General features: G+C 39.2%; 3 protein-coding genes and 1 long non-coding RNA gene across 7 annotated transcripts; 2 read left to right on the top strand and 2 right to left on the bottom strand.

The window, feature by feature from the left end:
- Nucleotides 1-45408: 45408 nt before the first annotated feature.
- LOC143420966 (uncharacterized) lies at nt 45409-48759 on the bottom strand. Its single transcript, XR_013100707.1, has 3 exons — nt 48676-48759; nt 48167-48254; nt 45409-46273 (listed from the first exon to the last, which is right to left on the bottom strand). It is a non-coding gene; the product is annotated as an uncharacterized LOC143420966 (long non-coding RNA).
- A 4731-nt stretch (nt 48760-53490) lies between these two features.
- prdm1a (PR domain containing 1a, with ZNF domain) lies at nt 53491-67999 on the top strand. Its single transcript, XM_004560138.3, has 7 exons — nt 53491-53655; nt 56723-57052; nt 59006-59125; nt 60397-60649; nt 64237-65318; nt 65433-65561; nt 65679-67999. The coding sequence occupies exons 1-7, from the start codon at nt 53629-53631 to the stop codon at nt 66282-66284; spliced, it is 2547 nt and encodes an 848-aa protein (XP_004560195.1). The 5' UTR covers nt 53491-53628; the 3' UTR covers nt 66285-67999.
- Nucleotides 68000-88516: 20517 nt separating this feature from the next.
- atg5 (ATG5 autophagy related 5 homolog (S. cerevisiae)) lies at nt 88517-138071 on the bottom strand. Of its 4 annotated transcripts, none has more exons than XM_014409482.3 (8): nt 137755-138070; nt 137162-137317; nt 132101-132228; nt 130804-130882; nt 130293-130455; nt 126758-126852; nt 111197-111314; nt 88517-90265 (listed from the first exon to the last, which is right to left on the bottom strand). In XM_014409482.3, exons 2-8 carry the CDS (start codon nt 137267-137269, stop codon nt 90129-90131), a joined length of 828 nt encoding a protein of 275 aa, XP_014264968.1. In that variant the 5' UTR covers nt 137270-137317; nt 137755-138070; the 3' UTR covers nt 88517-90128. The 4 variants fall into 4 exon arrangements, with proteins under 4 accessions (XP_014264968.1, XP_014264967.1, XP_076746302.1 ...); XM_014409481.3 differs by having other exon boundaries at nt 137162-137320; nt 137755-138069; XM_076890187.1 differs by having other exon boundaries at nt 137645-137757.
- On the top strand, nt 138069-142723 carry dctn3 (dynactin 3 (p22)). Its single transcript, XM_004560137.4, has 7 exons — nt 138069-138240; nt 140591-140675; nt 140999-141085; nt 141252-141335; nt 141547-141605; nt 141703-141762; nt 141989-142723. The coding sequence occupies exons 1-7, from the start codon at nt 138139-138141 to the stop codon at nt 142073-142075; spliced, it is 564 nt and encodes a 187-aa protein (XP_004560194.1). The 5' UTR covers nt 138069-138138; the 3' UTR covers nt 142076-142723.
- The last annotated feature ends 1456 nt before the right edge of the window (nt 142724-144179 follow it).

Below are 144179 nucleotides of genomic sequence, written 5' to 3'. Positions count from 1 at the left end.
TCAAGAAGGCAGATTAGCTCAAAAATCGCAAAATAAGCACAAATCAGCAAGGAGAAATTTTTCTCGTTTTTACAAGTTTTGTCTTCTTTCCTTTGGTATTTCCTGGATTTGGGATAGGGACATAAAAGATCATGGGACAGTAAGTCAGTAAGTTTAATTATATTATCTAGAGTACTAAACATGAATTTAATCACAATCTGAATTTCCACGATAATCAGCCTTTCCACTTGCAAATTGTGGGCAGATACAATCCTTGTTTGCCTGCTGTGATCACAGTGATACATTTTCCTTGATCTTGGTTTGATTGAGCACATTTTTCCTACTTCTGCTTTCTATGTTAAACATCTCACAGCACTCTTATAGTCCTTTATAGAGTGCTAGCACATGGTTTGGATCTTAATCTTCAGTGGAACAAAGACATCTGTCGACAGATGAGGATATTCATAGAATGGAGAAATACATAGAAGTTTTTCCTCATTTTCACGGCCCTGTTTAATCACATGACCACCACTGTCTTGTTCTGTCAGCAGCAAACAAATCCACATGTTCACATCCCTTTTCTGTCAATAACTCCCATCTCGTCATCTTGCTTTCACAATCTCTGCTATTTCCTCTGATTTCACCTTTTTTTCCCTCTTTTTTATCTTTGTTTGTTGCTCAACTCTTCTCTGCACTTCCATTCTTTCTGCCTGCCTCCTTCTCCCCGTTCTCTCATCTCCATTTTTGCAATATTGTGTCTCTTCCCATCATCAAGCTCAAATATCTCCTCTCTTTTTTCAGCTATTCAATCCCCCCTGCCCCCATATTTCTTACTTTATTTCTCTGCCTCACCTATCTCCATTTCCATTTTCACTCCTTCCTTTCTTCCTCTTGTGCCACAGTCAATTTTTTTTTTACAAGTGAATTTTAAAAAAAATCCACTCTCTTCACTCCTCCCCTCTTTCTCGGTTGTCACTGAGGGATGAATGAGGTGACAGCTTGGTTTTAGCCCCTGGAGGGGAAAGGGGGATGCCAGACCTTCTCTTCACACTGACACACAATCATGCACACGCACACATACTCAGACACTGTTGCTAAATATCTGACTGAGATTGTTCACAGTTTAAACTGGACTGAAGGTGAAACTGCTACCGCTGTCAGGTGAACAAATATTTCACCTTAAAGTTTAATATGAAGTGCTCATGTGACTGCGCTGTGTCCAGTGGTTATGTGCTTTCTGCACTGCGCTTCTCAGAAACAGCATTTCCAACACACTGTGTGGGCAGTATTGAAAACGTCTTTGAAATACTGCATGTGATTTTTTTCTTGTGGTTTTCTTGTCAGTCGAATTATGGATTCAATCACAATGATGTCACACAAATGATTAATTATTTAAGCAACCCTGTTTCAGAGCCACACAGTTATCATGTATCTACATTTTATGTGCAGTCCACACTGGACTTAAATAAATGTTTCAATACTTTTGGAAATATGCTTATTCACTCTCTTGCCTCTGTGGTAGGTCTAACTCTGCAACTTCCCAGGAAAGTTGCTAAACAGATTATTTCCACCCTCGGACACACTAACAATTTGGGTGGACTGCAGAGCATTGACAGAGCTGTTCTGCTAAAGCTACTTTCAGTGTCCAATATTATGAAGAAATAACAAGTCCTTTTCTTTTTTCTTTGTTTGCTCAAGCATCATCATTCCCTTCCTTGATTAAAAGAGATCAAAGCAGACCTTGTTTGCACGTATACAGTTTTACTTATATAAAACCTCATGAACTGAATAAAGAAATGTGGAATATATAGGCAAGTAAATCCATAAAAAAAAAACAGAGAAGCGCATATACCTGCAACAGAGAAGAAGTAGAAAGCTCTCAAACTCTCTTTAACATGCATTGCAAGAATTGGGTAGTTAAATATAAGGGGAAAAGTATTTAATTTGAGAAGACACAGACTATAATCAAGTGAAATAATCTGCCAAATTTCTTGAAATTTCTTGATATAAAAAAAAAATATCTAGACTTGGGGGGAAAGTGGGAAAAATCTTAATAAGTTACTTGGAATGAGTGTTTCAAGAAATCTTTTTTAAGTCAAATAAAGTCATGCTTCATTTAGCATTGGTTTTTTTCTCTCTCTGAGAGAAAAGATCTTAAAACAGTCAGCTTCTTTGGGTCACCAGTCTATCAACCACAGACAATTTGGAATCACCAGTTAACTTAACTCCAGTAATTACATGCCTTTGGACTGTGGACGAGAGCCACACCAGATGGTGGAGTTTAACTGAGGACCTTTGTGCTGTGAAGGAGTAGTGCTAACCACTGTGCTACTTTCTCACCCGTGTGCTAAACAGAAGTCTAAGTGCGCAAATTGTTACTGAGAGGTCTTGAAACAAGATTTCACAGGTAAAAATGGTTTTAAAATACAATGTGATCTCAGACGGTGTCTTGGTGATATAAAGTAGCCTCATAAGATTTTTAAACTAAATATAAAATAAAAGTCATATATTCTCAAAGCAAGATTAAAAATTGTATTCATTGGACTCTTTGTTATTATATCACTCTCAAAACAAAATCAAAAAGACTTTTTGGTTGGATATAAGATTGTAAGACTTGGTTAAACAGACAATTTTTGCAGTTTGCTCCTTAACATGATTATTTGATAACAAATGGTACAGACTGGTCCAAAGAATAGTTTTCATTTCACTGTTGTTTGGATGAAATAATCAAAATATGTAACTAAATGATTCTTATATAGCACTTTTTTACTCTATCTGAGCACTCAAAGCGCTTTATGCAACTAATTCATTCACCCAATCACAGCAGCACGTTTTCTAGGTTGTGAAGTGCTTAATATCTAACATTCATACACATTCACACTCCGATGGATGCAACATGGGGTTAGTATCTTGCCCAAGGATGCAGACTGGAGGAGCCTGGGATCAAACCACCAACCTTCATGTTAGTACCTCACCTGCAGCCACCCCACATCAGCACATATAGTGCCAATAACAGTGCACCACTGTCACATCCAACTTCAGCACATTCCCTTGCATTAACAAGACTGCACATTAAAAGAACCACAGTGATTTCTTGTCAAAACCAAACCCTAGCTCAAAACTTTAACATAGACCTCGTATATCTTCTTCTTTTGGCTGATCCCTTAGAGGTCACCACAGTGGATCGCCTACTTCCATCTCACCCTATCCCTTGCCTCCTCTTCTGTCACACCAACCCTCTGGATGGCCTCCTCTGAGGTCTTCCTCTTTTCCTCTGGACTGGAAACTCCATCTTCAACATTCTTGTACTGTTTGTCCAATATATCCACTCTCCCTCCTCTGCACAATAGCAACAAAGCACTTAAATACTTTGGTGCCAGCTTCAAAATAGCAAGTCATCATGATTATCTTATCTGATTACTCTTGACAGGACAATTTACTTAAATAAAATGTTAGGTGCAGTTTTGATTTCACTGCTGTTTTGATGATGATTACAAAAGCTACATATTCTCTTTAGGCAGGTTATATGCATATTGCTTTTCATTGTATGGTTTATCATTTAATATTTATTTCATTTTTCCAACCCACTCTTCTTGTAAATAAGGACATTTGAGGAAGATTACCCTTTCCTTTTAAATACTGAATGTGTCTTTTAGTAGTTCAAAGCCTTTTTGTATTTTCACCGTGGCTAATTTTAGAAACAACACAGTCAGTGCGGTTGAACAGCTCCTGTTACCTAAGCCTGAGTCACCAATCTTTACCTGTTTAGGTGGCACACACTTAGAAATGGGGGTTTTCCAAGCTTGCAAACAAAACCTCAATTTACAAGGACCAGGGCATCAATGATCAAAGAGGGGGTGTGGTCCCATGGCTCCATTAGGTTGCCGTGGGAGACAGTCCCTGAGGAAATGTCGCCAGCGCAGCCCTGTCGTCAAGGAATAAATTACAGACTTGATGGGCAGGTAACTATCACCTGGACTGGCTTGCTCTCTCTGTTCTTGTTTTTGTTTTAGCTTTTGGTGTCTGGACTGTGCTGTCCTCCTCTTGCCACCCTTTTTTTTACCCTCCCGTCTTTCCGTCTTTCTCTTTCTAACCACAGTTTCGAAAGCATGTGAACACCCCTATCTGTAATTTTTCCTTAGGTGATTTCGAGTCTTTCTGTGTGTGTGTGTGTGTGTGTGTGTGTGTGTGTGTGTGTGTGTGTGTGTGTGTGTGTGTGTGTGTGTGTGTGTGTGTGTGTGTGTGTGTGTGTGTGTGTGCTGCATGGGCCATTTCCTGTTTCAACATGATGGTGCAGTTGTGTGCGTCAAAACAGATCCATAAATTGTGTCCCAAGTGTGGAAAATCACTGGCGCACAGCCCAAACCACAAGCATGTCAAACACCTGTGAGATTAACTGAAAGACCAGCTATGAGCAGGGCTAAATTAAAATTTGAAGCATTTTCAACAATCACATGAGGTTGTGTTATATGAACGAGCTTTCATTAGATTTCTTTTCCTCTTTCTCTCCCACCCTCCCTTCCTGAATTGGTCCTGAATGAGGCTCTAAATTGCCTCTAACTGGTTTGGAGGCGTGATAGAAGTGTAGAATACCGAAATCAAGCAAGAAAGTGACATCGTTGAGGGCAAACAGGCCAGTGAGTTAAGACAGCAGGTCAAGAACCCTTCTTGGGAGAGAAGGGGAGCGAACATGAGCGCAGGACCAGTTATAGGATCTGAGTGTACTTTACCACCAGTCTGTTATGGTTCATTCACTTGTCCTGTAGCTCTTTAATCAGAGAACAAACAGTAAACTATAAACATTCTGAACATCTCAGATTTTACAATACAACCAGTCTACATCAGATGTTACACAAACACAACATCAGAAAAACATAGCAGTGTACAAAAGACTTAGAATATGAGTCATATGACGTTTAACCTTTGAAAATCTTGTCTATCTATCTTCAAAGGAAAAAAACACGATTGCTGCAATGATTTAATTTTTTTTAATGTCATGCCATTTTTAAATTTAAATTCCCCTACACCTACCTTGAGAGTAGATAGCCTTTTTTTCATGCTGGCTTACAACCTGGCACACAATAGCACTGGGGTGAGTAATTAACTTTCCCAAGGGCCCATGTGAGAAACTGTGACTGGTGTGAAGGGCCACCCCAATAAGGCTATAAAGAGATAAAATGAATCATGAGCAGAACTGTGTGACCCCTTGGGAAAATTAATTGCTCAGTCTTGACATATAGCATGCTGTAATTATAGTAAAACCTTTGTGGCAGCTGTTTTGTTTTATTTTCTTAAATGTAGAGTATATTGTATGACGGTGTTAGGCATTGAAGTTGGTTGTATTTTTATCCATCATATATGTGTTTACATTCTATCAAGCACCTCCAATTTGGTGACATCTTAAAAAAGTTCAGGTATACAGAACATGTGTAAAGATGGCTTAGACAGCTTAAATTGAAATGTGACAATTTCTCCACAGTGTATGAAAGGAACCTTCTTGCCAAATGTCATGCGACATGAGTGGGTTATGCTACTCGAAATGCCATTTATTGTATTTTGTATGACGTTTACTGTTAATTGTTTTTAGACATCCTTAGTGATCTTGCACTACTTCCACATTTTTACTTCCACACGTCCACTGTGAACTGTGAGAAAATGATATTTGAACAAAGGTTTTAAGGGGAATCTCATATTTAAAGATTTTTATTTGAGTCGTCATTGCAGTCAAAATGGTATCGCTTCCTCTTTCTATTCATTTTTTTATCCAAATGATTTATTAATATCTCCATGTGTTGTTTCTTTTCCATTCTTAGTATGTCTTTGATGTTCATCTAAAATTTGCAATGACTTCCATCAGAGAAAGCACAGAGGCTCTTATTTATTATAATTATCATCATCATGATAAAAACTTGTCACTGTAATTTTAATATTCATATTAAATTAAGCTCGAGTCTATTCATTCATATCTTTCACTACAATGTAACCATTTTAATTCCTAGTTTATATTTAGTCTTTTTTTTTATTTCCATTGTGTTATATTGCTTTAAATGGTTGTATATTAAAATGAAAATATATTAGTAAGAAGAATTCTGTGATATTGTAATGCAGAATAATCCCATGCAAAGTCTTCTTTCTTCCTTCTTCCTTCTTTCCCCACTTTCCCTTACCTCTTACTCTTTCTTTAAACCTTTTTCCTCTTTCTCCACTTTTCTCTTGCTTTGACAGCTTGTCTCTTGGGAATGCGGGGATTGTGTAATACTAATCAGAGCAACATGGATTACAATCAGCACATACACATCTGTCACAGAGGCAGTTAATAAGTCAATATGTTGACATTGCTCAGGGCCACACATGTGCCCCTGTGAGGAACAGTTTGTGATAGTGCGTAATCAATTTTAAAGAAACACAAATAGTTATCTGCCAGTCTGTGTAGTCTTACCTTAATCACTTTGAAGTGATGATATCAAATCACGCACAACTTAAAGTTTCCAATTTTTAGGTGTCTTTTCCATACAGTAATTCAGGTGATAACTGCTAGGAAATGCTATTAGTTTATTTAGTATGACTAAAGATACAAAGATGCATGTTTACTTAATCTTTAAATAAGTTGTGGAAACTGACCCCGCAATTAAGAGTGCCTGTAAATTTCCAAAGTTTACCAAATTAAGCTGCCATGGCTCAGGAGAAGAACAGGTCATCTACTAATTAGAAGGTCAGTATTTTGGTCCCCAGCTCCTTTAGTTTGTATATCAACGTATCTTTGGGCATGATGCTTAACCCTCAGTTGCTCTAATAGAGCAGAAAGTGTTATATAACTACCAATCAATTGACCAGAAATCAAGTTAGCTTTCTGGGGAAACTATGGTTCAGTTTTGGCAGTGTGTGGGCAGCTAAGGACTGCCTGTGTATCTTCACAGAGTGTCTGTTGTCAGATGGAATCAGTGTCAAAAAATATGTGGTATAACAGATCTGTGGGCTGCTGTTGTAGAAGAATGACGATGTAACCTACAAAGCGCTTAAGTGAAACTCAGTCTTAAAAACAATGAAAAGTATCCACCCTCTGTATTTTCCATATTTCAATTTTTATTTAGTTTTCAATCTTTGATATTTTTTGTGAGCTTCACCCATTCCTCATGAACTCCACCGTTGCCTTCATAACTGTTCTGGCCCATTTGTCGCAAAGTCAACATTTACAGCATCATCCACGTCAAGCCATGGGTAGATTTTTGAGAACTGCACAAGAGCACTTGTTGGAATCCTCTCTCAATAAACTCTCCACTGGCAAATATTTCCACAAACAGTCACAATTGCTGCACTGTAAATTAACCATCACTCTGGCCAGGCATGCAAAGGTGTAAAAGAGAGCAAGAATGATGCAGCAATTCTTGAGATAAATTTTGAGGGGTCTTGTTTCTGCTTCGCAAAGTGGTGAAAATGTGTTTAGACTTTCCTCTCTTCCTTGCTTTTACTTGTTATAACGGACAGAAAGAACAGGCTACTTTGTTTTAGGTGGCTAAAGCAGAAGAGGCTAGTAAGTACTTGGCTAAATGGCTTCAAAAGCATTCAGTCAGCTGATTTACTGCAGGAATGAGGCAGAACAAGAATAAGATGTTTAGAGTGGCTGCCTCTTCAAAAGCAATGAGTGATTTGTAGAACCATGTAAAGCCAGTCCAGGCCAAACTCAAGGCCAAAATCCAGCCCCATTTTAGACTGTGAACTTTAACCCCCGAGGCCAAAGAGGAAGTGCTTAGTAAATAGACAAGGGAGGAGGGACAGTAGATAGTAGCTAAAGCTGATTCAATCACTGCATCGTGGGAAACACACACAAACAGCCACTTTGCCTTCAAGACAAAAACACAGGAAGGATCATCTAAGTGGTCGTTACCATAGAAGCAAGGACCGCCGCCCGAGCCATAACCCTGGTTGTATGTGAACTTTTACCTCAGAACTTGTGATTGTGTGCGTGTTTGCAGCACACAGTAAGGAAATTCACTTTGGCGCAGATTTCGGATGAACTCACAGGACCTCTCCCAGCTCAGCATGTGGTCCAACTTGAGAAAGTGGAAGACACAAACACACTTCAAACGCACACACGCTTTCTTTCAACAGCGCTCTTCAGATGACAAAACATTTCCTCACTGTCTCCACATGAAATTTTCCGACCTCCTCTCTGCGTTGATGGATGTAGCCATGGAGCTGGTCAGCACTGTGTGTCGGAAGTGTTTTCAGGGTTTTATGCACTCTGTGTTTGGACTGTGGCCTCTTGTTAACGTCCCTCTGGCTACAAACACACTGACATGTGATTTATGGAAATGAGCCATGGAGGAAACACAGCGGGATAAATCAAATGCACCCAACCTATGCAATGTCTTTCACTTTGTATGTGTGAGAGAGAAGGTAAAAGAGAAGAAAACTAATAAAAAGAGACACAGAGGGAAAGTGTGTAAGATTGATGGGGTTTTTCCTCTTTTGATGTTGCAACAAAGTCTGGAAGGGGCTGTAAATCCACATGCACATGGGACAAGAACTAGAGTGGGTCAGAGATATTACCTTTAGGCTCCAGAGTTGGTTGATGTTTGATCAACGAGCTCTTTCTCACAAAGAAAGTTACGGTAGTTTTGCACATTTTGTCACAAAAACGAACATGCCATACTGTTTAAGGATATGGAAACTGTGCATATGGAGCATTAGAATGACTGAGCAAAGAACCACTGTCTTCAGACACCCAAGATAACACAGTTTGAGAGACATAAAATTTTAGTTTTGCGCCAACAATTTATTTCCCAAAGTTCTCTTAGCCAAAAAAAACTCAGCATGTCTTATTTTCCTGTGCAATGTATCCTTAAAAAATGGGGAAACTGGACAAATGGAGGACAAAAAAGAAGTGGAGAGCCTAAAAGGGAATATCTGAAAGTCATGTCCAAAAATCTGAGCAAAAGTGGAGCCATTTCCAGTCACTGAAGTCTCATCAGAAATGGTCTCAGTGAAAGGGTGGTTGTCAAGAAGCCATTGGTGAAGAAGGGAAACAGGGAGAAAAGGCCAAAAAGAACTAAGCTAAAAATCAGTCTATGTATGTATCTCAGGCAAAAGGTCTGACCAACAAATGTCTACAACCATCTGTAAAACATGGTGGAGGCTCTGTCATGGTCTTGGGCTACATTTCAGGTTTTGAAGATTTTGCCAATGGATGGATGGAATTAATTCATTAGGTTAGATCTGGAAAGAATCAAATCTTTGACACTGCAGTAAAAGCTGGATAGAAAAACACAGAGTTGAAGACTACCAGTCATGCACTAGCCTCCCTAGAGCCTGAGCTTCAAAAAGCCAGTAGAACTATTCCTGAAGTCTACTTAAAGAAATGTCAAGACAGAGTTCAACCTGCACTGAAGAATAAAGGTGGTCAGACCAAATACTGATTTTCAAGTTCAACAGAATTGTACAAACTGTTTTTGTCTTAGTTTCCACAAACTCCTGCTCCAGTTCCCATTTTCATAGGAAAATACAAAGCGTTGACTCAAGCTTTTGCACTGCTCTGTATATACGTTTATCAGTCACCATTTATTTTTAGCAAAAACAATGAAAGGGTTAAAACGGGTCATAATAAAATCACTGTAGTCCTTAAGATGGAGGGGCTAGACCAAGTGCAGTGTAAACGACTCTCTCTTTATTTATTAAGCAAAGTTCAGTGCTCTTCAGACTGTAACTGAAGAACATGCCTGATTCATAAACAAGACCTAAGACACGTATTCCACTAGAATCCTCAAAGGTTTCCTGTACTCTTCACTTTTGTGATTACAGAAATTATTTTTCCATTGTTTATGGGTTTGGTGACGGGAAGCTCCTCTTGACCCTCTTTGATTTAATTTGGTAAATTCCCTCTTAACCAATGATTAATATTCTTTTTATATAGGAAGAAGAAGTTGTGTAGGGATGCATTCACTAAGTTCTACTTAAAGGTTTTAAGGTTTAAGGTTACCTTCATCTCAACCGAGTTCGGATCACAACACCGACCATTATCTGCTTAACCTGGGAGAAGAAGCCAATGTAAAGTGACCTTCAGCAACCTCAGTGTATGTGTACGTGTGTACAGAGATTGATAGTCATCCTTTACTTACAGGGTTTAGGCTCTAGCTTGGGTGAAAGTAGGCTAATATCACACAGAGAGGAGTGACCTCGTTCACGTTCCAAACTGTACAAAGAACCTGTTGACCCCTCATCAGCCAGATTACATTGGATGACTGGGGGAGTGGTGGCCAAGACGATCTCACATGATGTTTACTAATTTGTTTTGTAACCTCCCAATCTTTGCGAAAGATGTAAGGTTGTTAGGCTGTTATTTTGGTCAATACCCAGCTTTATTTTTTCAATTATTATACACTAACTTGGCAGCACGGTGGTGTAGTTAAGACTGATTCCTCACACCAAGCACACTCCTGAGTTTCACTCCACCACCTGGCCGGGGCCAGGAGTTGTGTGGGGTTTGATTGATTTGCATGTTCTCCCTATGTCTCTGTGGGTTCTCTCTGGGTACTCCCACATCCAGGTTCATCCAGTAGGAGAGTTATGTTGTGACTACAAAGCCTGTCTTATGGATCCGCAGGCGAAGATCGAGGCAAAAAGAGCGTCAGTGGAGTTTTGTTCCTTTGGAGATCAACATGGCAGTCACGGAGGCACGCGGCTGACAGCCAAAGTCAGCAGTCCAACCTCCTGAATCAGTTAAACTAACAAAGAGTAATGCAAGTAGAGCAGATAAAACAATGCATATAAAGCAAAAGCATGTTTTAACACATTTTAACCAAATAAAGAATTGATTTGATTTCACAGAGCAAAACATGTCCACACTGAACTCTTTACTCTTCACACAGTTACACTGAAGTGTAACTGGCATCTACTTTGGGGTTGGGGGCTGGAGTTACCTGCAACCAGAGGATAATTTCCAACTTTGAATAGTTTTTGTTCATCACTGTAGTAAAAGCTACATAATCAAAAAGGAAAATAAATATAGTCAGACTTACTTAGTCAATAAATTACAATTACCTTCTAAAATGCTGGTGACATATATAATGCATAGACTTTGAGTCATCAGTTAGCCTGATGCTCTGTAAGATATACACATACACATACTTTGATAAAGCCATCAACATGTTTCAATATTTTCCAAGGGAAATAAAGAAATTAGGGTTCCACACCAGATCTAGGTCTATGTTGATTTTTTTTGCTGAATACATTGTTACATATGTTTGTACATATGTTTTTACATGGCTGATTTTATCTAGCACAGTCCATGTGTAAATGTGTTTACTTCTTTGTGTGTGTGTGTGTGTGTGTGTGTGTGTGTGTGTGTGTGTGTGTGTGTGTGTGTGTGTGTGTGTGCGTGTGTCTGTGGGTGTGTCCAAAAGGATTAATCAGAGAAGGCCTTGTCTGGGATAAATTTGTGGCCCCTGGCCTCCTATTTCATCGTGAGTCTGCTGGCCTTGGGCCACTGATGAAACCCTCCAAGGTTAACCAGATACAATCATACACACACACACTCACACATCATGTCCTCCTTCCATTCCAACTCTTTTTTCCTGCTTTTCAAGATTGTAAACATGATTATCTCTTCCTGAAATGGAAAGTCACGTTCAGTTTACAACAATATCAACATCACATTTCTTGTAATCTAGGCAATACCTTCCAGTAAAAACATGTATTAACAGTTGCACTGGTCAACATCCTCCTTCTACATACATCCTCTATCCTTTCATTTTCAAACAATTTACTCTTGAGTCCACACTGAAAGGGGGTTGAGTAACAGAGGAAAGACATTTAATGTGAATGATATAACTGACTGAATCAACACAAAAATAACATCTATTCTCTTATTATAAGCACATATAGTCTGCTCATAACAATGTTTGTTTTTTTTGCTTCCTGTTTGCACATGATGTTGGGAGTATCATTTCCAGTACGACATGTTTAATAGGTCCTTTAACCTCCACTTGATCTTTTTATCCTCTGACCATCAACAAAACTGACACAGCCTGGAAATGACTTGGTCCAGCATCGACTTTAGTGTGTGTCAGTGCATGAAGAAATTTATGGTTTCTTCACACTGTAAATGTATATCTAACCCAAGTTTGCCTTAACGATGTTATAAAGAGAATGGCTAAAAACAAACAAAAAAAAAGATCTCTTCCTCTTAAGAGTGAAAACATGCACAGCAAATTTCACATGAATCTGGCTCTAGTTTTGTGGATATTTTTGTCCCAGACAGAGAGACAGATGTTTACAGTCCTAGTTTGCTTGTAATTTGTCTGGCTCGACTGAAATGAACCACAAAAATAGAGAAGTAAAGAGGGAGGAGTGTATCTTGGAGAGTAAAGAAAAGTGGAATAGAGTGATATATACATTCATAGAAAAATGAAGGTTTGGCACAATTGAAAGGGGGGGAGAATGAAAACAATGAGCAAGGAAGAAATGAAAACAAGGAAAGAGAAAGAGCGAGATAGGGGACAGATTTCCCAGGGGGTGCGGGACAGGGTAGGGGCAGCTGGCCGCTAAGAGCCGTACACGTAGACACACACTGTGCACATTAATTAGACTTCATTAGCAACTGTCGGATGAGACTAATCAGGGTGTGTTACTGTTAGAGATTTAGGGAAGCCGTCTGTGTGTGCGCTTGTGCGTGTATGTGTATATGTGATTTACTGCTGGGGCCCAGCTGAGTATGTGTAGTGATCAGAGGCCCAATCAGACCCCATGACACACACACACACACACACACACACTAACACACTCATCAGGTCAGATGACGCATCTGTCATCCGTTTAAATGCTGCAGGTTGTCAGTTAAACAGCAGGTTATACTTGTGTGTGTATGTGTGCGACCTTGTGTGAATGACAGCTCCATTACAAATGATACACATACTGTATGTATCATCTCTTCTGCTAAATATTATTCCTCACCAGGTGAGTGTATGGGTTTAAAAAAAGGAAAGAACAGGTTCACCATGAAAAAGCTGACGTGATGGATTTACACGTACACTCTGTATATTTGTGTGCTTTTAGAGGAATAACTAATTTATGGTGATTTATATACAGGAATGCAGATTTTTCTCTGGAAATGAAATCTAAGTTTACTGGCACTGTTTATGACTGTTTTTGATGAAATGCAAAAGAGATTTATTTGGAAATTGAAAGACATTTACTGGAGTCAGGGTGATTTCAATATTTATCATCATGTGAACAAATGAGGCATGTTTCCTGAGATACATCTGGAAATACTAAGTGCGGTGGTGCTAAAGCCCAAAAAGATGAGGCATCGAGTGCAGACTTACGTGCGGTCATAATACATCTGTCTGCATAGATTGCATTTATATGGAGCATTTTAACCTTCACTCAAATGTCTTTACACTTCAAGTCATATAATAACACATTTATATGTTACTGTTATTTTAAAGGCCACATACAGCAAAGCAGAACGAAAACACTGTATCTATGTGTCTATTACTCACAGCGGTGGCACATTAGGGACCATTTTGCAGACTATAAGAGAGCAGTATTAAATCACCAACCTTTAAAATTTGCGGATAATTTTAGATTAACAATGACAGTCAGTGAATGAACAGTTGAAAGAAAAGGCAAAAAACAGACTGAGGTATCAACCCATTATTTAACCACCGCTATCCCACCTGAGCCACGGTGAAGTATGCTTGTGAGACGGCTATAAGAAATAGTAGTATATATAAAGTGCATGTCAATTTATTGGTTTTAACTAAACTATAAAGCATATGCTGCCTCATTCACTTAAAGCTTCACTGGGAATTAGTTATCCCAGCGACCATCAAAACATAGCAAAAGTCATACTTCTTCAGCGGTTCTACACTTGCTCAGCTGTGACTATCACATTAAGGAAAAATGTGGTAGACTTCAGAGTCAAAATTAGTCCAGTTGTTACTCATTTCTGCTGTTGTGGTTTCCATTAAATAGACAGACTCCGGGGATTGCTGTAAGTAACATCCAGCAACTGTTCAACAGTCTCTGTTTTTTGCTTATCCTTTGGCGTTGCTCATTCACTGACTGCCATAGTTAATCCAGTATTTATGCCATGTAGTCACACACTCATGTAGTTCATCAGGTTGAGAAAACATACATACATGCGCTGAGTTTTTCACAGATACAGATGTGATTTTGTCAGTTGTTATGTTGGCCCACTCAGAACTTCACACTCCAATGAGAGTCGAATGCCAGAGCGGAAACACACACGGATACAGAACATAAATAGAGTATAAATGCACACTCTTTTTCACTAGTTACAAATTAGCATGCATTGATATAGACTTACGCACGAACACGCACAGACTAAGACAGCAACAGGCTCTTTTTACAAACACAGAAAGACAAATCATCCTCTTCACACTCCGAGAGTGACAGATCGATTCCCAGTACAGCTGCTGTTCAGACAGGTGTGTGTGTGTGTGTGTGTGTGTGTGTGTGTGTGTGTGTGTGTGTGTGTGTGTGTGTGTGTGTGTGTGTGTGTGCGTGCATGCGAGATGTTCCTCGTTTCACACTTAAAAAGAAAGACAAGCACTCAGAGAATTTTCTCTTCCTCTTTATTCCTCTCTTCTTCATTTCAGTCTGTCTCTCTAGGATTTTGTGTTTCCAGTTTGAATTGTAAAGAATGGAATGTTTTTTATTTATTATGTTTCTTTTAGTTAAATTAGTCCATGGCTTATCGTTGTTGTTTCTCAAGTTTTCTTTTAAGTATTTATGAAATGTTTGTGTATACAGCTTCAGTGGTGTAAGTGTTGTTTAACTTCATTTTACATTTATGCTTCCCATTTTCCAATTACAGAAGGTGACAGGATTACCACCCACCTACCAACTGCCATGACACTAGTGAACTAGTGAACAATTTTACTTCTGCAGAAGAGACAAGCCAGACTGAAGTATGCTGAGAACAACTTGGTAAAAGATTTTGTGCGCCAGTGCGTCCGGAACTGGGAAACTAGTCAAGGTGAATAGAATAGAATAGAATAGAATAGAATAGAATAGAATAGAATTCAACTTTATTGTAATTGCACATGCACAGGTACAGAGCAACGAAGGTGGAAGCAATCACAAAGAAAGAAGGATATGGTAGGATTCTGAAAGAAAAGTTCAAGAAGTCAGCAGCAAGAACCAGGTCTGGTTCATTGTTTTGTCTTTCAGTACAACAACGGCCTAAAACATTTGTCGCTCCTGGTGAAGAACAAAGTGCACGATGTTGTTTGGCCTGCACAAAGTCCTGATTTGAATTATAAATATGTTGGTTAAACGAAAGACTAACATCTATGCCAAAAGACCATGAAATCTCAAAGAGCTTAAGAGAGTTGTCAACGAAGAAGGATGTTAGGATTGCTCAGGAGATGGGCAATTTTATTTTAGTATGCATTTGCCAAACCTTAGATTTCTGTGAATAAGTAAGTCAAGATCAGACCTTTACAATCATCATGTTATTGCCTGATATTAATTTAAATTAATTATCTCTTTAGCCTTTAAACTGGAGTCTGAAGACATGCTACACAGCCCACACTCGCCCCCTCTCCCATCACCTTGACTTGTGTATTCAGTTGCAGATTTTTCTTGCCTGTAAAAGCAGGGTGAGGACCGCTGTCACCTTTGACCCCTGCTACAAGACAGGAATAGAGACACCATCAGAGTTTGCACACGCCAAGTTCTTTCATGTCCTCACTTCTGTGTGTTCATGGGTGTGTGCTACCTAAAAGTATAAAGTATGAGTAGGATCATTATTAAAAAATGTTATTGAGAGAAATTAACCTCAGAATTTTTGATTTGGATATATAAAGACAATTATTTTCATCAAAACATAATTCACAACATTCTAAATTTTCTATAGCTGTTTGGAGACATCACTTTGAGCTCTGCTACCTGGTCCGTAATGCTTAGCGATAGCTGATAAACTCAAGGTTTAAGTTCAGTGAAATCCTAGAAGACTGATGCCTGATGACTACTGGAATATAAATCTTTGAAATAGTTCAGGCTACAAGATGAAGCACATCCACTCTCATTAAGACACATCAAAGAGCTTGTCTAATTAATGTGTGTGTGTGTGTGTGTGTGTGTGTGTGTGTGTGTGTGTGTGTGTGTGTGTGTGTGTGTGTGTGTGTGTGTGTGTGTGTACGTGTGTGTACGTGTGTGAAGTGAAGGTGCTTTAGTGCTAAGCAGAGAACAGATGGGTGTGAAAGCCGATCTGCACTGTGGCTGATCGAGGGAGAGGCAGGGAGAAGGAGGGAGAATTGAAAATCGACAGCAGTAGCATAGCTTTCACTGCCAACATCAGTGTGCGCGCGTGTGTGTGGTAAAGAAGCAGCTATAAAAAGACTAGAGTTACTGAACACAAGGTGGGGTGAAAAAAAAGGAGAAAGAACAACAATAGCTGATACTCACACATACTCTTGGATGCACTTTGACCCCTTCAGCTGCCGTCGTGCTTGCTTTGGGCTTCATGCCGCACGACAGGTGAGCTAGCTAACTGACGGCCGTTTGGGATAGCTGGGACGCATCGCATTACACAAACACACACTCACCCACACCGACAAAGAGGGTTTAAAGCATTCATGTGTTCATTCATACACAGTGGCACAAGGCCAGGGCCGGGTCGGGGCCGACACGAACCCACACACACCACTCCCTGCATTCCTGCGTGTGTCAGTTGTGTAATTAAAAGGCTAGCACCTCTTTGTCACTCTCACTGTGACACACACTGATCCACCATCAATGGATTTAGCTGCGGTTAAAAAAAGAGGACAACATATAAACACGCCAGAAAGGTATAAACACAAAGATACTACATAAAGCTACCTTTACGAAAGATGTTATATATTCATTTGTAAATTTACCAGATATATTTTAAATATAACCTTCAATCAGATGTTTACACAAAACCAGCCTTCGCACACTGAGGCGGCACTCAGCGCTTCATCATCCAGGACAGGAAGCAACAGAGAGCTCTCTGATTTGCTGTCTAATCATTTGTTTAGTATAGTTACTGTTTATTTTAGCCACGTTTCAGATTTGTTCTTTTCTTTTTCTTTATTTGCTTCATTCTTTTTGGGTGTTTCTACCTGTTTTCACCTCATTTTAGTTTACCTGCACAACATTTAAGGTAAGTACTTCAAACAAGCAGGAAATCCCAACGCCAGATAAAACACATCTGTCACATGGTTGAGAAGAGCTTACTGTTTAACAGTTCTTTGAAAAAAATATGTTTGAACATGGTGTTATGCTTCTTAAGGATTAAGTCAGACAATATGGTGGCATTTCCTTCTTTCATTGTACAACAAACTAACACACAGCAGGCTGTTGGCAGCTTTCCAGTAAATATTACAGCCTGATGTAATGAATAAATGAATGATAATGTTGCAGAGCTGCTGGCATGATACCAAACAGATAGTGTGTGTGTGTGTGTGTGTGTGTGTGTGTGTGTGTGTGTGTGTGTGTGTGTGTGTGTGTGTGTGTGTGTGTGCACTGTACAATATAAAGGTCACTAAGGGTTTAGTCAGGCTTCTGGGGGGAAAAGGAAAAGGAAAAAACACTGGTCTTTTGAACACTTTACGCAAAGTGTTTTCAGATGGTGGGTAATTACTCTGATGTTATTAAAAAATCTTACTAATAAAATACCTTGGCAGCGTTGAGTTGTTCAGTCTAAAGTCATCAAATATCAAAACACATGTTTCTTCAGTCTCAAAAGACTGATCAATAAAATGTTAAATAACAGTTCTTCTTTGTTTATTTGTGTTGTATTTTTTCCAATTGATCCTCTTGGTAATTGTGTGGATGCTTTAAGCATCCACACTATTGAGTTCCTGTTTCTCTTTATTCTTTATTGTGTGGATGCCTTAATAGGCATCCACACTATTGAGATCCTGTTTCTCTTTCTTCTTTATTATTCCGGGTGTTTCCGTACACTTTTTGCCGTGGATCTACTTCCACAATTTTTGTGCTATTTTCACCGTTCAAACTCTAAACTGTTCTGCTCTTTCTGCTAATGCCGGCTATGACTTTTGGTGTTTATTACTATTATACTTTTTAAAATATTACACTTTTTTCCTTTAATTTGTCCCATTGAAATGAATGGGAAACTTCCACAATTCTGCTAAAACTTTCTTGTCTTTGAAACTTAACTACTGCCTCATACTTTCACCTAGAAACTTCATTCAAACTTTAAAATGTTCTCAAATGATTTGGCTATTCCTGTATGATTCAGCTTTTTCAGATCTTCTACCGTTTTAATCTTATCCCTCTTTGAGTTTTCAGTTGCAAAATTGTGATTTTTCAGAAAATACATGCGTTGCTATGGTTGCTATGCAATTAACTCAGAGGGGACAGTGAAACTGTTTGAATTTTCTCATCATGTCCAAACAACTTCTTGCTACTCGCTCAATTTCCACTCAAGCCCCACACATTATACATCAAAACGTAGGTATTTTTGCTGGCTTTCAGAAAATGTCACTATCATTGTTGTGGGACTTATAGATTTTTTGCAAATCTCCTCAGAGTAACACAAAGTCAGAAAACTCTCCATATAAACTCAATGGAGAGTTTGTTCAAAATCACCGCTGGATTTCTCTAATGAGAGGCATTTTCAAATTGTCATATCTCCTTAACGAAGCGAAGTTAAGACATGAGGCTTGTCCCGATATATCTTCAGACACTCCTGATGCTCACAATTCAAGAATTATTTTCTCACCTATTACCGTTCTGAGATGAGTTAGACTTGATTGAGGGGTGGAAATTTGTCCCTCGCTCAGATTTCATCAGATTTCAATCTCTGGAAATGAACCACTTTTTTCTCTCGTCATATCTTTTTGATGGATTTCCACAGAGCCCTGAAAATTTCCATGACTGTTCACCAAAGCCTGCTGTTTCTTACGGTGAAAGAATGATTTTGATGCTCCATATAGATTTAGAGTTACCAAAGGTTGTTTGAGAGCAAGTAAGGCAGTTTTTGCTTCGCCTCTACACAGTTACAGTGTATTACAAGTCATATATCTTTAATAATTTATATTTTATCTCTGAATTATGAAGACCTGAAGATTCCCCCATCTCTTCTGAACAAAACGATGTCTGAATGACCGTTCTAGCCTCTACGGTTAGGGAATTATGGCCATTTGTTCGAGGGGAATCCTGAATGTCAGAAATACACTGAAGAAAACTCACACCTCTCTCTGTGCCTGCGTGTGTAAGGGCTGACTACAGCAGGTGCAGCTAATTTAACTGACCTACATATACCAAGCCCAGACTCTCAACAGCTCCTGTTCCCTTTACTGTCTGTGTATGTGTGTCTGTGTATCAATATTTCTCCTATGTTTAGGTATTACTCCTCAATCATAGTATTTCTGCTAAAGCAAAGTACTTCTACTACATCTTAGTACTTCTGCTAAATCATAGTATTTCTGCCAATTCATAGTATTTTTGCAAAATCATGGTATTTGTGCAAAATCATGGTTTTGGGGCCAAACATTTCTGTTATTTTATAATATATGTGCTGAATATATTATATGTGCCAAATCATAGTATTTATCCCAAATTATAGTATTTATGCCAAATTACAGTATTTCTGCTAAACCAGAGTATTCCTGCCAAATCATAGTATTTGTACTGAAACATGGTACTTCTGCCCAATCATAGTATTTGTACTAAATCATAGTACTTGTGCCAAATCATAGTATTTATACCCAATCATAGTATTTCTGCTAAATCATAGCATTTGTGCCAAATCATGGTATTTGTGCAAAAACATAGTATGTCTGCAAAACCATAGTATATCTGTTATGTTATAGTATTACTACTAAGGCATAGTATTTCTGCCAAATCATAGTGTGTGTGCCAAATCGCAGTATTTATACCAAATCACAGTATTTGTGGTAAAACATAGTATTTCTGCCATATTGTGGTATTTGTGCAAGAACATTGAACTGTTATGTTATAGTATTACTACTAAGTCATAGTATTTCTGCATTGTTATAGTATTTGTACTAAAACGTAGTATCTCTGCCAAGTCATAGAATTACTGCAATTTCATAGTTTTTTTTAGGAAATCTGTTATGTTATAGTATTACTACTAAGTCATAGTATTTCTGCCAAATCATAGTATTTGTGCCAAAGCATCGTATTTGTATGGAGTCATAGTATTTCTTCTAAATCATAGTATTTCAATCAAATCTCAGTAGTTGTTGTTAAAACGCAGTATTATTGCCAAATCATAGTATTTGTACCCAATCATAGTATTTCTGCTAAATCATAGCATTTGTGCCAAATCATGGTATTTGTGCAAAAACATAGTATGTCTGCAAAACCATAGTATATCTCTTATGTTATAGTATTACTACTAAGGCATAGTATTTCTGCCAAATCATAGTATTTGTACTAAATCATAGTACTTGTGCCAAATCATAGTATTTGTTGCACATCATAGTATTGGAACCAAAACATAGTATTTGTCCCAAAGTATCGTATTTGTATGGAGTAATAGTATTTCTTCTAAATCATAGTATTTCAATTAAATCTCAGTAGTTGTGTTAAAATGCAGTATTATTGCCAAATCATAGTATTTGTACCCAATCATAGTATTTTTGCCAAATCGTGGTATTTGTGCCCAAATAATAATTCTGTTATGTTATAGTATTACTACTAAGTTGTAGAATATCTGTTATGTTATAGTGTATCTGCGGAATATAGTATGTGTGCCAAATCATAGTATTTATACCAAATCACAGTATTTGTGCTAAAACATAGTATTTCTGCCATATTGTGGTATTTGTGCAAGAACATTGAACTGTTATGTTATAGTATTACTACTAAGTCATAGTATTTCTGCGTTGTTATAGTATTTGTGCTAAAACGTAGTATCTCTGCCAAGTCATAGAATTACTGCAATTTAATAGTTTTTTTTAGGAAATCTGTTATGTTATAGTATTACTACTCAGTCATAGTATTTCTGCCAAATCATAGTATTTGTGTGAATTTGTATACTGTAATATCACTGTATTATGTAGTGGCTAAGTAGGGGCTGTTTACTAAGTGCATCAGTGTAAATAGGTCATCTCTTGTGTTGGAGTGCCCTCTTGTGGCGCCTTTTGGGTAGTGCCTTAGTAAACGGGAACCCTGTAAAAAGTGGCATCAGACTGATTTGTAGTGGAGGAATTTGTTACCAGTTTTCTTAATCTTTAATCTGTATGCATGTTGTAATGCATACCCTGTTCTTAATCATAGAAACCACACCATATCACCTCTCCACATCCTCCTACTGTATGCCATACCTCCCTGTACCATCCATCTGACCGCAATAAACTCCACCTCGTGGTAATCTAATCCCTGGATGTCAGCCTCTCCTTCTGACCGAGGATAGTTATAGTATTTGAGCCAAATCATAGTATTTGTGCTAAAACATAGTATTTCTTCCAAATCATAGTATTTGTGCCAAAGTATAGTATTTCTTCCAAATCATAGTATAACTGCATAATAAAGGTTCTTGAGCCACATCAGTGTTTGTGCCAAATCTTAGTATTTCTTCTAAATCCTAGTAATTCTGCTCAATGATAGAATTTCTGCTATGCTTTAGTACTTTTTTCCTAGATTGTAGTACTTCTGCTAAGTCAAAGTATTTTATGTAAATCATAGTATTTCTACCAAGTCCCAATGTTTCTGCTAAATCATAAATAATGTTTTAGTACAAATTGTATGATTTGGTGGAACTTTCTGTGTTCCAGCACAAATGCTATGATTTGGCAGGAAAAAAATATTATTTAGCATAAATACTAAGTTTTAGCAGAAATGCTATGTTTAAACTTTAAAAAATTCTGCTATTTCTGCTGATGTGTGTTATGACTTTTGACCATTGAAATGAATGGAACACATTATCAATGTGGTCACTGATTTTGCATGATGGGCTGAGCTGTGTTTTACCTCAGTGAGATAAGCATCCGTTCTCAGACTGGGAGGCCTGGGTTCAAATCCAGCTTATGGCAACATTTCTTTCACTTAACAGTTAAACTTTTTTTAAACTCTTTTCAACACAAATTTCATTTTTTTCACCCCTTTTCAGCAAAATTTTCAGTTTTTTTAACCCCTTTTCAGCACAAATCCAAACTTTTTCAGCTCTTTTTCAGCAAAAACCTCTTTTCAGCAGAATTCTGCTCAGTCACCTCTTTTCAGCAGAAATTCTGCTGATTGAACTCTTTTCAGCAGAATTTTCACCCCCTTTTTTTTGCCCAAATTCTGCTAGCACAATTGTCAATCTCTCCACCTTTTCTTTGTGAGAAAGTGTTTGGCTCAGTGAGCTAAATAGCTGCCCTTTGACCAGGAGGGCCAGGTTCGAATCCTGCTCAGGGCATCTTTTTTTTTTTTTTTTTTTTGTTTCAACTTTTTCAGCTTTTTTCAGCAGATATCTTCAGCCGTTAAGGCATCCACACTGCATTTTCGCAGGAAATGCAAATTTTTCTAGTTCTACTTTATTCTAGTTGCCACTTTTTGTGCTTTTTTGGCACTTAACTACTTCCACAATTTTCAGCCGATTTTCACCGTTCAAATTTTAAACTATTCTGCTATTTCTGCTAATGTGCGCTATGACTTTTGGTATTTTTTGCTATTATACTTTTTAAAATATTAAGCTTTTTTCCTTTAATTTGTCCCATTGAAATGAATGGGAAACTTCTGCAATTCTGCTAAAATTTGCTTGTTTTTGAAACTTAACTACTTCCTCATATTTTCACCTAGAACAACCATTCAAATTTTAAAATGTTCATAAATTATTGGGCTATTCAGGTATGATTCAGCTTTTTCAAATCTTCTACTGTTTTACTTTTATGCCTCTTAAAGTTTTGAGTTGCAAAATTGTGATTTTTCACAAAATACATGCGTTGTTATGGTTGCTATGCTCTTGGCTTCCAGTGTGTCACTGAAGGTTTTGCAGTCTTCTCTTCATGTCCGAACAACTGTTTGCTACTTGCTCAATTTTCACTCAACTTCCACAAATTATACATCAAAACGTAGGTATTTTTGCTGGCTTTCAGGAAATGTCACTATCATTGTTGTGGGATTTATAGAATTTTCGCAAATCTCCTCAGACCAACACAATGTCAGAAAACTCTCCATATAAAGTCAATGGAGAGCTTGTTCAAAATCACCGCTGGATTTCTGTAATGAGAGGCATATTCGAATCGTCATATCTCCTTAACGAAGCAAAGTTAAGACATGAGGCTTGTCCCCGAATATCTTCAGACACCCCTGACGCTCACAATTCAAGAATTTCTTTCTCACCTATTACCGTTCTGAAATGAGTTGGACTTGTTTGAGGGTAGGAAATTCGTCCTTCGCTCAGATTTCTTCAGATTTCAAACTGTGGAAATGAACCGCTTTTTTCTCTCGTCATAACTTTTTGTTGGATTTCCACAGAGACCTGAAAATTTCCATGATTGTTCACCAAAGCCTGCTGTCTCTTACGGTGAAAGAATGATATCGATACTCCAAATAGATTTCAAGTCACAAAGCGTTGTTTGAGGGCAAGTCAAGGCAGTTTTTGCTTCGCTCTACTCAGTTATGGTGCATTAGAAGTCAAATATCTTTAATAATTCATATTTTAATGATAAATTGTAAACACTGGAAGATTCCCCCATCTCTTCTGAACAAAACGGTGTAAGAATGACCGCTCTAGCCCCTACGGTTTGGAAATTATGGTCATTTGTTTGAGGGGAGTCCTCACTATGAGAAATAGGCTGCAATAATCCTGTGCCTCTCTGTGCTGCGTGTGTAAAAAGAGGCACATGTTTTGGCGGGAAAAAGTACACAGGCTCTCTGATTGGTGGATTCAAATTCAGCAGCTCCCAGGCTGACCTAGAAACTTACTTCTCTCTCCCTGTGCATTTTTTTGCTGATTTTTTCATTTAACAAGTATATTTGAGGGACCCTCAGCATGTTCAGCATTTTTTCAGCTGTCCATTTTGCTTTTCCAATTTTTCTGTTTAACTTATTACTATTGTGCTAAATAATACTATTTCTGCTATTTTATAAGATTTGTGCCTAATATAGTATTTCTGCTAAATTACAATATTTCTGCTTTTTATACTATTTGTGCTAAAACATAGTATTTCTACTAAATGTAGTATTTATGCTTAATCATACTATTTCTGCTTTTTATGGGATTTGTGCCTAATATAGTATTTCTGCTTTTTATAGGATTTTTGCTCAAACATAGTATTTCTGCTAAATGTAGTGTTTATGCTTAATCATCCTATTTCTGCTTTTTATAAGATTTGTGCTTAATATAGTATTTCTGCTAAATTATAGTATTTCTGCTTTTTATAGTATTTGTGCTAAAACATAGTATTTCTACTAAATGTAGTATTTATGCTTAATCATAGTATTTCTATATATTTCTGCCAGGTCCCCAGGCAGCCAATCCTCTGTGAGGACTGAGACATTCAAATTTTCAAATCAGGGCCTGCACGGCTTCCCAGCCAATCATATATGTGTCCTGAGGCATTCAAATTTGCATATTGGGGCCTTCATGGCTTCTAAGCCAGCCAATCATATCTGAGGGCTGAGGAATTCAAATCCACAAATCAGGGCCTGCACAGCTTCCCAGCCAGCCAATCATGTATGTGGGCTCCAGGTATTCAAATTTGCATATTGGGGAATTCGTGGCTTCTAAGTCAACAAGTCATCCATGTCATATATCTCTAAAAATTCATATTTTAATGATAAATTGTCAACACTTGAAGATTCCCCCATCTCTTCTGAACAAAACGGTGTAAGAATGACCGCTCTAGCCCCTATGGTTAGGAAATTATGGTCATTTGTTTGAGGGGAATCCTCACTATGTGAAATAAACTGAAAGAAGCAGGTCTATGTCTCTGTGCTGCGTGTGTAAAAAGATGCACCTTTTTTGGCGGGAAAACGTAAACAGCCTCTCTGATTGGTGGATTCAAATTCAGCAGCTCCCAGGCTGACCTAGAAACTTAGTCCTCTCTCCCTGTGTGTGTGTGTGTGTGTGTGTGTGTGTGTGTGTGTGTGTGTGTGTGTGTGTGTGTGTGTGTGTGTGTGTGTGTGTTTAGTGGGAGAGAGAGGACCCTGCCCTTATTTGACAGCATGTCATTGTAGGATTTAAATTGAACATAGTTAGACTGGTTGACTGGATTAGAGCCTGTGTTTGTGTGTCCCTCTGTGCATTTGTGTTTCAATATGCCTCCATATTTGTAATTTTGTAAGTTATTACTATTCTGCTAAATCATAGTATTTCTGGTACTTTTCGGTACTTGTGCTAAATACAGTATTTCTGCTAAATCATACTATTTCTGCTTTTCATAAGATTTGTGCCTAATATAGTATTTCTGCTAAATTATAGTATTTCTGCTTTTTATACTATTTGTGCCTAATATAGTATTTCTGCTTTTTATAGGATTTGTGCCTTTATTCTTTCTGTTATCTTATACTATTTCTCCTAAATTCTTGTATTTTTGAGAAGTTATGTTTCTGGTAAGTTACAATATTTCTGCTAAGTTCTGCTATGCTATTATATTTCTGCCAAGTATTATGTTTCCTCTAAGATATTGCAGTTCTGCTAAATTATTACATTTTAGCAATGTTCCTTTGCTTCTGCAAAGTTTTTACAATTTCTGCAACTTTTCAGCTTTTTCAGCTACTTTTTGCATACAGCTTCAGCTTTAAGCATCCACACTGCATTTTCGCAGGAAATGCAAATTTTTCTAGTTGTATAAGAACTTTCCCATTTTTAAATGTAAAATCCTTAAAGTCCAGTTTTTAAGGAGTAAATAGGTTATCCAAGTGCCACACCTGGAAAGTTTCTGCTCTGGTTTTCCATACAAAGCGCATGAGACCAAGCGTGTCTTTTACCAGCTTTTTATGTTGCAGTGCCCATCAGTTTGTAAGTTCTAAAGAAGTTTTACTTATTGTAAGAATCTGTTCCCCTTAGAAACAGAGCATCACTTAGTTCTTTATCATTTTAGGGTCTATATTTCATATAAATAGTTTCAGTGTGTGTGTTTAGACTAAACAGAAAATATGCCTCAACTCCCCTGAATTTAATTTCTGTGCTAATGATTTTTAAAAAATGGAGAAAAATACAGATAATACATTGTAAGTTTTAGAAGGTACTTTATCTGAGGTGAATACAAGACATAAGAGGATGCTCAAATGGACTCAAATATAAAACAAGGCCCCACTTGGAGCACCATTAGGGCTGCTTACATGATGTTATATTTAGAATCCATTGTCGTACTCAGTGCTTGAAAAGCTGGGAGCAAAAGGTTTTTCATCCACTCAGTTTCCTTCAGCAGAAAGAAATGTCAAATTAATGGCACCATCAGAGAAGTTTCATCAATGAGGACATGCTCAAGTTTCTTTGTTCAGAATAATATTAAAAGAATATTTATAACAGAAGATAATGTTCATATAAGCAGCCACGTCTCTCACTTTGCTATTCTATAGGTGATAAAAAAAAGACTGATGGAAATATTTGTCTTCTTCCTCAGTCTGCCTGTTGATAAAAGCTGGGTGAGGCCATGAAGTTCTGGGCTCATTACTGTTGATAAATAACAGAGTAATAAAGCAAAGAGGCTGCGCGATACACAAACACAAAGTGACAAAGTGGACTTTACATATGGAGCCAGACACCCTGTCTCCGTACAGCTCTGTCATTTCTACTGTGTGTAACTCTGTTCATTACCTGTTTGTAATTGGGGTGGGGGGTCAGGGTGTGGCTGTGTGTGTTCTCACTTAAGTGTGTGTGTCCCTCCATGTGTGTGTATGTGCAAAAGATTAGAATCAATTTGGACCCTCAGCTGTTTCACCCTCCTTCCCACCCATCTTCTCCATGCCTCTGTCTGTGTGTCTGTCTGTCACCTTGTTACCTTGTTATTGCAGTGCTGGTGGGTCCCTTTGGTCACTGTGTGTGGGTCAGTTTGGTCAAAGTGTGTATGATGTGTTTGCAGAGTGTGTGGTAGATTGGAGGTAGGGGTGAGGGGATGGGGTTGGTCAAGCAGAAATCCCTAATAAAAGTTCAGCCTTACTTGTTTCATTTACTCATTTGAATTACCATTAAAAGTCAGATTCTGGCGATTTTTGGGGAATTTGATCATTAACCTTTCTGTCTGAAATAAAATAGAGCCCTTTGTAGTCTTGAAAATAGCTAGTAATAGTTTAGATCTATTTAGGTTTACAAATGAAAGAGTCAAATAAAAAGAACATAGCAAAAGTTCCACCTACCTTTCTCGAACCATTCCTGCATCCACTTCTCCACTACTGATCTGTTATCACAGTCTATGGTCCACACAGTTTCTATTTAACAGAAACTGCTATGTTTTTTAAATATTCCCCCCAAAAAAACGTTATTTAGTTTTTAGTTGCACATTTTGAATGCTTTGTAGGTATTGGGGAGGATACGGGAATTTTGCTGATAAATCTGGGGTAAAACAATTATAATTGCATGTATATTTTTTAACCATGCCCCCTACTTTTTTGATATTTTTGTCAATATTTAATATTGATATTTTGGATTGTTTTCATCCAATAGTCCATTAACTAGGATTTAGTTTTTTTGATTGCCACCTCATTCAGTCCATGTAGTAGGTCAGCATCTTTTCCGAGGCACTAAAACTGTGAGAATGTGTCATCAGTGTTAGTGTGTGAGAGAGTGTAACTGCTGTACGTGTAGCAAAAAAATCAGAGGACTGAATGTTAGTAAGTGAATAGTGAAATATGGCTTCTAGTGTTAAGTGCTTTGAGAAGACTAGAAAATCCAAATGACCCAAAGAAACTACAGAACCGGATTTCTTGGTGAGGTCGGAAGTGGCACAGTCTATCACTGTGCCATTGAGAGCATCCTCACTGGATGCATCACCACCTGGTACAACAGCACCGCCTACAACTGCAAAGCTCTCCAGCGAGTAGTGCGGTGCTCTGAACGGATAATTGGAGGTGAGCTTCCCTCCCTCCAAGACATCTACAGGAAGCGGTGCCTGAGGAAAGCGGGGAGGATCATCAAGGACTCCAGTCACCCCAGCCATAAACTGTTCAGACTACTTCCATCAGGAAGGAGGTTCTGCAGCATCCGGTCCCGTACCAGCAGACTGAGAGACAGCTTTTTCCATCAGGCCATCAGACTGCTGAACACGTCATAGACACCTCACCTTCACTACTGGAACTTCAACATTATGCACTCCATACTGTACAGTAATGCCACTGTTTTGCACATGTCTCACTCTGTATATTTTATTTTATTTATTTTAAATATTCTACTTATTGTTTACTCTATTTAATTTGTAAAATATGTGTACACACACACACACACGTAGAAAAATATTTAGTATACACATCCAGAAATGCATATACTATTATATATTGTACATATATTTATTAGTTTCAGATGTAGCCATTCTTGTATTTTGCTTGTTTACATTATTGTATTTTGCACAACTCTGTTGCTTGTGAAGCTCGCACACAAGAATTTCACTCACATGTGCTGTATCAATGTACCTGCACATGTGATGTGACAATAAAAGTGATTTGATTTGATTTGATTTGAAGTGAGTCAGAGCTGCCACACAAACACACTCTATAAACAAACACAATATGTTACAACTACTGAAATCTGTACCGCTTGCACGTTACACACATAGAATGAAAAAATACAGACATGATCTCACTTGTTCAAAACTGTAGTAGAGGGAAAATGTTGCTGCACAAGATACTGATCACTGAATAGTCCCCACTTACATGCATAAAATAACGCACGGTATAAATCTGTGTGTGAATGCGTAAATGTAGCTTTTAGTAAAAAACGCTTTGAGTCCTCTGTTAGACCAGGAAAAGTCTACAAAAGTATCAGTGCCTGCGGATGTCAGTAACAATTCTTTGTTTTCTGTGTTCTGTCACTTCAGGAGAAAAGCAGGCTGATGGATGAATAAACTGTTGAGTGAAGAGGCTATAACATGGATTAACAACACCTTACTTGTGATGAAAAGCACCATAATGAAGCACAATGCGGAAGTGGCTCAATCTCTAAAAAGATTTGTCACGTATGTATCACAACATACTTTTTCTGTAGCAGAATGGATATACAGCCTTGCTAAATGGCGCATTAAAGGGAGCTTTTCTGGATGGTAGGACTTGAACCCTTTATCAGTAGCCCTGACTGCCTATATAAGACTGAAGGTATGCATGTGAGTCATACCCCTAGACTAACGGGCCTTGTTTTAAAGCATAGTTTAGACAGGGTATCCAGCTAACATAAAGAGATTGACTATGGTCTATGCTGAGTAGATTTAATAAATATATATGTATATATAAATATGTACATATATATGACGCTCATCTCTGGTAACAAGGCCACTGCATGCCTCTCACTAAAGGTTAAAGGTAAGAGCTTACCAGGTTTGCTCAACAGGGCTGATACGAGCAGTAAGGAGGGCTTCACGAGAATAAAACTCTTCCCTTGTTAGCTGTGTGTTTGTGGTGGTTCGTGGTGACCTGGTGACATATTTTATCAGGGTGTTGCAGGACCGGCCCTTGGCCTCCATACTTTCTATTTCACAAACTCTCTATCTGTCTGTGTGAGTGTGTGAGTGTAAACAGTGCTCACCTTGTTCCGAGACCATAAAGCTGCTGTGTTTTATCAGTGATGGATTGCTCGGGCCTCAACCGCGACTTTAGCAGCTTCCATATCTCCAGGTCCTAACTGCTGAGCATGTGCGTGCGTGCTTGTGCGCACATGCGTGAGGAGCGTGTGTTCGCTGATGAGCCGATGACTACTCGCGGTTGTTTGGTTGGCTGCATGACTCTGTGTTGTTTTGTCGAAAGCCTGCACTACCTGTGCTGATATTTTGATGGTGTCTGTCACATGCCCAGTTGTGTTGGTCTTTTTATGTGTCTGCATATAAACCTGTGTATCTGTTTGTGCATGCCTCAGTGCGTGTGTGCAGCAGTTTTGTGAGCTGGCATAGGTATGTGGGTTTGTGTGTATGTCACTCTGTGTCAGTGTGCATGTGTGTGATGCAGGTTAATGATTGCATGGTTTGGTGTATGTGTGGCTTCCTGTGGGTTTAAACCTAGTGATGATGGAGAGAGCTGGGGTTACACCGGGACATGCAGACTCTCACACAAAAATACATGCTCACAGCAGAGTAACAAAGTGAAACTGAAGTGAACTTTTCCTCTAATAGCTGTTCTCTGAACTCAGAGGTCAGATTTTCCACTAACTGCACTGTCTTCTCAAAGTGTTACAACAGAAGGTAAGGATGTGTGGTTTTATTTCTCAAATAACACTATGAAAAGGCTAAGGCAAACCATGTGTTTTCATTCTCAGCCATCTGAGACAAAAAATAAGGTCTTAAATATATTGTTGGTGTCTTTAAAAATTGCTTTAAGAGAAGTTAAATGGTCTGTACTTACATAGCACTCAAAGCCATTAATTGCTGCAACTCTCATTCACACAAGCACTTTTTTCTTCACCTAAGCGCATTGCCTAACACTCATACTGCAGTAAATGCAGTAGAGGAAACTCATGATGAATTATTGTTGGTCTTGCCTAACAATACTTCAATACGCAGACTAAGGAAGCCAGGGATCGAACCGCCAGTCTTATGATTAGCAAATGACCCGGTCTACCTACTGAGCCCCAGCTAATAGTGAATTTGTAGGAGACTGTTTTAAGCCATGGCTGAATCCACAATAAACTCTACTGCGTGTGCTCTTGGTAATAAAGTAAAATGTCACCCACATCCACTGTGTTGGTCACTGATATTTTTTTAAAAACAGTCTAGGTTGTTAGACCCTTTTTTAAATGGCCTCTTTTTAGGCTTTGTTTAATTTTTTAACAGTTGATTCAAGATAGGAGCCTTAACTTAGTAGGATTTGGTGAAGAAACCAGGATAATCACACAGACAACAAGCAAACTTCATATGAAAGAGTCGTGCCCAACTTCAAACTCACGACCATCCTGCTGTGAGGACACACTTCCAATCTACTGAGCCACTGCACTGCCTTGGTTCATGGTCAATATGAAAAATACAAAAAATGACCAAACCTTACGCATCTATGTTATGATAGGAACATTTCTTAACCAGTTTTGACGATACCGGTTTAATTTAATCAAGCCAAACTGCTCAAAATAACAAGATTATGCAAAGTTTCCAATCAAATAAGGTAACACAGACTGGTTGCCTGTATGTATACAGGGATCATGTTTACTGCTGTGTGTAATCATTTCCTGAAAGAGCACTCTGAGCTTAGAAAAACCCCACCTGAAAGATTTCAAATCCTAGCCGTGGTGCTGAGGTTCATATTGTGAGGTTGGTAATTCACAGATGTGTGAATTTGCTTTGATCAAAGTGATACAAAACTTTTAAACTAAACAGAGAAAGTAGAGATAGCTTTATAGGCATGTATTTTAACTGCAATTTTCAGCTAGACTTTAACAAATCAAACAAAGCTCCCATCATCATGAACAGATCATGCAGCCTCATGCTTGACCTGTAATCAAGAAGGCGAAATTTTGAAGTCTTTGTTGTTTCATTTAGATTTCAAAAAGTGGGTGGAAAATTTCAGCCCAGGTTTGACAATAGAAAAAAAAGTGCTTTAATCTGTGTCTGAATACATCTTTTATAGTAAATGTAATACCTGAGTAATGCCATACAAGTGTGCTTGTCTGGAGCCAGTCTAACACACCTGTTTGCCTTGTCATGGATGACTGCTTTCTTAAGAATGAGCAGGCAGAGATTACCTCACACACATGGATAATAAACACCAAGACAAATTAGTGTTTATTGCTCACTTCATCCCAACTATGGTTATTTGAATTTGTCTTTTTTTCCCCCTTCAGCTCATTCTCTCGCACTCACTCACAGTTTGTCAGCTGTTGTAAATCCATCAGTCTTGCCTCCCACCGTGCGTATCTTATCATGTGACTTGCTAGTTTAACCAAATATTGGTGAACGAAAAGGCAGTCAGTCCACTGTGTGACTATGTCTAACACAGCAGTTATTCACCACCGTGACAGTGGGTATGTGTATGTCACAAGAGCTGCGGTTTTCACCTTTACCTGATTGGCTGTGCTTGTTTGTCACTTTTGCTATCTGCAGTACGGGGTATCTTTGTTTTGCACTTATCTCTTTCGCCTGGCCTATCGTGAGACACATCCTGCGGTGGTGCTCCAAGTGTGTGAGTGTGTTTGTGTGTGTGAGTGTGTATGCCAGGGGGGTAATTACAGGCTCAGTGTAAGGCCCGGACAAATTACAGAGGATCACACACAGACTCACACACACATACATACATACAAACTCTATGTTGCTACCTCTACCTCTCTTTTTCTCTCCACCCTTTCAACCTCTTGCTTAACACTAAGAGCTCAGTCAGGTCAGACCATAACAAAATACACTCGTCACACGCACACGGACGTAGAGACACACACCCACTGCTCCTCTCGAGTTAAGAAACACTGCCACAGAAAAATATCCCTGGCAAGTCATTTAGTCTTGTAATGACTCATAAAATCTTATTTTCTGCTAACCAAAGTGAAAATGTTCAAGCATGTTAAGGTTATTTAATTTGTTTCCAATGTAGATTTCCTTTATTATTTTCTGAATCCATTTTAAATGACTCGGCACGCTACAAAAGGCTGCAATCACGTTTTTTCTGTTGAGAACAGGAAATGTCTATTTATTTATGATAATACTAATTTTGATAATAAAACATAATAACAGCCTGGATGAGGTTTGTCGAGTGGAGACTAGCCTGCAAAATTGCAGAGGTTTTTAAAATCTAAAATCTAAGATCTAGCATCCATGTCCACAGAATACTGCAGTACTTGATCACTTAGTCTAGTTTTTTTTTAAGTAATATTTAAAAAGTTCCAGTTAATACTTGAAAGCCAACTGACCATAACCATGAACACGGTGAGTAAGCTATCCCCCGAGGCTACACAGTTACTAAGAGGTTATTTGTTGTTTTTAAAGTGAGAGAGTGTGGACTGTCTCCTCTATCCCTGCTCATCATAGGTCAGAGGTCAGATAAGGACTGTCTGCTGGGAAATGGAGTTGGGGGAGGTAGCAGGGGACGAGGAATCACCTGATGACAGGTCGGTAGGAAGAGGAAGATAGGAGGAAGTAGTCAGTGTAAGCACGCTACTGGTGTTGAAAGGTGTCTTAAGGTTGATGTGAGATAAGTGAAACTGTACATTAGCGGGTTACTAAAAATCTGTGTCATCTCCCCAAACGAAAACCAAATAAACATAATACAATGCACAAATAAGTGTTGAATGACAACAGCATATCTTTTTAGACTTTATACCCAAAGTGAGAGTCAATCTGTGAGAGGACTAATTCGTTTTGTTTGTATTTCCTGTGATTTTATTTATGTAATCCATGCAGCACTTTGTCTTGGTTTTCAGATGATTAACTTAACGTCAGCTGAGACCAGAGATGTCGGAGGTGTCCACCTTTTCACCTGTCTGCCAAATCATGGGGCATTGAATGTGATTGATTTTCTTAGGCTTAACAACTTAATTTTGTCAGTTGGTAACATTAACACTTCAGGGTTCCTTGAAAGCCATAATCAATACTGTCTTAATTATCAAGAGCCCAAGATTACAGGCCACAAGGTTTATATTGTTCCAGTGATATCTAAATGGTCACAATAACCAGTACATAGAGTAAAAAATTTTATGACCTTCACATGGGATATTCCAGTTTGGCTCTGTGGGACTATCCTGCAGGATTGAGTGATATTAAAAGTGTGACTACAGCTGTACTGTATGAATTACATCCTTCATTTTCGAAGCACATGAACTGGACACATTAGTGGCAGGATTTATTAAAAAATGCTCTCTGGCATGAGTAATCACTCATGAAAGCTCTTCTTGACCCTTTAACTTTTCAAAGCGTGTGCTTAAACATTATAGACGAGGTCATGTCAGGGTCCAGGAGCGACAGCAGTTGCAGTTTGGTTTTTTGCACCATGTGACAGATAACACGGAAAAGAAACTCTGCACCGCTTTTTTCCATCACGTCATCTGCTCGCAGACCCATTTCTGTCCCTTTGTTCATCACCACCCTTTCAGCACCAACTGCCTTTCTTCCATATTTTCATTTTTCCAGACTACAAAATAATCATCTTGATATCTGAGCAGGTTTTTGACAAAGGACATTGGATGTGTTAGTAAAAGCTGTGACAGTGTGACCTTCTTGTTTCCAGCTTGTTTAAACAGCAAACTGGTTGTTTATTTATTTGTGAACCCATATGATCAGAGTGGAATTTAATAGAAAATAAATTTAACCTGATGATAGCTGGTAAGTAAATAATCGAGAATACCATAAGTCAAAACTTTCTGGTGTTGATCCCCCCCAAAAAAACTCACATTTCCGATTAAACTAAAAACCTGAACAGGAAATATTTAGTAGAACATTGTTTCTCTTCCCCTTTCCATGCCTCATCAGACATTATAAAGTACAGTGAGTCTGTAAAACATGTTGCTCTTTAAAGATATGTGCTAATAGGAGCTATTACACTCACTCTTCTCCTCCCCGCCCTTTTATTCGCACTCTCTTCTCTTCCCTTCACCCCACCTCCTGTCTTTCTCTTTTTCTCCTCCCTGTCCTTTTTCGTGTCTCTAATTAGGAGTGTGTTAAACTCTGTGAACAGCGTTCAGGAATGCCCAGGCAAGCTCGTAAAGATGACATCAAACTCCTGTAGATGCTGACAAAGAGGTTCAACCTCCCTCCACATACAGTGTAGGATGATGAATATATAGGTGAAGGTGGGAACTGACACAGAGATGGAGAAAGTAATGAGAAACTATCTTTGTGTAGGTTAGTTTTCTATATGGAAATCTGGGGAGATATGAATTGTGTTGCAGTATCTGTATAAAATGCTAAAAGATGACACAACAGATGGACATTAAGTTATCAAGTTGTTCTCCTTCTTTTCTCAGGCATCTACTTGTTCCTTCACTTCCTCATCCCTCCTTTACGCCACTACTCCTTCACTCATTCCCTGTGTTACCTATCCTCTTCCTGCACCTCCATCTTTGAAGTATCTGCTCTGCCTCACTGTTCCCCTTCTGTCCTTTAATATGACTACACGGTGACTCAGGCATGGAAAAGAGAATATACAAGTGACGAAGGGAGGAAGAGCATTAGGTGGGAGTTGAAAAGAGGAAAAAGTGGAGAAGCAAAAGAGAGAACTAGGCTAAGGATGAAGAAGAGATAAAGGTACTGTGGGAGAGGAGGAGGAGAGAAGAAAAGAGAAATGAGTGGAGGAAGGGTAGAATGGGGTCAGAGCAGAGGCTGGGGGGTTGATGTGGGGTCAGCATGATGAAGCAGTAATGGAAGTGTGTGTGTGGTGGGGATCAGAAGATGTATGGCTGGTTGACAGAAGAGAAAAAGACAGAGGGAGATTGCAACGGAAGGTAGAGGGATAATGGTGTTGATGTGGGCGTGGTTTCTTTCGTGTGTTTGTGTGTGTCTTTGTGCTGCTCTGATTTCAGTTCCTGAACGACAAATTTCAATTTTAAAAAAGCTCTGTTGGGTTTTTTGAACATTTTTAGATATTTTTATTTGGAAAATACTATTTAATATTATATTATTTTGTATCACCTGTTTGCCCTGCTCTTAGACTTCCTGCTGTGTTCCATCTTGTCTGTAACTATATATGTATGTGCTTCCATCCATCCATCTCCCTAACTAATTAACCAGTTCAGGGATGCAGGAGCTTATCCCAGCTGTCTTCTCGCATGCAAGTTTAGGCTATCTTAGAAAATGAAGTGCTCCAAAACAATAAAAATATATTGGTTAAATCTTTTCCAGTTATATCATTTACACTACATTTTTTTAGGACAGAAATGTGAGGATTTGCTTCTTTTGTCTCGTTCACATTGTTCAAAATTTCATATCCTTGATTCTGGAAAGACGAACGCTTTGTTTGCTCAGTAATCTTAAGCAGTTTGTAGATCACCCACTTAAAAACTGGCATGTCCCTGTAATATGTCCTCCTTTGTTGCAACACAAATTCATTCTGCAGCGTGTAAACACTGGGGTTCATGTGGGTGTTTGTATTCCGAATAAAGGAACAACTGGTTCTCATGTGTGTGGATGTGACAGACTGAAGGAGGGAGAGGTGACCTCTGATTGGCCGGAGTGACTCAGAGGTGAGGTGAGAGGTCATGCAGGGGTTGTAGGGGGAGCATATCAACACCTTGTCCCGTATCTACCTTGCAGTTTACATATGTGTGTGTGTGTACGCGTGTGTGATTGATCCGTTCAACCCGGTGGCCATAGCTATAGATCCCAACGACCGGAGATGATTGTGTGCATGTCTTTATATGCGTGAGTGTGTGTGTGTGTGTTTGGGGAGGGGCTGAGGGATGATCCGTCTCCCATGGCGACAGGCAAGACCATGGACCCTTCCGCTTCCTCTAAATATTTACAAAGGACTGGCCAATCAGAACCAAGCAGAGACTGGCCACCAGCCACGGCATGCAGAAGTGCATCGGGCATGGGTCTTTATGTGTTTTTGTCTTTGTGTGAGTTTGGACTGATTGCACACTATTTCTCCATCACAATGGACTCACAAAGTTAAGGCACATCGGTTTTAAAACTTGACACTCACTTAAAAACTTTTTACAAATAGTATCAGACCAATCATTAGCTCTGGTACTCGGGCACATGTTCACACACATATATAAACAGACACAAACACATCATAAAAGGTTTCCTGCAACTTACAAGTGCACAGATTAACTCTTCTGAAAGTGCACTTGGTTTTTATCCAAACATGGAAGAACAGATTTCTCTCTCTGTCTCTCTTAAACTTTTTTATGTACCCACACCCACATGTGCGCACAGACACACACACACACACAGAAAACATGTGTGTGCAGTGAAAGTCCTCTGCTTGCCTGTTTGAGTGAACAGTAAATGAATAAAATGTGTTTGACCCACTGAGAGGAAGTGGTTTTCCAGACTGCCTCAGCATGTTGGAAACAGCTGTTTGTGCGTGTGTTCATTGGTGCATGTGTGTGTTTGTGCATTCGTGTGCGTGGGTGTGTGCATGTGTGTTTTAGTGTGCTCCTGATCACCATGTTTTCATCCTGTGTGTGCTTGCAGCAGTCTGTGTACATGTTAAATGTGTTTCTATGTATACGCACGCATAGGCACATGCATTATGTCTTTTTCTCTCTTATATGGGAGTGTGTGCATGTGCCTTGCTGTGGGGGGGTCTGTTGACCACTTGAGAGGAAACCACAGGCCAGACAGAGCTGTGTGTCATCAGGCCAACCACCATGGAGCCGAAAATCCAGCTTCAGCCTGAAAAGAGATAAACACTTTGAAATACTGTGTGTGATGAACGCACGTGTGATCACTGTCAGCTTTTATGACACAGGGCCAAACAGCATCACCAAGTCTTTATTCTCCCATCAATATTTAATCATGTGTGTTGTAAATTAGTGGTGACAGCATTTTCAAAACAAATCATCAGTTATGGTTTACCTCAATACCTTCATACCTTTTTTTGCCTTCATTTAAGAGTTTCCAAGTTTTCTGTGTTTCTCCCTTAGTTTCCTTCATCGTTCCTCTATCGTTCCTGTCCATCCTGGATTTGCCATTTTGATTGTAAGAAGAGTTTGGAGAGTTGGATTTATTTGGAAAAGAAATTAAAATTTTATATGTGTTTGGACTGCTGAGCAAGAAGAATACCGACATGGGTTTTTTGCAAGCTAAAGTTCAAACAAACTGAATGACTGGGTTAATTATAGAGGCAGTATTGTGAGCTGTACCACAGGACTCCAACTGACAATAAATAATTTTAAAATTGAACTGAATGAACAAAAAAATTCATTTAATTAAGGACATATTGCTTGGAATGTATTTAGTTTAGCAGCAAAAAGGATTTTGATGATAACGTCATCAATGTGACTGATCCATTGATAACTAAGCTGCTATTTTTTCCTCCTCTTCATCCTCCTCCTCATCTTCTTCCTCGTTTTCCTCTTTTTCTCTGTTTCTTTATGTGGGTTTTACTTCCGTCGTGCCCATGAGCTGAATCTTCTGATCTTTACATGAAACAGATCAGGCTGTCCCTCACAAACACACACACACACACACACACACACACAGAACATGGACACACACTCTTTCACCTCATCAAAGTGGTGGAAGTGTGTGTGGGACGATGGGCTTGATGGAAAGGTGGGGGGCTCGGAAGTGTTTTAGTGTGTGCACTCATTGGGGGTGGCATACACACATGGTCGCATGGACACACACACAGCTACACAGCTGGGACATATCAGTGTTTACTCTCTCCTGTCTCACTGTACTTAAACTTACCTCCTCTTTCCACTCTCTCTGTCCACACACATACAACCACCCAGCCAGATCGAGGGAAGCCTTTATCTGAGCCTGGCGCTAAGTTGTGAATGGTTTTGTGTGTGTGTGTGTGTGTGTGTGTGTGTGTGTGTGTGTGTGTGTGTGTGTGTGTGTGTGTGTGTGTGTGTGTGTGTGTGTGTGTTCCGGGAGTGCATGTATATGTTTAGCTTGGCAGGCTGCCAGGGAAATCGGACTGAAGCCAGACTTCTCCCTGGAATAGCAGCCACGTGCCAGAGCCTGCTGTGTTAGTGTCTATGTGCATGTGTGTGTTTCTATCTTGATATTTATGTTATAGATTGTCCCAACACATATGGCAAAACTCTTTTTTCTTCTTTACTTTCTAATATTGTCTTCATTTACATTTTATTGGTTTGTAACAACATAACCATACATTATATTTCCTTTAGTAAACCAATCTAATTGGAGCAAACTGATACTTTGACTCTAGCTTCCAGTTAGAGATGGTGAGGATGAACAACATCACACCTGCTACTGTCAGTTTTCCCAGTCAGTTTCACAGTGAGCATTTTTACGGACAACTGAGTTATTGTTCCACGTGCCAAAGGGAAACCCAAATATCTGTTACTGCTTAATAAACAATGCAATGGTCTTTCATTTTAGCTGGACACACAGATATTTTTTTTGTTAGTGTGCTTTTGTTCTTTTTTGTCATGCCTTGATTATGAGGTAATCATCTTTGGAATTATCTTTTGGGTGAACTGAAGCTGTAAAACTCATTGCATTAGGTGATGTTATTTGCACTACCCACTAGTACAATTATACTAAAGAAACAAATATACCTGAGGTAAATTTTTTCCATCATAATAATAGAGGATTTGTTTTAAATAATATCTGCAAGAAATTATTTTTTATGGTTATGTACAGGTGTACATGTAAACTGCTGATCTACTGGAATTTTCCCACATAAACATCTCTGGGGTGTAAAAGAATAGTCTGGAGGAGCGAAAATATCCAGTCACTGGCAGATTTCTGGGTCAAAAGGCCTTGTTGGTTACAGAAGTTAGAGGAGGCTGGTCAGAGTGCTCTGAGCTGAGTGCACAGTAACTCAAATAACTACTTGTTATAACCAAGGTATGCAGAAGACCATCTCTGAACAACAAGTTGACCCTTGAAGCAGATAGGCTACAGCTGCAGAAGATCACACCTGCTACTGACTCGTGTCAGCTAAGAAACTGAGGCTACAATATGCATGGACTCGTCACAATTGGGCAAGAAAATATTGGAAAATGCTGCCTTGTCTTATGGTCTGATGAATCGCGATTGCTGCTATAAGAGTCAGATGTTAGAGTCAAAATTTGGTATAAAAAACATGAAAAAAATTTATCCATCTGTTCTGTTTCAGTTATTCATGCTAGTGGTGGTGTAATGGAGTCAGGGGAAATTTTCTGGCACACTTTGGGTCTCTAAGTACTAAATGTTTAAACACCACAGCCTGTTTGCCGCTGTTGAGCCTGTCCATCTCTTTATGACAAAAGTATACCCACCTTCTAATAGCTGCTCTCCCACAGGTTTTTTTGTTTTTTTGTTAATCTGCAAAAGCTAATAAAACCCCTCACAGTTATAAAGTGTGCATGTGAACTGCAACTGTAATTGCGCTGGTGTTTCCATGCCCACTTATATTCTTGTGTGATACTGCATCACATGAAACATTAGATGACCCCTGAGATTAGCAGCTTTGTGCAGAAAAAAATTCCATACATTTCTATTAAGTGGTACTGTTGGTGAAAATTAAGTTTGCAATGTTATTAACATAAAGAACAATGGCAACTATCCATTGGAGGGTGTCAGGCAGCTTCCAGATGTTGGATGATGCAACAGTTAAAACAATTTTCACTGTGCTGGATAGCTAGCCTGACCTAGAGCTTCCATCCAGCTGCTGAAACTGGCCTCTGGTGTGATTGGTTTCAAACCAGGGCAAAAACTCAACAGCCAAGTTTGATACAATAACAACCACATACTTTTTAAGAAGTGATGGTCGAGATTCAAGGGCTTTGTAACATTCTGGCTCCTGGTTGTGTGGACTGTATGAAGCCGTTTAGTGGAAGCATAGCTTTGGACCAGCTGCTTCATGAATGGTTCTACTAACAAAATAAACTGGTTCAATGCAGCCACAGTGTAAGTTTTAATCATGTTATGACACTTATCATGGTTTCTTTCGGGACCCACACTGCTATAAGCTTCGACTCTGGCCTTGAAAACCCCATTAACCTCACTGCATATTCTACAGCTGACATACATACACATGCAAAACATTACTTGCTATACAATAAAATCTCAAAATGACAACAGTGAAGCAATCAAAGCAGGGAAAGGCTGATATATAACAGTAATAAATGCATTTCACTTTTCAAGGCCAGCAGGTAACTGGATCGGTATTACCAGTTGCTGCCGTACAGGTTCCTGATAAGAAGCCACATACACTTACCCGAAACAGAACTGAACTAAACTTTTATCAGACCTCAATGGACTATGAACCAGTCAAAGGTAGCTCACAATCACACAGGCAATTACTGCTACTGTACTCGTGACCAGTTTTGAATTATTATGATGGGACATCCAGCTCTTGTCAGCATAGCTCTTGCAGGCTATTTTTGGAGAAGCCCCCCAGTGTCTTTTGGCCTAATTGCAAACTGAACACTATTAGAGTCTGTTTAATTTAGATGTAATTAATCAGGTTATTAGTCTGATTCTGATTCTAGCTGACAGCTGGAGCTGTGAGAGATACTGATTATTTTTATTGATTTTTTTAGTTAATGCGAGTGATATTAAAGCATTGAGTTTGGGCTAGGTGAGTTACTTGAGCTTATTTTGTCTGGGTACGGCTTTGTTCTAGAAGAGTGGAAGTAGAGACTTAAACCTTAATGCCTGGTGGTATTAAAGTCATTAGGTGACTCTGTCTACCAAACACAAAACAAGACTTCTGAATAATTGTACACATTTGAAGGAAGAAATGAGCTCATTTAGAACTTCAGCAACTAGACAAAGATGCCCCAAAGCGGGGTTATAGCATTCTTTAGATTTGGTTTGAGGGCTGGGTAAGTACCTGGTTAGAACCACATGGAGGAAGTCATTTCAGGGTATAACTTTTTTCCACTTCAAGGAGTTTGGGATTTTGTGTCAGACTATGTGGGGCATCTGAATGTTGCAAATTGGTTGTGTCGGGTTAGATATCACTGGTTAGGTTTATATAGCCATCCTTAGAGGCAAGTCTTAGAGGTTAGTGAGAGGACACAGCATTTTAGAAATGCTCTGCTCACTCTGGGGTTAATGGCATCAAGCAGTTTAGTTTAGAGCCAGAAAGTTTGGCGCCAGAGAGGGTCCTGGCTGTAACTATGACTAGTTGTGTCATCACTGTCAGCATTTGGAGTTCCTTGTCTCTGTGGGGCATTTCTACCCAACTGGTCATCTTGGAGGGTCACAGCTAGGGTTGTGGCTGAGGTTAGAAAGAAGAAGGGGCCTGTGGGTCATCCTGGCTCCAGGTCCAGAGGGTAATGGTGGTGGTCAGTTCAGTGGAGAGGGGGCATTGATGCCTTCGGGCCTCAGCAGTGTCCAGGGGCCAGGCTACGGCCAGGTCAGCGGGTGATGGATGAGATTGAGCCTGGTTATGGCAGGTGCCCACCATTTCTGACCAGTCTAGCTTAATCAGCAGAGCCCTCTGACAAGAGAGTCCATTTAACCTCCTAATGACTGGTCATCAGTGTGAACACACACACAGACTCACACACAAATGCAGAGGGGGGCTACACTTAGCCAGTGTGAAATGAGGAAACGAAATAAAATGACTAAAATACAAAAATAGACACACAAAAATAAAAGCTGACACGAGCACACTTAAAGATCTCGTGCTGAACGAACACAAAGACATGAACACACACGTAATCATTGCTCCCCGCTGGTCTCCCATTCATCCCTTTATTGATTTCTTGTTCATGGACTTAGGAACGATTGACGCGCTGGTTGTTGCAACAGATAATGTAATTAAGACTTCACAGCTGAGTGCACTGACCTGCTGCAGGCTCTGACACATCTAATCTAGTCACTATTTACATTGCAACAGTGATTAGTTGCAATCAGTGAAGCAACAGTTATCAACTTCTAAATATCAAACGCTCAATAAATGTAAGCCCGTTTCCTAATTTGTAGTTGCGTCTGTGTTTAGATTTGAAAAATGTGTGTGTGTGTGTGTGTGTGTGTGTGTGTGTGTGTGTGTGTGTGTGTGTGTGTGTGTGTGTGTGTGTGTGTGTGTGTTGAGCTGCACATTTGTCACTTTAGCATACTCCATCCACAGTGACCCACTTTCTGTCAGCGTAGTCATTGTCGCAGATCATTCTGCTTGATTTAACAAAACAGTGTCCCTGCCCCATGTGTCTGTGTGTCACTAGGTTTGGAGTCAATTGTTGTGCGAAATTATACACTGCAATCACATTTTTTAACAACAAAAAGGTCAGCTGTACGGAAACATTTTTCTTCTGTTAATAATGTTTTGATATTTCTTTCCAAAGCAGCCAGTTTATTTGTTAGAGCACAAACAAGATTAATAGATCAGATCAGTCTCATAATGCAATTAATTTTTAAAACAATATGCAGCCCAGTCATAAAAGATTAAACGCTGGAATTGCTGGTTTTGTAATTGCATTTTTTCCCACTGATCATTACTCAGAAGAAAAGGTCCATTAATAGGACTTCCTTTTATCACCTTGTGAATCAGATAATAAAAAGGTTCAGCCACTTTGTCTCATTTCAGGTTTTAGCAGAAAAAAGATGCAGGGTGTGAACGAAGTGTCAACAGTTTTTCTCCCTCCTGTTAGGAAATGTGTGTGCCCAGGGTGATCACATTAGTGAAAGTAGAAAGTGTTAAGTGGACAGTTAAACTCTGAGGTGTGAGCACTAATTAACATAACATGTTAAGTGTAAAACTTGTGTATTGAGTGTTTGTTTTCATTTAAGCCAGCACACACACACACACACTTGAGAGCAAGAAATACATTCTGCATTAGCGACCAGCCTAAATTTACATTTCCCTCCCACTGACACTAATGTTTGCTGCATGCTAGTCTTCCAGATAGACTCACTAGATAGTTTCTTTAAAGCTAATTAGCAGACAAATCCTACGCTCCCTACAAAAGAAAGGTTTCATGAGGGTTCAATAGGTACAATACAAGATTATTTAACTCTTGTATAAAAACTAGTCACAACTGGGTCATCTCTTTGGCTTAATTTGAAGCACCAAGCCCCATCAGCAATGTCCCTGGTTTGAGCATTGGCAGCTAAATGATAAGTTGTCTCCTACAATAAAATAAATGATCAGTGATGAATTAAGACACATGCCAGTGTAGTAAACTGAAACAGGAAGGCATGAGGATAAAATGGGCCTGAGAGAGGAATGAGGAGGAATTATAGTCAAAGGAAGGACTCGATGAGGAGGAAGAAACAGGATAAAGGAGAAAAAGGAAAGTGGGAAACAAGAGTTGCAAACAGCAGTTAGCCTAGGGAAGCCATTCACTTTAAAAGCCAGACAAGAAATATCAATAAACAGATGAAAAGAAAAATATCACCACACATGAATCATCTATCCCTCTATGGACGGTGGAAGGAAGGATTTTGAAAAAGGCAAGGGGGCGGGGTTAAGCCAGATTGTTTGTTGTCATTGAAAATTGAAAAACACACGAAACAACATTTAGCATTTTTAGCAACATATTGCAGCCCGAGATAGCGCTGTGGTAAGGAATACATCTGTTTGATATAATCAAAAGAATCCTGCAGACGACGAGGAGGGAGGGCATCTCCGCGTAACAGGTGAGCGCCGAGGCACGCGGGGGAGGGGGAGGCGCGCGTGAAGTGTGGTGTGAGTCTGTTTTGCGATTACTGTAATGAAATTGGCGAGTTTGTTATCAGTTTATTGAAGATTTTGCCACGGTCGTAGTCCGCAGATAAGAGCCACGTTTTCACTCATCCTCCCATCACTAGCTGTGAGTTTAATTCCACTGAAGTGTAACAGGTTGCTTTGATATATTACTGTAGTTCTATAATAGTCCGATTCCTGGAGTTTACACACCCTCGAGTTATCTCGGTTAGAAGTTGTTAGATTAATAAATCTGTTATTTTGCCGTTTGTCACACATGTACAACAGGTTAGACTTTTGGGTGCTAGTTTTTTATTCCACAGAGTAATTCTTCATTTCCAAGAAGTTATAACTTCCTCTCATTCCTTTCTCCCGGATTTTGAGGAGGCTTGGTCTTAATTTAAAAGCATAAACACCAATGACAAGTGTAAACCCTGTTATGGTTCAGAGAGGAATGGAAAGTCTAAACAGATTGTGCCCTGGAAGAGCTTTACGGGAAGGATGTGAATGATGGGTAGATAGGTACATGCCTGAATATACAATATTATTCATAATCATTCTGACAGAAAATTTCCCAACTAAAAATGCCTTGTTTACTAACAATAGCATTGTAAGAAAAAGCTGGAGCATATCCCAACAGTCATGGGGCAAAATACAGGGTATACCCTAGACAGGTTGCTAGTCTGTTGCAGGGCCAACACACCATTCACACCAACAAATTGCCACTTGAACTAATTTGCAGATTTTTGAATTGTGGGAGGAAGCCAAAGTACAAGGAGAGTCCACATGGATACAGGGAGAACATGCTAATTCCACACAGACGGATTCAAAAAGGGCTTTTTCTGCACAAATTTCCCACATGGATACAGGGAGAACATGCTAATTCCACACAGACAGATTCAAAAAGGGCTTTTTCTGCACAACTGTGTCAACCAACACTCATTTCATTTTACTTTAGGTCTTCTCAAGTCCATGATATGTCAAAGAAATGATCAAAATACAAAATAACTTAGTATGAAAAACCTAATGTAATTTTTAATGCAATAATCTTTAAGTGCTTTAAAAGGAATCCGGACTATTTCATCCTGTGGGCCCTAGTTTCATTGTTTTAAAAGTCCTAAATATTTAATAAATAGTATGACTAGAGCAATCGGCCTTGCACTCCAGCGGTATCATGACCAAGCTGCCATATCTAAGAGCCAAGAGCATAAAAAATGTCTGCCTACACAGCTTTTAGTTTTGATTTCCAGGGGGAGTGACGTTAGCTTTACAGCTTACAGTCGATGAGAAATGGGAAAAGGCTTATGGATGAAGAAATTTCCAAACATGTCACAACTGTGTTTTTAGCTCTTCTGTCCTGATAGATTTGAAGTATTTGGTCAACTAAAAGTGCTCACAGTTGCTGGTTATAAGTGTCCACTTAAACCAAGCCTACAGTTTTCTCCTACTGTACAAGGAGTCAAAATGCCTTCAGATATCAAACAAAACCAACAGTCACAATTCATATCACACAGGATTCTGGCATTCTGCTAATTCAGTCAGTTTTGGCAATCCATGAGTCTTCTCCAGTTAAGACCAGTGAGGTAGTTTAGACTCTAAAAGTGACTATTAATTAGATTTCATCAACCAGTTTAGCCCAACTATTGGACTAAAGTGGTTTTTCCTGAGGCTTGTTCTAGTTGAAACTACCAGGATGTAGGTTGGTGTTGCATGAGGCATGTGTATTTGTGAGCGTTATCTCAGTGGCGCTTTTCTCATGTCGTGACTCACTTCAAGTTTCCGCTGTTCACTGGAATATTGCTGGAACATGTTTATGTCCTCAAGTTTTAATGGCTACCTGAGAGTGATTGCAGAAAGACTCTGTGTCCCTTTTTCTTGCAAAAGTGCTTCATAAAAGTTGATTTATTTTTGTTTCTTAGAAGGTTTTTTTCAGCTCATCTCAGTGCTGACGTTTGTTGTTGTCTGCAAGTGACGTACGGAGCAGTGAAACTGACTCACATGCCTGGACTGGAGTCTGGAAAATGAATGACAAGTAGAAGAACAAACACAACAATTAGGGGTTGTAAGCTCTGTTAACTTATCAAAGTCACTAAAAAAGCTTTGTTGTGTTTATTGTTGGTTGTTTTTTGCATCCAGATTAATCAAAATCATTTATTCCAGATGTTTTATGATATCTTTATTTGATTGGAAGGAATTTTCTTTGATTTTCCAAACAGAAAGAGAAATCAGGTAACTAATGTTAAACAGGGTGAAAACAAAATGGAAATATTTTACCAGGGTAGCTACCACTGAAAGTGACAGAAGAACAGTCTGTAATTTGCGTCCTGTGCCTTAACACCATGGTAAGATCAATACCTCGCCAAAGTCTGCGTATTAAGCATTAAGCTTGATCTGGGAGATGATTAGCTTAGCTTAGTACTAAGATTGGAAGTTGGGGAAAACAACTATACTAGCCTCTTACAAAGATGAAAGAAAAGCCCTCGAAAACTTGCTAATGAAGACAATGCATGTGGTTACTTAATCTGTATACAAAAATGTCCCGTTATGCTATTTCTTGAGAAAAAGCAACAAGGAGAAATTACTTCAAGATTCAGTTATCGTGTCTGGCTATTGTTTGCCGATATTTGGACTTCAGAGTTTTGACAACAACCAGTATGACTGTTTCCATCTGTTTCTTTTTGCAATAGCAAGCTCCTTGTTGGCTTAGTCACCTTAGTGGTGTTACGTTGGTCATCTAATTTGTTATAAGGAAGAAAGTGGTGCTCATACTTTAAATAATGGTTGTGGCTTATGCAACAGATTTCATGAAAATAATGAACTCTGAGTTTTCATTTGGGTTTTGTTCTTTTTTCGGGGGGGGGTTACACATTGAATGGATCTCAAAGGCGAAATGGGCTGTACCATTATAAATTATTCATATACACAAATAATTAGCCAGAGTAACATTTTTCATGGATATATTCAGGCACTGGCAGTACTTACTCAAAGTTTGGAAGAACAGTTTGCTTATACAGACTTCAGACACGCGCCTTTTTCTAACCTTAGCCACATAGCTTTTGTTGCCTGACCATGAATGACCTCTGAACACACTCCTGAATGATTGTTTAGCTGTCTCTTGATGAGTAGAGTGTATTTGGTTGCGTGCAGTCTGATTAGCTATAGACTCTGGGGGAGGGGATAATGTGGAGGGTTACTGTCTGGTTTGGATATTGCTCAAGTTTACCCTCGGCCTCTCTGCTATAGCCATCTGTTGATGGTGTCAAGATGAGCCCATTTATGTGTGTGTGCTTGTACACACAGCAGGGGTGGATTGGCAAGATTAGGAGAGGTGGCTACCTCACACCCCTCCCCCTTCCATCCCTGATGGACCTCCACCTACTTTTTGAGGCCCTCAACCTGCTGCATGCCACGCGTTCGTGGTTGTCCCACACACAAGAAGACACACAAATAAAGAGGAGGGGATCATGGTTAGGTCTAACCTGCCTAATTCTCTCTAATGGCTTCTCTATTCAGGGATTAACTCCCTATAACCCACACACACTTTTAGAGGGTCTACGATATACTGGCCTACAGTGTAACGGTCATAGTAGCACACTGTCTCTCTCTCTCTCTCCCTCTCTCTCTCCCTCTCTCTCTCTCTCACACACACACACATACACACACAAATACAAAGGAAATGGACAATAGCTGATCTCTGCAGTAATTTGGCGAGGCATCAAATGGCCTGTGGGCTTCAATTAAAATGTTTAGAACTCAAGGAAGGACTTGAGGGGAGAGAATGGGGGAAGATGGGAAGGCAGAAGAAAGAAAAGAGGAGGGGGGAAGATTTTGAGAGAAAGGGGACGAAAGTATTTAACTTTTATCAGGATAAACTCTTTCTTTGACCCTCTAGGAATTACCAACTTACCATTGTGGCAGGACTTGTGTGTTCCTGACATTCTAGGAGCTATGTTGTCATCTTTTGCCTTGATAGGGACTCCCAATGAAAACTTGTCCTTGGTGAGGAGCAAGACAAAGAGCAATTAAAAAACACCTATGAGGAAATATTTAAGGGACCAGGTTTATCCTGCCTTGGACAAGGTTTTCGGGACCTCATCTTGGATTCAGGCTTTGGGAGCTCCTGAGCAACTGGTGGCTGGCTTTAGCTTTTGGAATCCAAAAGGGCGATCTGGGCCTGTCCTCTCGTGTGTTCACCACGTGCCAAGGGGTCGGTCAGGTGCAGTCTGTGTTTGGCAGCATTTAAGGGCAGAGATACTGGCAGTCTGATCCCCGACTGTTGAAACTAGCCTTTGACACATGGAAAAGAGCCTGAACTAGTGTTTGAGATTGAAAGATATTGTCCGGATATAGTTGGGCTCACCTAAAAACTGGCAAACTGTAAGGCAACCCAGGAGGGGAGAGTGTTGCTATACTCACACGGTTTATAGTGCGAGTGGGATGCTGCTGCCTTCAACTGAGTTGTATAGTTGGGTGGTGGAAGGAAGACTGCAAGGTTCTTCTCAACCCCACTGACACATAGAGAAGGCAGAGAATAGGACAAGGGGGCGAGATTACTTAAGTAGTTCAACAAATTTTTCTGCGCAGGGCCCAGAGTAAATTTAGCTGATTACCTGAGTGAGATTCACGCTGACATCTTTGATGGACTGGATGTTGTGTGGCTGTCTGGGTGATACACCTCTGCAACATTTTTTATGATGACCCATGGTGATGCTTACGGACTGGCAGAATTGGGTGGCGGTTCTCATCTTTAAGAAGGGAGACCAGAGGGTGTGCTTTAATTATAAGGATATCATACTACTCCCTGGGAAGCGCTGCACCATTTGGCAAACCTCAGGTTAGGGAGGAAAAGGACAGATCTCATTCTGATCATGGAAAGCTAAACCAGCTCTTTTCCAGAGTTGTCATGCGTTGGTATTCTGTTCATAATTTTTATGGACAGAATTTCTAGGCAAGTGGCAACCAGGACCCATAGACCCATTGATTGTGTGTGTTTCGCTTTATAGGGACTTTCTCTTTAGCATCTATGCATTCGTGTTTGGATGTTTTTACTGGCACAAACAATTTCCAAAATACAAACAGTGATGTGTTTTTTCTTTCTAGAATTTAGAAATAAAATGAAATATTTTCAAGGCAAATCTCTGTTGAACCAAACAATTTAAACTGCTGCCAACAATTTATATGAACAGAACTGAAAAACTACCCTTGTCTCCTCTCTGAGTTCTTACTCGAAACTGAAAAGGGATTGTAACCTTGGTGTATTTTCACTCTTACCAAACAATCTTGTTCATATCCAGATCAGCTATTTAAGAGATGAAAGAGCTAACATCTTTCTAAAAAATGTAACCAAGTGGAGTTTTAGTCGTCCTAACACTTCCTATCACCTTTTCTGTAAATTGAAACTTGCAAAGTCTTACCACTTAGTGTTAGAAGAAAATCTTTCATAAAAGATGGAGATACATGTTTATGTGTGCACATATATTTTGGCCATGCAGACTACCAGATCCTGACTGCTATTAGGGGATAAACACAGACAGAGAGGTTGTGGTTTACTCAAAGGAATGTGAGGTGTTAATCCCACATGTATGTCCTGAAACCCACCTTTCTCTTTGTCTCTGTTCTTTCTCTACTCTCCTCTTCTCTCTGCTCTTCCTTGTACTTCCTTGTGTTTTGAAAACGTCTCACAAATTGCAGATTTCAAGATAACTCAAAGAGTTTAAATGCCAAGCTGTGTAGAAAGTTTGTGTAAGTGGAGAATATGTGTGTGCTCACGCTACTGTATGTGTGAGCATGGTTGTGATAGAGGCCCTCTGTTAAACCAACAGAGACCCAGGAGGTCTTTGGACCCTCTTTTGTCTGTCCTCTCTGTATCCTGCAGGTATGCATGCAGGGCCACTGTGGAAACAATACAATTTAAAAAAGCACATTTCAGTGTGACTTCAGGGTAACTTCAGACACTGCTCCCCACCAACTTCAGATACCCCATAGCTATATAAATGTCCTCACCCCTTCACAAAGAGTGTGAAGGAAACTTGAAAGGGAAACATAGTAGTCATTTTTAAGTGAATCATCTATCATAAAAATGATGATAGAAGATAAAAAATGTACTCCTTTGAGTAAAAGAGTGTTTTCTTTTTAGTATCTCTTTCTCCTCAAGCTTTCTCTGTCTCTCATCTGCTCTCTCCCTCTTTCTGTCGCCGGTTGTTTTGCACAGGGAGGAATTGCTTGGTTGTAAAGCATCAACATGTCCGACAGCTGTGGGGCAGATTTGCAGCTCTGTGTGTGTGTGTGTGTGTGTGTGTGTGTGTGTGTGTGTGTGTGTGTGTGTGTGTGTGTGTGTGTGTGTGTGTGTGTGTGTGTGTGTGTGTGTCTATGCCGGGGTCGTCCGTTGGCAGGAAGCAGTAGGCAGCGAGTGATGTGGTCAGACCCTCTGTCACCAGAGACAGAGCGAGAGAGGTCCGATGTCTGTCTCTCCTTCTCTCTCTCTCTCTTGCTTTCTTCTTGTCGTCTTCCTGTTGCTTGTTTTCTTTTCCTGATCATCATTCTTCATTAGAGGAAAAAAAAACACAAACAGAAGGAAGCTCATTTAGGCCTCTGAGGGCTGATACTGATGATTGTCAGACTAGTACTCATATCATGTACACTCGGTTCCTTTCAGTTTAATGTCAGTTTGCATTCTAGACTATAAAGTCATACGCTTCCAGACAAGAGAATAATCAAATTTATTGCCCTCAAAAATTCATAGTATGAATGGAGAATTTCTCATTTATGCAAAAAGAAAAATCAAAGTCAAAAACTATTTCATTTAGTCTCTTTCTCACACTCATTCTGCATATATTTTTATATATTGTGAAGTTCTAATATACTTGTTGATTTAGTTTCCGATCTTATACTTACCTACTGAATTTCATGTCGTAGAGGAAAAAAAACACTTCTGCAACCTGAGCAAAAAAACATGAAAATCCTGAGAGGAACAGAGGCTTTAAAAGGGGAAAAGTGATGGAAAAACTAGAGTTAGAGGTCAGTGTGGAAAATCATTTTTGTAAATACAATGTGGAAATCAAAGGGAATGAGGAGAAAACGAGGAGAGGAGGGAGGCGAATGAGTAGGAGGTAAATTGAGGGAGTCAGGGGGACAATTAGATGGGAATTTCCAGTGTTAGTAAGAGAGTGAGCTTTTGTTATAACAAGCCGAATGAGTGAGAGCTGTGCGTTAAATTATGCATGCCACTGAACTGGTAGCTGAGAGAGGATGTATAGGAAGAAAAAAGAAAGACAGTAGATACAAAATGTATAGCAAGAGAGAACTGAGCGAAAGCCGTTGTCTTACTTACACCTGTGGACTGTATAAATGATGCATGCATAGCCATCGTAATATCACCCGTTGATTTTGGACTCTTCATTTTGAAAACTTATTCTGGCTGCTGCTGTCTTAGTTAATTCATTTGAAAACAGCACCGGCACCGCAAACACTGCCAAGAAGCAGTAAAGGTGAGGCCTGGCAGACGTCCACTAGCTACAACATCTATCAAACTATCCAAAGGCCAAAATCATTTTTGTAGCAGGTTCTTTTTAAATGCTGCAAAGTTGGGCATTTCAATATATCAATCTTCAAGGGCCGACTTGATTTCAGAGCCAGCCTGAAGTGGCCATTAGAATAACTGCAGTTTTCACATAGGCTTAATTTTTCCCCATGTCAACTATAGCCAGAAACATCTTGCCATTGAGAGCATATTTTACAATAAGCAGCAGAATTATCCTGATGAGAGAGTGTATTGTTTTACTTAGAACCTTTGGGTATTATACAGAACAGTTTCTCTTTTGTAATCTACAGCCAGTGCCGCTGTAGATCCAGTCTGTCAGCTATTGTCTGATGACTTAACGTCCGGAAGCAAAGACCAATATTTTTGTGCTTTCAGTGAAGCCAGAAGAGATAAGATTTCCTGTTCTGTCATCTACTCGTTGTTTAGGAATGTAGATGTATTAAAAAGTTAAGTGGCTGTAAGGCAATAGTTGTTACAGTTAGTACACTTTGTTCTTCAAAAGAAATATCTACCTGCATGCAACCAGAGCCTGCTAAAGTGTAAAGGGTTACTTGAGCTAAACAATGAACACCAAACCACTTCCAGTGGTAAAGTTGGTGTTTGTCAGTTGCAGATTGATTATACATATTCATATGCTGATATCTGTTTATAGATATTACCATGTGTTTTAAAGGTAACTACAGTGTTGTCTTTCAGTGTCTTAGTTTCCAGTGACATACCCTAACTTTAGTTTATTTGCCTTAATGTCTTTACATTCAAATCTCCTCCAGAATTACTTTGACCAGTGATGGCGGCCCTAAGGAGATAAAGAAGAGTTCCTTACATTTAGGATATAGTGGATACAGCGTATTGTCCTTAAAATAAACCAGTTGTAATTGCTTGAGTTTGTTCTTTTTGCCCTTTCTTCTTCTTCCGTGTCAGACATGTGCAATCGCATGTGAGCCAATAAGGCAAAATTCATTTTCTATTAAAACAGAAATGAAGTCATTGTAAAACGTAAAAGAAAGAAAGACAGCGGGAGAAGCATATGGAGAAAGACAGAGACAGAGAGCAAGTTATTTGAAGGGGAAGATGCAGAGCGACAGAGAAAGGGGGAGAGACAATAAAAGAGAGAGAGAGAGAGAGTACTTTTAAGTTCTTTTGCAAGAGCAGCAAGAGCAAACCAGTCCTGCCCCCTAGAGGTATACGCAAAGTGTGTGTGTGTGTGTGTGTGTGTGTGCGTGCGTGCGTGCGTGCGTGCGTGCGCGCGTGTGTTACTGTGTGTGTTTAGCTGAGGAAGAGAGGGATGTCCTGTGACAGTGACTCAAAGTTTCCTCCCCCAATACATGCACACACACGCATGCACACACTCTCACGCACACATATGTTGTTGTTGTTTACTCCTTAAATGCTTTGAATGGACACACTCACAGAGAAAGAAACTCCTAAACACAAAAAAAACACACTTATATTCACACATAATCATAATCACTGCAAAAAACAAAACAGGCAGGGGGACAAAAGGCTGTGTTTTCAGTGTTGTGTGTATGTCGGCGTCTCTGTGTGTGTATAGCTTATGGCCTCAGGTGAAAGCACATGCTGCTTCCTTCCAAAGAAAAGTTGGTGTGTGTGTTAGGAAGGAGAGAATGAGGGGGGTGGAGCCAAGAGGAGGAGCTATAGACTTCTGTCTCGCACATACACTCACTTCAGAGTACACACACTCGCATTAGTGTGGATATCAGCACCCGGAGCTGGAAGGACAGAAGGAGCGGAGAACTACTGCACCTGTCCCACACACACACGCTATCTTCACAGACATACAGGGAGAAAGGATCTGACCGGACGTCCCTATGTGTGGATGGGACCAGAGTTATACAGTAAGTGTGGAGCATTCGTTCGTATGCTCAATTTTTTTTTTACATTTTTACTAAAAGATACAGAAGAACAAAGATTGATTTTTTGCTTTTGTATTTTTTTTTTCTTTTAGTTTTAGAGAAACTAAATAAAAATTTCAGAATTTAGAGTAGAAATAAAACTTTAAGAGTTTTTTTTTGTGTGTGCTTTTTAATCCAGTTTAATATACTTTTAAGCTTATTTTAATCTCATTTTCAGCCTTGTTTTCTGAACATTAGGACGATTTTTAATTAGAAATTTGAGGTTGCGTGACAACGTGACTTCATTTTTCTAATAAGATTTTTCTTAAAATGGTTAGCTGCTGTTGCAGATGCTTTTACTAGTTTGAAAAACTGAGGTATTACAATGTTTGTTTAGCAGCTCAGTTATTTTCACATATTTGACGTATTTTCTACATATTTTTACAAATCAATCATTGTTTGTTCATGGAAACATGTGATTTTTGTTATAACAGTAGTGTTTTTTCCCCCACATGAATTTCAGAAAAAAACAGTCTTGGCATGATTCCTCATGTCTGTTTTTTCAGGTTTTTAGAATTTAATGTTGTTATTTAATGTCATTTTAATGTGAAATCTGGCTGCCTGTATGCAGATTCGCCTTTTACATATTTTTCAGTTGCTCTACATGTGCAAACAGTGAATTGTTTCTTGGTTCTTGGTTTCACTATTAGTTTTCAATGTTGCAGCTGTTATGCAAAGTAAATTCAAGAGAGATCAAATATTGTATTTTCATAACTGATCACTTTCAAGTGATCTTCATTTTAATAACAAATTGGGCAGAACCTGTTGTTCGCTTAGCGTATCCTTTGTAGTAAAAAAAAAAAATCCAGCCGCTGATTGGGAAAAATCTTTCTCACTGGAGTTTTTATTGTTTTGCTAGTCAAAAATTAGATTTTGTGGTTTTAAGATACTTAAATGTATTTTGGGTGATTTGCTTTGTTACAGCCTGGCAAGTCAGACTGTTACAGTCAACATACTTTAAGATTCTGGGTTTAGAAACTACTTTTTGATTGCAATTCTGGAACAGGAAAGTCAGTTGCATTGGTTGCAAGTGCTCAAAAGTGTTGTCTTCTATAAAAGTGTTAAAATTTGAAAATATAAGTCTACATTTTCAGTAACTAAGGGTGTTTATAGAGTTTATTTTCATGTGTAACTTTAGTATCTGTGTGCTGACTGTTTAAGCACAAAGTTGTTGAATGTGAGGGAAATATTCTTTTTTGTGGCTTCAGAAGCATTTGCAGACCTGAGTGTGCTCACTGAAGATCTGCTGCTTTCTGCTGCTCTGCGTGGGACAAGCAGCATGTTTGTCCCTTTGTGGATATCTGCCTGTCCCTGTATGTGTGTGTGGGATTGTCTTGGGTGGGATCACGTTTGAAGTTTTGTTTGCGCTGCTGTGGCCCCCCAAATGGAAAAGTTTTGACGCTCCCTTCCTCATCACTCCCCCGTCCATTACTAACATACATACACACACACAAGCTGGGAGTCGGGATGATTTGCCGGTTCCGCTGCAGTGCCACTCTGCTTCCAATTTTAGCTTCATTCAGACACAGACAGCATTTCCTTCCTCTGTCTTCAACCCCAGGGAGAGACACGGAGGAGGGGGAATTAAGAGGGAGGAAATACGGAAGATGTTAGCGTCACATAATCTGAGTAGATTCATCACATTATCCAGCAAAGTCCAAATTTCTTACATGTGTAAGCTAGTTAAGCTCCAAGTTGCAGTGTCGTTGTCTTTCTGAGTAAAAGCATGGGAGAAAACGACCGCAAACAAAACAGGAAAACTTTCTTTGCTTCAGGAAAAGAAAGAAAGTTAGAGACAAAGAGGTCACTTGGAAAGTTTGCTCAGACCGTTAATTACTTTTTGTTATATTGTTCTTTTAAACATCGGGTCGATTTTTTGAGGCTCAAGCATAGAACTTCGTTTACGCTTGATCTTTTGTAAAGGGGAAAATCTCATCGACAGCGCAGCTTGTAAAAACTACACACAGTTCTTCATATGGTTTGGGATTTTCATAATCATATTTCGTCACTATGTGTGAGAGCACAAGCTCAGTTCCTCATCAGTTGCTTTTCGTTATCGCGCTTGATCGTTGTCTCCTGAGGTATCCTACGCTCCTATATCAGCCTGAGTCATGTTCAGTTTCACCTTGAAGACATCACTCAATTCTGATAACAAAAAAGCTTTGTAATACAAACACCAGTAAGACCAGAAGGGCCATTTCAGGTGATTAAAATGATTGGGACTGTAGTCAAAGGAATGAATTATTATAATGCTGGATTAGGAGTTTTATTTGGAAAATGGTATGCATTTAGATTATTAGATCATTATTATTATTAAAATGAGCTGGTCTTTACTAGAGTCATGACAAAATGAAGACTGGAATTTTGTCATTTCTTTCCCCTAATTGTTTCCCAAATTAGTTAACATTTAGTCTAAATAGTTGACAAGACAAGCAGCTTCCTGTCTTTCCCTTAGTGTGCATGTTCATTTACGCGTGTGTGTAAGTGTGTCTATATGTGTGTATGTCTGTGTGTGTGTGACTGTAGCATTAGTCAGACCCCCTCCTTTCTCACTGAATCACCACACATAATAATCACATCTCTTCCTCTCCTCTTTGTCTTTCCTGATCTCTTCTTTCGGAGTTTATCTTACATCATTCCAATCCTTTTCTTTCTTTCCTCTTATCATTTCCTCCCATATCTCCTTCTCTTGTGGTAGTTTTTCCCACCACTCCCAGTTTCTACTTTCTCTTTTTTTCTCTTCTTTAACTTTTTCTTTTTCTTATTTGCCTCTTGCTGTCCGTTCTTCCTTTCTGTTGCTTTTTTACTGTCTGTCTCGATTGATCTAGTTTCCTTTTCCTTTCTTCCATCTACTCGGCTTTCTTTCTCTTACTTCTTTCTTTTTTTGTTCTATTTTTGCAATGTCTTTCTTAATTTCAACTATTTTTCACTTGCTGAGCTTCCATTAGTGGAAATATTTAGATAAAAGTGATCAGAAGTAACCTTTTTCGCTCCTGCCTTTCCTGTCCAGGCGACCTCTCATAGCTCGGCCATGTTGACCAGTGAGGGGGCGCACACCATGGAGCAGGACGACGCACGCCACGGAGCCAAGATGGCTTCCTCTGCCACCAGCACAGGCTCAGGTGGAGCGGGCACGATGACAGATAACGACGTCGACATGGAGGAAGCAGACATGACACAGTGGACAGAGGCAGAGTTTGAAGAGAAGTGCACGTATATTGTCAAAGACACGGCATGTGAGGCGGGCCCAGACGGTGATGCCATGATGATGTCGACGACCAGAGCCGAGGCTTCGCTGCCCCGTAACTTGGCCTTCAAACACCTGGCTGGCAGCAAGGAGGTCAGACTCTCTCTCACACTCACAAACGCACACACACGGGCACATGCTGGCAGACAGACAAACTTTCTCTCCAGCCAGAATATTTCATACACATTGAGGCAGAGAAAGGCATCTGTACATACACACAACTGTGAGTCAGACATGGGTCATGTAATAAAAAAGGGGTCAGGTCTCGTAAAACTTCACACACACACACACACACACACACACACACACACACACACACACACACACACACACACACACAGAGGCATTTATGTGTGCGTGGGTGTGTGAAACATCAGAAACAGATTTGACTTACAGTGCTGTTTTATCAGCTTGTATCTATCCATGAAAAGGATTGTGTCATCTGAGAAAAATTATGGCGCCTTGATCGCAATTGTTTCAAGTCATAAAACTACTTGAAATACCGAAACATGCAGGCAGGGGGCACCATCAAGCCTCTCATCCAACACAGTGCATCAGACTGTTTCCATCTGCTCGTCTTAAAACTGCTGAATGAGAAAGTGTCAGAGTGTGATTTGAGCTTTGATCACTCAAATGCTTCATATGAAGCATTTGACGATTTCCTGTACTGTAAATATTTCTTTACTAACCAATCGCCCACTACATGATTATAGATAAGCTTAAAGTAATAGACTTTTTTTCACTGATCTAACTGGGGGTGGCAAAGTCAAAATGTCAACAGGCAATGGATGAAACTTGATAACAGGGAGAGTGAACAGAACCACCATGACTCTTAGAGTGATAAGAGTGGTTTGCAGCAGCAAAGGGTTAAAAAGCATTTAATAATGTTCCAGAAAACAATCAGATATCCAAGTGACTAAGAGCAAAAATAAGCAATTTAAAAAAAAGCTTGTTTCCACTTTAGAGATTGTCACAGATAGGATATTTTAAAGTAGAAAAGCCACAGCACTTCTATGCTGTGTTTCAAGGTATTTTAAAGATGCATGACTGTCGCTCAGAAAATGTCAGTTTTGGCACTTGGGAGGTTCCCAGTAAAGCTGCTTGATGTCATTGATTTTTTTCACCAGGCGATTAGCAGTGGGAAGCTGAAGAGAACTTTACAAGCTGATATTCTATCAGATAATATTTAAGAGAGGGAAAAAAGGTAAGGCTGAGGATGGCAGCTTCTAGAAAGAAAGCTACATTATGTTCAAAGTGAGAGAGAGAGCTTTGTAAAAGCCTGTTAATAAGTTGGGTTTTTTTTAATCACATGCTAACACATTTTCATGTCTGGTCCTATTGAGGGAAAAATGGGGATTTCCCATGTCATCAGGGAACGAGGGGGTTTGGGAAAGACTTCTGTTTGTGTGGGTTAAGCATGAAGAAAATGTGTGTGAGTGCATTTCTCTACCATCCATGGCTGGAGCCAAACGTCTAGTCACCACATAATCCCTTGCTTTTCTTCTTCTTCCTTTTCTTCTTCTCACCTCTTGCTCTTTGATTGAATCAGATGACAGAGTGAGAAAAAAGGAGAAACATGGTTGTTGGTTTTTTTTTTACCCAAGTATCTGAATGTTTCCTCTTGAAGCATGTGAAGTGGCGGTGGTTTTGGTTTGATGTGGCAAGCAGTAGAGGTGTAAGGAGAGAGACAGAGGGAGAGACTCGAAGAAAGAGATTTTAGTTTTGTCTTCAGCCATTTGCAGTCACACACCAACACAGACGCTCCAGATGAACTCAAGTGTGGAGCTGGTTCATTAATCATTGTCTCTGTTGACAGCTGGTTGACGCTGTGTGTCTGAGTCTGTATTTGAAATAAGACTTAATGAGACTTAATGATATGTACTACAGATGGCTGTGCAGATATTATGAAAACACATATTCCACACACCTGAACGTCCTCTTCAAACATTTCAGACTTCATCATCATCACCCAATCCACTTCAAACATCCTGTTTGGCCTTGACGTGTTTTTTCCTAACCTGTCTATATGTGCGTGTCATCGTGCAGGTGGCTGGCGTGTGCAGCAGGGAGTACATCCCCAAAGGAACTCGCTTCGGTCCCCTGGTGGGCGAGATCTACACGGCTGACAGCGTCCCCAAAGACGCCAACCGCAAATACTTTTGGAGGGTGAGCACAAACATCAAAGATACACACAACAGCAGAAACACATACTTCCTCAGAAGCCGGAGAGACCCCTTCCTGTGACGTCACGCACATCTAAAGTCAGTCACCGAACAGGAAATTGGGTTTGCTGTTTTCTGTGTGTGTGTGAGTGTGTGTGTGAGTCTGTTCAAGGAACGGAGATGAGGATGTGATGTCAGCGTATACAAATAGCATGTCACGCTGCCGTTCCTGTAAGTCCACACACACTGACACACACTGTTCGCCAGAAGACGCTCCATCACTACCAGTAACTGACAATGCGACTGCACATACTCAAAAACCATCTACCTGACCACCGCCTACACAGTGTGTGGTGTGTGTGTGTGTGTGCGTGCATGTCTGTGTGTGTGTGTGTGTGTGTCTGTGTGTGTAGTATGTGAACCTAACCACAGTTCCATTCATGCTCATATCTCACTTTCTCACACACACACACACACACACGCCAAGCCAAGAAAAAAACGAGTTATTAAGACAGAGAACGAGAGAGACAGAGAGAGAAAGGGGGAGGAGAGGCAGAAAATGAGTTGGTCTTTCCTTTCCCTTTTCAATATAAAAGAGGATCTCCTCCTCCTCACCACTCTCTGTCTGTCTCTGTCTGTTCTTCTGGCTCAAAGAGATGAAAGTGAAGAGAGGGAGATGGTAAGGAATGAAACCATTAAGAAAGAGACGAGAAAAGATTTAAGATGTATGTATGTGATGCAGTTTATAACCAGTGGTGTCTGCTTGGTGGCAGCTACTTCTTTGCTACATGATAAGTAAATTATTTTGCTTTATTACTTCAATCAAGTATTCTGACAAACATGCAGCTGTTTTTACTTGTTTAGTTGTTTTCTGACTGATTTTTTTTAATCAATGAATTGCTTCTTTACCAGCATTTTAGCCAGTTGTTTAACTTCTTCTCCTAATTTTGCTAGTTCACTATTTTAATTAAGCGGTAATGTTACTTATTTAGATATTTGCTTTGTTAGCTACTTAAATTAACCTGTTTATTCATCAAATTGCTAGCATTGTAATTAAGATGTAATAAGTGAAGGAGGGGGTGAAATAAGAGTGAAATAAGTTTTTTGCATGTTACTGCTTTGTTTCTTCTTATAAGACCTGAATAAGCATAAAAAAGGAACAAAGGACAAGGGATTTATATTATTCTCCCTTTTTTCTGTTAAATTAACTTCAGTGTAATCTTACATTCAGGTAAATTAACTCACTATTATTTTTTTCTTCCTCTCTCTTTTCAGATTTATGTGGACGGAGAATTTCATCACTTTGTCGATGGCCTGGATGAGACTCGCTCCAACTGGATGCGGTATGTGAACCCGGCCCACTCGGCAGCAGAGCAGAACCTGGCGGCGTGTCAGAATGGCATGGAGATTTACTTCTATACTGTGAAGCCTGTCCCAGCTGGTGCCGAGCTGCTTGTCTGGTACTGCCACGACTTTGCCCGACGCCTGCACTACCCACCGTCTGGGGAGCTGATGATGCAGAAACTTAGTAAGTTCCCGTGATTTGACATTTTTTGAAACCACAAAGTTGATGAGTAGAAGTAGTGACATTCACTGGAACATTAATCATTAATTTTTCTTTCTGAAGTTAAACATAATTTGTTATCTGACATCTCGTGTGGTTAAAACTTACTACAGCATTCACTTGCTGTGAAAGAGCAGCATGCATTATTACTTGCCTGATGCACTGACCACCGCACATAAAAAACATGAAATCAATAGTCAGTGTAGGTGTGTTTGTCTTGACTGTGTCCTGTCGCCGCTCTTAAACCCTAGCAGTGTTTTTGAATATAGCTGTGTCTCCTTCCTCTCTCAACATTAGCCTGTCATTATCTCTCTCACACACACACACACACACACACACACACACACACACACACACACACACACACACACACACACACGCACTCAAAAGTACAAGACCAACAACCTTTCATCTCTGTCAGTATCAGCGTTGTATTTTTGCTTGTGTGTGTGTGCTAGTGACAGTGTAATTACACAGACAGGGGATACGGCCCCTAATGCCACAGTCTTACACGCTTAAAGACCCGCTTTTAACATAAAAGCTCGCACACACGTGCACGCACAAAACCTTGCTCAACCTCTGCAGAAGAGTCGGAGAGTGTGTTTGCTTGACTGCGTGTTTTCGGTGACCTTTTGACGGGAAAAACTTGCTCTCATAAGAGTATATGCAAAATGCACATTAACAAGTATTAAAAAGAGTTCTCAAATATTTGTGCTTTATTTCATACTAATGGTATTTAACTAATCAGTCTAACCAATAAAAAAGCTTAATCTCAACCTTTAAACACGGCCGACTAACTACGCTCATTCACTGTAGTTGAGCTGATCAAAGGGAGACCGAGCTAAGAGGAAAACAAAGGCAGAGAGTGGGAGCTGAGTGGTTTCCAGGTGTGACAGCAGGCTAATAGTAGTGTTAAGCTGGCAGAGGAACTAGCACACCCAGCCAGAGTGACTCCACTGCCCAGGGAAAAATGCGCATGACCTGGGGCACAGAGGCAGGAGGTACCCACGATCCCTTTGCCTGCCTCCCCTCCCCGCAACTCAGCGTGTATACAGTAGAAGTGTTGCCTTTAATTAGGTTCCCCTGTCAGTTAAGCCCCACAGGCTTTGTTGACCTACCAGTGACTTGAATACCGATTCTTACCTGCAGCAGAAACAGTTGTTTCATTTGACTCCATTTTTGTCCTGGAGCTACCACACAAGTTTCTAGCCCTTTTTCATTTATTTTTTTTTTACTTCTACTGATCTTTCATTCCTAAAATGAGTAAAACATTTGACTGTTGGTGTTGCCCACTACAGTTAAGCTTTACAAACGTTGTCAGAAATAATGTCATTGGCTGAGTAAAACGAAGAAGAAAAACCACAATCTTTCTGACTAAGTAACGTTAAACTGAAACTCAGTTAAAAGGGCAAAAGGTAAAAGAAGAGGAAGCTGCTTTGCTGAATTTTAATAGTCATGCTGCGCACCGAATGTGATACCATTAAGTCATCGAAGTTTATTAGTGATTTTAGTCTATTTAACGTTGCTTTACCGGCATCGACTGTTGTAAAATATTGTTATTTTTCACCGATTTGTTGCTTGAGGAAGTGGACTCATTTTGTTCGCTACTAATGCAAGTAGATGCGCCCGAAATGAACCGCTTAAATACTAAATAAGTTCCACGTTTTGGTAGGGTAGCTAGCTAATGCAAATCTAGGCACTAGATAACCATTATAAACTAACTCTTTGCAATAATTTGGTAGCCTACCCACTAGATTATTTTGGGGCTTTCAAACCATTTCATTTTTAGAGAAATTAGTCTACACTGCAAAAACTAAAATCTCTGATACCGCCCACTAGATTCTCATCAAAGTTTTGCGTTTTGCTCGTTGTAAAATGTTACATGTGTCCTTAAGGAGGCACTAGAGCTTCTGTTCCGAACCGAGCGACAACCTGTATTATATTCCCGAGGAGCGCAACGATGACAGTTGTTTGTATCATATTTTTCTTTCTGGTTTTAGCTCTTTCTAGCGCAGTCATAGCAAAACCAGACATATGTATGTGTTTAAGTGTGTGAGCAAAATGAGTGAGCATGCACCACAGTTTTACTCCCTCACTTTCTCCTTTTTCTCTTTTTGTCGCCGTCATATGCGCTCTTGAAGTGTTAGCGCTGGAGAGCACCTGTCATCCATGTGTGTGTGTGTGTGTGTGTGTGTGTGTGTGTGTACATGCGTTGTGTTCAAAGACACTCTCTCTTCCCACACACACGCACACAGTCAGGAGCGTGACATGCCACCATATTTATAGCCACCCTTTTCACCTCAAACACATGCACACAAGCTTGCTGCTCATGTGTGTGCGAGCGTGTCAGCCAATCACGCTGATATATTTGCCACTTAAAAAGACTAGAAAGAAGGTGGAGGAGGGAATGAGAGAGGTAGAGTTGCACCTCCTACCCCCCTCTGTTGACTACTTGAACTTCCTGGCAGAAGGGCCGTGTTGACAGATTGATATCTCCAAGATGGCTGCCCTGTTTGTTTTTCAGAAGAGGGATGGAGGGAGGAGGTAGAGAAGGAGGAGTAAGACTAACTGATAACCTCAGTGTTTACACACTGTCGCTATACTGCTGACAAAAGGGTCACTGACTATGTGTGCAACTGTGAGTGAAGGGCTGAATCAGGAGGAGTTAAGCAAATTTCACCAGTACTGGCACTTAAGATTAACTTTGACATGCTCCGTCTCTCTCAAACACACACACTTGCAATATCACACACGCATGTCCCTCTGGGCGACCTCGTAGTAAAAACTTGACTGCCCACTAAATGAGCTTATAGGTAATACACAACGGCATTTTAAGAGCCCATCTGTGGCAATTTAACAGCCGAGATGTGCTGCGAACTGACATCCCGGGGCTTTTAGAGTGTATGTGAGTGAGCTCGCCTCCTAATCTACTCTTTCATCATACTGAGAAGACAGTAGGTGCGAGTGAGTGAGGAGGAAGCGCTTTAATTTAACCTTTGACCCGGAAACAATAGCAAGTGGCCAGGAAAATGAGGAGAGCAGGAGCTTGATCAAACGTGTGTGTGTGCTGTCCAAAAGTGGAAGAGTCAACAAATCAGACAGAGGCCTTTGTCTGGAGGCGCCTCTGTGTGTGTGTACCTTGTCACATGGTGTAGGTGTGTGTATGTGTGTTTATGGAGGGCAGGTGGAGGCCAAGTTTTTTCTTAGTATATCTTTAGCAGGAAACCTTCCATCAGCCCTCTCTGTCGGTCTGCCACCATTTGATTTTATCTTGATTTTATAGACACACACACACACAGAATGCCTAAAGGGAGCTGTCACACCTCACTTCCCGTCTTTTGGCCCCACACTCGTTCGTCAAATCTGTCACGCTAATTGCCCCACTGAGTTACTAATGGTGTTTCTTAACACAGAGTTGCACACATCTCTACTACAGAGATTTTTATGTTCTTATAAAGAAGTTGTGATTTAAATGCCAAATGTTTTTAAAATCATTTTTTTGATTTGACAAACCCCTCCCTGACCATTTTTTTCTCTGTCTGTCCCTTCAGAGCAGTCTATTTTGGAGGTAAAGCAGCAGCAGGTGAGCAATGAGGAGCATGTGCAAGAAACATCCAGCCCGTCCCCTGTCGCAGTGACCCCCACCCCACCAAAGAAAGAACACAGTGTTCTTTCTATTCTGCGTGGCACCTCATCTTCGTCGTCCACAAAGAGGGAGCCCAACAGGCCGCTTCCCACACGTCCACGCTGTGCCGACAGCCCCGATCGTCTCCTGTACCCTCGTGCCCTCTACCCACCTCTCAGGGCCCACCCTCAAATATCTGAGGACTTCCTCAATCACAAAGCTGCCCGCCTTGCTTACCCCTCAACTCACTCGCCTGGCAACCAATCCTCAGCCACACCTAGCCCATCAGCAAGGAGCAGCCCAGAGAGCAGCCCTCACGGAAGCCCCTCTGGTGCAGCACCATCGCCTGCTTCCTTCTATCCCACCGGACTGGGAACCTATCCTGGTTATTCCCCACCGTCTGCCCCCCTCTCCTCTCCCTTCTACCCTCCAGGGGCCCCTTACTCACGTTATCTTATGCCCCATCACTATCCTCTCCCTGGTGGTGGCATCCCAACTGTAGGAGGAATCTTTCCCAGGATGTATCCCCTCTACAGCAACCTCCTGCCCCATCATGTGCCCCTCCTGCCTTCTGAAACACAGAGGCGCTTCCTAATACCTGACCCTGTGCACCCCTCCTCCATTTCTGGCCACAGAGACTTCCTCCTTCCAGGGCCCACAAGTGCCTTCTCAGCTGCTACTTCTCTGAGAGACACAACAGGTCCTCACAGCACTTATCCCAGGCACCCTCACTCTCATGGTTCAGCCCACGCTCCCTCCAGCGGCTCCCCGACTGCAGGCACAGCACCTCCCAGTGAGCAGGTGCCCACTAAGCCTACCTCAGCCCTGCTGGGCAACACCAGCGAGCGTTGTCACGATGACGAGGCAATTAACCTGACCAAGGTGAAGCGTGGTGCAGGCTCAGCAGGCTACAAGGCACTGCCTTACCCTCTGAAGAAGCAGAATGGCAAAATCAAATATGAGTGCAACGTGTGCAGCAAGACCTTCGGACAGCTGTCAAACCTGAAGGTAGGTTTTGGCTGTCATGTGTTTTTAGCTTATTATTAGTCCTGCATGCTTTTTGAATCACAATGTTATCTTTAGCATGTAGAGACGGGGTTTTTTTCTCTTCTTGTCACGCAGGTTCATCTTCGCGTCCACAGTGGGGAGAGACCTTTCAAATGTCAAACCTGTAGCAAAGGCTTCACTCAGCTGGCTCACCTGCAAAAACACTACCTGGTCCACACTGGGGAGAAGCCACATGAATGTCAGGTGAGAAAATATCACATTTATTGCTTTACCAGAGTGCTAATGAGCATAGATGACTGTTAACTGGTGGGTTTCTACAGGGTTCTGACAGGGTTTCTTTTTTTGCTTCTCATCATTCAGGTTTGTCACAAGCGCTTCAGCAGCACCAGCAACCTGAAAACTCACCTGCGCCTTCACTCAGGGGAGAAGCCCTACCACTGCAAACTCTGTCCTGCTAAGTTCACCCAGTTTGTCCACCTTAAGCTGCACAAGCGCCTGCACTCCCGCGAGCGTCCACACAAATGCCCCCACTGCCATCGCCACTACATCCACCTGTGTAGCCTGCGACTTCACCTGAAGGGCTATTGTTTGGCTGCAAGCTCCAGCTCTGGAAGCCCAGCCATTTCAAGCCAGATTGCCTTGGAGGAAGTGCACCGCGCCAATGAGGAGATTGAGCGCTTTGACGTCAGTGAACACGCTGAGCGACTGGAGCAGTTGCAGGGAGGGGTGGAGATGGAAGCCATGTTGGAGAAGCAGGTTTTGGGGATGCTATGGAGGGAGAGTGACATTAAGTCCTCAAACTTCCATCCCCACCACAAGAGTAAAACCACTGAGCTTCGGTCTGCAGGTTATGGTGCGTACGAGTCCCCAAACGAGACGTCGGTCATCAAGATGCGGCACAGCAGTCCCATCCCCCCACTTCCTGCCAACATAACTGTCAAGCAGGAATCAGAGGATCACGCTTAAGTGACCTTTTTGCACCTGAGAGACATAGAGCCAAGACTGCATGGTGGACTGGGTTGCCAGGAGCAACAACTGTAAATATGTCTACCTGGTTGTCATGAGTAGTGACATCATGACCACTCCAGGGTTTAAACCTTTCAGGGACTCACGTACTCAGGGCTGCACTGTCCCATGACTACTTAATGGTTTCAGCATTTATTATACTTAGAGACAATCATGTACACAGGATTTACCTGTAATGTTATTAATATAATGCTTTTATCATTGTTGTTCTTGTATTATTTTATTTTTAATTTCAGATGTCCGTGGGGTTTTTTGATCGTTTTGTTGTTATATACTTAATTTATTTTACTTTTATTTGTTGTCTTCAAAAGCAATATGTGGGATGGTTACATTGATTTTCTATAGTTTTTTTTTTCCTGTGGCCATTTCTTTGTAGATAGTCACTCTCCCTATGCATATATCTGTCTTGTGACCTCTGACCTATAGAACCAGGGGTATCCATTCTTCAGGGTTTTACCTATTTAAATGTAGAAATCAATAATAGCAGGTTGAAAGGCTTAAGAGAGCTTGCCAAAGCGTGGCAGAGCAATTTGTTAATTTAGAAAGAAGACGTTTAACTCAGCCCTGCTTAATAACTTCTCTACGCCCTTTTCTGATGCCTACTTAATTTAAATGAAACAAGAAAGGGCATTTTTTTGTATATTTTTCACAACGGTTACCTCAGTGTGGATGCGATGAGTGTGTGTCTGTGTGTGTTTGCATTTAAAAGGACAGCTGAAGATGGGAGTTTTGTATTTATTTGCTTTCTTTTGCTACTTGAAGAAGAAGAACCAAATTGAACTGGAGTGCAGCTCTTCATGTGGTCCAAAGAAGAGGCACAGCCTGCTCAACGTGTAGCACATAACAGACTTGGGAGGCTGGTAAGCCACCTCCGTTCCCTCGTCCCTCCTCTTGTTTTGTTTTATCTTCTATTTAACGTTGTCAACACCCAACAGAGGTGTGAACGTCCTCACATTTAGGGATTTACAGTTGACACCAGAAACCAAAGTTCGCTTGGCTTTCATTTTAAATGCGCACCAAAAAAAATGGAAATATCCAAACAAAGGAAGGACTTGAGAAATCAAAATGCTGAAGAAGGGAAGGGATGATGTATTTTGTGTACATGGTGAGGTGTTCACTCTTTAGCTGTGGTCTTTCGTTGTGTTTCATGTTTTTGATTTTATTGTTGTTAATGTTATTTGTTAATACTTTGGTTGAGAAACAATGGCCCATTTCTTCAACCCTGCCCGTCCACTATCTCGTTACCGAACTGGCCTACACCAAAGCACCTCGGCCTTCCTTCATGCACTGGCCCCCTCGTCCTACTTTATATCTTCAGTGCCGATGCTCACACCATTCACACTTTGTACAATATATATGATACTGGTCATCATGGCATTAAGACCCAACTTAATGTTACTACAACGGTGCAACTGTGGTTTTCGTTAGCAGTTACACGCCAACACCCTGATCTCCATAGCTTCCTCCTCTGTTTCATCGTCTTTTTCTCTAACTAATGTTTGACCAAAGCGTGTCTTTCTTCGTTCAGAGCTTTAACTCCAGAGGAGATACCCCTGAAAACTGTCTCTGTTTACATTCTGTTTACATAGTTATTTATGAGCGAATATGTCAAAATGTGTAAATTATGATATAAATCTTCACTGTTGAAATCTAAACGATATGGCTCTGTGTGTTTTATTTTAATTTGGGGGTTGAAAAAAAACAAACATTAACTATACATGAACTGTACAGAAAATCTGATAAAAGGTGAATAGCAATGCTTACCTTTTATAATTATATTACTATCTGAATTTATAGCTGTATGTGCTGTAATTGTAGCATATATTTAATCATCAAAAAACACTTCATACAATCACTACTTGAAAGTACATCACTATATATCTACAAGTTATATTCCTGCCTAAAAGAAGTAGACAAAGCTACTTACAATTGCTTTTATGGGCCAAATTAATGTATAACCTGAAAATTTAAATCTATTTTCAAAGTATAAACTGAAATTTTGATCTAATGTCTCCTGAGCTTCTGGAAATTTGTCAATTTTGTCTATAAGAAATTGAAAATCTATTATAATTCTTGACTGAGTTAAAATAGGTGCAATTGCAAACATCTATTCCTTAATATCTGAATAGATGTATATGACTGGAGACTGCAAAACCCTAGAGCTTTCAAGAGGCTGTAAAAGCCCATCACCAATACTTTATCACTTTATTTGCCTGATGTCTGTGGAGTGAGTGAGACCCAGGCACAGACAGAGGCGAGGAGACTGAACTTGAGTTGCAAACCAAAAACAAGCCTTTATTGTGGCTGATAACATGAATACAACTCAAACGAAGGCAAACGGGAGTGACAGCTAACTGAAAACCTACACTGGGAAAAAATTAAGATAACAGAGACGATACAGAGGAACTATGCTGACTAGATAGAACGAGGTAACACAGACGACGTGACACTGAACACAGGAAGACTGAGGACTTAAATACACACATGAGGTGAGCTCCAATGAAACATAATGACAACACAGTGGAGAGTAACACTGGAAACACTAACATGAGACATGGACCTTCAAAGTAAAACTTAAGGGCAAACTCTTAACCAGAATAACACTGAAACTTGGGATTATAATATTCAAAACAGGACAACTAATGAACCACAATACAGAAAAATACCAAAATACAAGAAACTGAAAATGCTGGGTCAAAATGACCCAGAACCGTGACAATGTGACTTAAGGCACTGCGAGGTCCCTCAGACTCCTTAACACCTATGAGCTGGCACAGTTTACTTTTAATATCCGGTAAAGGTACTTTTCTGTAATTTTCAGAAGGACTTTGCTACAGTACATTTCCCTCAAACAGTACACATAAGCACACAGTCAGATACATGTTCTTATAACTGTTCATACATACTTATATACATGCATTTAAAGAAAATCTAATCTACAAAAATGAGTCAGGATAAAGCTATTCTCAATGTTTAGTCCTGACGTGTGCAAAAGCAGACACTGAGACCTCGGAAACGATGACACAGGCACCCATGTTCTTGGTTTTGAGTGGGCCTTTTAAAGCAGTGTGTGTCCTTTTCTTGATTTGTCACAGTGCTTCTTTGGGACAGTTAAATGAGTATGACCACGTATTGTGTATATGACTGTTGACTGGTCATGCATTATGGTTTTCAGGTGGCTTAGTATGACATATGGAGATTACAGAGATCACTTTTGTTTTAAAACATAATAATGCTGATGTAGCCCCTTTCTTGTTTGTATATTTAAGATGGTGACCTCACGCTGCACATTTCCGACCACAGCCCTGCTCAACTTCAACCTGAGTAAAGGTCTAACCATCCAGATTAACTGAAAACACCTGCATGTGTATGTGTGTGTGAGAGTGACTGTTACTTTCATTACAAGCAGAGCTCAGTCATAGATGAAACCCATCAAGTAAGAGCAGTAAAAGATGACGTCTGAACATTAAGGGAAAGGACAGCCTAAAGAAAAGCATTATGTTATGCAAACAGCTGAAAAATCATCACAGGCTACATTACTGTTTTTAATAATTTTGTTTTTTTGCACCATATCAACTCACTCATTCGAACTTTTATCACTGAACCTGCAGTAAAAGTGGAAAGCCATGAATCTTTATGTCTATTTCCGTGCAATGCCAAGCTTTAAGACTAGAGCAGGAAATGGGAACACAGTTCCCAGTGCCCTATGGGCTGCACTAACTGTGGTCTGTCTTTTATCCTGCCATGCAGGAGACAGGCAAACAAGTGAGTCATTTTTTTAGATCTTAAACTCAAAGCTGTTTTCAGAAATCCACCACAGCCTTAAACTTTTCTAGACATAGAGCTGCATGTGAGAACGCAACTATCTGGACTGGATCAGACAATAAAAACAGTCTGCAACCTTCCAGCTCTCTAGCACAAAGCCCATGTGATAATCATAACAAATTTACAGTGGCCGAGTGGGGATCATATGTCCTGTCCGGAGGAGCTAACCCGCACGATAATCACATGTATTTAAGTGAGTGAGTATTTCCAGTAATGAGAATCTCTTTGAGATGTTTTATTGAAAGGGTGACTAACGATAGTGTTAAATAAATCAATAAAATTCAGTACATGGTTTATTGGAGTGCCATATGTGCTACATGTTAGAAAAAGAAAATTCTTATGTTTTAATATATTCGTTTTTATGTTGTGACAAGTGACATTGTTGTGATAGTACAGTGTGGTTTTTGCAATCTCTGTGTGATACTAAAATAAGTCAGAGCATCCCATTTTCAAGTCAGCAAGTTTACTCACTGTATGAAATCACATAACTGTGTAACACGTGGAGTGCTAAGGACAACGGACTACCTGTTAGTACCAAATAATGAAGAAGGAAAACATTTTTATGTTACAGGACAAGGACAGTACAGTCTGTACAAAAGCAGTAAGGTCAACCAACAAGTTTTGGCTGTCTTAAGGGAAAACCTAATGGGTCTGGTATATAAAAGATAAACGTATACATGACATCATCAACAAGTGTGTGGACTTGTGTTTCTGGAGCGTTGGAGTTTGGAACTGAAGCTTTTCGGTTTTTGTTTTGTTTTCTTTTTTTGTGGCTCCAGATGTGACCATATTTAGCTAAGCTGGAAAATTGCTAATTAATTAGCTAATGCTAATCAGCACAGTAAATCCATAAACTGTAATAGTACGTCACAGATGTCTTGTGTGGTCTGAAAATCACCTGCATTTAAAATCCAAAATACCCAATACATTGCAGAGAGGTCCATTTTGGTTCAGTAGACTTCATTGCTAGCTAGCAGCTAGCTGCCTATCCTGGCACCTCTTGACACTCAAAGCAGCAACACCCACATAATGCTTTCCATTTACTTTGGAAACTGAAGCTGGCAGTGACATCACTCCTGAATTGACCAAGTTCGAGTACTAGTAATCAGAAAGTAGAAAAAAAAAAAACAGGGTTTGTTTTGCTCCTTTTCAAGACAGAGCCATTCATCCGTCGCTAGCAATACAATGCAATGCCTGCTGCAGCATGTTCACAGACAATGCCGGGTCAGTAAATGGCTAAATTACTGAGTCGCAAATACTGACCAATGGTCGCACAGAAAAGCTGCAAGTCCACCATCTTGGACTGTGAGATTGCACTTTGTTGGGTCTTCTTTGACATTCAGAGTGGGAAATTCAGGGGCATTCCTGTTGAAAATATGACACAGAAGTTGTGATTTCTTATGTTAAAAATACACACCCTGTACATTTAAACAGTAAAGTAGTTACTGGCGAGAGGAAATACATTTTTTTGTAGTATGCTAAACATATGAGAATTTTTGCTGAAAAGCAGAAGTGGACATAAGAGGATTTGCAGGTTTTGGCAACTCCACACTGGCTTTATTTTTCATTCCTTGAGCATTTTGGCCCTCCACCATGTTTAATGCTGTAAAGGGATTATTACTGATTAATGCTGTTTTCTGACTTTTACACTAGTAGGTTTTTCAGTCACTCAATTTACAGAAATATACACCCAGAGGCTCACGGTTTAAACTGTATTTTCTGCATGATGAAATAATGAGTTTTATCTTTTACTGAAAGATCACAGACCCATGTAAAATGTGATTAAAGTTTATGTTTCCTTTCAATTGACATAAATGGTAGTTGAACGAGGGCGGAATATGAAGTTTTGGGCCGATAATAAACAATAATATGAATGAAACGTTTATGAAATACATTCTAGGAAAGCCAAAATCCTTTAAAAAAAATCACACTTAAAAATAAACATTTAAAGTGAGGAGCGTCATTTCATCAAACTAATTTCTTCTGAAATTAATCTGAACAGCAGCCAGCTGACTTAAGCAGAAAACAAGTGATAAAACAAATTCCACCTCCATATTATTAAGGATCCCACCGAGAGTAAAAAGTCACTGTATGAGAAAGCAGTATGAATCCATTACCTCATCACTCAACTAACAACACTCGGTGCGCCCCCACCCTTTGACTAAGCATCTTTCACTTTTGCACACTTCATCGCTCTTTCCTGTTTGTTCAATCTTATTATTACTATCAGGGAAACTTCTCAAGCCACCCGTTGACACAGCGAGTTCCACTACCCCAGCTCTGGAGGAGGGGGGATATCCCACGGTTCCAGATGCACGTATCGAAACGACAGGCCCGCCTTCCACTTGCCTAGGCTGAGGTGACTTTTGTTTATCTGGTATCCAATTTCCCCACAACGTTTGATAAGGTTTCAAACTTTATCTCATCTTACACAGCCCTCCCTTTCACAAGAACAGCTTCTTACCAAAGTGAGATACCCACAGTTTTGAAGAAAAGGGACGCCCACGGGTTAAAGTTAAAGGAAAATGGCGTCCATCTGAGGACAGTTAGGGGGAAATACTGGAGAAATGTAGACATTTCTACGCAAGCCTGCGGTAGTTACCTGATGATCATGCAGTGATTTTAGCCTGCATTTCAACTGTGTACATTTTCTTATTTCAATATCAAGTAATCATAAGGGGTCAGTCAACATGTAAATTACTTTAGATTAAACATACTCGTCACGAATATTTTCTATTTGCCACATGTAGCATGGTAATAACCTGACTTTTCTCAAACTTTGTCAGTGGAAACCTGGAGTATGGTTAATGTTGGGTCCATTCTTCCTTTATGTTGAGCAGGTAAATAAATACCTTGGGTCCTCTTTTTCAGGAAACTCAAAAAAAAAAGGCTCGAAGTTGTGACATGTTTATATTTCCCTTAAATTGAAATTGATTGTACCTGTCCGTGTGGTAATTTGATACCCAGCTGCCATGTTAGACAAGTGGGAGGAGAGGCGTGAAGTGGTGGGAGGTTCACTGAAATGAAACAGTGCAAACAGTGTTGGTATTTGGAAGGAAGTAGGTCTTAGAAATCTGCTGTAAAACCATTCCACTGCTGAGTGGGTACTACTGTAAACAAGGGTGATGTAATCTCTAGTGAAAAATGAAAATTGTTCCGTTGTGTAGATAACCCATTTCATTTAATGTTCCCTTGACTAGACGTGTTTAAATCCATCTATGAATTATTATGAGTCATTTCAGTTTACATTTTTGACACATCTGCAAGACAAAGAAAAGATAAAAGGAGAAAAAAACAACCTACCGTTTGTTCTACTTAAAGTCTTTTTTCTCACCTCGTTTTAATTTAATTTCAAAGTGACATATACTTTTTTCCGTTATGTGTGGGGAAAATAGAGCAGCAGAATAATATCAATGTCCAGCTGGATGGAGTCTAATCAGAGACTGATTGTATGCTCTCCCACTACTTAACCATCAGGACATTTTTTAGTGAAGATGTTTCTCATGAGGTCCACACAATTACAATTTTGGCACGTTTCCTACCATGTTTTCATTTTCTTACCCAGCAAGAGTCACAGTGGGCCACCCTACACTACACTACACTGGCTACCTGTTAGAGAGAGAACTGATTTTAAGCTTTCACTAATTATTTTTAAAAGCCTGATATGCGTTTATTCCTGCCTATATTATAAATTTAGCCACACCTTATGAACTAAGCCACTGCCTGTGATCCTCGGGTCAGCGGTTGATCACAACAGGAAATCAAGGATTATTTTTAATGTTGACTCATTTTTTATCCTTATTGTATATCACTACCCACTATAATTCTTCATATTTTTGTTCTGGTTTTATTGCTTATTAACCAGCCTTGCCACTTTGCCCGTCCTACACAGAGCGTACTGTTTTTGTCCGGTAATATACAAAAATTGTCTCTGTTCATGAAGCAGTACTAACAGGGAGCACTTTGTCCTCGTCGCTCTATGTGTTACACTGTTGAGTAATTTGAATATTGCTGAGGTCACAGATGGAGGAAATTGACTGACCATTGAAAGTGAGATATGAATAACTTTAGTGTGACGCAGAGAACAATCAGACAGTGGTCTGCTGTCACACGACTGCCAGTATCACTACAAACAAGAACACGTAAAGAAATAAAAAAATAATTTGCTTTTTTTTATCTCTACCCTTTGCCCCCTTTTTTTGTTGTTGTTTTTGTTTTTTATCTATCCAGGGTGATATATGACCTAATTATCAACTTTTTGCTGAAGTTGTTCTCACACATAAACTTCAGAAAATACCAATAGAATCACATTCACTCACACTTTCTCTCATCTAGCACACAATAAGACCCCCTCAAACAGATTCTTACAACTGGAAATAGTCTCTCACGTAAATACATATGTTATGATATAATCTCTTGTCCCGTCTCTGCATGTCAGATGGCCGCCCCTCCCTGAGCCTTGTTCTGCTGGAGGTTTCTTGCTGTTAAAAGGGAGACTTTCCTTCCCACTGTTCCCAAGAGCTTGCTTATAAGGGGTCATGTGATTGTTGGGGTTTTCTCTGTGTTGGTGTAGGGTCTTTAACTTACAGTTTAATGCACCTTGAGGCAAATGGCCCACAGATGGCCGCAAGATTCATTACACAATCTCAAGAATGGGAAATAATCCAGCAGCAGGCTGAAACATCCTGTATACCTGGTGTTTAGATTCTCCTTGACTTCTCTCATTGTGACGTAGCGCCAGACAGACATACGAGGTGGCGAAGAAGAGCCGAATATGTGACAGTAAACAGCAAAAGCACTGCTAGAGTATTTCATGAAAATACTCTTGATTTATGCGCTCATGCACCCCCACACATGTTCTCGTTCAAACAACATAAAGTGCATGCACTTATTACGAAAAACATAAACACACATAGAGACACTTGGAAACATGTATGTACTTACTTTACGACTATAAATTTACAAAAAAACCCCAAAAAAACAAACTGATGTCCACACAAGCTTACAGTTCATGTACACATGCAGCGATTTAAACCTTCTTCTTTCACATCTCCATTTACTGATAAACCATTTGTCTCTTGGGAGATTTTGTCATTTCCCCCCCGAAATGTTGTGATTAGTTTCTATCATGATGTAACCAAAAACCAAACAAACCCTTCAACACCCACGGCATACACACTTGTACACACTAGCATACTCTCAATCTCCTTCAAGCTCCGTTCCAGAGTGACGCCATTCAAGACGTTTTCAGAAACCGAGTGGCGTCCCCCACGGCTGTTTTCCAGTAAACATATTACAGCACGTCATTATGCAGCAGAGGAGGGTCACTTGTCCAGCCAGTTGACTCAGATTAATGGCCCCCACCCTTTTCCTAGACCTGATTTCCAATAAATCCACTTTTATTTCCCAAAAATTTGAAACGGGAAGCTTTTTTTTTTTCTGTCTTGCTGACAGATGATATCCAGCCAACTAATAAACAACGTCTTGTGTCAAAGTTTAAAGAGGAGGAAGTTCTTTTAAACATCAGTGTGTCACTATCAAACTGACTCCACTACATCATCAAAACACACTCTAAATAAACAAGACTATTGGGAGCCAAATATTTCTCCAAATTAAGATCACATTTCCCATAAATCCTGTTGCTGCCTGTTACCAATAAGAGCTTTCCTTCCTCGGCTAATGGTTTCCTCTTTGTCTTTAATCAAAAGAATAAAGATGTTGGACAAGATTTAATTCCATCTTTTCTTCACAAGCAACTTTTTATCAATAAAGACTAATGCCATATGTTGTATTTTTAACCATGTTGGTGTGATCCCCCACTGAATTGATATATCAGTCTGTTAGTTAGTACACATTCATGAAAAAAAAATCTCAACACATGACTTTTCCTTTAGGGCCGCCATTAAGTTTTGAAATCCATTTTTCCCCGACAAATTCCCCCCAGTGACTCCAAAACTACTACTACTAGTTTTTCAAACTACTAATTGCTTCCAAGTGAAAAACAACCTGAAAACTACATTAGGGTGGCACGTGGTTTGGTTATAGTTTCCTAGTTTCCTGGAAAATGTAGTTAAAATTACTTTGTAAATGTTCAAACTGACTTGCGCACATGCTTCCCACATGCTCTGAACAAGTGTGTGGTGTGGCTGTTCGATGAACACATTGTCTTGGCATGCCTTAACAGTGGCTTTGTTGGAGGGGGTTAAATTACAGCAGAAAAGCAGTGGTATGGTTTTCTTGTTTGTAGTTTTACTAGTTAACGCCACAAAAAATGGCACGAATGCAGTTGAACTACATTAATGAACAGGCAAGCATTAACGTCGTTTACCTAGTAAGGTGTGTTTTCAGTGTGTATTGAGACACCCCCACTCCATATTTGGTTCCTCCTTTGAAATAAAATATTACTGATTAGACACAGCTGTGTTCCTCAGATCTTCTCTCATACTTAGTATTAATTATGTTAATTAACAATATCCAAAAGTACTGCCAAAGATGTGGTAAGATATCTGTTATCTAAAATACCTTAACGGATTTTCCAAAATTATGCAACCATAACTTTTATGCATTTGTGTGTGTGTGTGTGTGTGTGTGTGTGTGTGTGTGTGTGTGTGTGTGTGTATAAGTGTATGTATATGTAAAGAAAAGAACACATCATCTTACCGGATGATACAGGAAGTGAGTGTACTACTTCATGTGGTTCATAAAAACCGCACATACCCCTTCAGTCTTTTTATCACGCACACTTCATGGATGTTATGAAATGATCAGTGAATACAGCCCCCCCCACACACACACACACACACACACTTATTAGAAAACAGAAACAATTCCACACTCAAATCAGCAGCTGGCGGTACAACAATGAGAAGGAAACAAGCACCCAGTGTTCCTGATCACTTGTGATTACATGTTAAAGTGAATAAGCATGTGTGAAATGTGCGCTGGTGTTGTGACCTTCACTGCACTGTCAGATTTTCTACATCCACTGGTGTGTCACATGGGTCAGAGTGGCATAAATTTATGAGGCTCTGTTCTGATGTTTTTTTGTTGTTGTGCAGACTGCTGCACTGGTGCTACAGTGCACCAGTATGGATGTAAGCCAGGCTCCAAATTGAGTGTCTCCTCACCTGCCTGCCAGATGGCTGCTCATTCCTGAGCTAGGTTCTGCTGGAGGCCTTTAAAAAGAGCTTTTCTTTGCCACTGTCGCCAAGTGCTTGCTCATGGGAGAATGGCTGACTGTTGGGGTTTTCTCTATATTGGTGTAGGGTCTTTACCTTACAATATAGAGCATCTGGAAGCAACTAAAAAAATTTTGAATTTAATTATTGGATTATTTACTCTCGGTGTCCACAGCTGACTGTTTGCGAGTTACCCAACCAAAGAAATTTACTTTCTATGTGATTAACACTCACCGCAGCAGAAGCTGCTGTGAGACTGATGGCTGCTTTGTGCACTTGGCCGTGTAGTCGTACACGTGTCTGCTGATCTCATGCATGAGGACATCACTGGGTAATAATATTTTCTGGTGAGAAAGATAAATTATTTCTGTGACTTAGGTCACAGAGAGCCAACAAAATGGTCTCTGTCCTTTGTTTGATGACCCATCTGGACGCTTTCCTATTTTTTTGTGAAATGACTCATCTTGTTGTTGTTTTTTTTTGTCATCGGCTGTCCTTCCTCTCTGTGATTCTGTTTCCCGTCAATTTTTGCATTGTTTGAATTTTGTACTCTCCCTCTTGCCTTTTAAAGACTCCTTACTGGTATTTGACCCCAGCTTTATTCATGAAAACTGTAATTTTGGATTTAATCTGAGTGCTGCTTGTTGTCTGCTTTTTAATATACTACTGATTAAGGCCATTAGACTTGGTCTATTGCACCTATTTATTTGTATTCAATTCCCATCACCATCCTGCTTCCAGCCACTTGGAGCTGTGAGCTTTCAACAACACAGTTGGCTTGCAAGGTTTCCTCTAAAGCAGATGACTGGCTTTTCAGGGTGTGCGTCATACAAACCCAGTCTTACAGGATCCTGCAATATCCAGGATTTTGTAAGTGCCATGTCTGCTCATTATGATATTTCAACTTAAATAGTTAAATATGTTCTAATTATTTCTTATTTTCATCCAGAACCAGTTTAGAGAATCACAGCAGTTTGCTGTGATTACAAACATGTCTGCATGTTCCCATCAGAATATGGTCACGTGTATGAAGAGGACGACCAAGGTGACTCAACAGAAAGCAGTAATATTACTCCGTACACCCCCTTCTTATTCTTTACCCATAGGGAGTTACGTTCTTCTTCTCTTCGTCTTAAAACCGCAGCAGACGACGTTTCCTCCTGCAGATCATTCACATGTTTTACATATCAACAACTTTTCTACAAAACGTCTGACGTGGTCACTGAGGAAGTGTTTTATACGGTTACTGGAACACAGGGGGAGTGTGTGATGGCTCTGAGGATGTTTATCACTAACCCGAGTTTAATTTTATTAGTTATTGACAACTTGTTGATATCAGCTAAATTACAGTATGTATTGCATCATCATGCCTGTCTGCATTGTCCAGACACAAGACTGCACATATTTGTGCAGTTACCAGGCTCTTGTGTGGGGGGAAAACATTAATAGTGGCATTACTTTATCCCTTTTTTATGTATTAGCATTTCTGTTAATTGGGCACGCTTTCTGTGCTGGTGTCTGGGTATTGGAGTCAAGTCATCAGGAAAATTCATCTCACCTGGTCAGATGGTATTTATTCCAGCAGCCACTCTCCATCTGGCTTTTGTTCAGCGTGTTTCATTTGGAGCCAGCTTAAGATGTTTAAATTAATGTACTGCACAAAGCACTTTAGACCTTAACTATCTTAAGCAGAATCATGTTAAACTACTTTAAAAAAGGCAGAACCACTGACGCTGCCCAGTCGCTCAGCTGTGTTTACCCCAGCTGGGAATTTCTGTCTAAAACAGGAGGAGGACCACATCCACCAAGACCCATCCAAGCATGGGGTTAAGTTCAGGTTTTGGTTCATTTGCACCCGTTTGGTGCTCCCATTGGAGTTATTTCACGAGTGATCAAAAGTTATTTGTAATTTACTTTTTAGTAAGTACTTCTAACTAACCTTCTTTCTTCTGTGTACTTAAAAACAAAACTCTCCTAACTACCTCTAGTAATGAAAAAAACTCTTCTGAACAGTAAACTAAAGATAGCTGTGCCACAGCAGCACCACCTGTTGTTTCCATATAAAATAAATAAGAAAAACGAGAATATCTTCCTTTGTTTGCATATTTTCTTACTGCTGTGCTGTGCATTAGCAGCTGATTTGTTGTCTTCATTTTTAAAACGCAATAATTGGGGATTATATCCGTTCCATTCACAGCCTTAAAGCTTTGTAGCCTTAATGCTAATGCAGGAGGTACAAAAACAAGGCAAATGAGTTCCCCTAAATGCATGGTGGTTTTCCATGGATTTGAAGGCATGGAAAACCTCCCACTTTGAGGTTAATTCTCTTGTCTCTGTGCCCTGAACAACATCTGAAATTGGTCTCCATGAGCACTGCAATGTGGATCCCGCTAATGCTAATGTGTTTGTGTAGTGGGAAAAGTAATTATTCTCAATGTATTTTCTTATCATTTGACCCCTTGTCTCACCTGTCAAACAGCACAGTGCAATCAGCCATACTAACATGTTTCTTGCAGGTTATACAGAGATGTAATTAATGACAAGTTTGTTTGAATTTTTGAAATATACATACTGCTGAGGACCTGTGACGACTTTAAGCCAAAGACATTGCCAATGAAATTGGAGCGTGAGCTGGAAAGCCCTATTTAACACAGCTCAGGGGTACAGAGTGAGTTAAAAGTGAGATCCTAAAGGCTGCTATGGTTATAGGACACATTTGTGACACAGCAGAGGAAATACTAAACAGACTGTAATGTCATTTTGAACACAGCCTTGTTTGTGACAATACCAGACAGTCAGGAGCCACACAGCAATACACACACACTTAGGTACCCAACTTGATGTCCTGACCCCAAGGCAGGAGGAGGAAAGGGACACACGGTGCTTATTAATGGTGTGTGTGCAAGAGTGTCTGTGGGATGAAGGCAGAGATCAAAGTGTAATAGCTCGCTTGCCCCTATCATCCACATCTTCCCGTCATACTCTCTCTTTTTCTCTCAGTGGGTCTGTCCGTCCTGTCTCTTCCGAACACCTGCCTATTAGAGGGCGGCGAGGTTAATAATAACAGGTTGCACCCCGTGTGTGTTTGTAAGGGAATGACTGGAAACGGACAGCATCTCCAGAGAGCATTTGTGTTGCATTCTCAGACCAACTAGACCGTGTGTGTGTGTGTGTGTGTGTGTGTGTGTGTGTGTGTGTGTGTGTGTGTGTGTGTGTGTGTGTGTGTGTGTGTGTGTGTGTGTGTGTATGTTTACAACTGGGTTCTATGAACATACATACGTGTATGTGCAAGTCTGCAAGTCTGCATGTCAGATTTGGACACCAAAAGTATATGGACGTCCCTTTGGCTGTTTTTTCATTTTTCATTTACTTTTAAGAGTTTAAATGAGGGGAAATGGCAGTGCTACAGCACAGAGGAACACTTCAGAGAACAGTGTTTTTTCAGCATTCTTTGGCTCTAGACTTCAAAACATTTCCCATGGGTACAAAGCCATCAATAAATTAATTTTTTCCCCTAAACCAGTCTGGAAGAACTTGACTGACCTCCCTAGGGATTGTTATAGCAGCACATAAATATCCACTGTGTTGAAATAAGATATCTGCGAGTGTAAAGTTAAAGAGTCTGCATACTTTGGTTCTTATAGTGGAAGTGTGGGGGGTGTTTATATATGTACAATATATAGGTTTCTGTGTGAATTTTAGCAGGGGAAGTTGAAGTTAAAGTTTTTGAGAAGACTGCATAAGAAAATGTGAAGGGGAAGTGACTGCACCTTTTTAGCATTAAAAACAAATCGGGTATTAAAACCTAAAGAGGAAGAAAAACTACGTCACATAGTAGTGGATATTTGTTCATGTGCTGAGGCAGGAGAGAGAGAGAAAGAGCGGAATCGTGTCCTTTGAATCATTACCAACTTCAAAGGCTGTCGCTCTCGTTAAAAATGGACATCAAGCCCTCCATCCTGTGGAAGAGAAGAGAGAACCACAGAGAGAAGGGTGTGTATGTGTGTGTGTGTCACACTGCCAGGAATAGGGAGTCAAAGAAACACGTACACACTTCTGGTTCTCAGTTGTTTACAGGTTCTTTGTGAGGAAACCTGATGCTTTTTTCTCATACGAGTCTCATCACTTAGCCGCTATGATGTCATCTAAAATTTTCCATTACAATTTTTTGTAACAGGTAAAAAAAAATTTACTTGTAGCTGTAAAGGAAAAGTGAAAGAACATTTTATTATATGATTCTTTTTTTTTTTTTGATTCAGCTTTAAAATGATATTGTGAATGTAAGCGCATATACATTGTAAGATTATGAAATCTGTTGACATCTATGTAGGGTACAAATGCAAAGTCTGGCTTAAAATGTACTGTTTATCTGTTTTGTTTACAATCTAATTTGCAATAATGCTACATGCTGACACACTGGGCAAACCAGGGCAAACCTGACAGTGTTTTTCTATTTTTACATTAAAGGCCAATTTTGTGTTCTTCTTTAAATTATAGAATCAGTGTTCACTGAGTTGTTTGCTCAGTGTGCTCTAAGTGCCTGTCTTTTTAATAAATTATGGCTAAACAAGTTTTTTAGCCCAAGCAGACATACAATTATCTATTTAGCGTCCTCTTACTGTTTAATAAACAGACTAAACTTGGCTCAGTTCTGATTTCCTGACAGGAAAATACATGTAAACGCACAGCCTAAATAAAAAAAACAGCACGTTTCCCTATCAGACACTGATGCAACACTTTTGTACCGAGATAAGAGAAGCTAGCAAGAAGAGAAAAATAACTGCTGGTTAATTTTATATTCGTATTTAATTTTTCCAACACCATTAAACATAACACAGAATAGAGGTTTTTACACCAAGTGGCAAAACAGAAAACAGACTGCTATTAACAGTAGTGTTCAATGGTGTTGTTTGAGAAATAAACCAAAACAGGTGACATTTAAGTTTTAACTCTGAATGACATGAAAATGAAAATGTTAAAAATACATTTTCCTGTTTTGTTTTTTTAAATTGTACTTTCAACAGTTATTTGAGAGAAAATTGTAGGTTTCAAGAAAAACACTGGATAACTAAATAAAAATGACATCAACAGTGTTAACATTTTGAGAATGAGTTTAGCATTATTCAATTTAAAAGCATTTAATGCTCAAATAAGGACAACGAAGCAGGAAAAATGTGAAGGAAATAAAAGCTTTGATTGAAATGGTTTTCTTTAAAAACCTTTAATAGATATAAAATGTAACCTTATAGTTTAAAACTCTCTGAGAGGATACCTTAAAGGCTTGAGGACTGTCTGGATATTTTTATTAAAGTGTTTTTTGTGTTTTATCTGTTACAAGATATGTAGCCAAGCATGGTTTGTAAACATGAGCACACACTTATCGCCAACATTCTTAATCTGGGTGCTTCTTCTTTTCTATGTTCTCTTTTTTCTGTCTCATTTTTCGACCATCATACTCACATTTAAAGTGTTTAACTCGGCATGAATGTGCTGTTACAGCCTGTTGTCATTTGCACTTGTCACATGTGTTCTCTGTCTCAGTCTGCGCTGCGTTACATGTTTGTGTGTGTGGCTTCGGATGAGGAACACACTCGTGACTTCCTCTTCATCACTAATCACTCTCATCTGCTGATCTGCTTGATCTCTGTTCTGCTGTCTGATATACAGCGGCCCCCTGAGACACTTACAAAACAGGCGAGTGGGTGTGTGCGCATGTGTGTGTGTCTGTGTGTACTTGTCTATGTTTGTGACTAGTTTGAGTTGAAAAATACTTTCAAAGAGCTGTTTGAGGATTGAGACTTGGTTTTAGGTTTAAAGTTATATTTAGATGTTAGATGAAGAAGAGATTAAGGTATTAATTATCCTGCATGAGGCTTTCTTTCACAGGCTCTGGAGGATGATCCTGTGTAGGCTTTTGATGGCTGCTTGTAGTCAGAGTGCACTCTCACAACATACATTTCAAACCTGTTAAGCGCATTCATTTAGCTTACGTTAAGGAACGCAACTTAAAAACTACTGAAATTTTAGAGTTTAGTTTCTCTCTGAGTAAGAAAGATTGTGATCTCAAAAAACCAAAACAAAATTAGACTATAGGGGATCGCGCAGCACTGGAGGGCATAGTTTGTGGTTTGAGTTGATGGTAAAAGTGTGTGTGAGCATGACAAAAAGTTGTTTCACGGAATCTGGTGGAAATCAGCTGTCCGGTAAAGTTTTGCCTATTTTTGGAACAAACAAATAATTGTTTCCAGTTGTTATGGAGATATTAACAAACTGGTGATGAAATCGCCCTGATACAAATTAGATTATGACTAAACAGTTGCCCGCTCGGTTGTTTAAACCTTATAGTGCAATTTATATTAGGAAATAAAACAGAGACAGGTTTAGCTTTTTTCTTTTTTAATTGAACTAAATTAATTAAATGAACTGAATTCTGGATTCTGACAAAAGAAACAAAGAAAAACTTTGACTTTTTAATTACCTTCTCACTGAAATCTTTAAACAGTCTTGGCAAACTAAGAAAAAAGAGGGATCATAATGTTTTCAGAGCCCGCTGACACACATTCATAAAAAAAGGCCTGTTGCAGCATTGTCACATACTGTGTTACCCACAATAGAAAGATGTCCAATGCGGTTCTTCTGTGTGCCTTCGGCTGTTTTCACTGTTTTTGCAGTTCTTTTACATATATTTCATGCAGAAAACATTTGCACAAACAAAAACATCACAAAAAGAGAACCTCATCATTGCTTCATCAACACCGAGAGGTTGTACATTTTTGAGGGATAGCAACATAAAGATGTAGCTTAATTTTGTTCTCATAATAATAATGACATACCCTCTACAGTTTGAGCCAAATGTAAGTTGAATGAAAAATTGCAAGACTATCAGAAAACATCAGAGAGAAACAATAACAATAGAAGAAAATGAGTGCTGCTTGGATTATTTCCATGACAACCTCCCTCTTAGCTGCTTTGAAGGGTTGTCTGGAGAAATTCATTCATACTGGTGTTGGCCAGAGGGGCCGATGGCACGATATGGCAGCCTCACTTCTGTCAGCCTGCCCCAGGGCAGCTGTGGCTACAACCGTAGCTGCCTCCACCAGTGTGTGAATGTGAGAGTGAATGAATAGTGGCATTGTAAAGCGCTTTGGGTGCCTTGAAAAGCGCTATATAAATCCAATCCATTATTATTATTATTATTATTATTATATAACTCGGCTGTATGCTGACCTAGCAGTTAACACTGTTCCCTCACTGAGGGTTTCTGGTGTCAAGGGTAGTTCCTCCTGTCACTGTTCTCGACCAAAGCACAGGCTTTGGAATCTGTGCATGGTGGAAGGTCACCTAATGCTTAGGATGGTTTAAACACAGAAGGTGGTATGAAATCAGTACTGATTAAATGCAAAGTGGTGCATAAACACATAGTGAGTGAAACATAATACACTCAGAGCATTATGGAGCCACCAGCTAGATCTATTGCAGCATAACTAAGGGAGGATTCAGGGTCACCTGATCCAGACCTAACTACAGGGCTGGACTGGTAATCTGGCATACCTGGCATTTTCCCAGTGGGCCTATGCACTTTTAGGCCGATCGGCTGGCCTGAAGCACTGACAGCAGCCCATTCGCTCATTTTCATTATTAACATAGTATTGTCCGATCAAATCTCTTAAAGCGACAGGCCCCTACCTCCCCTGCTTTGCTGTGTGCAAAGTTTAAAAAGTTTAGTATGGAAGAGGTGGCGAGAAGGTGCAGAAAAATGTGTCAAATTAACAACATGTCAGCTGTCGGTGCTGCTGGCACCAGCTGTGGAGAGGAAGCAAGAGAGGAAGAAGAAATTCACATAGTAAGAAAATAAATGAAGTGACATAATTTGGAAGGATTCAGCTAAAATGAATGCCTACTTTGAGCCACTGCTAATAGCTAAAGTGGAGCTTTTTAGAACTAACCCAACAACAGCTGTACCAACCTGATTAAAACCTGTTTCAATATGTATAATCAAATAAAATTAAATATGTATATATATTATGTATATATTTCTGTGTGTGTCCATATATAAAAAGCCTCTTTATTTGCTAAAAGCTACACGGTGTGATTCTAGACAAAGCTTTCCAACTCTGATTCAGGAAAAAAAAAATCTCACACACCACACAGACAGTATCTCTGCTAACAATTTAGCTCATTCCATCCATACACTTCACCAAGCATCTCACTCCCCCTGCCTGGAATTTTATTTCCTACGGCTCCATCTTCTCACTGTATTGAGTATGGGGGTTGGATCGCAGCTTGGGAAATCCCATTAAAACGTCTGAGTCAGGGAGATGACAGAGTGAGACAGACTCCTCATCACAGCGTCTACGGCCACAGTGTGTGTACAGTATACAAACACACTAACACAAACACATGCAGTAACACACACATTACCCCACGCCGAGCCCCGGGGTTTGAGTCAACACCATAAACCCACCGTCCCATCACACTTGGCGGCTGAGGAAGCCTGACGTGATGACATGATGTGTGACATCACTCACACAAAACACACAGTTTGGATTAGCACACTGGCAGTGTGACAAAAGACAAGACTGTTTGTGTGTGTGTGTCAGAGGGAAAAATTCAAATGCATGTCTCAGAGCACAGACATACACACCTGTAGGGGGCTATAAATGATCTCTGTAATTATGTGCACACATACACACAAACACACTGTACATTTCAATTACTTGGAAAAAGAAGAAGAAAAAAAATAGGACAAGCAGACACACACATATATATACACAAACACACACACAGTGACAGGGCAGCCCAAGGCTTGTCTGGACAGTTTAGTGGTCTCATTAGCAGTGGGTGGAATGCCAACAGATAATTAACCAGAAGAGATGAAGAGCGAGAGGGAGGGTGAGTGTCAGCAGTAAAACACATAAGAGAGAGATGTTCTTTATGAGGTGGATAAAGTAAAAAAGCCAGTGAAACACCAGAGGGGAGCAAAGATGACTCTGTCCTGTCTGATGTTTCAAACCCAAAAGACACAGAAGACACTTTCACTGGGCAGCATTTCGCTCCAGTGCTATAAAGGCGCAGAGCATTATGGCTTCATTAACCCAGCTTTCAACGTGTCTGATCTCACCATGTCTCAAAGAAGTCACAAACTGAATTTGTATTTTTGGAAAAAATAAAGTTATCTTCAAAATCATGTATATTTAAAATAAAAATGTCCTTTTGTTGATTACCTTGGATAATCCAGACATGGAGTTTGATACCATTAAGTTATCTTTTTACAATGAAAAATGGCCCCTTCATGTCTACGTGATGGCCAAACCCATGGCCACACTCTAAAGGTCGGTAACTCCTGTGTATTTTCATTTCTTTATTTGAACACAATAACACACTTTAGTTTTAATAAGTTTATTGGTTGGTTTGGATACATTTGTTCTACTTGTAAGCACACACATTTAGTTTACTTATGTATGCATACCAGTTCATTACTTTGATTTTTGACTGCCCTTTATTCTTTTACTTCTTACCTGCCATCATCCCTGGGAGTTGTCAGACACTGACACTTAAGGTCCCAGATCTGTTATAAATATGCAGAGGCCTGTTCATGTAGAGCTTTATATAATAGGAGGATTGTTACTATGAATGTAAAAATGTACAACTATATGAAGAACAGTCAGCGTTTTCTTTCTGCAAATATATTCAGCAATTTATGGGAAAGCTCTTTCAATCTGACTTTTTCAATGTCTCAATTGCATCTGCATCTGCACAAATACACAAACTTCAGAAACTCTTAGCTTAAATGAACTTTGCTTTTCTGATTTCTTTGTTTCCTTTGGGGTTTTTTGATCCACTGACTGGATGCTGAAACCTGAATTGCAAAGCAGAATGGCCTTGGTGAAGTAACTTCAAGGTTAACCTTGGGTTTTCAGTGTTACGAAGGTGTTTCACTTCTCATTGGAGTACTGGTGACTCATGCTGTAGATGTGACCTGATCGGGAGAAGGTTATGTCCCATATAAGAGAGGAACATTTTAAAAAAAAAAGAAGAAGAAAGAAAGAAAGAAAGAAAAAGAAAAAAAGTCACCACTGGCTGACAAATCAATTCTCCGAAAAATAGTGTCACCCTTCTCGGAAGATCTCTTGGACCACGGTGTGCGAACAGTGCACTTTTAGCTTGTTTTGTGTTTAACCTTTAATACTTTTCTAACATTATACTTTTATCTCCCTTTGTTGTTCTGCTGCCAGTGGACCCATTTCTGATTGGTCATACTTTATCTTGCCAACACTACTTCCTTCACATGGCTGCACTCACGGATAGATTTTAGCTAACAGCAACCTTTGCTTGACCGCTTAGCCTGATTGGTAATCTGGTAAGTATAGCCAGAGAAAGGAAAGATATCCTGCACATGAGGAACTTGTTTTGTGCTCTACACTCTCTCATTGCCAAAAAAAAAAAAAAAAAAAAGAGTTCAAACTGTTTCACATGAACAGACATAAGAAGTTTGATAGGAAGTCGTATTTTTTTGCCATTTTAACTTCCTTACTCGTATTCATAGTTTTCAGTCACTTGACTGTCTCACCACGCTGGCAGGCAAAACATTACTTTATCATAATGGGCCATAGTGGAAAGTCAGTAGTGCTGCAGGAAAAAGTGTTCGGGTTTTTACCACCTATCTCAAGCCAAGACTACTTGGATCATCTCCCCATGGAGGAAAAACGAAGATATGAAGAGAAACTACAAGTGTTGGGGACTAATTCTGCCCCAGCAGGTTTATCCAAGTTCCTGTAAGTGGTGACGTCTCTCCCAGAGCTCCAGTTCAGCAACATCTATGTGAATCTTGTAGAGAATGCTCACCTTACACTGTTGCCAGAGCGAAAGCTTTCAAAGTATGGAGAGCTGCATGTATTTTCAATCTGGTTGAGTAAATAACGCCACATGTATGAAGTGAAGAACAAGAAAATTATCACATATTATAAAATAATGTTGTTTTATGAGGGTTGAGCAAGTATTTTTGCAATGCCATGTAAATCACTCCTACAGGTTCGCTGTGGAGAAACTCTGAGTGGGTATGTCCCTCTAGCTATGACATCACGTGAAACCTACTTCCATACAGAGCCTTTAAATACATATAGAAGATTTCAGTTTGATTTTAAATCAGTATGGATTAACAATGTCAGATTGATTTTTAATGGCAATTTATTTCACTGTGAACAGTAAAAATCACAATCAAAACAAACAAAAGAAAGTCAAGATGCCGATACGAGAGAGAAACATGGCAACATTTTACAAACTCATCTAGTCATTGCATTCCTCAGCTACTGCCATTATGCTGTAAAAGAAATGCTGCCCACTATTGCCAATTCTCTTTGTGTCAACAAACAAAATTATTTAAAGCATATGTAGAACATGTAAAACCACCACTGCCCCCAACAGACTGCAGACTTAGTGCTAAGTACGCCTGCCGTCTCATTATCTCAGCTGAGTTCTTTAAATGAAACAAAACCAGATGCTCATTTAAGTTTGGCAGTGAAGAAAAGACGCTCTTGCCAAATCTGACAAAAACAGACAGTAAAAACAGCTAAAGAGTGTTGTACTGATGGAAAGATATCAACACCTGCTATTGAAAACACATGTGGATTTTTTTCCCCATGAGTCTCTCAGTAAATGCTTTAGCCTCATTAGTAGCTACGTGATTTTTGAATGTTAACTCTGTGAAAATTCAACATCTCCATTGTTTTTTTAGTAGTAAAAACAGGCTTTTACCATGCCACCATGTCATTTTTAGTTTATGGACATTTGGTTTTGAGCGTTGCAGATTCCCACCATCCACTGGGCAACAAATCTAAAAAATTAAAGACCTTAAGTTGTGCAAAGGCAGTTTTTTTTCTCTGCCAACAAACAAACAAACAAAAAAAGGAATTTCATAATTTTAAAATCAAAGCTACAATTTAATGCTAATTCATCAACAGTACAGAAACACTTTGGACATTCTGATTGCTAAGTTGCTTTTGCAAATAACTCAAAATTCAATGGTAAACAGTCAGCCCAAAACACCTCCTGGGTATGCTGAGATCAGTGAATTATGTCAGTCACTGCTGCCAAAACTCCAAATCAGTTTATCCTCTTTTTATTCAAGCCCACTTTGTCAAATGAATCCGTATTTTTAACCAACAAAAGGTTGTGATGTGAGCTTAAAGTGACTTCATGTGCACACGTCCACACATTGATGAGAGGACAATAAGGATAAAGATGATAATGTGCAGTAAATAAGGCAACTTCAGCAGGATTTGATACACCGCTCCCCAAACTAGAAACAACTCCATTTCCCTGTCTACAGACAAGTTACCGACAAGACAAGGAGGAAGATGTGTGCCAGATTTGTGAAACAAAGGATTCGTTCACCTCCTCTTCTCCCATTGAGATGTTTGCTTGTTCAGAGAGGAGTGGAAGGAGAAGACGTGGGAAAAGAATAAAAAAGAAAAGAAAAAAAGAACGAGATCCTTTGCTCATTCAACTCTTGCTTCTCCTTGTAGGAGAGGAGAAAGTTCTTTCCTTTTTTAAACAAGTTTTTGAGGGGGAAAGAGGAGGAGCAGTAGTAATTTTAAGAGGATATAAATATATATAGATAAGCTGGAAAAGGGTTAGTAAATATCCCCTTTTGCATCCTTTGCATCCTCCTTCTCATTAAAGAGTTCTGTTACGTTAAGGTTTCCACCAAAAGAAAACGCTGGTCAACTGGCTGGCCAGTGTCTTATCACAGTGACAGTACATTGCAGGAGCAGAAGTGGCCTCAATCACTCGGAGTGGGAACAACACAGATGTGCAGGAAGTTGTCAGGATGGCTAAGGTGTTCGCTGAGCCACTGCAGAGGCGTCTCCAGCAGCGGCTCGATGCCGTGGATCACCACCTGATAACGTTTCTGCTCACCTAGATGGAGTGAGAGGGGACAGTTAGTAAATACCATCAGTTATTTAAAAGTACAAATTTACAATATGTTCTTTTCTCAGTGCTGGTTTTCCAAACTCAGTGTTTAATCTGCCGTTGTTCCTGTAATATACAATTACACTCCCAAAAGAATGCAAAGTATTTCAATCACAATTACACAAATATTGAAAGATTCTTTGACCAAAAAAACCCAACAAAAAACCCAATACACAAAACAGTGATAACTAATTAAGTTAACTGGCAACGGACCAGTAGGTCTAAATTGAAAAGCGCATCCAAGCGAGTAAAATAGTTCATCAATCTGTAAAAACTATACAGGAAAACAGTTCAGAATAGCTTTTTCCCCAATGTGGCATTGCAGGTTAAGGGATTGCACATTTTTATCATGAAAGGATTCAGAGAATATGGAAAGATCACAGCATGCAAGCAACTAGGTCCCAGAAGAAATACTAAATAGATGTGATTCTTAGGCCTTGAGGATGCACTGCACAAAGAAATGACAGGTTTCTGTAAAGGAAACCACTGCGATGGCACAGGAACCCTTCTGAAAGCCACAGTCAATGAAGTTGTTATGCAAATTAAACTAATATACCCGAGATCCAGAAACTCCTGAGTCATTAACATTAAGACGAACCGAAGTGTAAAGGTGTAAAGGTGTCTTGTTATGTGAGCAATAGAATCAAGAACGCCGCAGGGCAAAAAACCAGTGTTGATGATGGTAAGCGGAAGCACCGGTGCACAACAATGTGGGTAAGTTGCACATTCGTGCAGTCCCAATAATGCTCAACAGGTTTTGCTGGCATCCAGTCCAACATGTTTTTGCTTGTTAACAGCAAGAAAATGCTAAACCACTGTTTCCACACATCACACATCAACAGCATGGCTTACAGTAAAAGAGGCTGCCTGATAAACTGTCTGCAGTTTAACTCTGAACAAAACGGGTGCCGATATAAAACAAACAGAAGACATCCCAAAAGACTGGGAAAGTGCTGCATAAATTAATGAACAGGAGGAAAAAACAAAGGAAGAAAAACATCATGTGACAATTTAAAAGCAGAAAGGAGAGAAAGAGAGATGAAAAAAATGAAATAACGTGAGAAAGTCAGAGCAGAGTAGAGAAAAGAAAAGACAACGGTGTCAAAAAGAAACAAGATAAAAGCACAAAGACTAGGAAGTAATGCAGGAGAAGCAGGAAAAGAGATGCTAACATGAGGTGAGAGAGACCACATCAGATAGTACAGTAATACCACTGGTGTGGTGGATGAGAGAGAGAAAGAAGAGAGAAAGTATGAGTGGAAATGTGAGTGTGTGTTCAGTTAAAAAGCAAAGTGGCAGTTTATTGTTTTTGTTAACCTGTCACAGGATTCGAATTTTAAACTTTCACTCTGACAGTGCGTGGTGAGTGAGAGTCAGCGTCCTTTGGTAACGCCCATCCCTCAAAGGACCACGACTAAAAACACAAAAAAACGAACGTTATGAGAAACAACTTCCTCGACCTTTTCAACTTGCGGAGGTCAGATCGTTCGTCGAGTGTACATTTCTAAAGATTAAATGACAACTTTTAATCTGTAAACTCCTCTAGTTTAACCAATGATCTCTTTATCAGCAGTGGCATGATGTCCTCTGAAGGAGCTCTGTCAAGTCTGAAGAAATGAGGTGTGAATTTGGAAAATTATTTCATTTTAATATGGGAAATTAAGAATAAAACTCCTTTAGCAATTACAAGCACTAGCTTTTTCCTTTCATCTAAACTACCTCAATGTCATAAAATTAAAAATGGTACAAAAATAAGAAAAGATAATCATGGTAACACAAGAGCAATGAACAGGAGACCACGCCAAGATGACCATCCTTATTACTACTTTTAGCTGTACTTAATACTAAGGCCTTAATAATTAGTACATTTTATATTCTTTCCAACAATTTTTAAGACACAATTACATTTGTTTTAACAGATTTTAAAATGTTAAAAAATTTCTGAATTTTTATAGATTTATGCAAGTACAGACTTATCCAAGTAGTGTTTGGACGCATGCATACAGCAGCTCAGACTCATTTCAAGCCTCAGACATATTTCTGAAGACCAGAAATGTTTAGAAAAAAAAGTATGCACGCATATTTTCTACCACTGAGCTTTAATGATAATCTCTTCTTAGAGTAAGGAACTGACCTCTAGTTTTAATATAATAAATTACAAAATCATTACATTTTTGTAATGTGCAGGGCAGTTTATATAAAGCAACTCAAATTATGTTATCTGTTCATATTTTAATTTCATTAAAGTCATAAATATTCTGACTTCTCTGACCAATAATTCCTTCCTGACTGATATTCATGCTTCAAGACATATTTTTGCAGTGAGCAGGCCAGAAGGTGACAAACCTTTTAATTGGCCATAAAACAGAAACTATGTTTAATATGTCAATTAACATAAAAACAGTCACAATTTTTTGGTCCAGTTCATTGTACAGGCAGAAATGACACTGCAATTCTTTTAGTTTAGATTTGAAATTTTAAACGTGAACTTATTTTTGAGAAACCGTTTTTGAGCTTTTTACCATTTGTACTTTGCATTTGTCTTTGCGTGAGAAAGGCAGACAGTGATTGCCCTTTTCCTGTCTATCACTGTTGTCCTCACACAGACACAGACACACGCACACACACAGACACACACACAGACACACACACACACACACACACACACACACACACACTGTTGTCCTCATTCAGTTCCACGTAATATCAGGAGGACGGTTAAGACAGAGCGTTAACTGCCGGTCTGAGAAGCAACTCCACCCCACACCTGCTGACTTACTGGCAAACAGAAACATGCAATAAGTTAAAATGAAAAAGCAATGCAAGTTCTCAGCAAAGGTTTGCTTCTGAAGTTGGAGGCTGTGCACATTTAGGCCAGACCTGTGAGCTGCCTCTACTGGTGGCAGCTGGAATTTAAATTTAAAAGCTCTTTAACTGCTTTTATGTAATCCAGTATTGGTACTAGTCTTCAAAACAAACCAGAATTGTTTAATCATTATAGCTAAAGTGCTATTTTAGAGTAACGGTTCATAAGATTACCCCAGCTGATGATTAAAAAAAAAAAAAAAGAGGAATGGCTTGGCCTCTGCATGCTTATTTTAACTGATGCTATGTGCATGCAGGAAGTCTGGTGAATACAGTTTGTGCATGTGTAAGCATCTAAACAGGACTTTATTTTACAGAAATAAAACTTCTTCTTTTTTTAAGTGTTTTTTCTTTTAAACCTCTGAGCACCTAGAAATGCATTTGAGAAAAGTACAAACCATGTAGATGTGAGAGGAAAAAACAAGTTCTAAACAGTGATAACTATTTTGTTGAATTTTTAATTTATTTATGATTTTTCACCATTCATTTCCAGTACAGCTGTTGGTGGAATTAAATTAATTAATGAAATTAATTAATTAATTAAATAAATTAAATAAATTATCTCACAATAGCATTATTAATGCATTTTAAACATAATAAAATATGTTTGAAGATTCAAGAAGTGCGAAATTAAAAGGATGTGTTGTTTACACTTCTGGTTAACTGTGCTCAAACCACTTAGCCACAATCTGAAAAAGAAAGAGGATAAAAAAAACAAAAGTTTTTGTTCTTTTCTTTTTTAAATGTTATTTCTTCTTTGATGACGGCATTTGAAGAGTCCATACTCTGAAGAAAATCATCTTTGGGTGGAGGTCCATTACTTACAGATGAGCTGTTGAGGAAAAAACAGCTGAACTGAAATGAATTTGAAAAGGAGAAAAATGTTACGCAAAAAAGAAAAAAAAGAAGAAAAAAAAGAAATAGTGAATGTACAGCGTGCAACTAAGAAAGGGCAGCTTTTGGTTTAAACTTTACACAAAATCCTTTTAGTAAGGTCGTATTATGGTCCTACAATGCACAATCCTCTCCATAGTGTCATCTATGAGCAGCAAATCTTTAATGTGTTAAAATATAAACCAAAAAAACAATGAACCTGTGAAAATCGCCAGAGGCTGAAATTGATCATTCTGAATCTGCATTCATTTGTACTGTGAACAGTGAAACAAAGTACATAATTGTGACACCGTGTTAGGGGGGTGGGGAGCAATGATTAACTAACTATTTGGCAATAATGTCCCAAAAAAAAAATTCATGAGAAAAAGTGCAATTTAGTTCAAAAGCACAGAAAGTAAAAGGTGAGATGCTGCTTAAGTGACAGCAAGAGTGAAAACACACTTTCCCTGGTTCACTCATTTAATCGCGCTCTCTCTCTCTGCTTTACACGCACTCACAGACACAGACACACACACGCCTACACACACACACACAACACATTTCTGGGTGGTATTTCTTAACCATCACTAACCTTTACCCCTTGCCTGGCAACAGAAAGGCAGATGGGGGCGGAGGAGGCGTATTATCACAGTATCACTATGAGAAATCGGGGAAATTTGCAATGGTCCACACCCCCCAAAAACTCTCATACATCCATACACTACTCAAACACATAAATATTACTTTAGATCATCACTTTAACCACCTGCACCCAAATTAGTCAGACGAATGTGTGCAGTGTCACGCTAAAACCCACACAAATTCATACAGTATTTGGGAAACACATGAGAAAAAAAAGCAGGAAAAGGCAAACTGAATTGCCAGTAAGGTCAGCCTGGGTTGATGACTTTGTCTGCAAAAAACACATCGAACATCTGCACCACTGGAACAGCTGACACATGTTAAGCCAAAAACAATTGACACAGTTAATTAAAACAAGCTTTTTTCCTTTGAACCACAGAAACATATCATATTCGTGTTATATGAGAAGGAAATAGAGAAATAGAGATAGCGCATATGTAACCTACTTAATCCTTAACTTTCTAAGATGACTTAAGGTCATCAAAATACAGCAAAAGACTGTCAAAGGAATTGAACTTTGTAGAGTGCTAAAATAGCCTTTAACCACCAGGACATTGTCAAAGCAAGTAAAATTACCTTTTGTCCCTAACATTCTTGCTCATCAAGTTCATTTTATTATGTGCATGAAGTACTACTTATCCTCACAACTCTCACCAGCCAACCCGTGTAATCTCCTTGTGATCGGTATATGGCCGTGGCAGCATGAGCAACCTCTGGGTGACCGGTTGATCACCATAATTAATTACAATCAGTTGCCAAAAGCAAAAAAAATTCAATGCAATCACCGGACAACCACTGATTTATATATATATATATATTTTTAAACTACTAACCAGGAGGTTGCCATCCTATTTGTAATCTAGTATGACAGAGCCATAAGAAAGCATTTAGTGACTCAGATGATGCCATAAGGATTATGGAATGGACCATAATTAATAAAGAGCTCTTTAAAATCCAAATTAAATGCCACAATCATCTTTTTTCCAACCAGTATGCACTTTTTACACATTTATAACCAGTGTAGAAAAACTAGTTAATCATGCATTTCTTTAGATTTGGAGAGGAAGTCGGAGTACTGAGGAAACCCACGCAGGCACACGGAAAACATGTGAACTCCAAACAGAAAGGCACCAGCCGACCAGGAGTTTCAAACCCAGAGGCTTCTCGCTGTGAGGCGCTAGTAGTAAACCACTGAAAAAAACATGGGTATTTACCAGGAAAGCATATAAAACGGAGGTGTTATGAAAGACACACAATGTGAACTCTGAACTAGAGCGGGGTAGAAAATGAGTTTCTAAGATAGGTTGACACATTTTTACAGTTTATATTATTACAGCTTGATAATATATTATCATATTTTTTTCTGAGAGCCGTGCCAGCGTCTGTATACCTCTTCTCGTACTACCCTGTCTGACTCACACCCCGCCCCCACACACCCTCTCAATCTCAAGGTTGCTCTCAAAGTTTCCTTGCAGCACAAAGGAGCACAACACAGGTATAGTGGTAAATAACATTTGAATATTGAAATTGGAATTTAACTTGATGTTAAAAATGCATGTGTGCCAATATGGATGCATACATAGTTTTACATAAGTTTTGCATAGTTTGTTGATTTGTAGAAACATGCAACTCCATTTACCTCGCAGAAAATGGAGTTGCTGGTTACCACTGTGAGGCTGTGGCATTTTAGCAGGTTAGTTTGGTTCCTGCTTAACATTTTGAAACACCACAGTAAGACACACAAGCTAGGAAAATGAAGTCGTGGTAAAACCAGCAACTCTTACGCTCTCTCTCATGAGAGCAAGACCAAGTTACTTGTCATGAACTGCTGAGTGAAGCAAAAGGTGAAATGAGTTTATTTGTGAGGTAAAGACCATTAAAAAGGGTAAGAATGGGTTGTCCACAATGTCTTGTTAGAAAGAAATCCCTTCAAACTGAGGTTAAATGACCCATGAGCAAGCATTCTGGCAGTGACACAAACAACAACACTAACCTGTTTTTTAATGCCAAGAAAAAAGGTGGTTATATTCAAGATGGAGAGTTTGATTCCCCCTCAAGCAACCAGAAGTACAGGTATAACCGTCAGAAGATGTGTCACGTACAGAAAAAAAAAACAATGCTGAGGAATATCGTACAGGAATAGAGATTTAAAAGTGATGTTTTCCCGATTTGACTAATACAGTTCTGTGAATCATTCGTGTGACAGCTCTGACCATTAACACCGGGAAAAGATCTTTTTGAAGCCAGCTGACAAGAATTAACACGCAGATCTAGTCATCAATATCCAGCAGCTCTACTGCTAAGTAATAAATCACCTGCTTTTTTTCCCTGTCATCAGCATTTTAAATTGTATAATTAAACTACATTACTATGCTGTAGTGTGCAATTCCAGCTTCTGATTTTCATAAGTACTTTTTACAGACAAGAAGATAACAATCCATTATTTCAGTATTTTTGGAAAAATATGTTTGGAAAAATGTTTTGTCCAAAGGACAAAAAAAATCCAAGAAACGTAATCAGTGATGATTGTAAATATCTTTAAATCTCTGTAGTGGAAGTTGCTTAGTGGAAGATTTTCCATGTCCAGAAATCATGACCACACCTGCTAAAAAGACCAAACAGAGCTTATGGTTTAATAGTAAGTGCTCAGTTGGCTCACTCCAAATCCAAATCAGTTCATTAATAATAACTCGTTTACACAGCAAATAAACAGTCTAATCTATATGAAAAAAAAAAAAAAGAGTAATTTGTTTGCTGACATACACACACACCCTGTGGTTGAGTAGTACCCAACTGCTGGCCAAGAGAACATGTTTTGTCAACCAAGCACGGCCAAAGACTATTTAGAAAGACCGCAATGCTGCAGTCTCCTCACAGCAAACAGCGGCTGACTGCATGACTGGCAGCTGGTCAGACTTTCTGGCTGACAGAATGAATTACTAATGACTAACTGGTGGATAAAAATGACTACCTAGCTACTGAATGAAAGCTGGCGAGTCCAACTCTCCACATGGAAACACTTTCTGTGAGTATTACGGAAATCTTACTGATGTACTGAAGTATGCATGCAGGAATTTCGTCTAAGTTACAGTACATATAAATACAATAACTGAAAAATGCCTTGACAGTCACCACACAAAGATCGCTGTGTGACTATTTAAAGAAGGTTCAGTATAGTGCACGCTCATGGACACTTTATTAGGTATACCTGTGTCAAAATGCCTTGTTGGTGTCAGAGGTCAGAGGCCCGTCTGCTTTGGGCAGTGCTCATTGCATACAATGGTACTACTACTACTACTACTACTACTACATTTGCTTAACAAGTTCACCTATTGAATCCTTGAAAACGAAGACACAAATCCTTTGGGGGTGACATAAGGTGAACACCACAGCTTTGCCTCAACATTGTTGCTCATGTACCCATGATCTGATGGCTGCTTCCAGCAAGATGAAACACGATGTCACAAAGGTCAAATAATGTCAAACGGGTTTCTTGAACATGATTATTAAAATGGCTTCCACAGTCACCAGATTTCAGTCCAATGGAGTATCTTTAGGATGTGGTGGAACGGGAGATTCACATCTTAGATGTGTAGCCAAAAAATCTGCAGTAAATGTGGGATGTTAATATTATGAAAAAAACTAGGGCAGTTATAAAGACAAAAGGGTGTCCAAACCTGTACTAGCGAGGTGTACCTAATAAAGTGGCCTCTGATTACATGTTTGAAGAAAAGTCATCATGTAATGTTACTGTCTTGACACATTTTAATACACCGTTAATAATTTGTTATTCATTTCATTTATGTCATGACATTTTCACAGTCTGGAAGATTCAAAGATTCATGTATATTCTGAAAATAGGATAGTAATTAAAAACAAAGGTGTACGCAAATAAAATGACCTAATGTTCTGATGAAGGCTGCAAGGCTGAAATATTAACATGTCCGTTGACATGGCCAAAATAAATTGGTGAAACTGATTTTCATTAGGTTTTGTAAAGATGCTATCCATTTTCTTTTTAGGTATTCAACATTGTACCTATATGATTTGGGTTTAGCACCACAGATTGTATATAAAATTTACAATACAGTGGAACCCTGACTTACGAAAATCTTCGACTTCCGAAAGACCCTCGGGAACGAATTAATTTCGTAAGTCGAAGCACCCATTGCGCCTTTTGAGTGAACAATAGGCTAAAGGCTAATTGCTAACTGCAACAACAATACGTCATTCAAGTGGAACAGTGAAGCGCATGTACGAAAGCCAAGGGGGTTGTCACATGATTCGTAAGGCATTGTGGGCATTGTAGGCATTCTGGGCTCAGCTAATCAGAGCCAGCGGCTTTCATTACGCGGGCATTTTGCAGTAACGCGGGCAGAAATATTGCCGTTAAGTGCCTTCGTAACTTGAATTTTTCGTTAAATGGGGTATTCGTAAGACGGGGTTCCACTATATGTAGAAAAATATTGCTTAAAACATTTTATTGGATCTTACTGTGAACTTTTGATTTAGCAAATTATTTCTTTAAACTATCATTCTAACAGCTTTTAACTTCTGCTCAGTCATATGGGTATATGAAGCCCCTGTACATAATAGAAATAAAGTAGGCAGTATTTTAGATAATGACCCTGAATGCTAGAGTTTCAATATCTTTTTTCTACAAAACCACTGACCTTTGATAAAAGCTATGGTTTTCATATGTTAACCGTTAACCTGCAGCAGCACAAGAACTGTGATTAGAAAAAATGCGAAATAATATATCTTAATCATAAGTGTCTTGATAGAAATTAATCATCTTTACCACACACTGAGCTTCTGAAAACACTGTGCTAGAGACACATTTGAGTCAGAAACAAAAACACTCCATCCACATTATGTTTTGTGGACTGAGCTTTTATTTGTTTAATGTACAGAAAATACAAACTTAATTTTAGCCCATACATGTAAAACTGACTTGACTTTTGAATTAATGCAACCGTAGCATTACATAAACTGGTCGGCAACACTACAAAAGTTTTAGGACATTTTGATTACCACTTTAAATATAAAACAAGCACAAACTTGCAATCACATTAAACATTATCTCTGTTTAAAATCTGCAATAAGGTGGTTGAGTTTATTAACATCACTGTATTGTGATTACTGCAATGAAAATATCAGTCCTAAATGATATCCCATTATCCATAGTTTATAACTTCTTTGACAAATCAAATTAAATGTGATTGTATATTTAAAAATAGACTGAGAAATATCCATTTAGAATAAGTTACTGTAACCCTATCTCAAGGAGTTTAGTGCCGTGGTTTTGCAAACGAAACCCGTCCCTACCGAGTTTACATTTTTGCTAAACGTATCACTCATACTCATACTTCAGTGACCTGAAGTGGCTACTTTTACTTATGGTGGCAGTGTTGCTGGTCTGCAGCATTCAGATGTGTATTAACACAATGAAAAGACATGGTCTTAGAGAAGCAATTGTTGCTGTCCATCAGTGGGGTTATAACAGATCACACAATTTGAAGTTTGTTACCCTATAGTGAAAAAGTCCCACAAAGCTGGTTTTGTTCATCTGGATGCAGCATTTTCAGTGAGAGGAACGCTATATCACACTTCTAAGTGACTTCCTCAGTCTCAGCTGACAGCAGGTTTCCCCAAAGTTATACACGGTACAGTTGCACATCAACTGAAACTAGTGCCGTTACCTAACAATGAGCCATGAGCTCAGTTTCATGATCATAAATATGCAGATTCTCATGATCACTGTTCAATGACCATGAGAATTCTCTGTTAAGCAATGGTGCTAGTTTTAAATGTTGTGCAACGATGCTATTTATGAGGCTGGGGAAAGCTGCAGTCAGCTGACACTAAGTCACTTGAATGAGTGATGAAACATTTCTCTTACTGATAACACCGTTTATAGAGAAACCAAATTGACTTTCTAGGATTTTCTGACCTTGGTTATTTAGCAAAAATCTAGCTATAAAGTGACAAAGATGAAAGAGAACTTTGCAAAAAAAAAAAAAAACCCACCCAAAAACAAGACAGAGCTACATTTCAGACTTTAGAGGCCTCAGTTAACATGTTAAATCCTGTAATTCATGACAGTCAAATCATGAAAAGGAATGAACAAGTGTGGCTTATTTGGCAGCATTGCCAGGGGAATGCCCCACAGGACCTGCGCACCTTGCAGTGTAAACCATTGAGTAAACCATGGACTCTTCTGTATACCAAAGGATTCTTGGGTCAACTGCGGGGCTGTCTACAACTAAAACTTGCCAAAAATCATGCAACAGAAAAATAATCCAAAGCATACCAATAAATATACATAACAACCAAAAAAACGAAGAAATAATATGTTGTAATAGCCTGAACTCCAGACCTCAGCTGGGTTGCTTGAGCAATTTTGACTCAAATTATCAGAATTATAATATTTCTGACTGTCTATCAGTACATATGCATATTTTTATATCAATGTATAAATACAAAGCTGACACTTGTGAGACTTTAGAGGTGTGAGCATCACGGCAGATGCCTTTGTGTCAAAGTATCTGAGGATAAAACACAGAAAAGCATGAAGGAGATTTTCCTGGTCTGGCTTTTTATAGCAGATAACTGTGTTAAAAATATTCTGCAGTAGATCAAAAATGGAAGAAAACATGAATCGACATATGAACATTAACTGATGCTGCTGAAGTGAAGCAGGGCAAAGTTATAAAGCTAAGCATTTTGCAATTTGGGATAATTTGTAAAGGTTTACATATCTTCGATACTGAACAGCATAAAGCCTTTCTTATGGGAGGTCATTAAAAAAACAAAACAAAAACAGCAGCATAATGGTGGAAGTGTGATTTTATTATGGTGGAAGCAAAACAGCAAAAGTAAGAGGGAATTAATGACAATGTTTATCAAATGTGAAGTGTAGTTTTAGCTGGTTCACTGAATTTGGGTCAGAGAGTGACAAAACCTCCAGCATCAGAATCTGTGAGACGTTGGCTTTCAGCCCCAATGGCGTGTCTGTGTACGTAAACGATCCGTGTTTTGTGTTTACGTCTTTTACCTGCTCTCATTTGCTGTTTTAGCTGTTTGGTGGTTGTTGAAATAGTTTTGTGAGCTTTAACCTGAGATTCTGGCGTTTCTGGGAAAATACATTTAGATTTAAAAATCGATTCAGGATTCAATACATCGATATCATTTTATTCAAGCTAAAAAAAAATTTATCGTAAAATCTATTTTAATTAAAATGCTGATGCAGGACCTCAAGAGAGCAGTGCATATAACCCGATCATATTGTCCACAATAATAAAAGTATTCATTTTCACGTGATGTAAAAGTGTTAACAATTTAAGTAAAGTTATCAGTGATATAATGATTCTGTGTATCTACTTTTGCTTTTGCACAAACAACAAGACAAAACCAGACATGTTTGAGAATGAAAGCGATGTGTCAGCCTGTGATGATTGTTAATTAGAAGTGAGCTTCTTGAACCTCTGACAAAGCACAATACTCTGAAAGATATGCAAAGAAAGTGTTGCCACTACAGGTGTAAACAACAAATTTGTTTCAACAGATGGCAAAGACTCAACATCAAGTACAACCAGATTATGTGGGAGGAGTATGGTATCATATTTATGTTAATAATTCCATAGAAGAGACGCTAGAAGCTGGTGATGTGCAGCCCAAATGTAAGCAAATGACTCAACAGACCATTACTGGAGAGCTCATAAATTATCACTTCATATGACAGTAAGAACAAACTGTAGCTGGAAATTAATCACGAAATTACACGGTAGAAAAGCAGCTGATTAAAGAGCTCAATTCAAGTTACAACATTCCAGTTTCAATTTTATTATGTGGCAAATTACTCATTCACACCTGAATGCATGGCAGGTTTGCTAAAAGAAAAAACAGTGCAACTCTTGCATCATGTACTGCTAATACATTTGAAGGGCAGCAGGACAAGTACGTGAGTCAGTGTGCAAGAGTTATTGTTGTTGTTTTGTGTTTTTAATTATATGAAAATCCTACACAGGCTGGTAAAACTAAAGTGTTATTTTATACTTTTACACTTGAAGTTGCAGTGTCTATTGCACCATAATGCTGCTGCTGCTGGTGGTGGCACCTTGTGGTAAAAAATTCACACTTTGAATTGCGTCATCATTGACAGTAAAACTGGAAAGGATGGGTGGAAATTGCCATTCATTTTACAATGTTCACTGTCCACCCCCCGACATAGAGGTCGGCTATTTAGGATGTGTAATACACTTGAAACATAGCGAGAAACCTACTAAACATTATGTAGATAAGATAAACTATGGCAACCATGAGTAAAAAAACAAGTGTATATGTTATTTCAGAGAAAGTAAAACACATTATTGACTAGCATCTTCCTCGTTATGTGGGAGGGGTGAAGATGGATGTTAACTTTCACCCTCTGAGTGCGTTTACCCATGCTGTGAAGCGTAGCCCTGACATTCTCCCAGTCTTAATGTCACACGATTTATATCATTATATTATCAACAACCCCTTACATTTTATTGAACAAGATGTAAAGGCCCACAAAAACGTGAATGCTTATCAGTATTTTGTGTGAAGATGGGCAACAAACCCCAGCCACTGGACTCTGCCTGGAATGTAGTTACTGGGTCAAGTGGACCCCGGTCACTGCTTGGGTATTTACCTGATTTTTATTCCATTTTGATATTGATACATCTGTGCATTATCCTTTAAAACTGTCAACATAGCTCATTTGTGATTAACAACAATAATACTTGTTACAACAGTAACTTGTTAAAGATAGCCATAATTTTCTGTCAGTAAGTGCTGCTGTTAGTTTACCCGTGTTATCCGTGAATAGTTCACCCCTATTCACGATTAACACAGGAACTTTTTATTTTTGACGTGGCTCTATCATGAGCAGACTTGCACTTAACAAATAAACTATCTAATGATGTGACGTAATCAAAATGCTGATCAAAGGGAAAGTAGTTAAAACTTTTAAGACACTAGAATCTAATGCTAGCTGACATGATGTTACCTTGTAGAGTTATGTTGTTGATTAGCCATCAACAGTCAGCTGTCCAAAGATGGGAGGGTCGCATGACTTATCTGCTGACGATAACTTATTGTGATAATATCAAAATTTAATTAAATATGTTCATATAGGATTTCTTATGTTAGAACCCAAACTTCAGTTCATGAGTGAGACTGAAACAGAAAAGTGATTAAAAAACCCTCTTTCTTGATGCAGAATATAGGGAGATTGTGAGGCAGAAAAAAAGAAGTAGTCATAATTTCTATGTAAATTTTCTGAGTGACAGGATATGATCGCTACCACTTATCACATCCAATATGGTGCCCGTGACATCACGTCCAAAACGTCCATATTGTCAGAAATACTATTATCAATTTCGTTTAAATATAGTGCTGTAATTTTTAGGCTATATTACTATATAATATATAATGAGGCTTACATCAAGTTATTACTGCTAAAAGTGGTTTTACAAGTAACTGAATCATGGTATGTGCCTATTTTCTTTCACAAAGTGCTTGTGCATTTTGTCTTGATTTTTTTAATTAAATAAATAATGACAAGATGCAATATTTTGTTCATGTGTTTTTCATCTGAGCTATGTCTTTTTAACACCTTGTGAAGACTAGACAAAAACGGTCTGAAAGAATTAGGCAAACAAAAACATGGTCTCAATGCAAAATGAATGATATATATCTATACAGGGGGTGCAAATAGCAGCATTGTGTGCTGAAAATTTACTCTGAAAATGTAATAAACATTTATAATAATACAGTATTTTGTTAGCTCCTCTTATTCATAAATGCATATTTAAGACTCTTTAAGGATGTGGAAAAACCTTGTACATGACAAAATTTTAACATCACCGATCCTACCAGCACAAGCAGTGCATTCATGTTTCCATTTGCTTAAGGTGTACAAGGCAATAGAAATTTTTATCAAAACATTCACATGCATCGCAGTCTTTTACAGTAAAGCTGTACGGATAGAATTAGAAAGCAGAAGATCTCAGCTGACCACATTTTAATCAACAATAGAAAGAGTCATCAAGCAGGCTTTCAAGCCATTCTGAATTCCCCTGTCTGGTGCACATCTCAGACGCCCCCGCACATGAACCATAACCCACTATATCTGCTGTATCAAAACAGCCACTGAAACCTACACTTCCCCTCGAGCCTCCGAACCAAGCCGAACCGTATGGGGAAGCCTGCCAATAGTGAGTGGGCTGTACCAAATATGTTACTGAAATGGGTGAACGTGGGAGGAGGAAAGAGGGTGCGCTGAGAGATCGCTGTGTGGATTTGTCACTCAAATAAGAGGAGGGTTGGTCAGGGTGGGGCTGTGGGGGCTATGATGAGGTAGGGGTTTTCCTACGATTATTCATGGACAATAATCAATGCAAGGGTTTTTCATGATTGTGCTCGCCTCCGATAAAAACCTGCAACTTCGCTTACAAGAACTGTCTGTCAAACACATGTCATGTGTGGGCAGCGTCACCCTTCAGGCTGTGATTTCTGTGGCAAATCTAAGCTAAATTCCTAACAAAAGCTTGCTCAGTAACACACCTGGTAGCAAAAAAAAAAAAAAAAAAAAAAAAACCTAAATAGATGAGACAGCTTCAGCACACGTCAGTGTTGACCGCTGCTTACAGGAAAATGTTGCTTTGGGTTTGTTTCCCGCAGTGTGGAGGGAACGAAAGCCTAACGGCAAATCAGGCTTTTCGGCCACCACAGAGAATGATTTGGGAATCCCCTCTTTGTATGTCTTAATTCAAGCCACCTCCATTTGTTTGCTACAACTGGTTTCTGGATCCTAGCAGGGTCAGCACCAATCCTCTCTCAGACATAACAGAGGAGGAGTTTGTTTGAAAAACCCTTGTTATTTGATGTTTGAAAGATCACACAGATGTAGAGCACCCCAGATTTTCTTTTTGTTCGAGTGCCGGCATAAAAAGAGAAAGGTTCTCTGAACTCTTCAAGAATAGTACCAGCAAACCCCCTCCCCCCAAACATCACCACCCCACCCAGTCGCTGAACACAAGTCCCGGTCTCACTAATCCAAACATGCCGCCATAATCCCTGGCTATCACCCAACTCATCTAGCAGCCAAGGAAGACGTGGAAACCAAACAAACGACAAGAGACAAAAGGCCACTTTCACCTTGATCAAGAAGGCAGGCTGGCGGACCCCTCTGGGAGGGAGGAGAGCAAAGAAAAGCAGATTTAACGTCAAAGACATGAAAGACATCGAAAGCAGACAGGGAAGATGAAGACTACACCTGAGATAGAGATAGATGATCAAAGAGGAAAAATGAGCCTTAGATCAGGAAAACTATACAGACAGAAAAACAAAAAGCAAAGCAGAACAAGGAAGAAGATTTATCTGCCACTACTTCCATTCTTCAAACAGTCAAAAAAGCAAACCTTAAAATATGGCAATGACTACAATGCATATAAAATGAACTTCTAACAACTTTCTTAAACTGTGACGGAAACTATGACAGCTGTTACGGTGCAGTACAGAGATGCCGCGTCTTGGCTGGATTTCACTGAAACCAAAGACATTGTACTTGCCGAGTTTCAAGCCTCTAAAGGCTGTGAAACTATGACAACACAAAAGACACGCACTGTACAAGGACAGATTATGATTTCTGAATTACTTTTTCACTTAAAGCTTTAGTTATTAATACTAGGTCAGGAGAATTTCTTGGTAATCCAGAGACTCTGTTAGACAACAAATGACAAGTGCACACCATCCACTTTTGTCATTCTCTGTTACAATTCATAATCTGCCACAGAAACGCAGTGCGCTACCCTACAGCTACACTACAAAACTATCCAATCTTAAAACTCTAAGAACTCATACAACTCATGATTCTGGCCGCTGACTTTAGGGGTTGTTGCAGCAGATCATCTGTACCCATAGCAGCCTGTCCCTAGCATGCTCCACCAACTAACATGTTCTCCTTCACTGGTTCTCTGCATCAACAAATCTTCTCTGTGGCATTTTTCTATTCCTAATGCCTGGCAGCTCCATATTCAGCATCCTTTACTTTATACATTCTTCCATCCTCTATACAAGTTCAAACGGTCTCAGCCCTGCCTCTCTTACTTTGTCTCCAAACTGCTCCACTTATGCTGTTCCTCTGATATAGTGATTTCAATTCCTGTCCATGCTGGGTGCTCCAAACAATATATTTTACCATATTGCTGCTAAGGCCCCAACACCATATTTTTGGCTCTGGAACGTAAAGTTAATGGCTATGCTCTGTAGCAGGTAGGGCGCTACCTCTCTATCTCCAATATTTACTTACTTTTAAGTCTGCTTTTGGGCTTAACCAACTCTTAAAGTAAATATCTTGTGCTTTGAGTTTTCCCATTTACTGATAAGTGGGTAATGTACAATGGATGTTAAAGGCTTTGTTCAACTGGGCTTTGAGGCTATAGAGGGGTGAGGGTAAACCAAAACAGTGAAGAAGCCGGCATCACACCCTAAACCCTTCGCACCATTTTTGTCGACATATACTAAAAAGCACTACTCTATTGTTTTATTTGAATTATTTTTGAGTGTACTAGCTGCAAAAGATGTGTTTTGTGTGCTGTGTTATTTGTTGTATAGAATTGGAAAAAAATCTAACATCTTGGGTTACTTTGATGCAAGCAAATCTTGCAGTGGCTTGGTGCCGAAATAAAACTAATTACATACTTTAGGAGATTTAAAATATGATAATAATCAAGCTTTTTAGTGCTATTGTGTATTTAATGTAAAAAATGTTACATTTTCTGTAAATTCTGTGAATCTCAGGCAACTCAACTTGAGTGAAGTGTTTGCAGCTGGGCGTCGTCTACCTGGAGTCGAGTGTTTTGACCGATGCATGAAACTAGGGCTGTTCGATATAACGATGTATATCGGATGACAATATAAAAATGTCGTTTTTCATCGTTTCATTTAAAACTATCTTTTGTTTCGTGGTGTCGCAAAATAAACTGTTTACGGCAATATTTTTTCATGGTTTTGATGGTCACTGCAGTGGCTATATTAATTTGTTAAAGTTCTCTCTTTCTCTTATATTTAATATAACCACACTACAGGCGGACAAGCGCCTGTTTTTATGCGTTGTCGTTAGCAACAACGACGGTAAAACCATCGCATGTCCGCTTGTTTATTTTCCACATAAACCTTTCACAATAAAGCTCAAGATCCTGTTGAGACTTTTCAAAATAAACTGAATCACGTGAAAGAGTATGCAGAGTATTTACTGATGAGAAGAAAAAAAAGAGCCGTCAGGTGCTAAAAAATAAACCTTAGACTCAAACGTTAGAACAGGCTTTTCCCCGCAGCATGCCGTGTAATAAATACTCACAAAGAAAACGGCGGCCGTTACAACTTATGTCTAAAAATGTAGTTTCATGCATCGGTTAAAACACTCGACTCCAGCTACATGACGCCGAACTGGAAACACTTCACACAAGTCGAGCTGCCCGAGATTCACTGAATTTACAGAAAATGTTAAATTTTTGTGATTTATATCGTTATTGGGACGATAGATGTCTTATATCAGGATATGAGATTTTGGTCATATCGCACAGCCCTACATGAAACTGCATTTTTAGACGTAAGTTGTAACAGCCACCATTTTCTTTGTGAGTATTTATTACACGGCATGCTGCTGGAAAGAGCCTGTTCTATCATTTGAGTCTAAGGTTTATTTTGAGCACCTGACGGCTCTTTTCTGTCCATGTCCCACTTTTCAGAACCAAACCATGTCCATGTCAGAGGTAGCCCGTCGTTTAGAAATAAGGTCCTTGATTTGTTTTGACTGGTCCTTCTGTTTGTCATCATTTCAGTTTATTTTGAAAAACCTCAACAGGATCTTCAGCTTTATTGTGAAAGGTTTATGTAGAAAATAAGTGGACGGCAAACGCTGGGTTTACCGTCATTGTTGCTAACAACAAAGTAAAAACAGTCGCTTGTCGTCCGTAGTTTAGTTATTTTAAATATAAGAGAAAGAGAGAACTTAACAAAAAGTAATAGGTGCATGTGAACATATTGGCCAGATTTTTACTTTTATAGTCATGTTTTTATTTTGGGGGACCTACACGTCCCTAGCTGGCTAGTTTTCTTCAATGGCTGCTCTATATCCTTGCGGAAAGCCCTAAATGTAAACAATCAGGGCGAGACAGAAAGAGAGTGAATGTTAAATAGACAGTTAGGCAGACAGAGGGAGAAGGGGGGCTGTTAATGGTTTTGTCTCTTTCATGCAGGTGAGTTTCCTGTGGGTCCTCTGTCCTAACACACTATTGTGTCCTTATCTACTTCCTCTCTCCTCCTGCGCAGACACTGCCTGTTTAGACTGCTGCTGCTCTCTTTCTCCTCCTCTCCTCTTATCTCTTCTTTCATTATTTCCATGCCTCCATCACAGCTGCAAGTAAACTGTGTATGCCACAGGTGAACAAAGCCTTTATACCACACTAGGTGTCATTTTATGTATATGCAACTGGCATTGCTCTTTCAGTTCACTTTATTTAAAAAAAAATAAAAATAATAATAATAATAATAATAATTAAAAAAAAGGATAAACATGTTGTTTGTAACTTTTTCCCCAAGTGGTCACTTTACAGAACATAGCCATTATCTTTAGGTTCCAGAGCTCAAAATATCATATTGTGGCCTTAGCAGACATCTCAGATTACTGCCCCAAAACCTGGACATAAAGTAAGTAAATCTCAGCATATTGATCCATTTCTCTCCTTATTCTTAAAACTGTAACACAGGCAACACAGGCATTCAAACTCATTTTACATCGTGGCCCAAATATAGCCCACTTTGATCTCAAGTGGACTAGACCAGTGAAAATGACCCTTTCTGTCAGTGTTAAGAGGTTCAACGACACACTGAATCCCTGGTATATTCTAATATAAAAAAGAAGTCTAATTTCAACAATACATTTCAGTTTTTTCTAGAGATGAAGAAATTCTGCTGTGGGAAATGAAAGACGTCTTTCAGCATGACTCTTAAATGTGTACAAGAAGAGAAACGTTTCCGTTAGCTCATTGCACACTTTCCTGTGAAAAGTTATTGTTAAATGGCAGAATATGTTCTTTTTAAAAAACATAAAATAAAAATAAATTATTTTACTGAAAACCCACTGTAAAAATCATACATTTTTAGAGTTGATAGTGAGAAACAGGTGTTGTCATTTGTACCAAACATCCCCCCCCCCCTTCTTTTATTAAGATTACAGCTCACCTCAAGACTTTATGTCACATGACTTTGCCTCTTAGGCTACGTTCACACTGCATGTGAAAGCGCATCAAATCCGACTTTTTGACCCTATTCGACCCGTATCCGATCATGGTATGACAGTTTGAACAGCCCAAATCCGATACTTTGAAATCCGAGCGGGGTCACTGAATCCGATACATATCTGACGTTTTAGAAAGCGACTGCTGTTTGAATGGTCATGTCGCAATAAATCCGTCTTTTACGTCACTGACACAAGACAGACGCCAATTATCAGTGCCGGAGAAGACAAACGAGAAAGCATGGCAGCGGAAACCGGAGACGGAGCGAGGCATATGGGGAGACAATTCTATTCAAGCTAAACGACTCTGTGTCCATATATACCTCTGGTAGCAGCCCATGCTCCAAACAAGCCCATTGTTAAAACACGGGCTCTCTTTTTTCTCAGTGTTCTTCTTTCTCTAATTAATTTGTCAAAATTCTGTCGGTTTTGACTGTGCAAAAATTGTTAGACGGCTGCAACAACACCTACTAGCTCTGTAGCCGCCACTTTTACTTCCGTAAGCAGAGCGCGTTGTGTGTCTTCTTTTGCGCATGCAGGCTGCTTTGAGGGCCGTGAACCGTTCACACTAGAGCGTGTTTGCTGTCACATTTTATTTTGTAGTGTGAAGAACCACACACACAAAAAAATCAGATTTGATCAAAAAATTGGAATTGAGCATTAAGACCTGCAGTGTGAATATAGCCTTAATGACTCACAACTCTTTATCTACCCATCCCCATATCTATTCACATTTTCTGGCAACTACCACCGTTTTTCTTCACCGAGACCATCTCATGGTTATATTGCCTTATTATCTCTGAGAATGAATCTCAGACATGTCTCATGTAGCAGCATAAAAAAAATGAAGAAGAAGAAGAAAAGAAGGGATCCATTCTTTTCTCCTCTCACTTCTGGAATATGGCATGACCCACATTTGATAAGAAAACCAAAGATAACACATTCTGTTACTTCTTGTGTTAACTGGTGGCGATGTCAGCATTACAGTCTTGTATGTTTATGTTAGTGATGTTATGCTTGTATTATTCCTGATGGCATTGCCATTATCTGTTATTAAGGAGATGCAAATGTGACTCCGCTGCTGACTACAAAAAAAAAAAAAAAAAGTTAAGACACAACATTTCACCCACTCCCTCACTTCGAACTTGCCTGTGTGTACCACTTACCATCATTTGTTATAGCAGCTGGGTACATTTCCTTTAGCAGGTCACCAAGGGTGTATGCATTGCCTTCAGGTGAAACTGGTCGAAACAGCTTCTGGATGAATGGCCTATCGCTCATTGCCTGTAAGTAATGAGAGTAGAGGAAAGTATAGAATCATAACTATAGTATATCAAACATGAAATTTGAGTTTAACATCAAAGTTTTCGGTAATAGTTCTCCGGGCTTCTTGAGGGACATTCATTGCTCTTCTTTGGATGTTGGCTGCCTTCTGTTCTGTTCAGTAATGCCTCTGGAGAGGCCAATCCATGACTGAGTGTTCAATTGTTTTTTGTTCTACCCTGGTACACTTTTACTGCACTGGTGTTGTGTTTGGACAACAGTGAGTGTAGGCACTCACTGCTGAACTGATGAAAATTTCATATTCTCCCATTCATAATACCTGCTGCCACTGATTTTCAATCTAGTTCTTGTATACTTTGGCATACTTCAGCCTTTTCACCTCCATAAAAATAGCTTATTGAAGGCTACCGTTCCAATGAGACCATTTCTGACGAGGCTTTAGTGAACACTAGATGAATTAACCAGAGGCTCAGACGTTAGGTCATTGCTAGTTCATAACTTCAAGTCAGACATTAAATATGGATATTCATTCCAACTTCCATGCTAAGGAAAACTAATAAAATTTCAATATTTTACTCATCAGACATGTGATATTAATTTGAAAAATTCCTGGGAAATGCAGACAAAATATCCTGTAAGTGGGCCATTTTAACATGAGAAAACACCAGAGGAAATTTTAAGGCGAGAAAGAGTTCACAAGGTTAAGATGGAGGAAGGAGTCCAAAACACTAAGCACGCAAATGCTGTGAATAAACGGTGTTCTGAGCTCAGCTGAGAATGTGTTGCTTTGATGAGCTTGACTGCTTAGAATGTGATTTAGCAATCTACTGCATTTCAACATATGTTACAAGTGATGCTGACATGTTTTACCAATTTGAACAAGCCTGGAAATCATTAAAGAGTGCTTTAGTATGTACTTGGCAGAAAAATCAGCTTCTACCAAAACTAAAAGCTCATCTGGCTCATCCTCAGGTTCTCAGAAGCAGAGAATAGTTCAGTGAACCATAGAATTAAATGTGACATCTTTTATTGTTTCATGATAGGAATACTCTTCTCCAAGAGATGGTTTGAGGTTATGGAGAAGGTGGTTTTCTCAGTAAACTGGGTTCTTTCTCGCTGTTCCACAAAAGTGCTGCTGCATAGTGAATAACAAATAAACTGAACAAATATTTGATCAAAAACCAAATAATGAAAAGCAGAAAACTGAAGAAAACTCGCTAATTATTATTTATCTTCGCCGTTCCTTGTTTCCCGTTTACCCACATTTTGTACATTCCTTCTACGATAAGAGCTTTACTGTCTCAGTGAGACAGTTCTGGGTAACAGTGACCGCTAAAAGCCCAACATGTAAACTAAGCAACTATTTATAGGGCAGTGAACAAATGTGACGTATGTAGCAAATATCCCCGAGAGTGTTCATCACAGGTCTTCAGATGCTGCAGATTGCTCAACCAGCCACCACATTCCCTGAGTGAGATGTGTGGGAAATTACCAGGAGGCAGCACAAAAAAAACGCAGTAGACTGTGTCAGAAGCCGATAATGGACTTTGATTCAAGAGAGTCTTTCCTGGCATATTGGCATGCCCTTTGTCACAAATGAATGTCACTACTTTCAAAAATAGTGAGCCAATGAAAACAAAACTTTCTCTTCAGTGATGAAAAATGCACGATTGGTTTTAAAATGGTAGATGGGCTGGCTCTTATGTAGACTCACACCACACCGCTTTATACAACATGCCTCACCCACCCATACGAGCATTTTTTCTACACCTAAATACTATCTAGTATTCATACATGAATAATTGGATCAGAGAGCAACTTAGGGTTCAGTATCTTGTCCAAGAATACATGGGCTTACAGACTGGAGCAGCCTGGGATCAAACCTGCTCAGGATGACCTGCTCATTCCTCTGAGCTACAGCCACCCCAATATGTGATGTTAACAGCAAATAAAATAAACACAAATAAGAATACATTTACAAATAGCATCATTTTACCTGTTAGGATAAAAACTTTAAACTGTAGAAATCACCTAACTTAAAACCACACTTCAAAATATAAAAACGTTTTTTCTCTCCTCTACACCAGTCTAGGTAGAAACCCACTCTTTGTGGTTTCTTCCTGTTGAAAGATTTTTTCGACTCCACTACTGCCAAGCACTAAAAGGGAAATGTTGGTTTCCACCCAACTATATAAAGTGCCAAAAAAAGTATTTTCACTTTTTAAATCATTATTAGTGAATAATAATAATAATAAATATCTAGGGCAAAATATCTGTGTGCATCTATGTTCTTCGTAAGGGTTTTTCTCCCTATTGCTTCAGAATCAAGTTAAAAATTCATTAGTTCTTGTTACAGTGACCCATGTCCTCTGGACTCAATCCAGATGTCAGCAACTCTTTGTGACTTTTGTGTGCCATTTGATTGATGAAGCGAAACATTACACCATGAAATTTTATTTTAAATGGTTGTATGTTTGACGGAAAATTAACCAATTACTGAAATCAAGAGAAGCAAACTTGTGCACCACACCCGTTTGCAACAAAGCATGAATGCTGTATTTGCTACATGTTGTCCTAATCTGTAAATCATCAAAAGGAAAAGCACTCCCATGTATGCTCGCTTTTGTATCAAGTATTATAATAAAGCGAATAATTGACTAGGACAATGAAAAAAAAAATCATCTGCAAAGATTATATCTCCTTTTCACTTAAATTTTGAAATTAATTAGATTATTGCCTATCCCCAATTATCCAATTATTAAATAATGAAAACAGCTGTAGTCATAAAGTCAGTTTTAAAATGTGTGTACATCACAAAATAGCATCTTTTTAATTGTATGCATTGTATTGCATAAAACTATGCAATCATTTTATTACAATTAAATTCCACTGGGAAATTTTGGGCCTTTCTCTACCTGCTGAGCATTGTAAGACAATGGAAGAAATGTGTCCTCACAAAGAAAAACCTAGTACAGGCAGATACCCAACCTGAGGTGTCAAACGGAGAGTCTGACACACTATAGGGCTAATCATGGAGCCGTAAAAAGGAAACCAGCAAGGACAGGGATCGAATAACCGAGTGGTAACTACGCACCACAGAGCCAGGCGTGAACCAGCAAGAAGAAGCTTGCAGTAGAGGTGCGAAGCCTATGCTCAAGTTACACAGAAAAACTGAGTCACTGACAGGAAGCATGGCCTTTCGTGCGGGATCATCTCCAAGGGCCAGAGCAGAGAGAGTGTGCTAAGTGACAGCTACTTCATTGCATTTTTAAATTGGCATCATGAATTATTGAGCCAGTTGGCATACAAAGAAGGTGCTATTGATCCCATGGGAGAGAAGCGTGATACTGTTTGGATGAAGACACTTTTCTTTTTAGCTGGCATGACACCTTAGCTGCTACAGCAGCCCATGACAACAAAAAGAGGGCGAGGTGTCACTGGGATTCAGGTGAAAAGAGATGAACCGCTCTCGCTGAGTGAAAAGAACAGTGGAACTCAAGACGTCGGCTAATTGATGGAGGAGATTCAATCCACCTAATTGAAGGCAAAACAATGGATGACGCCTAAAGCACTGTCAATCCATATGTGTTTCTACAGACTGAGTGGGGTGAGGCAAAGGATTACCACTGAACTCTGAGACCATCCATTGGTATATTAAAGTTCCAACTTCATTTTCCTCAGAGCTTGACATGGACACCTACGGAGGAAAAACTATCACACGACACTGACACGTTTGACAGAAGTGGGCTTTTGATACACTGTTTTACTTTGGTCTCTGTGGCATCACCAACATTTAAGCACTGAAAAACAACAACTACAAACAGCAGTTTGCATTTATTTAATAATCTAGAAGATAACATAATACATCAACTATGGTTACTTCTGAAAAAAAAAATCAAACATATCAGTTAATATAAATTTTGCTAGTACCTTAGTCTGTGCATGAGGCTAGAGTAACAAGGGCTATAAATTACCTTTTTTTTTTTAAACCAACGTTATTGCTTTTGTGCTCACAGTAGAGCTGGGCGATATGAGATTTCTTCATATCACGATATGTTTTTTTCATTTCAGGCGATAACGATATCTATCACGATATAAGCCAAATAACTATATTTGTAAGATTTAAATGTGCCGTTGCTCACAAGTAAAATGTGAAATAATCAGCAGCTTATTTTTATTTAAATATTTATTTCCCATAATAAGTTCAACAGGGTAGATGTACTTAAGGAACATGAGACTTTTTCAGATAAATAAAGGCAAATATTGCAAACTACACAAAAGGCAGCCGCTAAAGCGTTTAAGTTTCAAAATAGAACAAACGAAACAGACTAAATTGTCAATTCCACTTAGAAACAAAATATTAATTCTAAAAATAAATCTTAGTTTGTTTTAAAGAAGAACAGACACAACTGACTAACTTTTGTCAATATCAAATAAACTGAGAACTAAAAGGAAATTCTCAATCTCTCCTTGTTGTATAGCTTAGCTTTTCAAACAGTTTTAACAGTTACTTTAGTCTGACAAAAGCCGAATGACGAATTAGCGCTTCCAGTCAGAGACTGAGGCTACGTCCACACGTACACGGGTATTTTTGAAAACGGAGATTTTCCGTTTTCGTTTTAAAAAATAATCCCGTCCACACATAAAGGCAGAAATGAAGGAAAACGCTGCTATGAACATGCCAAAGCAGCAGGTGGCGCTAGATTCCTAACCGTGCAGAAATATTGGCCAATCAGAAGTCTAGAAGCCTCGGTGGGAAAAAGTAAACAAAGCTGGGGCATAGAAGCAGAACCGAGTCATATGTGTGGAGGGACAGTAACTGTGTGTATATGTAAGCATTTAAACACTGCAGAGAGTAGAATTAACAGTATTGTAGAAATTCATTTCACCGAAACAATAACGTGGCGCACAGTGTGACGCATGCACCAGTTTATTGTATTTCCAGACTTGTTTTCGGCACAATTTACAGTGCACGCTACTCTGTTTTTTGTCAGACTTGAAATAGCCGAAATACCTTCACACTACGGAACTTCTATGGCTCTTCCGTTCGACAATCTCTCCGGCGTTGGAACCATCATCTGTTTTCTCTTCGGTCACGCTCGGTTGATTTTTCTAGTCGGCACACTCATTTCCTCCATTACCCGCTGGCTGCTTCCCAAACAAACACACGTGCGGCTTGGCACTTGTGCTGTACGTTACAAGTCACGCGACGTGACGCTGCGGCTGTGATTGGTTCGGCTCTGCGCTACTTAATTTGGATTGGCTGGTCTTTTTTTTTTTTTTTTAAGAGGTCTATCGCGATAGCTTAATTTCTCTATCGAGTAAAAGTTATATCGCGATACATATCGTTATCGTTCTATCGCCCAGCTCTAGCTCACAGCTATAAAAAGTCATGTTGAAAAATAGGTAGTTATGGCAACTAGTAGTCTTGCTAGCAGGTCATTCTACCATAGCTAGCTAGTGCTGCCTTTTCCATGACTTAAATGGGAACTGGAATCCAAAGTTATCCCAGACAGAGAATACCCTAACACCAAGCGATATATACAAAATAACTAGGGGTGGGGGTTTAACGTGCTATTTTCGATTAATTAGTTTGAAAAAAAGTAAAGCATCTAAATGCACTTTGCATTACAAAGGAAAACTTTTGTCAATGCATGATTTCATGGTATACCGATTATGCTAGCAGTTTGAGTACCAACAAAAAGTGTCAGCAGACCAAACTTGATGAAATGGCTGGCTTCAGGACCAGAAACCAGAGGAAATTAATAAGTCAACATCGGACAAAGTTGCAAATTCTCTCGCAAAATGGATTGGTCTGGACTGGAGACCACTGTCAGTGGTAGAACATAGGGGGTTAGAAAATGCGCTACAGATTCAGATGAGGAAGCCCTGTGTAACCATCAGCAAGACAGACTACAGTGGTGGTCCAGACGAGCAGGGACCCACCCACAGCTTTCTGTCCTGGCCTGCAACTATTTGATTAGTCCTGCCACTTCTGTCCCATGTGAGAGACTTGCAGGTCACATAGTAACAAAAATGCGAACTTGAGCTCTGAAAATGTGAACAGGCTAGTTTGTCTAAGGCTACGTTCACACTGCAGGCGAAAGCGCATCAAATCCGATTTTTTTTGACCCTATGCAACCCATATCAGATCATGGTATGACAGTGTGAACGACACAAATCCAATATTTTCAAATCCGATCTGGGTCACTTTTGTATGTGGTACTGAATCCGATACATATCCGATGTCTTAGAATAGTCATGTCGCATTAAATCTGTCTTTTACGTCACCGACACAAGACAGACGCCAATTATCAGCTCCGGAGAAGCACCCAATAAGACATCGCGAACGCTTCCTGGCCATCCAGCGTAGATGTCAGTGAAACTGTTGGGAAGACAACGTTGGAAAAACGTGAACATTTTATTTATACTGTATAATCTGCAGATTCTGACAGGATTCTGCAACTATCCTTTGAAGCACCGCTCCTCTAAAACAGCAATAAGGATAATTATTAGGTTATCTACATTATTATGTAAAAAACAAAATAACTTGGGAAACGTAAAGTCCAAAGTCTTTATATTAACCCTTTAAGACCTACCATAGAACCAAGTCCGCCACAGCTTATATTATATTTTTACATGCTGTAGAGCCATTTTTGGGAGCTTTTCAAGTTGCTATACATCAATACAACCATTACAGCCTAAATTTTAATAATATGCATGCATAAAGTGCATAGTAATTACATAAATTGCAAAAAAGTGCAATAAACTACAAAAAAATTTAAAATCGTTTTTGTTTTTTTAACATATATTTCTAGTTAGAGAAATTTAAGAGGCTTGTCCCTCAAAACTGTAAATACAAAAAAGTTGCACAAAATAGTTTCCCACCACAGGAAATTTATTTTGAGTGTCTTCATAGTTTTATTTTTGAAATACACCAATTTCTATACACTGCAGGAAAAACGAAAATAAATATTATAGTGCAAATTTGCAAAAAAGCAGCATGTGCATCAAAATAAACTATTTCCAGCAGTGCAATATGAGTCCTAAGCATCCCACAAACGACACAGAAAGTCATGAAGTCAAACATAACTTTTAAAAACACCAGTATAAGCTCATGAGGCCTTGATGGTAAAAAAAAACTACATTTCCGCGAAAATGACGTCACTTCCGGTTTCGGGCAGGTCATGGCGGACATGCGAGAGTTCACGCTGATGGACGTAGGAAGTGTTATGAACAGCTGATCGGATCGGCAAAGCGTGTTTCTGGAGTATTATGTTTTTGTTGCTGCAAGTGCTTTTTATGCAGTTTTTGCAAAGCTGTATGTGGAAGGAAACTGTGACCTAGGACAAGCTGATGGCATAAGATGTAAGTACAACTCCTCCGGTTTCATATGCAAAAAAAATTATTGCGCTAGCTCACATGGTTGCAGTGCTACCGGGATTTAAAAATAGTTACGCAAAACGGAGCGTGCCCGCTCTGACCAGTTTTAAAGGGTTAAGGGCCATCAGTCAAACAATATTGTTTGCTCTGGGTCTAAACAGAGCGCGTTGTGTGTGACGTCTTCTTTTGCGCATGTTTGCTGTCGCATTTAATTTGTAGTGTGAACGAGCAGACAAAAAAAAAAAATCGTATTTGATCAAAAAATCGGAATTGAACATTAAGACCTGCAGTGAACGTAGCCAAAGTAACTGGCTGAAAGAGATGGACAGTAAATTGTGAGTCCAACAGATTTGTTATTTTTTGCACCAAAATGTTTAATGTTCACACTGTTTTAGCCTAATGTACAAAATAATGTTAGCTAAGGTTATTCAGAGTTTAAAGGTGAAGCTGTATAAATAAACTTATAAGTTTCTGCCTTATTTTTTTAAGAAGAAAAACTGAACTTTATGTTAAACTTTTTATTATTATTATTATTTAAAGACAATACCATTTTGAAAATGTACTTAAAGTTCTTAAAATAACACTTTATTTTGAAGTCTGCACAATTTTGGCCAGGGATTTTTTTTTTTTCCTCTGTTTTGCATTGAAATGCAGTTTCAATGCATTTTCCCCCATAGATTAAAAGTGCTTGAGTTTACAATATTTATGTCCATGTCTATAAGTTATGCCCAATAAAATCCTTTAAAATTTAAAAAAACAAACAAAAAAAACCCCATTTGCGCTTTGGGGCAAATTTTCTTTTGCGATTAATCAAGATTAATTAATTACAAAATATCTAATTAATTAGATTTTTTAATCGAGTCCCACCCCTAAAAGTGAAAAAACCAGGGGTATTTTACTGTCTCGTAGGGTTAGGGTTGTTTTTTTGTTTCAATCGCTGCACAATTTCTGCTCCAAAAGGCTTGGCAGTAACAGCAGATTAGAAATACTGGAAACTTATTACTGTAAATGCTGCAAAACATTCTTCCCGAGTTCAACAAGCAATTCACCTGTTGCCTGTGGCAAGATTACGCACAACTGTTTCCAGCATTCCCAAGTTTTGTAATTGTCTGTGTAGTCATCACCTCCCCCTCTTCTCACTCAGCCATTACAAGATATCTCGGAGGCAATAAACCTGTATTCTTCGAAGCAGGCACCCTCCGAACACCACAACAGAGGTTGCTGGAGGCGGACTGCCTGCTTTCACATCAGGGGCTTGTGACTCAGCACTTAGTCACGGAGCAGGAACAGAGAGGAGTACCTGTACAGCAACAATGTAAACGGTCTTCAAAAGCAGGATAGTAATTTTCACTTTCCGTGCAGCGAGACGGTCGGCCCTGTTTGCCTCTTTAAATCACTGAGTGGCGTCACTGCTGGAGCAGAAAGATTCACTTGGTTCTTTGGTTTCCAGTGTATGCACACACGCACGCACACACGCACGCACGCACACACACACACACACACACACACACACACACACACACACACACACACACACACACACACACACACACACACACACACACACACACACACGCTGAATAACACGAGAAAAGTGCTCAAGTGGAAGCAATTTGATGACAAATACAAATAAATGAAAATTGCAACACAAAAACAGAAGCTTGAAAAGGCAGATGTATAAGTTCACACAGAAAGGTAGTTGTGAAAAGTATGTCAAGACCATCAAAAAGCTATTCTGAGAATTCGTGGTTGTTCATTAACCTTACCTAAATAATTTACACTGTTACAGCCTGGAGGGAAAACAGGGTTTAAAATATAAATCTGTCAATTTGATCTGACCAGAACAGAAACAAAGCAGCATTCATAAAAACAGAAGTTTAATTCTACGAATAATAATTATTAATGATGTTTGTGGGAGACAATGCAGACACACGCACACACAGAGACAAATGTGTTGTTCGTGCCAATGAGGTGTCTTCATCTCCATAAGGACAGCAGGCCAGACGGAAATGAGCCCTCTGTTATTTGGACTGAGTGTTGTCATTAATTCTGTCTGCATCAAACCCAGCACATGTTATTTACACTAAAGACCACAATCTGGCTTTGAAGGACTCACTGAGGGAGGGTGTGTGTGTGTGTCTGTGTGTGTGTGTGTGTGTGCGCGTGTTTGTAGGTGGAGGGTAGGGGTGTCTTTTTTCAGTTGAAGGCAGCCTCGTGTTAAGTCATCCACAATGACTCCTGAGTGCCAAGCAGCTTTGTTCTTCTCAGTGTCTATATCATTTCAATTCTAGTCTATCTAGTTTTTTTTTCCAAAGCTTGTGGCTTAGCTTGATTTTATCATGCTTGGTCTTGCCATAACAAATCTAGCTAGCAAAATACTATACTCATAGCAACAAAATATGCCTTGGAGAGCTGCTACAAACTTTGTTGTTTCAAATAAATTGTAATTTTTTTTTTCTTGCTTTAATTCCTTCCTTTGTTTTGGCCTTTGTAGTGGAGCATAAAGCTTTTTAATTAAAGGATAAATCCAGTTCTAGATCTTTTCCCCCTAATTCTAGGACTCACTCTTCAAAAGTATTAATGTTCCACTCAAAAAGACAAATCTGAGGAGCGTAAACTCCAACAGGATTAATGAGTTAGTTGTGTGTGTAGAGACCAAAGCCAAACTTTAAAGTGTCGTTAAGAGGACCTCTTCTGACCTGGTTAGATTACCATGGTAACTGCATATTTAAAGATGCATAATGCTGCATATTTATTTCTATTCTTAGAGTTTCCTACTGAAATCAGCTGTACAAATCACTAGTTCTTTTCCTGATGACATTATCAAGAGCAATACAGATTCTCAGTTGTAGGGATATTTTTTATTTCCAAATCTGTTGAGCCAAACTTTGCTAGATCAATATCCATATATTCAAATAGGAATGCTGAACAAATAAGTATATTTTTATGCAAGCTCCTGATTTGCTGGCTGGTATGTTCCACACTTGTGATACTGCTTAAAAATCAAAGCAGCCATCTTTATTTGTCACAGATAACAACCATAAAAAAAAAAAAAAGACTTTCACTTCGGCTTGAATAAAAAAAATGTTATTTCTATATATCAGCCATTTCCCCTGGTGTTAGAAATAAATGGCAGCAACGAAAGAGCACTTAGTGATACAATAAACATGGGTTAGGGTTAGAATTTACAAATTTACAAGTTGCTGCCTGTGGACATTTGAAATGTACTTGGCAAACTGAGTATAATCCATTTTCTGAACAATAAAACAAATGTGCCCTTTTATGACCCTGATGAACAAATCCTGGATTAAGAAGGAAAGGTAGTAACTGTTGTTGTTATGCTGACTATGTCTAATAGGGTTCTTAGGTTTTGTTGAGCCAACCACTGCTTCTTTAACATCGGCCTAGAGACCTGTCAGCAACCATTTGCCAACCACCAGTCACAAATGGGAAAAATGTGTATTCCCTAATGAGTTAATGCTTCCTGGCAAGTCAACTTCTTAAGTCTCATTCATGCAGGCCTAGAGACTCATCAGCAACCTGTTAACTGTTGATCGCTAGGGAAAGCGTGTATTTTGGCTGCCGACAGTGGTTTCTGGATGTTGCTGGAAGTTGCTAGTATGAAATTAGTTGCAAAGAGGTATACGGTGCTGCACTGAAAACCTCCTTGTAAATGCTTTATTTGCTAATAGGTTGCTGTTGTTCTGTATGACAGACAGCAGCAACCTGGCAGCAAATACAGGCAAACTACTCAACAAGTGGTAGTGAAAGAGTGAAAAGTGGTTTAGTTTGTGCTACTCATAGAGGAAAATTGTGAGTCGTTGCAAATTAGCTGGTGTCTTTCACACTAACGACAGACAACCGCAGCAATCTGCTAGTGACCAAAGCAATCATAAGGCGGCTTTTGGTGCAGCATCATCGGTGCAGCATCATCTTTGCAGCTGAGCTCGGCAGACGACCACTCACAACCAGTCAGAAACATGCATTTTTCTCTTGATACCAGTGGTTGACAGATGACTGCTAACAGTCCTCTACAACTGTGTTGTTGAAGCATAATCCAAAGAAAGGTCTGGCTGTGTTGAACTAGCTTCATACTACTCCTCTGGGTTTGCAATGAGTTTTTAAAAACATTGAACTTAAGATGATCAGGTTTAGCCAGACATTTTCAGACACTGGATATGTAACACTTATTGCTTAATTGAACCCTTAAAGTGAAATAGACCAGTCTTACATTATTGCAAACATAATACTAGAAGTGATGGAACAAGCCATCATGTAAACTATGTGGAAGATTTAACAATACACCAAGAGGTGTTATTAACTCGGTTCTATTTTGATTATTACAGAATCCAAAACTGTTCCTGCTGCTATGCTGTGTGATCATACAGGTGCAGCTGTGCCATGTCATATCGCCAGTGATGTCAATGTACGTTTTTACATGATATAAAAGTATCATATTGCAATATTAATGATATGGTTGTACAACGAGACTAGCCCAAGCATATCTGAGAACGAGAGCCGTGTGGCAGCCTCTGATGATGATTTTGTGGCTATAAAGATAGCTACATCAACAACCTCTAGAAAAACACAATACTTTGCAAAATATGCAAGAAGACTGTTACCGCTTAAGGTGCAAACACAACGCTTGTTTCACCACTCGAGGTAAAGACACACTTGAGGTAAAGACACAATCGAGGTAAAGACACACTTGTCGAGCACAACCAAGGTATGAAAGCACGCGAGGAGGATATATTAGCAAAAGTAAACAAATGACTCAACCGAGCATCTCTGGATCAGTCACTCGTTGCACTCCATATGACAGGAAGAGCAAACGGTGGATAGAAATTACTGATGCGGTTACCTGGTGGAAAATCAGGGCCTTAAGCAACTGGTTAAAAACCTCAACCTATGATAAAAAATATTTTTTACCTGAGATGTTTTAATTCACTTTTTAATTTGTGGCAATATGCATGCCGCTAAAGAGTTACAAGGTTAAGTGACTTTAGTCATAGCACTATATTACAGCACTTCACTATCCTGCTGCTGCTGGCAGCTTATTAAAATAAATTCACACTTTAATTTAAGTAGTTTGTCACCAATGACAGAAGCTCGTTGGAAAAAAAGGATGGAAAATGCTCTTCATTTGTTTCCGCGAATAACCCTGCTGCCTACAAGCTGCAATCATGAGAAAACATTGCTTTTTTAAAATTTCAGAAATATCATTCTTGGAAATTTCCTTGAAATACTGTGAAGTAATTTTGTGTCTATATTGCCCACACCTAGTTGGAGGTATGTAATCAGCATGTAATAAACTAATAAAATAAAGGAATAAATGCCGCTTAACTTTGTCAATTAGGAATTATTACTGAGTTATTCCCAATTAGCCTCATTACCTCAAACTGTAACTATGTCATAAAGAAGCATTAAGTCTGTAGACATAACACCGTAGAGCACAGCATTTGAGAGAAACGACAACAAACAAAAACAAAAGGGTGTCTGGTCATCTAGGTAAAAGCAAAACGTTGCCTTTCTAAAAGCAGGCTACTTACTTAGCCACAGTTACTGCTCAGCAAAGCTGTGCCCTACTTATGAAACAGTACAGACATTCATGAGTTTTGGTTTCTCCAAACAATTTTTGCAAACTTCTGTGGACACTCATCGCACTTTAAGACCGTGAAAGTAATTGCCAGCACTGCAGAAAGCTGCAGTATTTTTAAGATCATAATGAACTGATTCTGTTCCCACTCTTCTTTAGACTTTCCAGACTTTCTTTGGTTGTAAATATTTAGCAGTTTGTAAGACTAAAACCACACCATCTCCACAACAATCCAGACTTTTCAGGAATGATGCTGACATTCTCTAGTGTATTTGGAAATTACAATGTGAGCTCGTAACAGGCTTTGATGCTACAATTGTCATGAAACCAACACAGCTCATAAATGACCATTGAAACTTTCAATTAAGTCATGAAAAATGTCCAAAAGTAGAAAGGTTTGGGTTTCTTCAACCCACGAGAAGTTACATAGCTTTGTGGCTGCAACAAGTGCATGTCTGAGAGGGCGGGCTGAGCTGGTTGGACTGCATGTTTCTGTGTACCACTTTAAAGCGTCGCTAATGTTTTATTACTGAAAACAAGAATGCTTTTGTTGAAGTGTAAAATGTTTTATTTATGTGCTGAAGATGTGAAAGTAAAAACAAGCATTTTCAGCTTTGAATTTCATGCAAAACAGTCAGCGCTGACAGTGACTGACAGCTGCTGCGTCGCCCTTGTTGTTGTGTAGAATGTAAATGCTGCCATATGTGGAGCCCAGCACGTCTAATTAAAACTTAAAACACTTGATAATAAATCGTCATGATGGGAAATTACCAGCAGTCACAGCAGATATGGTGACGGAAAAATATGCTTAGTAGGAAAGTTCACTCTAGCATCTTACCATTACACTGAAGTCCTGCTGTGCTATTAACATCTACAAATCTCTTTCGGTTCCATAACATAACACTTGACACAGTCATTTAAGACCAGATCTATTTTTTGCACTGTTTGCCACTCCATTTTTTTCATATTATATTTCCTAACTTGCCTTGACAGACTAAAGTTTTAAATTGTTCACAGAACAACAGTGATGGGACTTTCTGCACTCACAATGAGGCATTAGACTCAAAGCAGACTGTCAACATGTTTTGCTACAAAATTCCAGATGTGTTCATGCCATTTACTTCCCTGACTGGACTGAATGATACTCTTCGGTAAGATAAAAACAGACTTGTTTTATATATGTTTATAGCGGTGCTACAGATTCGTCCATTAGCATGCCATGTTTTGTTGTAGAACTGCATTTTTACTCATTCTGTGAACTGTACCAAGTACTCTAGAAGTTGCAAAGTTCATTTTCCAGACGTTTTTCGGCCATTTGTGATCGGTGTAGAAACCCCCAACACTTGACTCAAAGCGCTTTCCCCCACTGTCTGGCTTGCGACGGCTAATGTTTTCCAGTTGCTTATTCATCCCTTCTTTTTTCTGTGCTCCAAAGGGACTTTTTACCTGAGTCAGGATTAAGCTATATCGGCGTAGTGGAAACACCCGACCTGAGGCTGCTTGTCTGCCTGCACCTCCTTAAACCAGACTGAACCCTTAGGCTTACACATTGGCTGAACATGGGTCAATGAAACTCCTGACAAACTTGTGGGTGTTACAGGTATCAAATGTACAGGGACAAATGAATAACTTCCCCAGAAACCCAGGCACAACGGATCACACGCATATTGCGAGAAATATTTTGTTTTTTGATTTGCTTACATCATTTACAGAGCGACTGTTTTATCATAGGTCATGACTACAAGTAGGAACATGTAAAGCAATGAAGTTACGGGCAGCATGAAAAAGAAATTAAAACCACCTACACTCAGGTGTCAGGTGAATATTATGACTGGCATGTAAATCATTCCTCTGCAGACTTGGTTGTGTGTTCTAAACTGAATGAACCAAGGCTCTTATTGTTTATTAAAGTTATGACTATACAAAGAAAAGGTCCAAGAAGAGGTTAACATGGATGACTGACAAGATTTTCTTTTACTGTTAATGTAGAGTTATAGCAGGCAGAAGCAATGTTTACCCATCCTTAGGTACAATTCTTAAATTGTGTAGGAATTATTATCTGAGGGTTTAAAATTAAAGGAAAGAAGAGTTCATTTTATCTTTCATTTCATCAAGAGTTCTAGTCTTTTCTTTCTTTCTTTCTTTCAAATCAACAGGCTGTTTTAAATACAGATCGTGATTCCAAGTAATAGTTTTTGTGACCTCAACAGTAGACTACAGTAGACAAAGAGAGGCAGTGAGTAGCTGGAGAAATCATTGGTTGATTTATCTGCTAAAGAAACACTCTTTACTTTTGCACAGCCCTTTGGCACCATCTACAGGGCAGAAGAGGAAAATTTCCCTTTCAATGAATTAAAAATACATTGTGCAAAGTGGAAATACTATGTTCAAAGCATATTTCTGTGGGGGAAAGAGTTTGGTTTGTGGTTTTTAAGTTTTACTCGTGTGTCCTTATGTATGTTACCTGGTATATCCTGAAAGGGATGTATCTGAAGCCTCCCTCCTCAGTGGGATATTCCATCAGCTTCCTGTTCATGGCCCAGAACTGGTCGAACTTATCTGACACAAAAACAGACACATAACATAAAAATCACACAAAGATAAAACTAACTTTTTAATAGGTCATCAGTATGCCTATTAGACCCCGTCCCTAAAAGATTACTCAAATAAGTCTTACCATTAATAAAAATTATTGTTATTACACTTTTTTCTTTATATATCACAAAATAATTCAGGCTGCTGTTCCTAAGTAATTCCTTAAAAATCCCTTACTTGATTTCAAACCTTCCTTTCATTCTGAAAACTCTTCCAATTCTTGTTGTAAATCTGCTGTGCGATAGTTTGCAGAGGAATGATTTATTTGAAGAGTTTCAGTCAGAATTTAGAGTTCACCATAACAACGAAACAGCGCTAGTGAAGGTTACTATTTATTTTTTATGACCTTAGACAGTTGACTGATCTGTGCTTGTCCTGCTCGACCTCAGTGTGGCACTCAATGCCACCTACTACATTTTATTACAGAGAGTAGAATACACCGTTGGTATTAAAGGAAATGTACTGTGCTGCTTTCAATTGTACTAATGTGATAGATGCAAACTTTCACTTCCTCACAGACAAAAGTTAGCAACGTGGCTCCACGGGGTTCTCTGCTGTGACCAATATTTCTGACATCACACAGTTATACTGTTAGAAAACGCTGTGCTGATGTTGCTGATGCTGATTACCTTGTAATATTTATCTCTAAAGCCAGGTGACATACATAAACTTTTTAAACCACAGGTACATCTTACATCTGTCATTTTTACTTCTAAATTACGAAAAAAAAATTTGATTATTGAACAGAAACATGGCGTCTATCCAGGCATTTACTCTGGATAACATTATCCGGCCTCCAGCAATGCACTGAGGAATCTTAACACTCACGAAACAAATGCCTAGGATGGCCTTAAATATACGCAATACTATTAAAATGAGAAACATCTGCCTCAGAGAGCTGTTCTATAAGTCTTCAGTTCATCCAGATCACTGCAGCAACAGTACTAACAGGTCCTGGGTTGCTAGTGGACTGGGATGGTGCTGCTTGTAGTCCCTTCTACTTAACAGACAGTTCTTCCTTTTAATGTCCCCAAATGCTTAGGGCAATGACTCTCAAAGTGTGGGCCGTGAAGATTAAAATGACTCACAGTGACATAATTACGGTATATAAAATGTATTTACTTATATAAAAAGTGAATGGAAACTGGTCATAGGAGGTGGTCAATTTGTGGATTAACTCATTAGTCTGGCCCTCATTTATTGCTCTTATTTTGAAGATTGTGTTGCAGTGGCAATGAGGGACACATATGTCTGGGTATCATTAGCAATTTACATAAACAATAAAAACAACAGCCTGTGTTGTTTATGTTTACTACATAAAATTTCCAAGGAAATGCATCACTTTCACTTGAATTTTAATTAGTGTGAAGATTTAAGATTGGGTGCATGGTCTCTATGGGATTTTCTGGTTTTTAAGTGAGCTGGAGCGGGTGCAATATAAAGCACTGTTGTTTTGAGTGGGTGTAGCTTAAATTAAAACTGAACTGAATTGAATACATGCCTAGCCTAAGACATGTGCTAGAATGAGAATGAAATTGTTCTTTAACTCTGAGAAACACCAGTTTTCAAACACCTCAGCACCTTCAAATGGAGGTTAAAGTAAAAGATAGAGACGCGTCACTAAAACTGAAATTTAGTGTCAGTATTACTCGGGCCAACTGTCAAAGCAACACAAGAATTTAGTCTTTTAGTTACAGTGTGATCTTTCACCATCAAAATGTTTCCACACAGCATATGCTAATGTCAAACCCCCCACCTGCATCCCTGCCTTACTTTCACATGAACAGTCTGTTTTTCTCTCTCCTGGATGAAAGTTTGAGACCTCTCTGTTTCTGGTCTGTTTTGGATGTGAAAGTTTTAGTTCAGATTAAGTTTCATCTTTCACTTTCATGTCTGGGGCCAACTCCTTCTTTTTGGATAGGTTAAAAGGACTTGCTTCTTCTCTGTTAAATGCAGTTTTAAACAAAACCCTCAGTTAAAAAAACAAGTTCATAACCTTATCTTTTTAAGAATCTTCTAAATTCACTTTTATCTGCCTTTTCATAATAATGTGATATTTTGTTATTTTCACACCACGAGTTTCAGGGGAAAGTGGGAGAGAGACAAGCAGCTGAAGTTTTGCGGGTTTGACACCCTTGGGTTTTTCTGCAAACCTGTTCGACTCTTACAAATGCCACATGCACAGTGTGCAGTTTTGACAGTTATGGGATAATAACAACTATAAGCAAACTATCTGAGAGATAGGCATTAACAATTTTCACATCCATAGAGTATGCAAACTAACCAAAAGAACCGTTAGATGCAGACTTATTTGTAATAATATTCATATAAATGGCTTTTGCTACTTTAAGCAGAATTTATTGTTCAGGATGGCTGGTGTGTTTACTGTTTGCCCCAGTCCAAGGATACCCTGTGTGCCTGCAGTGAGCTCTGTTAATAAATGGAGGCAGGGGAAAAGCACAACCAGTCTGTGGGTCATTCTTGCTTTGCTCCATCAGCCAAAAACACTCTTCTCCATGTCAGCCAGCCATGGAGAAGAGTGAAGTTATAACATACAAAGAACTGAAACTGAGTGTTGACAACGTCAAGAAGTGCTCACTGCAGCCACCTTCTGTGCTTTTCATCCTGGATTTTTTTTTTTTATCTTTAAGGGTTTTTTTTTTTTGCAGTTCTTCTTTTCCTGGTGAACTCTGCTGTAGTTTTGGTCCACTATCAACCAGTCAGCATCTGGGAGACGCATATGTCATCCACTTCCAGCGATGTAGATGTAGCATTTCGGAGGACTGCCCGGGAGTGCGTCAGCAGTCTGTATAAATCCCTCTCTCCACCCTCTCGAAATGGAAACGTGTACACAGACGGACACATTTGCAGAACTATAAATTCCACTTTAGACATTTAGATATAAGCGTGACTGGTCTGGAATAACATTTGTGTGCTCTAATAATAACTAAGAAGCAGGCAATTATACAGAAAACCAAGATGACACATTTGCTGCTGAGTGGTCCAAAGGGTGGCTGCCGTCCTGGTGGTTGAAGTGTTTATAGTTACCATTTTAATCAGCTTGACCAGCAGACATTCCAGGCACATCATGTTGCAGACTGGGTTGCAATTCAAAAACAAGCACAAGTTTTACAACAAACCACAAATCAGAGGCATCCAGTTCTCCCTGACACCTCTCCCAACACAAGCTTTGACTATTCTATAAAGCCGGTAGGAGATTAATCTGCTTGGAACGATGATGTGGAAATACAAACTGGTGGGCGTTTGGAAAGAAGTTTGCAAACTCAGACCGTCCCTCTCTTTGGTTTGTTTATGCATCATGATCATCTGCCAATCTGTTTGGATGTATTCTTTGTGTGCATGTCAACGCCACACCCTGAAATGGGCATGTGCGTGTGTCTCACCGTTCTGCAAGCCCATCCACAGCTGTTTGTGGTCTTTCTTCTGCATGTCATTGACAACTTGGCTCTTGTGCTTCAGGGCGTCGGCCTCCTTGATGCTGGACATGAAGTGAGCCTCTATCACAGAGCTGGATGGGCAGTGGAGCAGGTCCTGATCTGGAAAATTCTGACACATATTCACATGGCAAAAATATTTAAAGCTCGATGATGGGGATACCACAAGAAACAGGAAAACATGTTCTCAGGCCATTTTATTTACACATCTACAGACATATCTACAAATAATTAACTGGCAATTAACACAGTCTTTTTGTCTCTGCTTTGGTTCACCAACCAGAGTAATCCTCTTCATTCATCCCTATTTCAATATTTTGTTGTGTATTTATTTCCAATATTTTGTATTGTATTTGTAGCTGAGTAAGTAAGAGGTTTAACAGAACTTCATGCTTCTAGAAACAAATTAGATAGGAGCGCTAAGACTTATCAAATCAATAAACTTGTGATCAGCTCTTACCTTAAAGTGCACAGTGATGCTCCAGGGTAAGACGCTGTTAGAAGCATGGAGGTCAAACAAGACTCCAATTGGATAGTGCCTGTATCCATGAAATGCAAAAACAAAATTATGGTACAAGAGAAAAACCTGTTGAATGTTTGTGTTCAGCATCTGTTCCCAAAGCCAAGAAACTAGTTTTACCCCTATCTTTGGGCTTGGAAACGTTTAAGCTGATCAGTTGCATCACCTGTAGACAGTAGAGTAGACAGGAAGCAGGGAGAGAGACTGGGAGGAAAACACACTGGAGGTGGCCCAGGACTGACTCAAATCCAGGCCCCTGTAGAAGCCTTTCAGCTGGTGAGTTATACTAAAGATTATGACTTATACTAGAGAGTCTAGTCACATCTTTACATAGATCATTTTATCAGGACTTTGTTTCACATAATCCTATGTTTTTTCTTTTGCGCAGTGGTTTGGTAAGTTTAACCATAACATATAATCATAACAGTTTTAATCCTAACTTCCAGTGTTTAGAAAGGGGTTTGTAACACGCTTCGATGTTTCAGAAATGAAGAGGCTTTTCTTCATCAGAGCCTAAAATAATGCATGCATTTCATGTTTGTACTCATATGCTAATCATACTGGTTATCATAACGGCTAAGAAGATAAAATTATTTTTCTATATGACAATAAGTAATTAATGACTACTTTTTTATTTAGCGATTTACTATTACTTGTGTTGCACTACTGACATCTTGTGGCTACGTGCTGTAATTCCATCTTTATAACTGGCTCTGATTTTAGCAGTCAGTAGGCACAAAAGAAATGCAAATACTGGCAAAAGCTTCTGTGCTGTTCTCGAATGCTTAAGTTGATAGTGGCATGAATACATAGTCCTGACTGCACAACGCTTTAGAGAACATACACAAGGCAGCAAAACAAAAGACAATTACATCAAATAGATTATTTATTCCCAATGAAGAGATTTGACTACATTTATTTTCAAGATGATGCCTAAATATAACATTAAACCCCAACCCAGTTTCCAGATAATACTGCTAGCTGTAATATGGTGTCAGTCTTATAAAGTAGGACAATAAACTAACTGGATCAGCCAAAAGACATTTCATCGGTAGACATTTCTATAAAAATAATCATGACAGTAACAAACTTTAAACATGATAAGCAGAGAATGAGATTCTGTTCTTTTAACATTTGTCTTCCACGAATGCCAAACCACCATCTGACGACTGGAAAAGTAAAACTCCATTGATGCACTGATTGAAATGAGTTCAAACAACAGCAGTTATTCTCTCACCATTTGAGTGGCGTTCCTTCGTACTCGAACCACATCTCCTCCACATCCTCTGCTCTCATCACTTTGAGGAAGTGCTTTTTCACCTTGTCTGTGACCAGAGTCAGGTAGCTCACTCTGGGTAACAGCAGCTGATAAAGTAAGAGAACAGGGGAAGAGGTGCATTAATAAGGGACAGTCTGTTACTTTGAACTACATGGTAGCCGTGGGCTAAATTTAGAAAGTGCACATTAATGACATAATGAGCAGCTATATTGTGTGTCTGCTTGGTTCTTTGTGTATTAACATCCAATATTACAGATGAGTAAAATGTCCTCACACAGTTGTGAATTAAAGACACCTATAAACAATGAATGAATTATTTTGTTATTTTTTCCATTTACTGTGACATATCATATATGTCACATAACAGCAGACAACAATCTATAGAGTAACTGTAGCATCATGTTGTACATTTTTGTGGTGCATGTGAGCCATGTGGCATAGCTACGGCAACTACATAGTAACTGCTGTTAGATCACAATCCCTCAATTCACTAGAATTAACCACATTCAAAGATTCTTAACACTTAATTTACATGGATACCCTGAAACTTGAAGTACATGTTGGTTGGGACTTGTAAACAAAATAGATTATTTGCATAATCTATGGCCTGTATTCACAGGACTTCTTAGGACTTAAGAGTAGCTACTAGTGATAACTGCGGTATGCTCTACCCTAAAAATAAATCCTGACAGAGGTAAAAAAAATTTTCACAAAGCACCACAGCCCTTGAAAGAACTCTCAATGTGAAAAAATGTTAGCAGTGGACAGGAGGACTTTTAGAAGGAGACTCATCAGCAGAGAAGGAAATGGTAGAAAGACAAAGTGTAGAGCAACCATTTTTCCTCCAAGTGAGGAACAAATTCGCAGTTTACATATTTGAGTTAATTAATGGGTTTGTTTTGGGGTTTTTTGGTTTGCTTTTTTTTTGAGAAGATCCAATTATCACTAAAGACTAGCATAAGAGATCAGTAAACACAAACTGAAGCTGCCATATTGATACTCATGGTGTGCTGATTAACTCAAATCAATCAATGTACTTAGTTTCATACAAGAAAACACTCCACTTGCTGGATGCCTTTAAACAGCAGAGCAATTGTATCTTTTTTTCTCTTACAGTCTGTACAGCAGCTGATTGAGACAAGGTAGAAATAGTTGTATCAGAAGTGTCAGAAACCATAAAATGGAGTTACAGTGTAGCAGTAATTACTTTGATTTGTTAAACCACAGTGATCTCATTATCGTTTACAGCATTTTCACAGTCTCAAACTATTACACACTTAATTTAAATTGCCACGGTGTTGCTGGTGTAAGTTTTAAAAGCTCATCATTTATTTCCCTTAGGATAAACAGATAAACAGAGTAACTTACAAAATATCCCAGAACGGTGTATAAACACAAGCAAAAATTATAGGCATGTCATTGTACTTCGGCACAGACTGGTTTGTAATTCCAAGTATTGTGTAAATATTGTCTAAAAGCTAGTGTATTCAACTGAAATGTCCATTACATTAGGTCAGTGATTCCCAATTGGTGTGCAGTGCAAGTGCAATTGTGTTCCTTAAGGGAAGTCCAGGTGTGAAACTGGTTCACCCGAAAGACAAAACTCCTAAACACAAACTTAACAATGCAGTGTATGCTGTACAGTGCAGCGAGGAATGCCCAGACCTAGAGCTGGGCGATATATCGAGTTTTTAAAAAATATCGATATATTTTTATACGAGATATAAGATGTGACCATATCATTTATATCGATATAGTCTATGTTACGTTATAATTATACTTGTGGAGCCGCAAGTTTGCCTCTCTTTCGTCCACTTTCGTCTTTACGCAACGTTACTCGGCCTCGCCTCTCCTTCACTGAACACAACTCCCCCTCCTCCCCCATCGCTTCACCTACAGGAAGCGACAAGATGGACACGGCAAATCTCCGTTAACGAGTTACTGCGCATCGCCCCGTGCGTGGGGCTGGACGGCGTCAACGTGTTAGCTAGCTAACCACGCTAACGCCATGCAGCCCAGAGGTGCTGCACGGACTAAAATCCTTTCATTTTCTCAAAAGTTGGCAGCGTGCCTTATGTATGAATTCTGGTTGTGCTTGATGGCCGCGAACCGATTTTATGTGGAACACGGCGCTCAGCAATCTGTCAAAAATGTTTTAGTACGACTTTGGTAAGCTACGGAGCTGCACCGCTTGATGGATTGTCGGAGCATTACGGCTGAGCCTAGCGGAGTGATACGTACTGTGCTTCAACGTAATATTACCCTACTGTGTATAAGGACCATAAATGGCACCTGTTAAGAGACGTGGTTGCGAAGTGGATTTCAAACTCCAGGCTGTCAGTCACGCAGTAGAAGTTGGGAACAGAGCAGCTGTGAAATCTGTCTTTGTTATTGTGCTCAGCGTCTTTTAGTTTACATTTTGACTGCACAATTGTGAGCTTTTTGTTATGCACAAAAACAACATTGTTTTCTTTTATTTATGGAGCATTATTATTTAATAAATGCTCATAATTTATTTTTGAGTAAATTTTATGTACATCTGCTCTATGTTAATAAAAGTGCCTGTGTGACATCTGGGACACAGCTTTGACTAAGAACTCTCTTTTTGTTCTTACTTTATGGCTTTAAAAAAATATATCGAGATATATATCTTATATCGCCATCCAGCTAAAAAAATATCGAGATATGAATTTTGGGTCATATCGCCCAGCCCTACCCAGACCTCTACATCGGAGAGACCAAAAAGCCACTTCACAAGTGCATGGCACAACATAGAAGAGCCACCTCCACGGGACAAGACTCAGCGGTTCATCTGCATCTAGAGGACAAAGGTCACTCTTTCGAGGATGCCAACATTCACATTTTGGACAGAGAGGACAGATGGTTTGAAAGAGGAGTGAAAGAAGCCATTTACGTCCACTGTGAGCGACACCAACTGTCTGCCATCTATAATCCAGTTTTGAGATCCCTTCCCAGACGCCTTAACGCCCACTCACATCCTGGGCCATCTGACCTCAGGAAATCACATGATAGGGTGGGACCAGGTTTCACAATGAGCTCACGCGAAACCCTGGCTGATTGTGACCCACACCTGCTTTCACACCTTGGCTCATGTGATTAGGTAGAGGATCATCAGGGGGTCATTTGTCCCTCTGTGGGGGGAAACTCCCACTGCGTTTAAATCTGGGGCTCTCCACCATTTGACCTTAGAACTGAAGAAGCTTCTCGGATGAGAGGTGAAACGTCTTCAAGCAACTCGAAGTCCAGACACTTTTCTTTCCAAGCTCCTTAGACTACGATGACCTGGATGACTGAGAACCTTCACAGACATATCTATATGTACTTGTATTTGTTTTTTATTCTATATGATTTTTCTCTTCTTGTTCATTTATTTGTAAACCACTGAGTCTGTAACAAACACTGATACAGCAGACATATACAAAAGTCATGAGCCACCCCTCATTTCTTTGTATTTTCTTTAGATTAATGGAAAATGGGAGCCACAAGTTACTGGAAAAAAGTGCAAACATACATGGAAATACATTGAGTTTCCACACTTCTACCAAGCTAAAAATCTGTATTTGGTATATCTGGTCTATTCGGGTATCCTTCTACTGCATTTTTTATGTGGGATCATAGCCACTCAGATGCTTTCCTAATGGACCAAAATCTGATGGCATTTTTCTGCAATCATAATTCTAGCAATTTTGACCAGATACTCAACACACCTGGCTGAAATGTAGCCTGAAACTGTGACAGTCTCCAATGCACTTTACAGATACACACTGTTCTACGTCTTTCCTGACCATCAAGTTTGGATTTATCACTCCATAATATGTGTTTTCAGTCCATTTCTTGTGTATCCACATCCTTTTCTCCCTGTTTCCCTTCCTTAAGAATGGCTTCTTGACAGCCACCCTTCCACTAATTTCTGATGAGGCTTCAGTGAACAGCAGATAGACAAACTGAAAGATTGCACCTCTACTGTGTCAGATCTTTGCTGTTTTCTTTTCTATTTCTGAAGGGTGTGAATTTCAGATACTTCTTATCTGCTCCAGATAGTGTTTTAGGCCTACAATTTCCTATTCTGCCTTCCACCTACCTAACCATTTTCCTGTGCACCACGCTGAGGTAAGTCATGTTTTCACCTAATAGTTATACGTGAATCACTTTATTGGTGCAAAAATACTATTTTATGCCTGTCAAACTGTGTTACTCTTGGCAGTTTTTATAGATTCAAATAAAGTGATGTGAACAAATGATTTGTTTTCCCCCAACAACACATTATATAATTTAAAACAGGTTCCTTCCTAAATTTATTATACATAGATACAACAGTGATTCATTCCTTGAGTTAGGTTTTTTGCTTCTTTTATGTTTGTATGATTCATTGGACGGTGTAAAGTGGTTTAATATATATATATATATAGATATATATATATATATAGATATATATTATTTTGAGAATGGTCAGCTACAGGGACTGTACTGAAAATGAGAGCAAAAGGAGCCACAGTGTTCAACGCCACTCAAAGCCAAAGCAAAAAAAGCAACTGCAATAATGTCTGGCTACCTGGAAGTATAAAGAAATGTAATTTTCGCAAGCAAGAACAAAATGTTTGAAAAACACTTTGTTAGATGATACTTAGAACTACACCTATAATCTATGTAGGTTTGACTATTTCACTAATGTTTTCGGTTCAGGTGAGACCACAGCCTGGTCAGCTACACCTCCACACTGAGGTAGTTAGTTCCTTCATTTTGCTTTGACAACTCTTTTACATCATTCTTATCCTAGAACTCCTTGCTGCTGAGTGGATCCTCGGAATGCTTATGAATATGGGTCATGTACCCTTCTGTAAGCAGGCTTACAAAAGTTAAATAAGAGGCTTCCTTCTGACTGTGTTGTCTGAAGGACTTCCTTGAAGCATGCTTCGTCAGAAAGCATTAATCTCCAAAAACAAAAGTTAAGTCAGGCCTAGATTTTGCATCATGTTAGATGAGAACAACTGTACTTACATAATAAGCCTCGGCTTCCCTCTCAGTAACCTCATCCTGGTTCAGAGTGAAGCAGGTGGGTATCCGGCCGAACCAAACGTCTCTCAACACGTCCTTGTCATCTGCCATGCTGCTGCTCCCAGTGGCACATAAAGAATGAATTCCTCAAACAGATGCCTGCTTCAGAAGAGATAAATCGCCTACTGTCAGCAAAAGATCGGAGCATGATTAGCAAGCAAACACTGACAAAACTTTCAGCATCCAAACGCTGAACCTCAGTTCAATAACCAGTGCAAGTTAAGCTAGCACCACGTTGGCGCACTTCAGGTTTGAGTAACTTAGATATCTCTTAAGTAAATTGCCAGTGAAGTTATTTCTAGGTTACAGTTCAGTGATAGGTCGCTACCTATCTCTTAGACCTCCAAAGGAACTCCAAAATTGTCGAACTACGCAGCTGTAGAGCAAAAACTGATGTTAGCTCGAGGGCTAAGTAGGCTAACTTACCCAATGGAAACATAATAAAGAAATGTTTAAAGTCCAATTACAAAGGTACTGATAATATTTCCCACAGACAGACATTCTTACACTGTGAGAAGGAGATGGGGGAGCCTTACTTTTTAGTCGATATTTTGTAGATATATTGAATGGAAAAGGGGCCTATGTTGTCATTCCCCCGCTGACACCGGAAAAACAGCAAAAATATCCAATTTCCCGCAAAACAGCGACCACTGGCGACCGCTATTCTTACTAAACCAACTACAGAAATATACCAAATGATCTGCAATTTTACGTTGAAAAAGACACTAAAATTTTAAAAATAAATATTAAATGCTTAAAGTATTTTAAAGCGTTGTAGGTTTTGCATCCATCCCCCACCAAATAGCCGAGTGGTAAAGAGAACCGGGGGCGACGCATCATCAGTATGCGACGGCCCTTCTCAACTACGTAGCTCTCTTCCGCCTGTTTAGGATCTGTTGTGTTCATCGGCAGCTCCGGGAATGGATAAAACAACTGAGATGGATAACCTGGAAATGCGTCTCCGGGCGCTAGAGAGTCGTATATATGGCGAGAGAAAAAACAAGAGTGGAAAACCTGTAAAGGTTCGCTTATATTATGTATATCTGTATATATACTAGTTGTTAGCTTTGCGGAGCTAACGTTGGTTGTGAGTAAACGCCCTTTTTTAATTTATACACTAGAATGTCTGTGAAGGTTCTCAGTCATCCAGGTCATCGTAGTCAAAGGAGCTTGCAAAAAAAAAAAAAGCTCCTTTGACTATACACTAGAATGTTAGCAGAAGTTGTTTTAGTTGTTCAATTTAGTTTCGCACAAATATGAGAAACTTACTTTCCTGCCCATCAAGAAGCTATTCCTTTATTTTCATAACTGTTGGTTATTTAGCTTTCATCTGTTTACATTAAAAAAGCTGTGCGTTGTAACCTGGTTTTTGTGGCGCTGTGCTTTTGTGTCTGTTCAACTTAATCATAATCAACAATACAATAGTCTGACACGGTTAAACGAAGAAACCTCGGCTAGCTAGTGATGAGATGCTTTTTGAGGCGAGGGGACTCAGCAGGGTATCATGTGATCTGGAAAAAACACTCTGGCTTACAAAGAGGCATTTAAGTTGGTTTGTTTTCCACTAGATTTTGTCATTCCAAAGGTGGAGATAGTGCTACAGTGTGCTGTTAGGCTTAATTTACTTTAAATTCAAAGATTTAAGAGTATTATTGCCATCTCAACACATGAGGTAGCATAAGAGGGAACAAAACTAAGGAATGAGGTTCCTGTGAGCTAAACGACTAAAACAGTAATACGATTTAAAATGCTTTCTAAATTTATAAAAACAAAAGGTATCATGTATCTCTACTGGAGAGAAGGAGAATGAAAGTCATAGGAAGCATGACAGAATGCATGTATGTGAATAAGGAGACAGGTGTCATAGGGAAAAGCAGGGGTAGTGAAGATGGACGAATTTACCCATGGTTTAGCCATCCAAAGTAACAGACATTGCACAAGAGAGGTGAAGAAGAGAATGCCTGCTTTTTCTGGTCCCGATGCTGCACAGCCTGTGACATGAGATGTAATACTTCTTTCCAATGGTCATCTGTGGAAACCATTATCCAATATGTACTGCAAAAAGCCAAATAAGACCTTAAATGTAGTAATATACAGACTAGGGCTGCCACGATTAGTCGACTATCAAAATCATCAACGACTAATTTAATAGTCCACGCGTCGTGTGAAGCTTTGTAAGATCCCAAAAGACACAGGAATAAGTAGGATTTGAGAGTGTAATAACGGGCTGAAACAGAAGATGGCAGCACTGCATGTACAAGGATGCCAGCTGCCGTTAAACCCCAAAGAAGAAGCTGTGTCCCAGAATTCATAGCGCGGCCCTGCTCAGTTTCCAACAATGGCGGCAGCTAGTTAGTTTTAATATTACTCTTATTATTCTTTCTGGGTCACAAAATAAACGTTTAACATATTTTCAGGTGAGAATGTAGCTGTGTAAACTTCAAATATGTGCTCGGTTTATCAAGACAACACATATTTGCAAAAGCGTCCTGACATTTTTGGAGACGTCTGCTATCCACTAGCTCGATAGCTAGCCGGGGGCAAGGCTCATTAGAGCCGGTGAGAACACCGGACTCCCGGCAAATCGTTTTCAAACCCACCGCCGTCTTTCGCTACTCAGGTTAAACATGTAATATAAGTCACTTAGATAACTTAAAAATGTTATTGTTTGGCTTCTTTTAGTATTTTATTTGTTCCTGAGTAAATCGGTTTGGCTGAGATTAAAGTTATAGTTTTTACACAACTGAATAAACGTCAAGCAGACGACTGATTATCAGAAGTGTGAGATGCTGGAGAATATACTCCGGTGTCCTGTTATATTTTAGATAGCAAGGAGCAGACGGTTGAGTTTATTAAACTTCACCGAAACAATCTGCAAATTTCATTAAAATTGAATAAACTATCATCTTGTCTTTATTTTTTAGTTAGCACATACACTTAAAGCTGTAAGCTAATGATGGTTATATAGGAGCAGATGCATGCTGGTGCAATAAGCTGTATGTTGTACATCCAATGGACGCCTGATCTGATTAGTCAACTAATCGCAAAAATAATCTGTGACTAGTCGACTATCAAAATAATCGTTTGTGACAGCCCTAATACAGACAGCATATATTTAGCCTGCATCGCGCTAATTCTCACATTTCTTTTAGGATAATAAGATTCCAGTCCTCATAAGCATAAGAAGAATTTTTTTTTGTAAAATGCCATTATTATTTTTTATTGGTACCTTCTGTATCTCCCAATGTCATATAAACTCTTGCATGTATTTTATGTGCTAGCATACTCCCCTATACCACACCACCAAAAAGCAACAACAACAACAAAAACCCTTGCTATCAGGATGATAACCACTAACTTTTTCCCCTGCAGTGTGCAGAGTCATTGGCCAGGATTCAGGCCGGTCTGACCAACACAGCCAATAAGAGAGAACGAGTAAAGATTCTGCACAAGAAGAGTGAGTCACACATTCTGCCAATCTCTCAGCCCCTACACTTTAGATTATTGGCTTGTTGTATTTTTGTGAATATATATTTTTAACATTACTCTAAATTAGCAACTACTTTATACTGATGTGGTTATTCATATTATAATACCTTTATAAACTGATGTGTTTAGTAATGTGGCTACTGAAAATTAAAAACTTGAAAGGGCTCTAAATTTCTGTGACAACCTTTAACTTTCAAGACACCAAATGTTCTTGCAGAATTTTTTTCTTTATTTAGATTTTAGACTGAGTCTATTGAACTTTAAATCATGCTTATTGGTGTTGTGGTGCAGTTGAGGACCTCTTAAAGTACTTGGACCCTGAGTTCACAGACCACATCACTGTGCCTGATGCCATGAAGCTGGAGTTTATCCTTGCAGGTAAGAACTCTTAAAAGTTCAAATGAAAACTAATATTACTGAGGCATACACAGGCATTAACTTTAATGTCGATTGCTATATGTGCAAATTGTATTGGTATTAAATTTTTTATATATATTGTAAACAAGTAGAAGCTGAATCCATTTCTTGCTCTGTCTCTTTGCAGAGGAGGACTTCTTGCTTTCGCATGCTGCTTTACTGGAACAGGTCAGCAACCTGCAGCCACTGCTGGACAGCACCTACATCAGAGGTGAGTTTCACTTTGTAGGACACATTAATACCCAACAAAACAATGTCTGTTTTGTTCTTTTATATTCCTGGCATCATTTTGGAGGGATCTTATGCTTAGTTTTGTTACCTACGTTTAGCCAGGGGTTTCAGCCTGTTTTAAATGGGTGATAGATGTGCCTATTGTAGTACTCGATGTTTTACCTCATCAGGTCTTGTTTTTTTGTTCACAGATGTACCAGAACATGCCACCAAGCTGCAGCGCTTGTCACAGATTCACATCAAACAGCAGGTAGCCCTTTCTTTCTTTCTCTTTCTTCCCCATCTACTCCTGTGGGTTTGTCTCTCACTAGGTTTTATGTGTAAATATTATTCTGTTTGTTTTACAGGACCAAAGTGAGGTTCAGTCACAGGAAGTTAAGAAGCTTTTTGAAGAATACAACAAAATGGTACACTTCAATTTTTAAATTCCAGTGATTATGAGAACAAAGCTATACATATATTCTTTGGGTAAACAAAATGTAATAATCAATCAAAAACATCTTAAACTTAATTAGCAAACTACCAAAGTTTTTTATCTATAGCTACTTTGGTCAGTCATGGAAAAATTCATAATACACAAGTTGTTGCTGAGATAAAGCTCCACCCACTGACAGCTGACCTCTTGATTGCCAGATGTTCCTGTTGTCCAAGCAGTTCACCCAGTGGGATGAGACCCTGAGAAAAATGGAAGAGGCCAAAGGAATCCGACCTGTGGAATAGTGATTATCAACATACGTTCAGATGACGAAAGTGGAAAAACACTGCACTGTGGTGGGAGTGTCAGATATGTGAGGCAACGGCATCAACACATTTCTTTCTTATTTTCTTTCTTTTTTTAAACATTTAATTTATTTGAATTAGGTGATATAACTTTGATAATCTAACCTGATGTAAGAAATCCTCAAAAGTGTAAGAAACAGTACATTAACAATTCCAGAAATAGTCACTGCAGATTGTAAAATATTGAAGGCAGGTTTGTCTTCCTGCTAATGCTGGTGGTTCCAAACTGACACTCATATTGGAAGAAAATGGGTTTCCTGTAACCGTTTATTTGTGGATGAATTCACTCCTATCATTAAACTTGTAGTTGTTATGCTGTTTATTGTCAGACAAAAGTACTTTACTTGTAATGTATTCCTGTCCTCCTTACTGTAGGCATGTCACAAGACTTAAATTGCTCTTCCCCCAGTTCAAAAACACACACCTAGTTACTTCCCTCTGGATGCTTCTTGACATGACTTATAAAACCTTACATTAGCTTCAGTATTTTTTCCAGTATTTGGTTTGAACAATTTCATTATATCTGATTTATCTTATAGCAAATAAATGTTGATAAATAAATATGACTTTTTGGGGGGATATTCAAAAGTGTTGCATGTTGTGTATATATGAGTCTTACAACAGAATCTGGATCTGTTTAGGTCTGTTTGTGCATTCTGATGTTTTGTCAGTTTCTAATAGGTTACTCAGCCATTTTTCACATTTTCACAGAATAGATGAGATTGGAAACTTGGAAATAATTAACCACATCAAGAAGCAATGTAATATTGTCACTGTATGTTTACTCCAAAACAACACTGAACACCTTAATACCTATGTGCTTTACAAATTGAAATGGCATGACTGACTGAACATTGACCAAGAATTATTTTTGCTGCTGTCTCATGTAAGGCCAGAAGTACAGCACTTTTTATTTTGTTCGTAACAGCTCAAAGAAAAGGTGAGACTATTTTTTGCTCGTTGAATATTGCGCAGCATAGATCAAGGCACATAATATGTTGCTTACTAAAATTGAAAATTATGCTTCAGTTGGTTGGCTCCAGTGTTTTTATATGCTAATAGGTCAGTTATTCAGTTATAAGATCAGTCTCAAACCAAAAATTCATTTTGTTCCCTGAGTTCTGGCAAGAATGGCCCAAAGGAAGGTAGCTGCTAATTCTAATGAATATAGAAAGTATGAATTGGAATTTTATCAGGTATGTTATGCTATATATAATCAAAGGTTGAAAAGAGAGTGGCAGAAATGTAACTAAAGTTTTATGAATTATGTGTTTGTGGCAGCTAGATAGCATAGTGGGAACATGGGCTGTATCCCAATTCAGGGTCTGCAGCCTTAAAGTACGCAGCCTCAACGATCCTCAAGGGCCGCATACTCAAAGACCGCTAAGGCCGGAAGTGCGAGGCTTGTGAAATGGGACGGTCTAGCCTCTGTTGCGCTGCCCAGGTTGCCTAGCAACCATGATACTAACAGCTGGAAACGTGTCATACAGCTTTGTTTGACAGAAATGAAGGAGAAAATCTTTTGTTCATTTGTTTGTTTCTTTCTACATGAGCTTTGATCATTCTCTGTAAGATTAAGCTCAGCTATTGAACGGCGTATATTTTAAAGTAAAGGCTTTAAAACCAAGTTAGTACAAACGTCACTAATGTCACATAACTTTGCCGACATGTGGCCAACAGTAATGTTTTAATGTTCTTCGTTATTAAACATTTGCACATAAATAAGTGACATAATATTCAGTACTTAAAGTTTACTCTTCGGCCGCCCCTCATCTGCCGTTTTTTTTCGGCAAAATTATCCACACCCACCGCCGCGCTATGCATTCTGGGATATGTTGGGCCACGAAGTCTACACTGCCACAGCCTTAAAATTCAGGGAAATGAAGGACGCATTTCAGGGCCGCATTTCGAGCAGCCTTTGAATTGGGACAGCCTTCGGCGCGCCGCTGTGACGTAATCGGCCTTGAAATGCGTACTTTAAGGCTGCAGACCCTGAACTGGGATACAGCCCTAGTTTGCCTTTGGAAATTTAGGTTGGGGCTTT

Source organism: Maylandia zebra, linkage group LG11 (genome assembly GCF_041146795.1).
Source record: "Maylandia zebra isolate NMK-2024a linkage group LG11, Mzebra_GT3a, whole genome shotgun sequence".
Classification (NCBI taxonomy): Eukaryota; Metazoa; Chordata; class Actinopteri; order Cichliformes; family Cichlidae; genus Maylandia; species Maylandia zebra.
This window is presented reverse-complemented; position numbering and strand designations above follow the sequence as displayed.

Excerpts from the sequence above, each read along its gene's own strand:
- prdm1a (XM_004560138.3), top strand. The coding sequence starts at position 53,629 with ATGTGTGGATGGGACCAGAGTTATACA. Across the intron at positions 59,126-60,396 it reads ACCGCAAATACTTTTGGAGG|ATTTATGTGGACGGAGAATT; the intron begins GTGAGCACAAAC and ends CTCTCTTTTCAG. Across the intron at positions 60,650-64,236 it reads GCTGATGATGCAGAAACTTA|AGCAGTCTATTTTGGAGGTA; the intron begins GTAAGTTCCCGT and ends CTGTCCCTTCAG.
- dctn3 (XM_004560137.4), top strand. The coding sequence starts at position 138,139 with ATGGATAAAACAACTGAGATGGATAACCTGGAAATGCGTCTCCGGGCG. Across the intron at positions 140,676-140,998 it reads AAAGATTCTGCACAAGAAGA|TTGAGGACCTCTTAAAGTAC; the intron begins GTGAGTCACACA and ends GTTGTGGTGCAG. Across the intron at positions 141,086-141,251 it reads GCTGGAGTTTATCCTTGCAG|AGGAGGACTTCTTGCTTTCG; the intron begins GTAAGAACTCTT and ends GTCTCTTTGCAG.
- atg5 (XM_014409482.3), bottom strand. The coding sequence starts at position 137,269 with ATGGCAGATGACAAGGACGTGTTGAGAGACGTTTGGTTCGGCCGGATA. Across the intron at positions 111,315-126,757 it reads TCCCTTTCAGGATATACCAG|GCAATGAGCGATAGGCCATT; the intron begins GTAACATACATA and ends CATTACTTACAG. Across the intron at positions 90,266-111,196 it reads AGCTGCTATAACAAATGATG|GTGAGCAGAAACGTTATCAG; the intron begins GTAAGTGGTACA and ends CACTCCATCTAG.